At 44.7% G+C, this 143,756-nt stretch overlaps 3 protein-coding genes and 1 long non-coding RNA gene across 4 annotated transcripts in view; 2 read left to right on the top strand and 2 right to left on the bottom strand.

Annotated features, from left to right (window-relative positions):
* CLIC1 (CLIC family member 1) overlaps window positions 1-30,251 on the top strand; it is a 52,344-nt gene extending 22,093 nt beyond the window's left edge. Inside the window, exons 2-6 of the mRNA XM_014074998.2 lie at window positions 23,712-23,821; window positions 25,671-25,796; window positions 26,554-26,660; window positions 28,388-28,569; window positions 29,879-30,251. Coding sequence (XP_013930473.1) covers window positions 23,712-23,821; window positions 25,671-25,796; window positions 26,554-26,660; window positions 28,388-28,569; window positions 29,879-30,040 — 687 coding nt within the window. The 3' untranslated portion in view covers window positions 30,041-30,251. The remainder of the gene's footprint in view (window positions 1-23,711; window positions 23,822-25,670; window positions 25,797-26,553; window positions 26,661-28,387; window positions 28,570-29,878) is intronic.
* A 2,718-nt stretch (window positions 30,252-32,969) lies between these two features.
* On the bottom strand, window positions 32,970-38,056 carry LOC148047821 (uncharacterized). The gene is made up of 3 exons (XR_015695767.1): window positions 37,966-38,056; window positions 34,147-34,269; window positions 32,970-33,270 (listed from the first exon to the last, which is right to left on the bottom strand). It is a non-coding gene; the product is annotated as an uncharacterized LOC148047821 (long non-coding RNA).
* Window positions 38,057-80,968: 42,912 nt separating this feature from the next.
* On the top strand, window positions 80,969-122,920 carry DDAH2 (DDAH family member 2, ADMA-independent). The gene is made up of 7 exons (XM_087708498.1): window positions 80,969-81,317; window positions 100,814-101,122; window positions 109,218-109,317; window positions 112,861-112,934; window positions 114,229-114,348; window positions 117,628-117,771; window positions 120,520-122,920. The coding sequence occupies exons 2-7, from the start codon at window positions 100,817-100,819 to the stop codon at window positions 120,634-120,636; spliced, it is 861 nt and encodes a 286-aa protein (XP_087564624.1). The 5' UTR covers window positions 80,969-81,317; window positions 100,814-100,816; the 3' UTR covers window positions 120,637-122,920.
* Window positions 122,921-125,886: 2,966 nt separating this feature from the next.
* LOC106553904 (TNF receptor-associated factor 1) lies at window positions 125,887-143,383 on the bottom strand. The gene is made up of 6 exons (XM_087707778.1): window positions 143,273-143,383; window positions 135,448-135,517; window positions 133,274-133,552; window positions 131,736-131,913; window positions 129,343-129,491; window positions 125,887-126,818 (listed from the first exon to the last, which is right to left on the bottom strand). Exons 1-6 carry the CDS (start codon window positions 143,275-143,277, stop codon window positions 126,600-126,602), a joined length of 900 nt encoding a protein of 299 aa, XP_087563904.1. The 5' UTR covers window positions 143,278-143,383; the 3' UTR covers window positions 125,887-126,599.
* Between the last annotated feature and the right edge of the window lie 373 nt (window positions 143,384-143,756).

The following is a 143,756-nucleotide window of genomic DNA, read 5'->3' as shown; positions in this document are numbered from 1 at the left end:
GAATCAGAAAATGTGTAATGAACCAACTGGGTGTTTAAGAATCATGTATGACAGGGATGGCTAACCTTTTTGCCATTGTGTGCTAGGAAGCCTCCTAAAGCCTCCGGAGGGAGAAAAACGGCCCTACGGGCAACCCGGAAGTCTGTTCCCAGATGTATGTGATGATGATAATGATGATGTACGTGAACTTAGACAGCATGATAGAAAGTGGATTGTTGCAAACATTATAATGTCCGTATTTCTTGTTATTACTCTTCTGTCTTTTCTGTTATTTCAAAATTACTATTTCTATATTGTAAATAGATTACAGGTAGTCCTTGACCACCGTGGAGCCCCCAAATTTCTTTTGCTAAGCGAGACAGTGAAGTGAGTTTTGCCCCGTTTTTTAATGACCTTCCTTGCCATCATCGTTAAAATGGATCGCTGGAGCTGTCAAGTTATTAGCCCGGTTGTTAAGTGAATCTGGCTTCCACATTGAGTTTGCTTGTCAGAAGGTCGCAAAAGGGGATCACGTGATTTCTGGACATTCACTGCAACCGTCATACAAATGAGTCGGTTGCGAAACATCACAATGTGGATCAAATGACCGCGGGGATGCTGCAACAGTTGTAAGTGTGATCAACTGTCCTTAAGTCCCTTTTTTCAGTGCCGTCTTAATTTTGAGTGGTCACTGAATGAATGGTTGCAAGTCAAGGATTGTTTGTGCTCCCTGTAGCTTGGGGAACTCTCTGTAACTCCTATTGGATGACAGAGATGAACCAGGGGCTTTCTGATTACAGGTAGTCCTTGATTTACACCTAGAATTGCAACCAGAATTTCCATTGCAAAACAATACGGCCATTAAACAAATCATGCCCGATTTTATGACTGTTCTTGTGGTTGTTAAGCAAAGCGTGGAGTTGTTAAGCGAATCCAGCTTGCCCCCTTGACTGTGCTTGTTGGAAGCTGGCAGGAAAAGTCATAAATGTCGATCCCTTGACTCCAGGACACTGTAACCACTGTAAACGTCTGTAGAGATTCTCAGTCATCCAGGTCATGGTTGCCCCAAAGGTGCTTTTTCAGGAGGCAACTGGACTTTCTTGTTTTTTTCTTTTGAAGACGTTTTGCTCCTCATCCAAGAAGCTTCTTCAGCTCTGAAAGCTCTTCCATTCCCCATTATCCTGTCAGAGCTGAAGAAGCTTCTTGGATGAGAAGTGAAACATCTTCAAAAGTAAAAAACAAGAAAGTTCAGTTGCCTCCTGTAAAAGCATCTATTCTGACCGAGGCTTCCCAAGAGCATGAAGCAAACTCCTTGCCAAAACTTGGCAAAGAGTCTCGGAGAGTCACAAGCCAATGAAGCGAACTAATTGTCTCCTGCAAACTCCACTCCCTTTTCGCTCCTCTTTTATTCCCTCTGGGAGGGGCCATTCACTGTCCACCTGTGGCCTTACTCCCCAGTCGACCCCTGTTCTTTAGCTGTTCCCTTTGTCTGGCAACTCTGAGCATGCACACACTGGGAACAGGCTCCAGCTGTTCCTCTGCCTCACTGATGTCTGACTCTGAAGGCAGCTGATAACTGTCAGACGGCCCTGGCCCATCTCTGCCTCCGACACAGAGTCTTCCCCAGAGCCTTCCCCAGACTCCAGGACTGGCCCATGTTCCTCCCCAACCTCCTCACTGTCCGAATCTGCTGCCAGCTCCGCATCTTTGGGACAACCATTATAAATACATCCCAGTTACCAAGCACCCAAATTTTGATCACATGGCTGCAGGAATGCTGCTATAATTGCAAGTACGAGGATCAGTCTAAGTCACTTTTTCAGCGACATCATAACTTCAAGTAGTCATAAGTCTAGGACTTCCTGTCTTAATTTCCTCTTTTGGTATGTTCGGCTTTGCCTTTTTTTAAAATGTAGCTCAGCAACAAATCACACACTTTGCATCAAGAGTTTCAGCTTTTGTATCTCCAGTTAAAAGGTGATTATGAATGTGGCCTCTTCCTTACCATGAAGGGCCTGCTTCATATAATTAGCCCTGTTATGTGTTTGTAGATGTTCTTTGTCTTTTTAGAAGTTTGGATTTTAGCTTGCAAATTAAGATCTTGGCCCGCAGCCAATGAGTTGTGGTGCTGCAGAGTGTCAGTTAAAATACAGATTTCCGAGTTTGGTTGGTTGTCAGTCTGGGTTTCGTGTGATTGCACAATTGTCTTTCTTATCTGATTAAATTGAGGCAGGCTTTAATTTTCCCTTGAAATAAGAACCAAACTGCTAGTTTCAGACGGGTGTGTCAGGAATAATCCATCATTCAAGTTTTTCTTGCATCAAAGTTGGCATATGGAGTGGTTGTGGTTTGCAATCTGGGAAATAAGTTCAGTTTGTCCTCCAGGCTGAGGGTAAAAATTGACAATCCATAGTAGGTGCAGTTAAGTTTTTCCTGTCTGTCTGTCTCTCCTTACAGCTTGGCTTTCTTCTCAAGGTGGCTAACGGTTCCACCACAAAATCGCGGACGACAAAATCGCGGTCGACGAAAGCGCGTATGTGACGTCATCACAGCGCGACGGAAAAGATAGAAAAATGTAAAAATAAAGCGAAAATCTTACCCTAACCCCCCCAAACCTAACCCTAAACCTAACCCTTAACCTAACCCTAAACCTAACCGTTAATATAACGAAAAACCTAACCCTAACCCTTAACCTAACCCTTACCTTTATGTGAATCGGCTTGCTGTAATTTAATTTTTATTTCAATTTTTCGATCTTTTTCGTCGCGTTGTGATGACGTCACATACGCGATTTCGTCGACCGCGCTTTTGTGGAACGCGGTTTTGACGGGTCACGGTGGCTAACAGTATTTAAAAATAAAAAGATACAGTTTAAGCGTAAGAGTAACATACATTCACTGGAGAAAGCAATTAGGTTTGCAAGAGTTAAGGATAAAAGGAAACCAGGCTGACAAAGACATGATCGGATTGTTCCAATATCTCAAGGGCTGCCACAAAGAAGGCGGCAGGGGTCAAGCTATTCTCCAGAGCACATGAGGTCAGGACAAGAAGCAGTGGATGGAAACTAATCAAGGAGAGAAGCAACCTAGAACTAAGGAGGAATTTCGCGACAGTTAGAACAATTAATCAGTGGAACAACTTGCCTCCAGAAGTTGTGAATGATCCAACACTGGAAGTCTTTAACAAGGGATTAGACAATCATTTGTCTGAAATGGTAAAGGGTTTCCTGTCTGAACAGGAAGTTGGACTAGAAGACCTCCAAGGTCCCTTCCAACTCTTGTTGTTCTGAACATGGTGGCTGGACACCATCAAAGCTGACATCAGCCAGTCAAACTTAGAATAACTCAAAGAAGTAGTGCAAGATTGGAAAATGTGGAGAGACCCGGGCCATTGAATCGTCGAGAGTCAGACATGACTGAATGGATAGCATCGTCATCATCAATGTAAATTAATGAATTAAAATCTCAGTGAAAGAGAGGTATGTGAAGGTACATTCTCCAAGCTTGTGGGTTAGTTTCCAAATATTTCATTACCAGGTTAGGTAACATCTTCAGCAGAGTGTAGGGCAGGGGTTGGCATCCTTAAACTCTCAAAAGAGCCATTTGGACCTCTCTCCCACAGAAAAAAAGACACCGGGAGCCACAAAACTCTTTTGACATCTAAAATGAAGATAGTACTGCATATATTATTATTTTTTACCTTTATGCTATGTATAAAAAAAAATGAAATCAATGAACTGCTACAGAGAAAACAAATGTTTATTTCTGCATGCAACAATAACATTTTGAAAACCGGGGGGGAAAAAGATGGGTTGAAACACTCAATAAATTGTGTACCAGCAGGTATTGCACATAGGCAGTTGTGACGCATATTTTGACTGACAGGGAGCTGCAGCAGAGGGATGAAAGAGCCACATGTGGCTCCAGAGCTGCAGGTTGCAGACCCCTGGTTTAGGGGATGTCAGAATGAACCTTCACCCTCATCTTACACCCGATCTATAGATATTGGCCACTATTGCAAAGAGAGATATCTTTCATTTTCTTAAATAGTGGGAAAGTAAAGGTCAAAGATATCTCTTAGGAGAGCACATCCCATAACTGGAGAAGACCCTGAAAATAACTGAGCTTCTGGCAAAGGTGTTACCGTATTTTTTGGAGTATAAGATGCACTTTTCCCCCCTTAAAAAGGGTGAAAATTTGGGTGCATCTTATACACAAAATGTAGCCCCACCCACCTGCCCACCCCCACCTTTTGGCCTCTGCCTCCCAGGAATTTGCCTCCTTGTAGCAAGTAGCCCGTTTCAGCTTCAGCACAGCCTGATTAGCACAAGCAGCTGATGGTCAGTTGGATTGGCCTCCCGGCCATCAGCTGTTTCAGGTGGCAAGGATTGCCATTGCCTATTGCCACCTCCGCACACTCCATTTTCGGCCTCTGCATCCCACTTTTGGCCTCTGTATGCCCCATTTTCAGCCTCCGTATCCCCTATTTTCCACCCATTCTGATCCCCACTGCCCAGAACGGGCGGAAAATGGGGCGAATAGAGGCGGCAATAGGCTATGGCAATCCCTGCAGCCTGAAACAGCTGGTCGTGGGGAGGCCGATCCAACTGACAATCAGCTGCTTGTGCCAATTAGGCTGTGCTGAAAGTGAAACAGGCTGTTTGCTGTTTGCTCCAAGGAGGCAAATTGCTGGGAGGCAGATTTTTTTTCTTGTTTTCCTCCCCAAATGATAGGGGCATCTTATACTTCGGAGCGTCTTATACTCAGAAAAATCCAGTATCTTCAGAAGGGCTTTTCTTGCTCATGGAAGTGTCCCTGCTGGTTGATTGTGGGAGAACTGCATTTGTTCAGTCCTTAAGCTATTTAAGTTATTAAAAGTCAACACAATAGCTTAAACTGTTATATAGACTTGTTACGAGCTTAGATCTTTTAATAATCCTGCTTAAAAGCACATTGCAGCAGCCAAGAAGGGATACAGCTATGTGGATATATGTCACCCATTCAGGAGGGGCTGCAATGAATGCACTAGTCATACATCTGCAGATGTTCCTTGCACAACTTTGGCCTGCAAAGAGGTGACAATTTGAGGAGCAGATGGCATCTCACCTATTTTGACAATGTTATGGAGGGGAATTCACTGGAGAAAGCAAATATGATTGGAAGAGTTGTAGCAGTAAAAGGAAACCTGGTTGCTACAGAACACAGTGGCTGGACACCATCCATGAATGCTAACACTGGCCAGAATGTAGAACAACTCAAAGAAGTTTGCAAGACGTGGGGAGGCCTGCCCTATAGAATTGCCAAGTGTCGGACACAACTGAATAGATATCATCATCAAGAGCTGTGGTGGCTCAGTGGTTAGAATGCAGTATTGCAGGCTACTTCTGCTGACTGCTGGCTGCCTGCAATTTGGCAGTTGAAATCTCACCAGGCTCAAGGTTGACTCAGCCTTCCATCCTTCCGAGGTCGGTAAAATGAGGGCCCAGATTGTTGGGGGCAATAGGCTGACTCTGTAAGAGAGGGCTGTAAAGCACTGTGAAGCGGTATATAAGTCTAAGTGCTATTGCTATCATCATCATCCCAGATCATGGAACTAAGGGAAATGCTTTTCTTCAAGACAAATGCCACTTCATCCAGAACAAGCTTCAAAGAAATCCCAAATCCAGTTTTCTTCTCACCAACAACACTTTCATTTGTCTGCTTCCAATTTCAGAGAACTTAGATATGGCCCCTAGGGCTGCCCTGGAAACAGAGAAAGGACAGTGATGAAATTCAAAAAATTTCCCTACCAGTTTTATGGGCGTGGCTTGGGGGGTGTCATGTGACTGGGTGGGTGTGGCCAATTAAAAAAAACTTTTTAAAGCATTTTTTTTTACTACTGGTTCAGTGGAACTGGCCCGAACCGATAGCATTTCACCCCTGGAGCAGCCCTCCTGAGCTCCATTTTTGCTAGCAGAGGGTTGCAGGAGGCCGTCGCAGCCTGAAATGGAGCTCGGGAGCCCATTTTTGCTAGCAGAGCATTTGGGCCACCACAAGCGCCCCCAACACAAGTGATGTTGAGCTGGCCACGCCCACCCTGGCCTAGCCTGCCCCAGCCCCCCAAGATCAAACACAACTCTGAGGCAGCCCTCAATGAAATTGAGTTTGACACCCCTGTGTCAAGGCCTCTTTCTCAGGAATTCACAGGGTATCTGTGATCCGCAGAAATTTACAGATAGTCCTTGACTTTACAACCATACAGTAATTGGGACAAGAATTTTGATCACTAAATGAAATGGTCATTAAATGAGTCGTCACAGGACCAGACCTGATTTTACAACCATTTTTACTGTGGTCGTTAAGTGAATCTTGTGGCAGTTAAGTGACTCATGTGATCATTAAGCAAATCCAGTTTCCTCTGTTAACTTTGCTTGTCAGAAACCGGCTGGGGAGATCTGCAATCAGGCGATGGCTGGATGATATAACTATGCTGCAACTATGAGCCAGTTACTGGGGTGGGGTGACAGTTGTGTCTTCAAGGACAGATTGAGTGCCATTTTTAGTGCCATTATAACTCCAAAGTTGTAATTCCAAACTATTTTTAAAATGAAGGGATCATGGCCATATTTACAGTTACAATCTAGATACAAAAAGGATGCAGAAGAATATGGATTTGATATTCAGCCACAACAATTAGATAAACTTGGTACTTCCAGGGGAAAAATTAATAACCAAAATATATAAATCCTTACTAAAATTTGATAGGGCAGAGATTATAAAAGAGATTATAAAAGAACCCATGATTGCCTGGGCCAAAAATTTGGGATATAACATAGAATTAAAAGACGGGGGAAAAAATTGGAACAGAAATTATACAATGACGAAATCCGTGGCTTATAAAGAAAATCAATATAAGATGTTTTACCGTTGGCATTTGGTACCAGCAAGACTGGCCAAGATGTATCCAAATTTAAACCCAAAATGCTGGAAATGCAAACAGGGACAAGGTACCTTCTTTCACTCATGGTGGTTATGCCCCAAAACGAAAAGATATTGGCTGAATATACAGAATTGACTGCAGGATTTAACCAAATGTCAAATAGAATTCAAACTGGAAATGTTTCTCCTGGGGATAATTAGGGCGAAATACAATGGAAAGTTAAAGTACTTGATCTTACGCATAATAATGGTGGCAAGGATTGCTTTTGCGCAATGTTGGAAGAAAGATAGTATTCCGCCAGAAAATAGCATTCCAAAAAATATTTATTTGTGCAGAAATGGAAAAACTCACATTAGAGTTAAAGGGAAAGGATAATTGGGAATACTATGGGGTATGGGAGAAATGGTATGAATGGATAGACAATAGAGATAAGAAATGTAAATAGGGTTAGAATGATTGGAAACAGAATGTATATAACAGTGATGGCGAACCTTTTTGGGCTCGCATGACATAAGTGGGGGAAGCACAGGGGAGTCGGAAGTCACTTCTAGTTTGTTCGTAGGGCCGTTTTTAGTCCTACGGAGCCTTCAGGGATGCCGCCTGAAGGTCCCTGTAGGCTCCAGAGGACTAAAAACAGCCCTACGAGCAAACCGGAAGTGACTTCCGGTTTGTCCGTTGGGTCGTTTTTGGTCCTCTGGAGCCTTCAGGGAAGCCTCCTGAAGGCTTCGGAGGGCTTAAACCGGCCCTATGAGCAAACCGGAAGTCCGTTCCCGAACTTCCGGTTTGCCCATAGGGCTGGTTTTTTGTGCTCCAGAGGCTTCAGGGAAGGTCCTGAAACCTCCAGAGGGCCTCTGGAGGGGGGCAGGGGAGGCTGTTTTCGCCCTCCCCAGGTGCCTATAAAGCCTTTGAAGCTTGGGGAGGGCAAAAAATGGCTTTTAAAAAGGCTGAACTTAGCTGGCCAGCGCGCGCATACGCGCTGGCCAGCTGACAGGGCAACGCCTCGCGTGCCCTGACAAATGGCTCCATAGGCTCGCCATCCCAGGTATATAATTTATTGAATATTGATTCTAATTGTACGAATAATGCCACAGACCTGTTAGATATGTGATAGAGACATATAAAAAAAGTGTGCAATAAAAATAATTTTTTTTTAAAAAAAATGAAGGGACCAGATGCCTTGGAATTATGTGCATTACAGAAGTTGGTTTTTTAGATTTATTGCATAATATAACACAACTTTATCTCCTTTTTTCCGCTCCCACAGTTCAAACTGCTTATTAGAATCATTCTCACACTTACAGTTGGATCCCATCACTCATAGATGTCTTCTTTTTTGTTCCACATTCCTGGTTAAATGTCCCAAGCATGTTTGATCTGAGCCCTGATTATTGCATAGGTGTGGCACTGAATGAGGAACTAGTAGTATGAAATTGGGGCTTTTATGAAGCAGGCTAAAAGCTAAAACGTGCATGGGGTGTAGTCAGCAGTGAATTTTTGTTCCTATTTAGCAGAGATAGATTATACCAACTATGGAACAATAATAGGGAATCTTCCATCAGTCCCAATTAACCAGGATGGTGTTGTTGGAAGAAATATCCTTCTGGATTCAGTTCCAAGTGTGGGGGAAAGACACTGGATTCATGGAAGTTCCTTGGAAAGAAAGTCTATTGATTGTGAGATGCGATCACATGGTTTGAGGTCCTGGGGGAAAAGGGAGAATCGCATATCTTGAAGATCTTGAAGAAAAAAGGCTGAGAGGACCTGAGTTTTATACCCTCTCTTGGGCTCCATCTGGGAGCTTCCTGTTCCTGTGTAAGAAATGTATTCTGATTGGTGGCCAGACTCCCAGAGTGTAGTGGTCTTAGCTAACTTTGTAGGCTGTCAGTCGGTCCCAGGTTTGGTTGAGCCTTGCTGGCTGATATAAACTTTCCAGGTGCCATGTGGTGAGATGGGTAGAGGGCTAATCCTATCATGTCCTGAGGCCCATGTCTTTTGTGTTGCAGATGAGCTGGCTCAGGCCTTAATGGCCCATTGACAAAGGTGGTCGGGAGGTGGGGAGCGGACTAAGTTTCTGCCTCCCTTTTAGGGGAAATATTCTGCCCTTTTTAATATTTCCTAAAATACTTCATTTTCCTAGGAGAGGGGTGGGTGCTAACTTCCTATAGTGTTATGAAGCTTGAACAGACACAGAATTTACTCAAAAGCAAGTGTTTAGAGTAGACCGACAGTACATTGGTTGGGGATAAACATCTTGCAGATATAAGTTTAAAAGAAATTATTCTTTTTCTCCAAAGTACCAGAGGGCAGGATAAGAAGCAATGGGTGGAAATTTGTTAAAGAGAGATACAACCTGGAAGTAAGGAGAAATTTTCTGACAGTGATCATAATTAATAATGGAATAGCTTGCCTCCGGGAGTTGTGGGTGCTCCAACACGAGAGATTTTCAAAAATAGACAGGATAACCGGGATGGTATAAGGCAGGGGTGTCAAATTCAAGGCCCGGGGGCCAGATCCGGCCTGTGGGGTGCTTAGATATGGCCCATTGGGCTGTCCTGGAAACAGTGAAGAACTGGCCTGCGATGCCTCTGCCAGTGAAAACAGAGCTCAGAAAGGCTGCAGCGGCCCTCCCAAGCGCCCTTTTCACTGACACAGGGTTGCAGAAGACCGTCGCAGCTGAAAATGGAGCTCAGGAGTCTGTTTTTATTGACAAAGCGTTTGGGCCATCACAAGTGCCCCCCAAATGAGTGACATCGAGCTGGCTATACCCACCCTGGCCACACCCACCTCAGCAGTGGTTGGATTCAAAACATTTTACTACTGGTTCTGTGGGCGTGGCTTGGTGGGCATGGCAGGGGAAGGATACTGCAAAATCCCCATTCCCTCCCCACCCCACTAACCTGCTTTCCAGCTCTGTTCTCCTGTTCAGGGCAACAAAAGAAGATCAGCTGGGAGGCAGTGGGGGCGGGGCCAGCCTATTTGCCCGTTCTCGGAACTACTCAAAATTTCCGCTACTGGTTCTCTAGACCTGTCAGAACTGGCTGAATACCACCTCTGCACACCAGGCCCCTGAGGTCAAACACAACCCTGACGTGGCCCTCAACGAAATCGAGCTTGACACCCCTGGTATAAGGCCTCAGATCCCTTCCAGCCCTGTGACTCTGTTTTATGAAATACAAAATATTCATTGATTCTATTTAAGGAAGACATTTGTATAGCTGGAGCTAATCCAGTAGAAACTACTTTGTTGACATAATGGAAAAAAATGTAGCCCGCATGCGAATAAAACAGTATTCCACTAAGGATTATCTGTTTTTTTTATATACTTGTTCTTCATCTGGTGCTATTTTTCAACCACATTAAGTTGCTAATTCTTAAGTCAGAGTGCAAGAGGAATTATTCAGGCATAATACTAATCTGGATGCAAGATCAGTGGCGTTTTAAATCATTTAAAGCCATCTGAGCAAAAACAATCCAGATAGAATGACTCACTGTTTGTATTTGTGCAAATAAATAGTTACTTGTTCCATGTCTTGATTTTGAAGTTCTTTTTATTTTTTTGTACTGTATGATGCCAAGGGTGGAACTTCTACTGGTGACAAATAAAAGGAGGTGTAATGAAAGAAAAACAAAGGTCTCATATTTGCTAAGACACGATTAACTTCGGAAGTACCAAAATACAGAGTCAACAGAAGCTTAATAGGATAGAATTAAATTGCTGGGCTTGTATGTCAGGCTTCCTGAATCTGACCTCGGATCCTATTAAAACGCATCTAAGAACAATTCTACATTTTTGGCAACGTGTCCGTCAGTGGTCCAGCTCCTATATAATCATTTCTTTAGTTATACTAATCTGGGAGTGCCCATTTCCACAATGCCTGGGAGGATTGCAGGAAATTAAAATCATATCCGGCTGCTAAGCCTAGTTCAGGACCAGACAAAGTAATTGGTTGAGGCTCTCACCAGCACATGAAACCCAGGAAGACTAATGTTTGATGTCTGGCGCACCCTTTTCGTTGCAGCTGTCACACCAAGCAAAGTTTCACTTGGTCATGTCCTGTCCACTTACCCTTGACTTCAAGGATGGGGGTCATGGACTCACATTTTTCCTTCTGACAACCTTCTGAGGTGGGTTAGTTTAAGGACATGCAAAAAATCCAAACAACCACTAGGTGGCAGGAGAGTTTCAGCTGCTTCTGTTTCTCTTTGCTGCCACCTAGAGGTCGTGATCCAGATTTTTTGCAGCTTAGAAATGTTAGGGAAAAAAAACAAGTACCCTGAAAGTAGTAGCAACTTAGCTTCAGGACAGAGATGGACGATAATAGAATAATTCTAGATTAAGGAGAATGATTGCAGTCAGATACCGTGCAGAGAGAGGATCTTATGTGATTGAGGAATAAGCAGTAGGGGTTTGGTTTATACACAATAGGAAGTCACAGTGGTAGATTTCACCCACTGTAGTACCCACCCGTTCAGGGGTGGACTTCAAAAATCACAGCAACGGGTTTGCGGCCCCATTTCTGGGTGGGCGTGGCCTAGTGGGCTCCTACACCTTGGCAGAGGGGTGTTTTTCACCTTCCCCAGGCTCGGGAGGCTTCCCTTGAACCTCTGGGAGGACGAAAACTGCTTCTCCCGGGCTCCAGAGACCATCTGGAGGCCAGAAACAGGCCCATTTCTGGACTTCCAGAACCTCCGGTAGGTCCATTTTCCCTCCTCCCTGAGCCTCCACGTGGGCCCTGCACTTATCTGGCACAGGCCGTATGGAGACTCTGGGGAGGGGCAGGGCGGAAGGGGCATGGCCAGCCAGGGATAGTATTTGAGGGTTTGCCAAACTGAGCAGAATCTTAGCTACAAGATGGCCCGAACCCAGCATCCCACCCCTGTACTTATTGTAGTAAGCTGAAAAGAAACAAACCCTGTTCTAACATCTGCACTCAAGACAACAAGGGTCCCCATTGCCTTCTCCCTCCCATTTGGGGCATCTGCCTTGAGGGTGGGAAGTGTAGTCAGGATAAAGGATACAAAAACTTAAGGCAAGCAGAGTGTGAGGTTAATAGGATCTACATATAGCAGGAGTGTCAAACTCAATTTCATTGAGGGCCACATCAGGGTTGTGTTTGACTTCAGGGGGCCAAGTGGGCGTGGCCATGGTGGGCATGGCCCAGTGGTGAAATTCAAAATTTTCCTCTACCAGTTCTGTGGGTGTGGTTGGTGGGCGTGGCTTGGTGGTGGTGGGATCATGTGACTGGATGGGGATGGCCAGTTTTTTTTTAAAAAAACTTTTTGAAGCATTTTTTAACTATTGGCTCTCCTGAACTGGTAGTTAAAAATGCTAAAAATAGTAAAACAAAAAAAGTTCTGACAATCAGCTGTGCGACAACCAGCTGTGCCATGTGATCATTGGAATTTGTTTTTACTTTTTAAAGCATTGTTTTTTACTGCCGATTCAGGCAAACCAGCCCGAACCGGTAGCATTTCACCCCGGGGATGGCCAGCTGAATGTCACTTGGGGACACCTGTGGTGGCCTGAGTTCTCTACCAGTGAAAACTGAGTTTGAGAGGACTGTGCAAGCCCTCTCGAGTTCCATTTTCCCTGGCAGAGGGTTGGAGGAGGCCGCCACAGCCGAAAACGGAGCTGGCAGAGGCACCGCAGGCCAGTCCTTCGCTGTTTCCAGGGCAGCCCCGCGAGCCAGATCTAAGCACTCCATGGGCCGGATCCAGCTCACGGGCCTTGAGTTTGACACCCCTGACAAATAGACATTAGGTTCTGCTGTTCCAAGATTTCATCCTAGTTTGAAATGTAAACACATAAATATTAGATTAGAGACAAGCAATGGGCCAGCTTGAAAAAGAGGTGGAGGTGAGTTCATGGGGCGGAGGCTGAGAATGAAACCTCCGTACATTTTTCTTCTCCATTTGCACAGATGTAAATGCACGCGCACATACACGCACGTGCAGGGAACTGGGGGAAAAAATGGGGCTCCTGGTTCCTTGATGTTATATTTAGCAACGTTGAAGTGACACGCCTCCAGTATCTTCTTTGTCTTCGAGGGTTTTGTCATGCCAGATTCTTGGAACTGGCTCCTTCTTTTAAGCATATGTTAAGCCTAGTAGGCTGCGATCCAAGTATTTGTGGACAAGTCCTGCCAGTTGGGGCTCTCTGGGGTGCCAAACAGAGATTAGCTCTGCTTGCAGCTTCTCCTGAGCGAATAAGAAACCTGCTGAAGATCTGCCACTTTCAATTATGGACCTTCTCCACCCACTTGTAGCTTAAGCTAAGTCTTTGGCACGCTGATTGACAAGGCTTCCCCGATGAGAGAGAATCAGGAATTAAGAAGTTCAAAGTTTAGAAGGAATCCGCAAAAGGTTATAAGGGGAAGAGAAGTAACCTGGGGACCTAGAATTGTATGGTCTGTGGCCAAACCTTCAGCATGATTTTGAAGTCCTGCCTGAACATTGAGTTCAAAAGATATCCATTGTGGGTGCTGTTTGGGAGAAATTGCATAAAAAAAGAGAACTGGGTACTACACAAAGAGAAAGATGTCAATTGATTTGAGACTGATTCCACCCAATCCTTGCTTCAGCTTTTAGAACCATCTAATCTCAGATTAACCACAGTTGGAAGATACTTTAGAGGTCTTCTAGTCCATCCTTCTGCTCAAACAGGAAACCCTATACCCATGATGGCCAACTTAGGGCATGCGTGCCCGAAGTGGCACACAGAGCCATGTTGCCTGGCACATGCAACATCGCCCATTCCTCTTCTGGGTTTTTGGCGTAAAGATCATCTGGCCTTTGTGTGTAGGACAGTGCCAGAAACTGGAAAAGCTGGTTTTCCATTTTCTGGTATGAGCATGCGCGCCAGCCCGCTGATCGGCATGTGCAGCAGTAACCAAAAGACTTGTTGGTTGGCGTGCATGCGCTCTCCAGAAACGTCTTCATTTTCCAGTGCATGCTGGGCAGCTCCTCTTCCTTGTCACGGCCCGGAGGAGAGCATGTGTGCAAAGTGCTCCCTTTTCAGCCCTTGGTGTTGTGCGCGCACATACACTTCCTTTTCGGCACTCAGTGCTGAAAAGGTTTGCCATCACTGCCCTATGCCACTTCAGACAAATAGCTATCCAACATCTTCTTAAAAACTTCCAGTGTTGGAGCATTCACAACTTCTGGAGGCAAGTTGTTCCACTGATTAATGGTTCTCACTGTCAGGAAATTTGTCCTCAGTTCTAGGTTCCTTAATTACTTTCCGTCCATTGCTTCTTGTCCTGCCCTCAGGTGCTTTGGAGAATAGTTTGACTCCCTCTTCTTTGTGGCAACCCCTGAGATATTGGAACACTGCCATCATGTCTCCTCTAGTTCTTCTTTTCATTAAGCTTGACGTATCCAAGGAAGGTATTTATAGAAGAATAAACTTTGTTCCCCTCTGATGTAAGGCAGAGGCGTTGAGATATAGAAAATATCTGTCAGGTTCCAGAAAGAACTCTAAGACTTTGGACATCTGAATGGACTTTGCTTTGTAGTCTATGGCAGTGTTTTTCAACCTTGGCAACTTGAAGATGTCCGGACTTCAACTCCCAGAATTCCCCAGCCAGCATTCGCTGGCTGGGGAATTCTGGGAGTTGAAGTCCGGACATCTTCAAGTTGCCAAGGTTGAAAAACACTGGTCTATGGAATACTATTGAACTCCTGCTTGTACTGGAGGTAGAGCACTGATTTTTCAAAGATGGCAACTTTGAAATGTATGGATTTCAACTCCCCCAATTCCCCTGCTTTGGGAGTTGGAATCCACACATTTTTAAAGTAGCTGAGTTTGAAAAACACTGGCGGAGAGGTAGTCCTTGACTTACAACCACAGTTCTGGGACCAGAATTTCCTTTTTTAAGTAAAGGGGTCGATAATTGAGTCTCATCCAATTTTATGACCTTTTTTGTTAAACGAATCACTGCAGTGATCCCACTGTCGCTAAGCCAATGCCGCTTCCCCCCATGACTTTGCTTATTCGAAGCCAATTGGGAAGGTCACAAACGGCAATCCCCATGTAAATACATGCTAGCTGCCAAGCGCCTGGATTTTGATCACGTGACTGTGGGAATGCTGCTGCAGTTATAAGTGCGAAGACTGGGTTTAAGTGACTTTTCAATGCCGCTGTAACTTTGAGTGGTTGCTAAATGAGCAGTTGTAAGTAAAAGGGACATGGTGGCTCGGTGGCTCAGACACTGAACTTGTCAATCAAAAAGCTTGGCAGTTCGAATCCCTAGTACCACATAACGGAGTGAGCTCCCGTTATGTGTCCCAGCTTTTGCCAACCTAGCAGTTTGCAAGCATGTAAAAATGCAAGTAAGAAAAACAAGGACCACTTTGGTGGGAAGGAAACAGCGTTCTGTGCACCTTCGGCATTTAGTCATGCAGACCACATGACCATGACTGTTTATTTTTTGGGGCTGTAGCCTCTGGTTTGTCACTTTTGTTGTGATTTGCACCCCCGATTCAGCCAAGGCAGTGGAATGGTTACAGGCTGATGGAAGTTGTGTTGCTTGTAAAAAACGGAGTGAAATGGAGTGAAATGAATAAAGATAAGTCGACGGCTGGGCACATAAGGAGCTTCTGACGGCTTAGAGTGGAATTTCCTGTCTATAAGGCTGAATAGAAATTCTCCTTTTTGGCAATCCTTCTTGAGTCTCGGGATGAGATCAGCTAGGGAAGCCTCCACCCCTGTCTTCCCCCGATGAGACGAGACAGGCAATGAATACAATAATTCAGTTTTAGTTCGAACATCTTCCCCTGCCTTGGGTGAAATATTCACGCAGCCCCTTTACCCCAGGAGTTGATTGAAATCGTAATTTTATGGCTCATTCTCGCTTGATCAAGTTCCAGGAAAGGCATATTTTCTCCATGTAAAGATTTGCAGTTTGGGGTTGGGTTTCCCCCTCACCACCCCGCCTTCCTGAGCCACTGCAAGAGCCAGTTTTAAATTAAAAAACGAGTGGTTCCTGACAAAGACAGATGGCGATTTATAACTGGTGAACCGTAAGGGAGAAGAATGTCCGTTTAAAGCTGCTTGCAGTGGTTTTTGGCAGAAAAGGAGGGATCTGGGGAAGATTTCCCCCACCCTTTACTGGTAAATTCCTCCTAAGAAATCCCAAATTAAAAAATAATCATCTTAAGCTGTGTCCAGTCATTCTGATACATAATCCTCCACAGAGGGGCATTTGGTAAGTATTCTGCTTCTTTCTTTCTTTCTTTCTTTCTTTCTTTCTTTCTTTCTTTCTTTCTTTCTTTCTTTCTTTCTTTCTCTCTCTCTCTGTCTCTCCCTTCCTTCCTCTCTCTTTCTTTCTCTCTCTATTTCTTTCTCTCTCTCTTTCCTCCCTCCCTCCCTTCCTTTCTTTTATAAATTTATTCATATTATGCCACATTTATTACTTTAGAAAGAACTCAACTCAATGAACATATCTAATACTCCTCCCTCCTTCTATTTTCCCCACGACAACAACTTGTGAAGTTGCGGGTGGTGGTTGGGGGGGAAGGCAGAGAAAGACAGTGACTAGCCAAAGATCACACAGCAGGGTTTCATTCCTTAGTCTGGACGAGAACTCACCATCTCATGATGCCTTATTAACTAGACCAGACTGGGACCCTTTATAGTTCCCAAATCCCCTTAAAGTGGGCAGGACCTGAAATTTTGATTGTGGGTTTTTCCTTTCCTTTCCCTTCCTTCCTTCCTTCCTTCCTTCCTTCCTTCCTTCCTTCCTTCCTTCTTTCCTTCCTTCCTTTTTTTTGTGCATTTTTGAAGGGGTGAAATGGGCTTAAAGGATTTAAATATCCTTCCTTCCTTTCTTCCTTCCTTCCTTCCTTCCTTCCTTCCTTCCTTTTTTTTTTTTTTGCATTTTGGAAGGGGTGAAATGGGCTTAAAGGATTTAAAGATAGCACTTCATCCCTTAATATCCATGCTCCCTGGAATCATTTTTCCATATTTTGGAAGCTCTCAGTGTTTTAATTCCCCGGGTTCATCCAAACTGCTGAGCTGCAGATGCTGGGAGCGGACAGCTGCTGAAGGTTGCAAATAAGCCACCTGCTCCTGCAGCATCTTAATCCAGCCAGTAGCATCTCAGAGATTTTCATGTTCGCATTTACTTTCTTCATCCCCACAATATCAGCGTGGGAAGGGCTAAAATAACCGTGACTCTTCCAAAGCTCTCCTGGAGCGCCTCGCCCTCCGCCACAATTCTGCCAAGAAACGGCCAACTCCCTTATTCTTTGCACAGGCTGGAGGGCCCATTCATCCCAATGACATGGGTGGCAGCTGTAAGGCGGCCATTTTGCCTCCTGATTTGCTCCTTGTTTTTGTTCTGTTTGAGCGTCTCCGTAGCAACCCCGCAAGACCACGGATGCAAATGCTGTCCAGATGCAAATGTTCTCTGGGTGCAAACAGTCTCTGTGGGCTCCAGATTAGCTTGTGGATTTGAGGGGAACCCAGTCTGTTCCCATAGCAGTGGATTGACGACTGTAAACCTTGGGGGGGGGGAGGGTCATTTGTCTACGATTGCTGTATAATGACCTGGCCGATTGCCTCCAGTCCTTGGCAACGGTTGCTAAGAGAGTTCCCCATGGTCTTGGCATCCTCCGACTGTCCCCATGAGAGCTGTCTTGTGGATCAAGCAGTCAGAAGGATCTGGAAGCAACGCCTTCTTCTTTGCTCCTGTTGTTGTTCTGAGTTATCAGTCGTTGCCAGCCCTGCTATAAATCAGGTCTTAAGTAGCACATTCGATGCACATTAGCACAAAGTGCCCAACTCCAAGAAGGATTTATTTATTCTACCAAGCAAAGAGCAGCGGAAAGAGTCAGGTTACAAGTCTTGGAGTGTCTAAAAAACTTGGATTCTTCTCCCGGAAGGTTGAATCTCCTTAAGTGTTATTCCCAAATTGTCTTTTATAATGCGAGTTAAACATTAACTCACATTAATTATTTTATTGATTGATTGATTCGATTTATATGGCCACCACCCACATCACATAATGACTCCGGGTGGCACATGACGTCAAATAAAAATGTGCACAATTAACAAACTTTTCAAAATGCCGTAAATTAAAAACACACAGCGGCTGGTGAATCATGAAATGGTTTTTCAACATGGTTAAGAAGTGGGCTCAACAATCACCTTTATCTCTCACACATACACACTTCCTTTGTTGAATTGAATAATTCACTAATAAATAATCAAGTAGAAATTAAACATATGTGGAAAAAGGAAATGCCAGTTGCTGCACTTGGTGCTGTGCCAAAGATTTGGAAAAGCTCTTGGATACAGTCAGAATGGGAGGAATCTCAATTTGTCAATTACAAAAAGTCGCAGTATTTGGAACAGTGCATATATCCGTGATGTCGAACCCATGGCACGTGTGCCACAAGTGGCATGCGGAGCCCTCTGTGTGGGCACGCGAGCTGTTGCCCCAGCACAACTCCACCGTGCATGCGTGTGCGTCTCCTACCAGCCAGCTGATTTTTGGGTCTCTGCCGTGCATGCACAGGGTGCATGCAGGATATGTGTATGCATGCACGGGGGTGCATGCGTGCATGCGTGGGTGGCATGGGGAGCATGGGGGTGTGGCTTGGGCCCCGTGGCCCATTTTTGGTTGCAGGAGGCTGCAGGGGGGAGGCCTGCTAGGCCCAAAACGGGGCGCGGGGGAGTCGCATGTGCGGGGAAGGTGGGTGAGCACAGGGGAGTTGTACGTATATGTACAAGGGGGCGGGGTGTGCAGGGGGTATCGTATGCGTGTTGCATTATGGGTGTGGGCACGCATGCTGTTGCATGCACACACCCGCTTTTGCCATGTGACCACAAAAAGCTTAGCCATCACTGGCATATATTATGACAATGTTCTTTAGTTAACCTACATCTGATTGTCAAAAAATATTATATCCAATCAGAACTATTATAGAAAATGAAGAAGTTAAAGTGCTGTGGGATTTTAGAATTCAAACAGACAGCCACCTACCACATCACATGCCAGACTTAATAGTTGCTGAGAATGGGGGGGTGGGGGTGGAAAGTCTGGATTGTGGATGTGGAAGTACCTGGAGACTGCAGAACCGAAGAGAAAGAACTGGAGAAGATAACAAAATACGAAACCTGCAAATAGAAATAGAATGACCGTGGCAAAAGAAAGCAAAGATAGTGCCAATAGTAATAAGTGCCTTGGGTGCAATCCCAAAACAACTGGAGCACCATTTAAATGCCATGGCCACTGACAAATTCATCACCAGTCAATTGCAAAAGGCAGCTTTACTTGGAACATCTCCTATCCTGTGAGGATATCTCTAACACCATCAAACATCAACATCTGCCTATGCCTGGTCCTTAGGAGGAATTTGATAGGTGGATTAAAAACACCAAATCTAGTCTGAACATCTGGCTGACTGTGCAGTGAACAACAATAACAATTTTTTTTTTAATTAAGCATTTATAGGCCGCCCTTTTCCCTGTGGGGACTCAGGGCGGCTTACAATAATAGGGGGGGGGGAGTGCAGGACAAAACACAAAAAGAAAATGTGAGTAAAAATAATTAGCAGTAAAAACCCAACATTCATTCAACATTCGGGAGGGGCGAGAGTAAAATCTTATCCCCAGGCCTGACGGGATAGCCAGATCTTGAGGGCTGTGCGGAAGGCCTGAACGGTGGTGAGGGTGCGGATCTCCACGGGGAGATTGTTCCATAGCGTCGGGGCTGCAACTGAGAAGGCTCTCCTCCGCGTAGTCGCCAGTCGGCACTGACTGGCGGATGGAATTCGGAGGAGGCCTACTCTATGCGATCTGATGGGACGGAGGGAGGTAATCGGCAGAAGGCGGGTTTTTTTTTTTTTTTGCTCTGGTCCCTCTAGATCAGGGGTGTCAAACTGGTTTGCTTGGGGAGGGGGGCGGATTAGCATTGTAGTTGTCCTCCGCGAGCCGGGCGGGGTAGAGGGGAGAGGAGACAGGACAGACTGCCTCCTGCAGCATCCTGGTAGCCAAAATGGGCCACAGTGGGCCACCCCGAACCTCCCCAAAGTGCTGCAGGAGGCTGTCCAGGCTGAAAATGGCATGTACGGGGGGGGGGGGCACCCTATCTTTATTAGCAGAGTCACTGCAGGCAAGTCGTTTACTATTTCCAGGTCGCCACCGCGGACCAGATCTAAACCTTGAGTTTGACACCCCTGCTGTAGGTTTTCAAAATAAAGCCCCTGGCATTCCAAATGCCATGGCTGGGGGAGGGAGGGGGGCAATTTAATCTTCTAGTAAAAGAAACTAAAACAACTACAGATCTAGCAAGCTTGGGGTTAATAAGGCTACTTCTCGGAAAAGTGAAACTTTAGTGGCAGTTACACTGTGTTTTACTGGAAGAGGCTATGCTACCATGAAGATCATATCACCTGGTGACTAATGCTGAATTTGCATCTTAAGGAGAGCTCTGCATATTTATGGGGTGGTGTTTGCAACCTTTGTGACTGCAGAGATGCCATTTTTCATGGTCACAGGGGAAAAAAACAAAAACAAAGTCCAAAGCAGTTGCTTTATCGGGAACTGCAATAGTTGAAGTGGAACTATGTTTTGGTAGAGTTTTCTGAGTGACATTTGTTAAAAATTGCCAGTATTTCTGACTCGTGGGAAACGCAGCCGCCTTTAACTCACAGGAGGGTTATTTTGGTTTCCTCTTGCATCTTGAGGGTTGGCTGATACACAAAGTAGCTGCATCACAAAACCCGCTGGGATATTTTAGGCTCTAAGAAGGCTTTTAGATTCTACACTTTTAGAAGGATAATTCATGGATGAGAAGGAACTCGTATATTTGGTCTTCTGCTCCCCTTGGTTGTACCTGTTTCCATCTCCTAAATATGAGCATCTCTCCCTCCCTCCCTCTCTCTCTCCCTCCCTCTCTTTCTCTCGACCTGGCTTGGTGTTGGCCCTCATGGAAAAGCCTGGGTAGAACCCGTTCTTGCCTGTGACATGTTTGTGGTTGTGTTCATTGTCTGAGGCTGTAGTTCTCTGTCTCCAGTATGAACAAAGAATAGAATTGCACACATACAAATCACATTATGCTTTGGTTTACTTTCAAGGTATCCTTCTTTTGCTTTCTTAAGTTGAACAATCACCTTAATACAGGTAGTTCTCGACTTGTGACCGTAATGGACAGTAATTACAGCCACAAGTTGTTTGCAGTCATTAAGCAGGTCACTGGACCTGTTTTTTTGACATTTTTTGCAGCAACTGTTAAGTTAATATGGAGGTTGTTAAATGAATCCATTTTACTCAGTGGATATATATATTTAAATATATACCTTTCACCTGGCTTGGCTGATAAGGAGTCGAGGTCTGTAGCTCAGTGGTTAACACATCTGCCTAAGAGACAATACAGCACAGGCTCGATTCCCAGTAAGGGTATGGCTAGCTGATGAGAGCTAAATAGCTTGAAATAGATCTATACTAGTCTCCCTTTATTTATTTATCAGCACAAATACACAAATGTAACAAAGGCAACAGTAAAAATATTGGGTTTCTGTTTGGATGGTCTCTTGTGACGAGCCAAAGGACAGAGAATGGAAGTAGTAATCTTCCTCCCATATTTGGGCATACTGGGGGTTGTGACTTTATATGTGTGTGTGTGTTTGTGTGTGTGTGTTGCTAAAGATGAGCTAATTGTGATTGTGATGCCATAAAGATTCATTGGTTGCCATATCTCCCTCCCTCCCTCCCTCTCTCTGTTTCTTTTTCACACTCTCTGTATCTTCAAAATCAGATCATAAATAACTTTTTCCCGGGTGTGTATGTGTCCTGTAACTTTGAACAGTTGCTAAGTCCAACACACTTTCCTCCTTTTATGTTCTCTACAACAGAAACTCTGTGAGGTGAATTTGGTTAAGAAAGATTCACCCAGATGGCTTTCATGGCTAAAGAGGGACTAGAACTCACAGCCTCTTGGTTTCTAGCCTGGTGCCTTAACCACTAGACCAAACTGGTGCTTTATAGTATATGCAGAGAACAAGAAAACTTGTTTTGTCCAAGGAATTTATAGTATATTTGGAAATGGAGAGGGGCCCCCACTGTCTCTCCAGTTGCGCCTCCAATTTGAATTCCAGTTGAAGACGTTTTGCTTCTCATCCAAGAAGCTTCTTCAGTTCAGGATAGAACTGAAGAAGCTTTTTGGATGAGAAACGAAACATCTTTTAAGAAGAAACAAAGGAAGTCCAGTTGCCTTGTGAAAAAGAACCTTTGGGGTTGGGTAGTGCCATGTTATGGCTTTGAGCCAAGGCAGATGTTATTTCTATTCTTCTCGGGTTTCGGGGAGGAATTTTGCAGAGTCTTAAATCAGAAAATTACATTAACATCGGGCTTAAACTCATTTAACTCATTTGGGTGAATCTCCTGCCTCTGAAAGATGGGAGACTTTGCTGCTGTTTTTCTGCACTTGGGGTCAGAAACCTCAGTAGGCTGGAGGGGAGAAAAAAATGTGAACATCAGCCTTACTTGATAAACCAGATAGGAGCAGATGAGCTAATTCCACTTTATTGTAGAACTACATTGACAAAATCTTGAAAATCTGAATGTATATCTATAATTCCCTCATCTCCCTTATAGTCTGAGACACTGGGGAAGGGTAGTGTCTCTTCTCATCCACTTGCCACACATCCATGATCCACTTATGGCTTAGGCCAGGGATCTGCAACCTTAAACACTCCAAGAGCCATTTGGACCTGTTTCCCACAGAAAAGAAAACACCCGGAGCCACAAAAGCTGGGTGGGCGTGGCCAACTCAACATCACTTCCACCCAGTCACACCTACCCAGGTTCTGTGGCCCTGGGCCTGTCTCTTATCTGATTGATCTCTCGGTAGACCCACTTCCCCAAATCTTTCCCACATGCCTTTATATAAATTAGGCCTGCGCAAGTATAGATTACCCACCCCTGATGAAACGGAAAGGGGGATCTTAGGAGGAGCAATTTGGATTAAGGGCCGAGGTGGCGCAGTGGTTAAATGCAACACTGCAGGCTACTTCAGCTGACTGCAGTTCTGCAGTTCGGCTGTTCAAATCTCACCAGCTCAGGGTTGACTCAGCCTTCCATCCTTCCGAGGTGGGTAAAATGAGGACCCGGATTGTTGGGGGCAATATGCTGACTCTGTAAACCGCTTAGAGAGGGCTGAAAGCCCTATGAAGCGGTATATAAATCGAACTGCTATTGCTATTGCTATGGATCTAATGAGAAAGCCGGTGACAAGCAGCCAAGATTTTGTTTTAGCGTAGAAGGGAAAAAAATGATGGTGGAATTAAGTAGAAATACCAGGTATTTTGGAAGAAGCAAGAAGGAGTGGGATAAAAGTAAAAGAAAGTATGTAAGAAAAGAGAGAGGGAGAGCAGGAAGGAAGGAAGAAGGAAGGAAGGGGAAAAAAAGAAAGAGGGAGGGAGGGAGGGAGAGAGAGAAAGGAAAGAAAAAAGAATAAAGGAAGAAAGAAGGAAGGAAAGAAAAAATAAAGGAAGGAAGGAAAGAAAGAAAGAAAGAAAAGTAAACTTTGGCTGTTCCTGATATAAAGCAATTCTCTGAGGATTGTCAGCCTATTTCTGTGAAATGGCAGCACCTAGTGGTGTTGACAGGGATTGCTGACTTTTCCCACCCATCCTATCCTCTGTTTGAGGAAGGGAGGCCCTGCCATTCTCCTACCCAGATAAACGAAACTCTAGTTACTCCCTTTACTGCCAATTCCAGGCCAATGCGAGCTATAGACCCGGCGTGATTTCTGCTGAACTGTGAGTTACTGTATCTAAGCCCCGCTTTTTGGATTGTGCTCTTGCAGGCTGGCAGCGATGGAGCCAAAATTGGGAATTGCCCCTTCTCCCAACGACTCTTTATGGTTCTCTGGCTCAAGGGAGTGACCTTCAATGTCACCACGGTGGACACCAAAAGGTAAGTGAGACACCACTAATCCTGTCCTATTCTCCATGACGCTATTGATCAGTGGAGACTAAAAGATACGAAGAACGGTTGCAGGAACTGGGCATGGCTAGTCTAGCGAAGAGAAGGACCAGAGGAGACATAACAGCAGTGCTCTAATATTTGAGGGGCTGCCACAGAGAGGAGTGGGTCAAGCTATTTTCCAAAGCACCTGAAGGCCAGACAAGGAATAATGGATGGAAACTGATCAAGGAAAGAATTAAGGAGAAATTTCCTAGCAGTGAGAACAATTAACCAGTGGAACAGTTTTACTTTCAGAAGTTGTGGCTGCTTCATCACTGGAAGTTTTCAAGAAGAGACTGGACAGCCACTTGTCAGAAATGGTGTAGGCAGGGTGTCCTGCTTGAGCAAGGGGTTGGAGTAGATCAGTGGTCTCCAACCTTGGCAACTTTAAGACCTGTGGACTTCAACTTCCAGAGTTGAAGCTTTGCTGGCTGAGGAACTCTGAGAGTTGAAGTCCACAAGTCTTAAAGTTGCCAAGGTTGGAGACCACTGGACTAGATGACCTACAAGGTCCCTTCCAACAGAGTGGATTTGATTCAAATCAAGTTGATTTAAATCATAATTTTTAAAGAGGAACTGTCATCTCTGTCCCGCAGCAGTTTCTCCTCTGACCTGCTGTTGACTTACTGACAGTCCCAATATTGCAAAATATACAGCTGCATAGCTAAGCGTCATTTCATGCTGAATAAACTAAATTATTAATGTATCTTAAATAGAAAACTATCTTTGGATAGATTTTGTTTTATTCCAAAAGGATTTTATTGAAATAAATTTGATAAAAATAAAAAAAAAATCAGACTGTAATAAAAAAATCCGATTTAAATTTTTAAAAATCCGATTTCATAGATTTTTTTTAAAGCATTTATCTACCCTGCTGCCAACTCTGCTAATCTAATCTAATCTATTCTAATCTAATCTCTCAACATTCCCAGCTAGATCCCATTCAGTTCTGGGAACTGAAGTCCCAAACATATGGAAAGAAATTGGTTGGGAGGTCTGGTCAAACTCATGAACATATCCAATTTATGTTACAGGTTTAGTGGTCTTTTGAAAGTACAATATCCCTGGGGAAAAAGTGACTGATGACCTAGTATTGACACTTAAGCAACCATTGCTAATGTGAATTCACAACCAGCAATGTCCCGGCAAACAGTCTTTCAAGGGTGAATTGACCACCACAGACCTTATCAGCCTTGGAGAGCTGCCAGGCCAATATCTTCCAAACGCAATGCTGTACAAAACAATACTTGGCAAGGAGTCTCTGAGAGTCAAGAACAAACCTTCACACTAATTAATCAAATGAATTGTCTCCTTCAAACTCCTCTCCCCTTTCGCTCCTCTTTATTCCCCATGGGAGGGGCCATTCACCCTCCACCTATGCCTTTACTCCCGAATCAGTCCTTGTTCTTTAACTGTTCCCTTCTCATGGCAGCTCTGCGCATACACACATTGGGAACAGGCTCCAGCTGTTCTTCTGCAAAGGCAGCTGATAAATGTCGGATGGCCCTGGCACCATCTCTGCCTCTGACACAGAGCTTCTCATCCAAGAAGCTTCATCCATTCTAAGGTGGATGGGGGTGGGGGGAATGGAAGGTATAGGTTCTGACAGGATGGAGGTGTGTGTCTGTGTGTGTGTGTGTGTGTGTGTGTGTGTGTGTGTGTGTGTGTGTGTAAGGATTGTATTTCTTTGCAGTCATTTGGTCGTTAGCCCTCTCTCTGTTGAGAGCTGTTGAGGCCACTTGGGGCGTCATCTGTATCCATTTTTCATTCCTGGCTTATGTTTCTCTCCTCATTGTAGGAGAACCGAGGCTGTGCAGAAGCTCTGTCCTGGAGGCCAGCTCCCATTCCTGATGTACGGGACCGAGGTCCATACGGACACTAACAAGGTTGAAGAATTCCTGGAAGAAGTTCTGTGCCCTCCTAAGTACGAACTAAGCAAAGTGTTCTGACCTAGGTTTCCCAAGAGCAGGCAGCAAACCCCTTGTCCCAACAAAAAAAACCCTTTTATTAATTTACTGTGAATTCTGCTCATTCACATCCAGCAAAGTCTTTCAAGGGAGGATTTACAGTCACAGACCTTATCTGGCTTGGAGAGCTGACAGGTCAATATCTGCAAAACAAGGAATGTCGGAGAGTCGCGAACCAATTAAGCGAACTAATTGTCTCCTGCAAACTCCACTCCCCTTTCGCTCCTCTTTTATTTCCTCTGGGAGGGGCCATTCATCATCCACCTGTGGCCTTACTCCCAAATCAACCTCTGTTCTTTAACTGTTCCATTTGCTGGCAACTATGCACACACTGGGAACAGGCTCCATTGTTCGTCTGCCTCACTGACGTCTGACTCTGAAGGCAGCTGATAGCTAGCATACGGCCCTGGCCCCCTCTCTGCCCCCGACACAGAGCCCTCATCAGAGCCTTCCCCAGACTCCAGGACTGGCCCATGTTCCTCCCAAACCTCCTCACTGTCGGAATCTGCTGCCAGCTCTGCTGGCAGGTCACAACACAAAGGGTCAACTTTGAACCAAACCTGGCAGCAGCCATTTTTCTGTTCCTCAGTTGCCACACCGAGGAGGAAGGGGGAAGGAGCCATCAAGCTGATTGGCAAAGTGGATTTGGGGAAAGAATTTCACATTATTACTATCAAATTCCATGGAATATTTTTTTTTGTGCTTCTTCCTTAGGTATCCAAAGCTGGCTGCTAATAACCCTGAATCTAACACAGCTGGCCTTGATGTCTTTGCCAAATTCTCTGCCTACATCAAGAACTCAAACCCATCTCACAATGCCAGTGAGTATCTTGGACCACAAGTCCCGATTGCTGTTCTTACGTGATGGCTTAACTCTTGGGAATTCCTTTTCCTTGCTTCTTGGTTGAGTTGTGTCCCTCAACCTTGCTTTTTCACTTTCTTCTTTCTCTTTTGGCTTCTCTTCTCCAATCCAAAATTCTTCGGCTCATTTCTCACAAAGTGTCACTTTTACAATATATGGATAACCAACAGGAGAAAGTAAGTACGTTTGTGGGAAACCTTAACGTTCGTAAAAGAGTCTGGTGGCTGTATGAAGGTTAAGGAAATGCTCTCAATTGGGGAAAGGAAAATAAGGCCAATAAGGAAATGCCTATTTTAAAAAAAGGGAGGGGGAAAAGGAGTGAACAGAAGGCAGAATGGAATAGATCGGCGTGAAAATGGGCGTGGCCAGCCAGCTGAATTCTAAGAAAATAGCAGTCAACGCTACAATATTTGGTAATAGCTCCCAAGTGGAGCTTCTCATTGTTTATTTATTTTTATTTATATGAATTTATAAGCCACCCAGTAGCTCCCAAATAGAACTTCTCATTGGGTGTATGCTTATTTATTTGTATTGATATGAAATTATAAGCCGCCCAAGTCCAATGGATTCTCGGCATTTCTAACTTTCAACTCCATTCTCATCGTAACGTAACGTTCTTTGTGCTTGACCTGCAAAATTTGTGCTTCAACCTGCAAAATCACCTGTCAATTACTTCATTTCTTGTTGTCTTTAATCTTTACTAGCTAAATCTTTTCCTCCAACATTATTATTATTATTTTTACGTGCATACAGTTCAGAGGCTACCTGACTCCAAATGATTCTGGGCAGCTTCCATTTAAAAAAAATAAGAACAATTTAAAAATGAAACAAAAAAATCATTGTTTTCCATTATTTATTTGTCCCTCATTTCCCACTGGTTGCTATGATGCCCCATTTTGAGTTCACCCCAAAATCCTAGAAGTGGAATCCTGTTCCTGCCCTCTCACTAATGTTCTTCTTTTTTTCTAGTTCCATATCTTGAATCTCACTGGCCCTATTTGCTTTCTTCTTGGATACTGTCAAGCTTGCAAAGTAATCCAGACCAGAAGTAGATCCAGGATTACTAGCTCCATCTTTATTGTAAGGTTACATTAACAGAATCTTTCGAGTCTGAAAGTACCCCTCCTTTCCCTCTCCTTTCTTCCTTCTTTTTACGACCTTGTAGTCCCTTAATTTGGGGTAGAGTCGGGGCAACTGGATGGAGCTGAGCATTTACTGGCTGAATGCCCTTCCTGATACCTATATGGTGTTCACAGCAGATATTTTTTCTTTGCTCTGTAGGAGAAAAACACCTGCTGTTACCTAGGGATTGAACTCTCAACCTTCTGAGTGGGAGGCGAGTGTCTTCATCACTAGGCCACGATGCCACTCACTCTCTTCCCTCACTTTCACTTATGTTCCCCCAAAATTAGGGAGGGTCCCTTCTGAGCTGCTTTTGCCACCCCTCCTGCTTTGTACCCAAATTTTGTTTGTCAGGCTATTATCTAGGCTGCGACTCTACCTTCTCTCTCCTATTACTGTTGGCTTCCTCTCTGTATCTCCTTTGTTCGCCTTGTTCTAAACCTCCTGAGCTTTTTCCCAATTTTGCGACCGATTGAATCCTTCCAGCTGCATTGACGTCTCCTTCGGATTTTTCACTGGTGCCTCTTATCCCTCTTCCTTCCTGCCCCGCTCTTCAATTCCTAGACCTTGAGAAGGGTTTGCTGAAAGCCCTGAAAGTGCTGGACAATTATTTGATGACACCTCAACCCGAAGAGGTGGACGAGAACAGCGCAGAGGACGAAGGCCAGTCCAACCGCAAATTCCTTGACGGAAATGAACTTACGTTGGCCGACTGCAACCTGCTGCCCAAACTCCATATTGTCAAGGTGAGAAACTTTTCAGAGACAGGCTGCCTGTAAATTATGGATGGGGAAAAGGAGCTGAGGGGGTGATTTACTCCACGCCCTATTTGAAAGCTTCCCAGAAGCAAACAGTTTTGGGGGAAAAATGCTGGAAGAATGACATTTTTGGTCGCCTGGTTTTGTACAGGTAGTCCTCGACCTACAACAGTTCACATAGTGACCGTTCAAAGTTACAACGGCAGTGAAAAAAGTGACTTGCGACCATTTTTCACATCTATGACAGTCACAGCATCCCCATGGTCACATGATTTACATTCGGATGCTTGACAACTGACTCACATTTATGACTGTTGCAGTGCCTCAGGATGATGTGATCAAGAGGTGGCCTTCAAAGATTTTAGCAAGGGATTCTGTGCCAGGTTGCTGGGTGCATGTGACCATGGTGGGTATGCCCTAGTCGGCCTCCTGCACCATGGGTTTCCTTGAGCCTCCGGGAGGGCGAAAACAGCCTCCCCAGGCTCCGGAGACCTTCTGGCGCCTGGAAATGGATTTCTGGCCTTCCTGAACTTCCGGTAGGCCCATTTTTTGCCCTCTCCAAACGTTCCTCAACGCTTCTCATGGTAAAACAGAGGCCAGGTGCACTCTGCGCGAGCGGCGGCAAACAGCTGCAGAAGAAGTGGGCCAGGAGCAGCCACACAGACGCCTGCTGGGTGGGACTGTAGAGGCCGCCACCGTGAAGTGAGCCAGTGCAAGACATCTCCCCAAAATAAGACCTATTATGGCCTGTTTTGGCGTTAATAAAAATGACCAGGTCTTATTTTCTGCTGCATGATCAAATCAGAAATGGTGTGAACTAAATTGGATGCTTCAATCAGTGAACTGAATGGGTCCTCTTTAAATCAAATGATCACATGACATTCCAGCACATGAGAGCACATGAGGGAATGAAGAGACCATGATACTGAAAAAGAACATTGCTAAGTAGATTTTCGGCTATAACCCAACAAATGACAGGATTCATTGTATCAGAATTAGAGGATAGCAATAGCAATAACACTTATATACCGCTTCACGGTTCTTTTCAGCCCTTTCTAAGCCGTTTACAGAGTCAGCATGTTTTCCCCAACAATCCAGGTCCTTATTTAACTGACCTTGGGAAGTTGGAAAGCTGGGTCAGTCCCATCAGAATCGAACTCCAGGCTGTGGGCAGAGTTTGCCTACAATACTTCATTCCAACCAATGCCTTCCTCACAGAATTCTTCCCTAAAAAATGTACCGATTGATCAGCAGGTTGAAACTGCAAAATAATTTATGGTTGTACACCCCCCAACAGGTGGTTTGCAAGAAGTACCGTGATTTTACCATTCCTGAGGAATTCCGCGGCATCCATCGCTATCTCAAGAATGCCTACGCTCGCGAGGAGTTTTCCAGCACCTGCCCAGACGATGAAGAAATTGAATTAGCTTATGAGCTGGTTGCCAAAGCTTTGAAGTAGTAAACTTCTAAAATGTGGAGAAAGGGACACAGGGCTTTCGCTGGCAGGGATTCGTGGTTTGGGGCACCTCCGAGGGTATTTTAACGTTTGTATTTGTGTCTAGCCACCGGAGGGTGGCTGGGGGAGGGGGAATGTCTTTTTGAGGGACAAAATGATTCAAATTTAAATATGAGCAAATATGAAATAAAGAAAATACATGTTTTTAAAAATAGGAAGTTTCTTGTTGTATTTGTTCCCTGTCCAAAGGAGGGGCAAATAATTACAATGTGTTGCATGATACAATGGTGGCTATAGGAATATTGGGTTACTTCGGTAGTTATGAATAATTCTGCAAACCAGATGGAGCAAGCTATGTATGAAACCTGACTTAGGTTATTCAACATTTCATGCTGGTTGCTCAGAAAAATGGGCAATGTTGCTTTGACAGTTCAGAGGTGAAGCAAGGTTGGGCCTGTTGAGTATGCAGAATAACAGAGATAGAAAGGCCCTTGGAGGTCTTCTAGTCCAACCCCCTGCTTAGGCAGGAAACCCTACACCACTTCAGACAAATGGTTATCCAACCTCTTCTTAAAAACTTCCAGTGTTTACAACTTCTGGAGGCAAGTTGTTCCACTGATTAATTGTTCTGTCAGGAAATTTCTCCTTAGTTCTAGGTTGCTTCTCTTTTTGATTAGTTTCCACCCATTGCTTCTTGTCCTACCCCAGGTGCTTGTAGAATAGGTTGGCCCCCTCCTCTTTGTGGCAACCCCTGAGATATTGGGAGACTGCTATCATGTCACCTCTAGGCCTTCTTTTCATTAAACTAGACATGCCCAGTTCCTGCAACCGTTCTTCATATTTTTTTAGTCTCCCTAATCATCTTTGCAGACGAGAGACTACCAGCCAACACCAGATCTGTAGGATAAGCCAGGAATGGAAGAAAGCAAGACCAAGTCCTTTTCAAACTGTTGTCAAAAAGTGTGCAAATGTAGCCATGAAGTCACGAGTTAATCCTGATTCTCCTCCACCCAAACTTTACAGTTGAAGAGAACATTAAACATGTGTGACCCAGGTCAGAACTGATCTGTATTGCTTCCCAATGAACCCTTTGGCTATATGGGAGAAAAACCCCAATTACAGGCTTTAATATATATTCTAGTTAAAGTTTAAAGAACATGAATTCTTTAAAATGCCCCCCAGGAACTATTCTTCTTGTCAGTTTGGAAGATGGTTTTCATTACCCATCAAATAAGTCTTCTGTGGCTTACAAAGACTATTGTGGTCGTAAATGTTATTACATTATAGCATCTTAGCTAGAGGGTAACCAATAACTCTCAGATTGCAATATCATTTGTAATCAGGTATCAGCTGTAATCTATGGACAAGGTAGCTCAGTGGCTAAGACACTGAGCTTGTCAATTAGAAGGTTGGCAGTTCGGCGGTTCGAAACCCTAGCACTGCAAAACAGAGTGAACTCCTGCTACTTGTCCCAGCTTCTGCCATCCTAGCATAAAAATGCAAGTAGAAAAATAGGAACCACTTTTGGTGGGAAGGTAACAGCGTTCCGTGCGCCTTCGGCATTTAGTCATGCTGGCCACATGACCATGGAGACGTCTTCGGACAGCGCTGGCTCTTTGGCTTTGAAACGGAGATGAGCACTGCCCCCTAGAGCTGGAAACGACTAGCACGCATGGGCGAGAAATCTTTACTTTAATCTATGGATTCTTGAATAACAGTAAGAATATTTCCCAGCTGATGTGGACTTTAACTCCAAGATCTTGAGATGATGAATATTGCCTTGAAGACAAGAGGCTGAGAAAGTTTGATTTTGGGCAGTTATTTTTGCAACGTCAAATATATCTTTTGAGATATTGCCTTGGCCTAAAATAAGATAATATCCATGCTTGTTAATCTAAAATAATGTTTCGTAGAGTTCTGCTTTTCATCAGTTAAGGGATTTGTGTATTTTACAAAGGGTGGGAGACATTTTCCTTAAAATTTATGTTTCCTGAACTTGTTTTCTTTTCTTGGCAAGCTTGGGAAAGCCTTCGCACAACCTGATTTTTTTTTTTTGACATGCATGTTGGACCAATCTCATCCATCTTCATTTTTTCTAGCCTCTTATGTCTAATGAAACATTCTTGAAACATGAAGACTTGCAGTGGTTTTTTAAAAATCTAATAAAGATGTTGCATGCTGTGGATTTCAGATTCCTTTCCTGCACAGTTCTATCACCTCTTTATGAGATGTTAGGTCACTGACTTTGATCACTGTTCTTAAAGATGTCATAATTTCTCTAACTGTTTCTCTATTGGTATTACTTAGCAATAGCCCTTAAAATGATATAATGCTTTACAGTGTTTCACAGCCCTTTCTAAATAGTTTACAGAGTCAGCCTATTGTCCCCAACAATCTGGGTCCTCATTTTACCCACCTCAGAAAGATGGAAGCCTGCGTCAACCTTGAGCCTGGTGGGATTTGAACTGCCAAATTGCAGGCAGCAGAAGTAACCTGCAGTACTGCATTCCAACCACTGCACCACCATGGCTCATGGTTTTACTTAGCAGTTAAACCACCATCAATCCACTTGAAATGTGTTATAATGTCAATAAAGATTAAATACCCAAAAGAGGTCCTTCCCCTTCCCAGAATTGTTGAGAATTGGGTGGCAATGCAAATTTGATGAACAAATAAATACGTTTACATTTCAGATGTAAAATTACGATAAGGATAATGAAATAAACCAAAGGGATAGTGACCTCTTCCGGTTCCTTTATCGCCCTTCGAAAGCGTTTCCCTCTCCTTTTTAATGAAATGGTGATAGAATCAAGCAGATTATAAATTCTTTATTTCCCCCCAGCAAAATTGAGGAATTATCCCCAAGATAAGGAAGCAAGAGGATGTGATGTGTCTGGGTTCCTCCTATGTAGCATTTTGGGGCTCCCAGGTCTATTGAGTTAAATACGAGGTGATAGTTTCAGATACCAATGAGTTGTAGTGCCATCCGTTACCATTACACGAGGCTGCTTTCGGAATGACTCAACAGAGATAGAACAGCATGAACAGAAATGGGATGAAGACCAGCAGCCTCCAGGAAGTATTGAACTCTCCAGCCACCCCATTGCACAGGTCAGTGGAGCAGCAGAAAGTGCTGTAGGTAAAATTGATCCCCAATATATTTCGAATGCCCCGAACTCCACACATGGACGGATCCCCACAGGTCTTCTCATGAATCACCAGTTCAAGGGCACCTGGAGAGAGAGAGAGAGAAATGAGAGTCAAGGCCGGATGGAAGGTCAATCACAAATACCACCCTTGCCCAATCATTGCCTTTCCATTTTATTGGCTATTGAGTTTGACCAGGCATGGGCTTCAAAAATGTTAGCAATGGGTTCTCTGCCTGGTTGCTGGGTGGGTGTGGCCATGGTGGGCGTGGCCTAGTCAGCCTCCTGCACCATGGCGGGTGTGTGGGGGCATTTTTGCCCTCACAAGACTCCGGAGGCGCTCTAGAGGCTGAAAATGGGTCTGTTTCCGGCCTTCCAGAACTTCCAGGAGGCCTCTTTTTCACCCTTCCTGGGATCCAGAGGTTTTCCTCAAGCTTTCGGAAGGGTGGAAACGGCCTCCCCTAGGCTCTGGAGGCTCCTTGGAGGCTTGAAACAGGCCCAATTCCAATCTTCTGGAGCCTCTGGGAGGCCATTTTTCACCCATTCCGAGGCTCCATGTGGGCCCTGCACTTACCTGGCATCCACAATGGGCCATGTGGAGACTCCTGGGAGGGGCGGGCGTGGTGGGTGGGGCCAGCCAGGAGTGGGATTTGGGGGTTCGCCGAACCATGCAGAATTTTCATTAGAGGATCGCACGAACCTGGGCAAACCCAAAGCAGCCCACCCCTGAGTTTGACCCAATCTTTCTGGTAGGACCACATGGGAAATTTCCCTCAAGCATTTGATGATGCGCCTCCCATTTCTCGGGTATCTTTCAATCAAGATGCTCAAGCAAAAGAGCCAAAGGGGTGAGCTTAGTATTAGTATCTAAGCTGCCCCTCCTTTTCTTTCCTGGCTTTTAAAGGAATAGGATCTAAACGTGAAACATTTTTGCATAAGCAACGAGAAACATGGTGGCATCACCTCTATGACCGTTCGCCACGGATGTGAGACACTTCTGCGTTGGGCCACACGGTGTGGCAAACTTCAAGCAATCCAGCGGGGAGATGGTGGGGAAGAGGCAAGTGTAACATCGCAGAGGGGATCCTGGAAGCAAACAGCAAGTTTGTAATGTCACAAGAACAGAATTAAAATAGTTCAGCGGAAGCATCAGATTTTGTCGGGAGATAAATAGAATCCTATGAAGCACTCACTCTAGAGCACACTGATATCAATCCTTTTTCTGGAAACCTAACCTATCCTATTAAAGCAAAAATCCCGAGTTTGAAATGTTCATCGTTCATCTCAAAGAAAAGGACAGAATTTTGTTCTTCGTTATTTTAAAGTCTGTCTTTTCAGCTCAAGATTGGGTACTTAATACGTAGACAGGTGGGCTTCAACAATTTCAGCAATGGGTTCTCTGCCCGGTGGGCGTGATCTAGTCAACCTCCTGCATTACAGCCGTGTGTGTGTGTGTTTTGCCTTCCCCAAGCTCTGGAGGCTTTCCTCGAGCCTCTGGGAGGGCAAAAACTGGCTCCCTCAGGCTCCAGCGGCGGTTTCTGGCCTTCCGGAACTTCCATTAGGCCCGTTTTCCCCCTCCCTGAGCCTCCACACGGGACCTGCACTTACCTCGCATCCAAAATGGGCCGCGTGGAGACTCCTGGGAGGGGCGGGGTGGGGCATGGTGGGCAGGGCCAGCCAGGGGTAGGATTTGAAGTTTCTCCGAAATGGCCATAATGTTAGCTACAGGTTCTCCTGAACTCAGGCGAACCCTTAGCACTCCACCCCTGTGTAACGTAGAGATGGTGACTGGCCCAAGTTTATCCAATAAATGGAAAGTAGAGCTGACCCTTCTCTGTTCACTTTCACCATTGCACTAAATGCCAGCTCAACAAATTATGAGCAGAATTCAGAATGGACAAATGCTTCCAGAGAAGTACCAAAGAACTTGGGCAGGTAGTCCTCAATTTACGACCGGTTAATAACCCCAGCAGTTGATTAATGACTGCACCATTCACTTAACCAGTTCGTAAAATTGGTCACAGTCACATGCTGAGCTGCTTAACAACCATATGACTTATGATGGTATTTGCCAGCTCAATTATGGTTGTAAGTCAAGGACTACTTCTGAAGAATTAAGAAGCTGACCTGATGAGACATTTAAAGTAGACATGGTTCCTAGATCTGCCACAAAGCATTAGTGAGGTACCCCAGAAAATAGCCCAGGGATGTCAAACACAAAGCCCAGGGGCCAGATCCAGCCCACAATGTGGTTGGATCCGACCCGCAGGGCCATATAGAAAATGTAAAGGGCCGGCCCGCGTCGCTTCAACCAGGTCTACCCAATGTGAAGAGGAAACATGCCAGCAGTTTGAGGAGTGACGTCATGCCCACCCAGTTGGCCATGCCCACTCCGGCCTCCCAAAGTCAACCTCAGCCCTGATGTGGCCCTCAACGAAATTGAGTTTGACACCCATGAACTAGCTCTTCCTACCTCAAATGCCTAACTCCCCAATATTTGACCGGCAAAACCGGAGACAATTTTTAAAATTCTTAACTGCTCAGGCAAACCCCAGTCTGTTCCAGCTATATGTTGCTGAAGCTCTGCTCTTTCAAATTGGTATATTTTTTTCTTAGGCAAGTTAATTTTTTCAGCCAAACGGAAGTTATTCTTCTCCAGGTAAAACAGATTTAAATTTTATACGATATCTTATCACCCCGTTGACATACAGAAGAGCTTCTGAACACTTCGCAAAGCCTCTGGTTTAATCTGCTTGTTTGACGCAAAGATCTGCCATCTTGAGATGGCTATCTAATTTCTGCTTGAAGTCTTTCTTCAAAGAGCCTTTTCCTCCCTTCCAACATTTTCTCACTTTCAAAGAAGTTACTTCCAAAGTTTCTTCGAAGAGATTTCCGGCACTGATCTTGTTATCAAATTGGGTAATGAAATGCCTTATAAGCAAACAACTGAGATCAGAAAGCCCCAATAACTCCACTCTCTTCTAATCTTCACCTCTTGAACTTAAAATGAATAAGGTTTCATCTACTCCTAACCGAGAGTTTTGCCAAAATGCCACCACATCACATTTTTATCTCTAATATTTTATTTGTTACTAGCCGATAACCCGGCGTTGCCCGAGTATTTATTTATAGGGGGCAAATGTCTGGACTAGACATAATTTCCAATGTTGGATTTTCCCCCTTATCAGAGGGAGCCTCCTTGTGGAATACTGTGAAGCCGTTACCATGGCAACTCCACTGCACCGTACAGTAGAAGCCAGTATGGCAGTACGGCAGTACAGCAGTACAGCACAACAGTATATTAACAGAACATTCCTCCCCCCAAGGGCTGTTAGGGGTATCTTACCCCCACAGTATTTTTCTCCAGAGGGTACCAAGTTTGGTTTAAACTGCTCGAGGCACTCCAGAGTTATGCTGGAACACACACACACACACACACACACACACACACACACACACACACACACACACACACTGTGTGTGTGTGTGTGTGTGTGTGTGTGTGTGTATGAAATGAAACAGAACAGACTCCTTTTTTGCAAACAATTTTGGGGAGATTCAAGGAACGGAGAAGTGGAATCCGAGGGCTCCACCCCAATTCTGTTTCAAAAATGTCTTCCTGTCCCATCTTTATTCTTCTTGGCCTTTTCTTGTCCAGTCTAGGTTTTCCCACTTCAACTGTTTTTCTATCGCCTATCTGAACTCTTAAAACCAAATGAATCCAAGGGCCATTAAGAGATAGAGGTTTTAGGACCCGCAAGGGAAAAATCTGAACCCTGTGTTATAAAACCCTACATCAGGGGTATCAAACTCAATTTCATTGAGAGCCGCATCAAGGTTGTGTTTGACCTTGGAGGGGCCAGGGTAGGCGTGGGCCAGGGATGAAAACCAGCAGGTTCTGACAGGTTCTGGAGAACCGGTAGCGGAAACTTTGAGTAGTTCAGAGAACCAGCAAATACCACTTCTGGCTGGCCCCAGAGTGGGGAGAGGATGGGGATTTTGCAATATCCTTCCCCTGCCACGCCCACTGAGCCACGTCCACAGAACTGGTAGTAAAAGAAATTGAATTTCACCACGGGGGTGGCCAGCTCAATATAACTCATGACGGGGGCGCCTGTGGTGGCTAGAGAGCTCTGCCAGCGAAAACACGTTCCTGAGCTTGCAGAGAAGAGGTATAGAGCAAAACTTGAGGAACTGTCACAAAGAAGAGGCCAACGATCTATTTCTCTAACTCTCAAAAGAGAAAAAAATTGACAACCATTTGTCTACAATGGTATAGTGTTTCCTGCCTGAGCAGGGGGTTGGACTAGAAGACCCCCAAGATCCAGAGGTGGGTTGCTACTGTTTTGCACCGGTTCTCTCGAACCGGTAGTAGTATGTTGGCCTGAGTCTCAGAACCGGCAGTGACCCAGGCTGGCCACGCCTCTGCACTGATTCCCCAGTGCCCACACTGTTGCTGGCATGTTTTTTGTCTTTTTTAAATGTTCTTCGCATGCACAGAACTATGCACAGGCAACTGCGCACGTGCGTGAAGCGAGCGTCAGGTATGCGGGCGAAGCGTACCGGAAGCAACACCAGATCAACCCAACCCTGCCAAGGTCTCTTCCGTTATTCTGTTATTCGGTTCTGACAGTCTACATTTTGAACTGCTCCTACTTTAATGGTTTGTTAGCCACCTTGAAAAAGCCTGGATTATAAATCAAATAGATCAATAGGTCATAAAACCAAGAAATCAAACTCTCTTTCTCTGAAAGCTACATTGTCCCGGATATTTCCACTTACCTGGGGGAAGGAAGAGGAGCAGTATTACATAGCCAGCTAAGAAGTCGATTTTCATGTTTCTCTATCCTTGCGGGTCTGGGCTAGGCAAACGATCCTCCCTTTTAAACTTTCTGCTCCGGTGATTAGCAGCAGCCTTCTTTCAATTACCTTTAATTTCATAATCATCTTTTTTTTTTTTAAAGGAAGAAAATAAACTGATTTGGACATGTTTTTCCTGCAAAAATATGTACCGAAGAATCTCAGTTTTTGAAAAAGTGGGTAAAAACCTCAGGAGCACCACGTTAATGCTTGCTTACCCAGAACACGTCTCACTGGATACTACACTACTTAACATGGATTTGAATTATTTACTAAATGTATTAAATTTATATGCAGCCCCACTCACTCTCGAGCGACTCTGGGAGGCTATTATTTAGGATCATAATCTTGTGCATGTTTATGATTTCATTTGTTTCCTACGTTTGCATTCCCCATTTTCTCCATTTTTGTGCTCTGAAGTAAAAGTATTTTTTAATTTGTTCATTTATTTGTCTTTTTGATGCCTTTGAATCAGGGTTAATTCCTAGCGACTGCCTGGACAAATCTTTGCAGGTTTTCTTGGTAAGATTTATGAAGTGGTTTGCCATTGCTTTTTTCCTAGGGCTGAGAGAGACAGACTGGCTCAAGGTCACCCAGCTGGCAGCGTACAAACTCAATAAATACAAACTCAATAAATACCCTCCTCAAGCCTCCGCATGGGCCCTGTACTTCCCTGGCATCCCAAAGGGGCCATGTGGAGACTCCTGGGAGGGGTGGGCTGGGAGGGGCAGGGCCGGCCAGGGTGAGATTTGTGGGTTCACTGAACTGGGCAGATCCGTAGCTAGGGGATCGCCCGAACCCATGTGAATCCACAGTAGCCCACCCATGTACACCCCCAAGGCGGGCCGCCAAGCTGCAAAGGTTGGCGACTGCTGGACTAGATCAGATTAACAGAGTTAGAAGGGACCTTGTAGGTCATCTAACCCAACTCCCCACCCAAGCAGACCCTACACCATTTTTGACAGAACTCACAATTTCCCAGTTTCTTGCCTGGTACCTTAGCCAGTGTATCAAACGGGTTCTTGAAGTGAATTCTATCGAGCACTTAATGCAGGAGTGTTCAAGGGCAAGGAATAGGCTCCAAAAATGTGATGATTGTAGTCGCAACAAGGCAGTAGAACCCCTTTTTATGTCTTTTGATGCAGGTAAAAAAAATAAAAATAGGAAAGATTTGATTTCAAATCTGTTGCCATCATCTTGCCTTTTTTGACACCTTCCCACTAGATTGTTGCTGTTGTTAGTTGCAAAGTCATGTCTGACCCATCGTGACCCCATGGACAACATCCCTGTCCTCCACCATCCTCTGGAGTCCATTTAAGTCATGCCTACTGCTTTGGTGACTCCATCCAGCCACCTCATTCTCTGTCTTCTTGTTCTTCTTTTGCCCTCAATCGTTCCCAGCATTAGGCTCTTCTCCAGTGAGTCTTTCCTTCTCATTAGGTGGCCAGATCTGGCCTTCAAAAGAGCAATCAGGGTTGATCTCCTCTAGGATTGGCCTGTTTGATCACCTTGCAGTCCAAGGGACTTGCAGAAGTCTTCTCCAGCACCAAAGTTCATGAGACACCCCTGATTTAATGGAATTTAAGGAAAAAATTCCTTAGGTTGCGTTTCTGCCTAAAAGAAACCCCTTTGGAATGGCACAAAGCTGGATTATCAAATTAGTTAACCTGCACTTTACGATATATAGTTTTAAAACTGTAAAACAATCAAAAATAACAAAGAAAAATCCAGAACCTATAAATACAACATTTCAAAAGAAGAATTGGGAGAAGTAACTTCAAAGACCTGAAGAAATCAACCACTTCCAAATAAGCATCAGAATGGATATAAAAGGGAAATCTGTTGGACCTTTTAGTGAAGGAAGTTTTGAAACTTATCTGTGGTCCTGCTTCATGTTCCTGCAAAGACATGGACCTATTCATCTGTGGACAGTGGACAGATTTTTAAATACAGCTAGTCCTCAACTTATGACCGGTCTCTTAGTGATCATTTGGAATTTATGGTGGATTTCCCCCCCCCCCCTAAAAGGTTCATATGTCCTAGTTCTGAAGTTCTGATAGATGCCCCCGGTCACATGACTGCAACCCGGCCCGTTTTTATGGCTGTTTGCAGTGTCTCACAGTCACATGACCACAATGATGATGCGTTTTATTGTGGAAAATTGGCATTTACTTCCAGTTTTGGGCAAAAATACCCCATTAGGTTCACTTAATGCCTGCAACATTTTCGTAATCTCTCTGACGTCTGCTTGACGTCTGCCATGTTTGTTTAATAACCACTGCAAAAAAAGGGGGTAAAATTGGATTGTTCGTGTGAGCAAACAAACTGCATAGGTACAGTATAGGTGGTACCTTGCTCAATAGTAGTAACTGTGAGAGAGATCTTGGAGTCCTAGTGAACAACCATTTATATATGAGCCAGCAGTGTGCAGCAGCTGCCAAAAAAGCCAACACAATTGGCCCACAAACAGAGGGATAGAATCAAGATCATGTGAAGTGTTAATACCACTTTATAATGCCTTGGTAAGGCCACACTTGGAATATTGCATTCAGTTTTGGTCACCACGATGTAGAAAAGATGTGGAAACTCTAGAAAGGCTGCAGAGAAGAGCAATAAAGAGGATTAGGGGACTGGAGGCTGAAACATATGAAGAACAGTTGCAGGAACTGGATACATCCAGTTTGATGAAAAGAAGGACTAGGGGAGACATGATAGCAGTGTTCCAATATCTCAGGGGTTGCCAAAGAAGAGGGAGTCAAACTATTTTCCAAGGCACCTGAGTGTAGAACAAGAAGCAATGGGTGGAAACTAATCAAGGCGATAAACAACTTAGAAGAGAGGAGAAATTTCCTGACAGTTAGAACAATGAATCAGTGGAATGGCTTGTCTCCAGAAGTTGTGAATGCCCCAACATTGGAAGTCTTTAAGAAGATGTTGGATAGCCATTTGTCTGAAACGGAATAGGGTTTCCTGCCTAGGCAGGGGATTGAACTAGAAGACCTCCAAGGTCACTTCCAACTCTGCTATTGTATTGTAACTGCTTTATGACTGTCGCGATTTATGATCATAATGGGCATTATGGCTGTAAAGTGGAGAACTACCTATACTATCTATATTCCTTGACTTACAAACAATTCATTCAGTGACCGCTCAAAGTTACAATGGCACTGAAAAAGGTGACATGACTACTTTTCACACTTACACACTTGTAGCAGCCCCATGGTTCATACTTATGACCGTTGCTGTGTTCCAGGGTCATGGGATCCCCTTTTGCGACTTTCTGAGTCAATGGGGAAAAGTGATTCAATTAATAACCATGATACTAATTTATCAACAGCAGTGATTCACTTAACAACTGTGGCAAGAAAAGTCGTAAAATGGGGCAAAACTCACTTAAAAAATGTCTGACTTTACAACAGAAATTTTGGACTCAATTGTGGTCGCAAATCGAGGACAATCTGTAATCTGATTTCAAGTTTTATTCAAATCAAATCAAGTCTTTTTTGTTATTGGTTCCTGCATTTTATGCTTCTCGCAGGGTCTAACTCTGAATTTTCAATAATTACTTCACCTCCTTTTGTGTTCTGATTTTAATTTGCTTTAGATTAGAGGAATTGGCATTCTCAATATGAAATCTACAAATCTCTCCTATCGGTGGAAAAAGACATTGGCTTGCAGAACTATTCATTCAGGTGGATTTTAATTAAGGGAAAGATAACAGATGTATAAATAAAAGAAATGCATATACAGGAACAGTGGAGAAACCCCTTTCCAATTCTATAAGTATATTGTGCACAGTATTAAATTATTCTGACTATTTCTAATGGGGAGGAAAGGATGAGCTACCGGTGACATAACGGTATTAATTATTCTGATATTAAAGTTGTGAATTAGACACGGTCAAAAGTAATTGCATTTGTGAACAATAGAGGTGTACTGTATTCAAAATATATACTAAATGATAGAGTTATCAGTTAGTCCTTCCAGCCTAGAACTGTGTCCTTGAGTGTGTAGTAGTGTTGGAAGAAATGTCCTTCTGGGTTTAGTTCCAAATGGGGAAAAAGACACTGGAAACATGGAGGCTGCATGGAAAGATGGTTTAATGGTGGACAGGATCACATGGTTTGAGTTCCTGAACAGAAAAAGGAGATCACATGCTTCAAGATTTTGGGTGAAGAAGAAAAAGAGACAGAGATGCTGAAAGTCCCTGGTTTTATGCCCTCTCTGAGCTTTGATCTTGAGCTTGTATTCTGATTGGTTGTCAGGTTCCCATGGGGCCATACAGGGGCAACTCAGTAAGCTGTGCTTTGAGTCCAAGTTTGGTTGAGCATTGCTTCTTCCCAGGCATCCTGTGGTGAGATGGGTAAAGGGCTAATAATATCATGCCTTAATCCCATCACCCTGGAACTGAAGGGGGGGATATTTGTTATGTAGAATAGACTGGCTCAGGCCTTTTAATGGCCCATTGACAAAGGTGTGGCCTATTAAGAGTGAGTCTATTTCCTACCTAAACATGTTTCTCCATTTCTTATCTAGTGGAATATAATATTCTGCCTTTTCAATACTTCCCAGGATATTTCATTTTTCTATGAGAGGGGTGGGCGCTAACTTCCTACGAAGGCCTGGGTCAGTCTATTCTACATGACAAAGATCTACGTCCTTCAGGAAGAGCTATGGTAGGAATCCCAAAGGCCAAAGCCCTTTCATTACATCATCTCCCCACAAGGCTCAACCAAACTTGGAACTCAAAAAAACAACCTACAAGCCTGGGACTCAAAACACAACCTACAGAGTTGCCCCTGCATGGCCCCATGGGAGTCTGACAACCAATCAGAATACAAGCTAAAATTCAAAAGCCGAGAGAGGGCATAAAACCAGGGCACTCTCAGCATCTCTTCCCTTTTTGCCCAGGACCTCAAACCATGTGATCCTGTTCATTGTTAAACCTTCTTTCCAAGCAACCTCCATGTTTCCAGTGCCTTTCGCTTGGAAGGGAACCCAGAAGGATATTTCTTCCAACACGCTGTTTCTACAGTTGAGAAATCAGCTCATATTTGCGAGCCAGGTTGAAAAGCTCCAGAGATTTGAGATTCACAGAGAATTGATTTTGGGCGGAGCAGGCTGTACATGGAGCAGAGATAAACGGTCACATCAGGAGAACTTCAACTGCTGCCTTCAATTCAGCCAATTTACACGGAAATTGTGTTGAAGCTGCAGTGCCTGTCATTGGAGAAATGTAACCGTGGGAGCTCATGCAGTGGGCCAAGGAGCAGAACGTATTTTGTGCCTCTCCCCCCCGCTCCCCGTTTCAAGCAAGCAAAATAATTCGGTATTCAGACACAAGGGACAGCTAAACACAGTATCCAAGGGCACCAAATTGCACCCTGCCTGCTGAACATTATTTTTAAAAGAGGAAAGCGAAACTAGTTCTGCAAAACAACAGTTCCCTGCCTTTCTCATCGTATTTCTTTGCAAGGATCCCTTTGGGATTTCAAGAAATCCCATCAGCCAGGGCTGACACAATATTTTCTCAGCTAAGAACCATTCTCAGTTTTGCAGCAGCTTGCCAAAAAAAAAAAACATTCCCCAAAGAGGCGCAGCCAAGTCAAAAATTAAATTTGGGCTTCATTTCATTTAGAGTATATCTTAATTAGAAAGGAATAGAATCAGTGCAGTGACTCTTCTGCTCTTTAGTGGGTTGAGCCTTTCCCCTTTCTGTTACATTAAAGAAAAATGCATTTTTAGGAACAGCTGTTAGAAAGTTCTGTAGGAAGTTCGCACCCACCCCTCTCCTAGAAAAATGAAATATTTCAGGAAATATTAAAAAGGCAGAATATTATCTTTCCTTGGATGAGAAAAGGAGAAACATGTTTTAAAGACAAAGCAGCTCCCTGCAGCTTCCTGCTCCCCCTCCCCTTTGTCAATGGATAGATAGATAGATAGATAGATAGATAGATAGATAGATAGATAGATAGATAGATAGATAGATAGATAGAAGTTTATTTATATGCCGCCCTTTTCCCTGGGGGGACTCAGGGCGGCTCACAATCCAAGAGGGAGGGGGAGACAAACTTTTTAACATATAAGACAATACATAATTAAAAAACACAACATTCATACCATTCGGGCGGGTTACAGTCTTAGCCCCAGGCCTGACGGGATAGCCAGATTCTGAGGGCTGTGCGGAAGGTCTGGAGGGTGGTGAGGGTACGAATCTCTACGGGGAGATCGTTCCATAGGGTCGGAGCTACCACCGAGAAGGCTCTCCTCCGCGTAGTTGCCAGTCGGCATTGACCGGCAGATGGAACTCGGAGGAGGCCTAATCGATGAGATCTAATAGGTCGCGTGGAGGTAATTGGCAGTAGGCGGTCTCTCAAGTGGACCCTTAAGGCCTGGGTCAGTTTATTCTACATAACCAAGATTTATCTGCTTTGACCAGCTGTCTGCAAGGAATGTAAGTTCTTCCATTCCCCACAATCCAGTCAGAGTTGAAGAAGCTTCTTGGATGAGAAGCAAAGAAGCTTCTCATCCAAAGATAAGAAGAGCCGAGGTGGCGCAGTGGTTAAATGCAGCACTGCAGGCTATTTCAGCTGACTGCTAGATCAGCAGCTCAGCGGTTCAAATCTCACCGGCTCAGAGTTGACTCAGCCTTCCATCCTTCCAAGGTGGGTAAAATGAGGACCCAGATTGTTGTTGGGGGCAATATGCTGACTCTGTAAACCGCTTAGAGAGGGCTGAAAGCCCTATGAAGCGGTATATAAAAATCTGCTATTGCTAATTGCTAATTGCTAATTGCAAAATGTCTTCAAAAGAAAAGAAAAAACAAGAAAATCCAGTTGCCTCCTGAAAAAACACATTTGGGACAACCATGACCTGGATGACTGGGAATCTCTACAGACTTTTAATCACATGCATAGTTTTTTTCTTCATAATGATCTGTCTTTCAAGTATTCCAATGGTGCCCCATTGCCATTATATCTGCATCCATCCCTTTCTGCTGGTCATCTTCTTCTTCTCTTTCCTTCCTTCTTTCCCAGTACTTCTCTAGAGAGCTTGTCTTCACATAATGGAAATTAGCATCCACCTCTCTCCTAGAAAATGAAATATTTTAGGAAATATTGAAAGGAAAGAATATTTCCCTGTAAAAAAGGGAGGCAAAAACTCACACCCCCCCTTGTCAATGGACCATTAAGGTCTGAGCCAGTCTATTCTACATAACAAAGATCTACCTCCTTAGGTAGAGCCATAATAGGAATCCCAAAGCCCTTTCACTTCATCATCACCCAGCAACAGCTCAACCAAGCTTGGGACTCAAAAGACAACCTACAGAGTTGTCCCTGCATGGCCCCATGGGAGACTGACAACCAATCAGAATACAAGCTGAAATTCAATAGCCCAAAGAGGGCATAAAACCCAGGGACTCTCAGCATCTCTTCCCTTTTTTTACTTCGAGATCTTCAAGGTATGTGATCCCCTTTTTCCCCCTAGGACCTCAAACCATGTGGTCCTGTCTACCATTAAAACCATCTTAGAAAAGAAATACGAATAAAAGAACATAGATTAAACAACCCAGATGACACATTGCTAAAAGAGGGGGGGAAACAGAATAGTATTAATATACAAATATATATGTTCAAAGGATGATATAAGTGGAATTATTGCAATGTAAAATGAAATGAGGAAGAAGGAATTTAAGATTGTTATTTAAATATAGAATCGGGTTTGCTCGAATGCCATTCCAAAAATACACCAGACTGAAGAGGAAAATATGTAAATACAACAGGAGAAGGAGGGAAGGGAGAGAGAAGAAGAGAGAAGAAAGGAGGAGAGGAGAGGGAAAGAAGAAAGGATAAAGGAGAGGAAGGAAGGGAGGGGTCGCAAGAGTAGGAGAGTGGGGAGGAAGGGGGAAGCAGTGGGGGAAAGGGAAGAAGAAATGAGAAAGGAGTGTTGGAAGAAATGTCCTTCTGGGTTCGGCTCCAAGTGGGGAAAAAGACACTGGAGACACGGAGGCTGCTTGGAAAGATGCTTTATTGTGGACAGGACCACATGGCTTGAGCCCTGAACAGAAAAGGTGATCACATGCTTCAATGTTGGTGGAGAAGAAGAGAAGGAAGGACTGAGATGCTGAGTCCCTGGTTTTATTCCCCTCTGGCCTTTGATCTTGAGCTTGTACTTTGATTGGTTGTCAGACTCCCATGGGCCCATGCAGGGGCAACTCTCTAGGCTGCGTTTTGAATCCAGGTTTGGTTGAGTTCTCAGATGCCATGTGGGGAGTTGGGTAAAGGGCCAATATTATCATGCCTTAATCCCATCTCCCTGGACCTGAAGGCGATAACTCTTTATTATGTAAAGTTGACTAGCTTAGCCTTCTTAATGGCCCATTGACAAAGTGGGGATGGGCAGAAAGCTACAGGGAGCTATTCTGTCTTTTAAAACATGTTTCTTCCTTTTCGCATCCAGAGAAATATTCTGCCTTTTCAATATTTCCTAGGATATTTCATTTTTCTGGGAGAGGGCTGGGTGATAACTTCCTACAGGAGGAAAAGAAGAGAGAAGAAGGGAGGGCAGGGGAAAAAGAAGTAGGGTTGTTGTAATACAACAGAAAAGCAATCTCAATTATACTATTAAATTTGTAGGGGAAGAACTGAATTGTTATAAATGTTAAAAGCCAACACATAATATTGATAATATCTCTAAGAATGTATACTTGTGAATGTATGTCTGAGAATTAAAAAAAACTTTAAAAAAAAACCATCCCACTATCTTTCCAAGCAGCCTCCTATTTCCAATGTCTTTCTCCCCACTTGGAGCTGAACCCAGAAGGACATTTCTTCCAACAGTCCGAAGTAGGATAATTTACATTTAGTAATTTGTACTGTTGGAAGAAATGTCCTTCTGGGTTCAGCTCCAAGTGGGGAGAAAGACACTGGAGACATGGAGGCTGCTTGGAAAGATGGCTTTAATGATGAACAGGACCACGTGGTTTGAATCCCTGAACAGAAAAAAAAAAGGGGGGGAAGGTGTCACATGCTTCCAGATGTTGGGTGAAGAAGAGAAGAGAGCGAAGAAGGCTTACTGGGTATTTTATACTCTGTTCGGCTCCACCTCTCTGTTTCTTGTTCCTGTGTAAGAAATGTATTCTGATTGGTTGCCAGACTCCCATGGGGCCATGCAGGGGCAACTCTGTAGGCTGTCTTGAATCCAAGTTTGGTTGAGCATTGCTTCTCCCCAGGTGCCCTGTGGTGAGTTGGGCTAATACTATCATGCCTTAATCCCATCACCCTGGAGCTGAAGGGGGAAACTCTTTGTTATGTAGAATAGACTGGCGAGCTGCACTGGCGAGCTGCACTGGCTTCCTATTGGTCTCCGGACGCGCTTCAAGGTGCTAGTCGTTACTTTTAAAGCCCTACATGGTTTAGGACCTGGCTACCTGAGAGACCGTCTCCTGCCACTTACCTCCCAACAACGAACAAGATCGCACAGTTGGGCCTCCTCCAAGTGCCGTCAACCGGACAATGCCGGCTGGCGACTACCCGGGGGAGGGCCTTCTCTGTTGCTGCGCCGGCCCTGTGGAACGATCTACCTGCAGAGATTCGGACTTTTACCACTCTCCCGGCCTTCCGTAAAGCCGTCAAGACCTGGCTGTTCTGGCAGGCCTGGGGCTGTTGGTTGATATCCAGCCCCGCTTAGATGGAATGGGTGATGTGAATTTTAATACTGTATTTTTTTTTTTTTTCTATTTTTTAAATTTTAAATGTTTCTTGTCTGTTGTGAGCCGCCCAGAGTCCCTATGGGAGTGGGCGGCATACAAATTCTATTAAACTTGGAAACTTGGAAACTTGACACGGGCATTTTAATAGCCCATTAGGGAAAGTGGGGGCTATTAAGAGTGAGTCTGTTTCCTGCCTTAAAACATGTTTCTCCATTCCTGATCCAGGGAAATATGTTCTGCCTTTTCAATATTTCCCAGGATATTTCATTTTTCTAGGAGAGGGCTGGGTGCTAATTTCCTATAGTACCTTGTATGAGAACCCTGAGTTGGTTTCTTTGATGATCGATTTGTTTGTTTGGCTTTCCACAGTACTCTCGGAAGTCTTCTCCAACACCACATTTCAATCCAAACCTCAATACTTTTCATATCCTGCTTCTTCAAAATCTTTCACATGCATAGAGTAGTGGGGAGGGAGGCTACCCTTGACCAAAGTTAAACCTTCAGATTTTAGTTGGATGGGAAGACCTTTAAATGATTTATAATCTGATTCTGGATGAATTTGAATGGATCATACATCTTGCATTTTAAGGGTTTTGAGTGCCTGCACCAGGGGTGGGTTCCTGCCAGTTCTAACTTCTTCTATAGAAGAGGTCCCACAAATCTACAGTGCTGTTTAGAACCGGTTCCAGCTCCCTCCCCCCCACCGTCCACATATCAAGATGAAGAGCGAGAGGAAGAATTCTGGGAGTTGAAGTCCACAAGTCTTAAAGTTGTCAAGTTTAAACACCCCTGGGATTTTTTTTCTAAAGGGTTAGGGGTGCAAGGGTCTTGTAACTTGACAGCTTTAAGACTTGCACACTTCAGTGCCAGAGTTCCTGAGCCAACATAACTGGAGGAGGAATTCTGAGAGTTGAAGTCCACAAGTCTTAAAAGCTGTCAAGTTTGAACACCCCTGGGGGTTTTTTCTAAAGGGTTAGGAGTGCAAGGGTCTTGTAACTTGACAGCTTTAAGACTTGTGTGCTTCAAATGCCACATTTTCTGAGCCAACATTTTGATTGCTAAGCAAGAGCGTTGTTAAGTGAGCTTCCCCACATTTTACAAGTTGACCACGCCCATCCAGTCGCATGGCTGGCAAGCCACTCCCACCTGGTCACATGGCTGGCAAGCAATTCCCACCCAGTCACATGGCCAGCAAGCCACTACCACAAAGCAGGACACACCTACAGAAGAGGTTCTAAAAATTTTTGAGTTGCTTGCCACATTTGTTAAGTGAATCACTGCTGCTCTTAAATTAATAACACTGTTGTTAAGTGAATCTTATTTCTGCCCTTGATTTTGCTTGTTGGAAGGTCGCAAAAGGGGATCACATGTTCGCGGGACACTGCAACCGTCATAATTGTGAATCAGTTATCAAGCATCCAAAGGTTAAACCATGTTATCATGGGGATGCTGCAATGGTCATAAGAGTGAAAAATGGTCATAAATTACATTTTTCAGTGCTGTTATAACTTCAAACAGTCACCAAGCGGACTGCTGTAAGTCAGGAACTACCTGCATTATGCAGTTTAGTTTACTTTATTGTCATTGCACATTGTACAATAAAATTAAATGCCAGTCTCAGTTGTACATTATAACTATAAAAATAAAATCGCAAGCACACATCCTCCACGTTCTATATAATTGAAATTGAAAGCCCTATATTGCATTAATATTGCACTATACCTTAGAATTCAATATAGTTACTGCCCTGGGATCACTGGGACACTGCAACCCTCATAAATATGAGCCAGTTGCCAAGCATCTGAATTTTAATCATGTGGCCATGGAGATGCTGCAAAAGTTGAAAATGTGAGAAATGCGCATAAGTCACTTTTTCCAATGCCGTCGTAAATTTGAACGGTCACTAAGCAAACTGCTGTAAGTCGAGGACTACCTGTATACCCATATCTTCTTTTATAAGGAATGCCTTATAGTAGTGAACAGACAAGTCACTCTGGATTGTTTCGAACGGTAGCCATAGAATGCAAAATGTAATTAATGAGCTCTTATGATGGAGTGAACCCACGAGGAATTATCACATGGTTGTTGAACATGAGGCTTTGGGTGGGGACTCTGAACAGAGACAAATTAGCCAAAGGATTTCCTCGTGCCGATAAAACATAGGCTTCATTCATTTAAGGTTGCATCCTGGGGTGAATGAAAATGTTGCTTTAGACAAGGGCAATACATGGCCTTCTAGATATTTTTGGACTAGAGCTCCCATCGGTTGTCTCTAGCACAGGGGTGTCAAACTGGGTTTCTTCCAGGGCCAGATCACCATTGTAGTTCTCCGTGGACTGGCTTGGGGAGGAGGGGGGGGAGGAGATGGGACAGATGCTTCCTGCAGCACTTTGCCAGCCAAAATCGGTGCCGTCCAGGCCGAAAACGGGCCACAGGAAGCTACACGTGGCCTGCACACGCCCCCTTTTCGCTAGTAGAGGCACCGCAGGCCGGTCCTTTGTTATTTCCAGGCCAGTCCTGCAAGGCCAGATTTAAGCACCCCTTGGGTCAGATGTAGCCGCGGACTTTGAGTTTGACACCTCTGCTCTAGCAGGATGGGTGATGGGAAATGATGATCTAAGACGATCTGGGAAGCCCCTCAGTCAGGGACAGGTCCATTCATCCAGATGAAAGTGAAATGAGCAGAGGGCAGTGGAAGTGACCACAGACAATAGCGATGGAGGTGCAAGGATGATGCAGCTGTTGACACATGCATTTGTTGTTGTTTGTTGTTTAGTTGTTAAGTCATATCCAACTCTTCATTACCCCATGGACCACAGCATGTCAGGTCTCCATGCCCTCCAGACTCTCTCCTGGGGTCTGCCCAAATCCATGTTCACTGCATTCATGACACCATCTGTCTCATCCTCTGCTGTCCCTTTCTCCATTTGTCTTCCATATTTTCCAACATCAGAGTCTTTCCCAGTCTTCTCATTTCGTTAGGTGTCTAAAGTATTTGAGCTTCAGCTTCAGGATCTGCCCTCCCAGTGTTGATTTCCTTTAGGATTGGCTGATTTGATTTCCTTGCAGTCCTCAGAGACTCTCAAGAGTCTTCTCCAACACCACAATTTGAAAGCATCAAAATGTATAACAATGTCATTTATACATTATGCCTTTTGTCATGAGACATGTGCTGTCACGTTGACTTTGTTGTGGTTTATAATGAATGCCTAGTTTGGAACCGTATCACTAATTTCAGATTTAGAAGACGTTCTCCAAGGAGATAGCAGTCTTCTGAGGTTCCAATTCATGTGACAGGCTTCTCAGTTGCGGCTCACCAGTTTTGGAAACAACCTGGGGGAGTATGATTAACTCTTCCCTCTTTCAGTGCTGAGTGAATATCATGCCTTAATCTCAATCTCTTTTAAAAGATTTGGAGAGCTATTTTCCACTGTCCATATTACTCAGTATGCACTTATGAGTTAATGTGATGCTTTCGATGCAGAGGTGGTATTCAGCCAGTTCTAACCGGTTCTGGAGAACCGGTAGTGGACATTTTGAGTAGTTCGGAGAACCAGCAAATACCACCTCTGACTGGCTCCGTCCCCATCTATTTGCTGCCTCCAGAGTCCCAGCCGATCGGCATCCCAGCCAATTGTCTGGGTCTTCTTCTGTTGCCCTGCACAGGAGAACAGAGCAGGAAAGCAGGTTAGTGGGGTGGGGAGGGAATGGAGATTTTACAGTATCCTTACCCTGTAATGGGGTGGTGTTGAATACTAGCGCGGGAAGTAAGATCTCCCTTTTTGATTGGCTTGCGGGCGGAGCCGGTTTAATCCTTTCCCCGATTGGCCGGGTTACTCGACGCCCCATTGGCTCATTGTTCAAACCTGGGGGTATAAATGTTTGGCGCGAACCACGCCATCTCCAATCATAGTTACTCTGCTTGAATAAAAGGTTGCTGTTTTACTACCTCCTTGTCGCGTCCTCTTCCTCCGCTCTAAGATGTAAAACTGGCGACGAGGATGGGATGAGACTCCCGCGACCACAGAGAAGAACAAACCAGCTTGCCTCCGCGTTTGAACTACGTTTTCAGGTCGGGAACGCCGGCAGCGAACACAAATTCTTCTCTGCTTTTCTTCCTTCCCTTCTCTGGCTTTTGCACCATCATGGCAACAGCGCTTCCTCCTTTCGCGCCGTTTGGGTCTGCCGGAGAATCGTGGGACGGCTTCATGGAGCGGTTTGAATGTTATTTAATCGCGTCAAAGAACCGGGCACAGACCGACGAGGAGAAGTGTAGTTTTTTCCTGTCCTGCTGTGAGCCTTCCATGTTTGCTTCTGCGAGAGCTCTGGCCGCTCCGAGGCCAGCCTACAAACTGGGGTGGGACGAGCTGATGTCTAGGTTGAGGGACCATTACGCTCCCTCACCTTCCTTGATAGCACGTCGTTTCACTTTTCGCCGCCGTGTGCAGAAGCCTAACGAATCCATCAGCCAGTTTCTTGAGGCATTGCGCACAGTGGCCGCCCAATGTGATTTTGCAGACCTGGAGGAGAACCTCGTGGAGCAGTTTGTATGCGGGGTCCGCGACGTGCAATTGCGCAGCCGTATGTTCCGAAACCACAAAATTACCCTGGTGCAAGCTGTGGAGACCGCGCGAGCGGCAGAACTCTCTGAACAATCCACGGCCGACATGGAACGCCTCCAGCTGAAAACCTCTATGCAAACCGCTGTGGGGCCTTCCAATCAGACGAACCTCGTAGACGACCTCTCCCCCACGGAAGATGAGGAGGAGGAAACCGTCGGACAGATGAGGACGCATCCGAAGCAGAGGCCACACCAGCAACCACCGACGCCCGTTCAGCCAGCCTCAAACGCACCTTGCCGCGGATGCGGCGGCCGTCACAGCCGCGCATCCTGCCCGTTTCGTTCCGCCGTCTGCCGCCGTTGCCGAGGAGAAGGACACCTCGCCAAGGTCTGCCGGGCTCTCATGCCAGCCCCATCGTTTATGCAGCCCAGCAACCAGCGTCAGACACCGCAACGCCACAGACAACCACGTTTAGCGAGGCGAGCTGAGGACTGCCATTCAACCTACCAGCCCCCCAGCGCTGAGTGTGTGGTCTACCGGGCTTCCCACGTCCCTGCCGGCGGTCGTAAAATTAGCACTGTCGTTCGTCTTGAAGGTCAGCCTTGCCGAATGGAGGTGGACTCTGGGTCTTCCCGTTCCCTTTTATCTTGGGCTTTGTTTTCCCGTCTTTGCCCCAGGGTTCTGCAGAGTAAATTGCGCCCTGCTGGGGTCTCCCTCCTAGATTACCAGGGAAATGGGATTCCCACGGCAGGAATATTCCACATTCGGGTGGAATATGGAGATTTTAAGGGGAAACTCCCAGTTTTAATTGTTAGGAATAACCTGCCCGCTCTTCTTGGGTTAGATTGGTTTCCCGCTTTGGGCCTCACCATAGAAGGGGTGCACAGGGTAGTCCCCCGTACCGTAGATAGCGTTTTAGATGAGTTCGCAGATGTGTTTGATGGGAAATTGGGCTGTTACAAGGGCACCCCCATTTCCCTTTGCCTCGATCCCCAGGTCGCGCCTATTAGGCTGAAGGCGCGTAGGGTTCCTTTCGCATTGAGAGCAAAGGTAGACGCTGAGTTGGATAAGCTTCTAGAGCAGGGGGTAATAGAGCCCGTAGATCACGCCCGTTGGGAAACTCCCATAGTTCTCCCGGTCAAACCCGACGGATCGGTGAGGATATGTGCCGACTATAAGTCGACCATCAACTTGGCCCTGCAGGCAAATCCATATCCTGTTCCTGTAGTGCAACATCTACTCCATTCTTTAGGGCAAGGCCGCATTTTCGCCAAGCTAGATATGGCACAGGCCTATCAGCAGCTCCCCGTAGACGACGATGCGGCTACAGCCCAGACTATTGTCACCCACCGCGGGGCTTTCCGTTGCCGCCGCCTCCAATTTGGCGTCTCGGTCGCCCCGGGGATTTTTCAGAGCCTCATGGAGCGGTTGCTCCATGGGCTCCCAGGCGTCATTCCTTATTTTGACGACGTCCTGGTTGCAGCCCCTAGTCACTCGGAACTCCTAAAAATATTGCGGGAGGTCCTTACACGTTTTAGGGAGGCCGGATTGAAGCTAAAGCGCAGTAAATGCGAAATTGCTGTTCCCCAAGTAGAGTTCTTGGGATTTCTCATCGATGCACAGGGCATCCACCCCACTCCCTCGAAAGTTGCGGCCATAAAAAACGCTCCTGCACCCACTTCCAGGGCGGAATTGCAGGCGTTCCTGGGGCTTTTAAATTTTTACGCCCCTTTTATTCCCCACAAGGCGTCGTTAGCTGAACCGTTACACCGACTGCTTGACCGGTCAGCGGCCTGGAAATGGGGTAGCCGTGAAGCGCAGGCGTTCGCGGCTATTAAGGATGTTTTAACCTCGTCAGCAGTCTTAATTCAATATAGCGACAGGATGCCCCTAGTTTTAACGTGTGACGCCTCTCCCTACGGCATAGGGGCGGTTCTGAGCCATGTTCTCTTGAACGGCTCAGAGGCCCCCATAGCCTTTTACTCCCGGACGCTTTCTTCAACGGAGCGAAATTATAGTCAAATAGATAAAGAAGCCCTAGCTGCAGTGTCCGGCATTAAGCGATTCCATGACTACCTTTACGGTAGGAATTTCACCCTTGTCACGGATCACAAGCCGCTCCTAGGCCTATTGGCAGGCGATAAGCCAACCCCCCCCATTTTGTCTCCCCGCATGACACGTTGGACCGAGTTTTTAGCGGCGTATTCATATACGCTGTTATATCGGCCGGGTAAGCAACTAGGGCACGCAGACGCCCTGAGTCGATGTCCCTTGCCACAGACGGACACAGCCCACGTGCCCTCTCTCTCCATTTTGTCTATTGCTGAATCCGACCTCCCCGTTTCAGCTGCGGATGTTGCAGCTTGTACAAAGGCTGACCCCGTTTTATCCCAAGTAGTTCTATGGGTGTTGAGGGGGTGGCCCGTAGAAAAGATAGCGGAAGAATTCCGACCATTTAAGGCACGACAAGCTGAACTTGCCCTTCACGGGGGTTGCCTTGTTTGGGGGGATAGGGTAGTGATCCCCACAGCCCTGCGGGCACGAATTCTGCCTGTACTCCATAAAAACCACCCAGGCATAGCGCGAATGAAAGCGTTAGCCCGCAGCTATGTGTGGTGGCCCTTGTTAGATTCTGAAATCGCAGATTATGTAGGTCGATGTAGAATATGCCAAAATTCTAGGCCGAATCCCCCCACATCCGCCCCTCGTGAGTGGGAAATCCCTAGAGGCCCATGGTCCCGTTTACACATTGATTTCGCCGGCCCCTTTCACGGCCGAAACTTTATGATAGTGGTAGATGCTTACTCTAAGTGGGTGGAGTTGGTACTCATGACCTCCACTACAGCGGAGAGTACCGTGAGGGCTCTTCGTAAGATGTTCGCCACACATGGGCTACCGGATGTGATAGTTTCAGACAACGGGCCCCAGTTTACCTCCACTATGTTCCAAGAATTCCTGGCCGGACAAGGGATTAGACACGCGGCCACAGCCCCGTATCATCCAGCTAGTAACGGTAGGGCGGAGCGCGCAGTTCGCTCAGCTAAAGAAGCCTTGGGTCGCATGGACCAGGGGGATTGGCAGGAGAGAGTGGCGGCCTATCTCTTGAGCCAGCACTCTACACCCTGTCCAACGACGAATAAAAGTCCTGCGGAGCTCTTGATGGGTAGGAGATTGCGAACCCCCCTAGATAGGCTTCATCCACTTTACGCAGGGGATTTACCGAGCAACTTGGGGGCCCTTCCTTCCCATACGTTTAAGTTAGGGGATCCCGTATGGGCTCGTTCCTTTTCTGGGGATCCACGGTGGGTCCCCGCAACCATCACAGCTTTGACTGGCCCCTGTTCCTTCAGGGCCGGCTTGGCCGACGGAACGCAATGGAGGCGCCACCTGGACCAGTTAAGGCGACGCCTCCCCGCGGAAACAGACGGCCCGAGCCCCTCAAACATTCGCCCTCAGCATGAGCTACCCTCGATGACTTTATCCCCAACGGACTGCCCCTCCTCGGGGAACGGGGGACAAGCCGATACGAACTTTTCGGATAGACGCGCCTCATTTGGCTATTCTTGCCCTCGAAGCTTTTGTCGAGACTTTGAACCTATATCCCAACCAGATTGCACGGGTCAACCTATATCCCAACCAGATTGCACGGGTCAATCGTCGGACATTCCTGCTGTCACGGACACACCATCCCTCGGGGTTGCGTCACAGAACCACCGTTCCGCTATAGACATGTCTCCACCGGCGATTCCCCCCCCGACGACAACCGCCGGGGAACTGCGAAGGTCGGGACGAGAGCGTCGTCGTCCCACCTATCTACAGGACTATGTTTGCCCTTCGTGAGGGTGCTTAACTAGGGGGGGGAGGGGTGTTGAATACTAGCGCGGGAAGTAAGATCTCCCTTTTTGATTGGCTTGCGGGCGGAGCCGGTTTAATCCTTTCCCCGATTGGCCGGGTTACTCGACGCCCCATTGGCTCATTGTTCAAACCTGGGGGTATAAATGTTTGGCGCGAACCACGCCATCTCCAATCATAGTTACTCTGCTTGAATAAAAGGTTGCTGTTTTACTACCTCCTTGTCGCGTCCTCTTCCTCCGCTCTAAGATGTAAAAGGTGGGAATGGGGATTTTGCTGTATTCTTCCCCTGCCATGCCCACCAAACCACGCCCACCAAGCCATGCCACGCCCACAGAACCGGTAATAATTTTTTTTTGAATCCTACCACTGTTGCAGTGGTATGAGGAACCTGAAACATCCTAGTTCTTACTGAAATCCCAACTTTCCTCACTGTAGACCATGTTAAATGGGGCATTTCAACAACCTCTGGAGGGCCCCGACTTTCTCATCTGGGGAAGTACAGAATTGGGCTTCCCAATCTTGCCGAATTTAAGATGCGTGGACTTCCAACTCCCAGAATTCCCCAGCTGGCAGTCCATGTGTCTTAAAGTTGCCAAGATTGGGAAGCTCTGCTATAGAAGACTAGTTAGAATTACACTGCAGAAAATCGAAGCCTACTGGGAGTAACTTTCTTGGTTAATAGCTACAGAAAAACAGCTATTCACATCACGTAAACCAATGTCAGTCCCTAATATTAGGTTAGGCAGTGTGAAGTGGTTAACGGAGGCAGTTGATACGGGATATAAAATGGCTTGTTTTGGCTGTTGTTGTATATCTCTACTTCAAAGCTGGAGGAAAGAAGCTTGTGGGAGTTTAAGAATCTAAATTGGTAATGGGGATCTTAAATTATGTCTTCAATCAATCAAATCAACAAACAAGCAAACTGCTTGCGGGCCTCTTTATGCACGTCTGAGGTGCCGTTTGCTTCTCTGCGTCAGGCATCCGAGAATCTTTGGTCCCTCTTAAAATCGAGCAGCTAATTACAAACAGCACTAAAAATGGAAGGCAGATGAAGCACAAATTAAACCAGGCTTGAGGAGCCTTTGGCAAAGAAATCTCTCTTTAGCCAGCACCCAAGAGAAAGAGAAAGCAACGCTGCTGAGGTGCTGTTATATGTTATAAGAGGATTATAAATGTGGGGTACCGTAACAGATGGGCGCCTGTACAATTTGATAAATAAATAAGTAGATTCGCCCATCCTCATTTCCATCTCCCTTGACACCGAGCTTCTTTGGTCTCCCAGAGCTGTCACATTCGACAATTGTTTAAAGATAGGTTTCTTTAGGCTTTCATTTGTTGCTTTGAAACAAATCACTTTCTATTGTGATGCCTATTATAACTAATTAACAGGTTGGGGAACTAACATTTGAAGGTGAGGGCGGGAGGAAGAAAGAGAAACAAAGAAAGAAAAAGGGAGAGGATGAGAGATGGAGAATGAAAGAGACAGGGAGGAAGAAGTGACAAGAAGGAAAGGGGGGAAAGGAAGAGGAGAGAATGAGAGGAAGGGATGGGAGAGAGGGAGAGAGAGAGAGAATCAAAGAAAGAAGAGAAAAGAAAGGAAGGGAAGGAGGAATGAAGAGAGAGGAAAGAAGGAAGTGAAAGGAAGAAAAGGAGGGAAAGAAGGAAGAAAGAGGAGAGGAGGGGAAGAGAGAGGAGCACAGGCAGGAAGAAGAAGAAGAAAGGAAGAAGAGGGAAGGAAAGAAGGAAATGAAAGGAAGAAAAGGAGGGAGGAAGGAAGAGGAATGAGAGAGAAATAAAAAAGAAGGGCGGAAGAGAGGAAAGGAAGAAGGGGAAAGGGAAACAAGAAAAGAAGGGAGGGGAGGAAAAAAGAGGGAAAGATAGAAAAGAGAAAGGGAAGGGGAAAAGGAAAAGAAGGAAAGAAAAAGAAAGAAAAGAAAGGAAGGAATAAGAAGCAAAGGAAAGGCGAAAGAAAAAGAAACGTGTGCCAGGGGAAAGGGTACTCTCAGCACATGGCTCTGAATAATTCAAATGGATGAAACGCCTCAGGGGGCCAGCCAGCAGCCTCGGCAGGGTCACCCCGAATATGACCCAGGTATGAATTGCGAGCTGCCTCCTGCCATGATGAACGCTCAGCGAAAGCCATTTTATGCAGTGAGGGGTGGGGGGAGCAAAGGAAAGCAATGGGATTGCATGGCTGCAGCCTGGGGCCATCTGTATGCTTGTATCCTGCCCCCCCCCCTTTCCCTCCCCCTCTCAGAAAAACAGCTTGTTGAAAACTAGTGTTGTGTGACTGGAGCCTCCTTGTTTTACAACCTTCTTGGCGAACCGGATAGGATGACCTGGCATAATCCTCACAGTCCTGTCATTTTTGATGAGGCAGGGAGCCGAGTTTGTTGTTGGTAGGAAATAATTCCCTCCTAATAGCCTCCCTACAAATCCGATGGAGGACCGAAAATCGGTTGCAGGGGGAGGAGGGGGAGGAGGCATTTTTAACTTATGATTTGACACCTTGCGCTCCTCTCGGGCTTATCCCCTAAATAAGAAAATATCGCCCCAGTGCCATAAATCCTTTATCTCCTTCTAAAAAATATATATACGGAAATCGAGGAAGCCTCAGCACCACAAACCATTTCACTACTCGCGAGGAGAACATAAGAATGTAAGACAGGGGTGGGATTGAAAACATTTAGCAACCGGTTCTCTGCCCAGTTGCTGAGTGGGCGTGGCCATGGGGGCGTGGCCTACTCAGCCCCCTTCATCACAGCAGCAGGGGGTTTTCCTCGAGCCTCCGGGAGGGCAAAAATGGCCTCCCCCAGCCTCCGGAGGCCCTCCGAAGGTGGGAAACAGGGCCATTTCCAGATTTCCAGAACTTCTGGGAGGCCCATTTTTCGCCCTGCACTTACCTGGTATGATGAATGGGCTGTGGGAGACTCCTGGGAGGGGCAGGGTGTTCCAACTACCGGTTTGGCAAACTAGATGCAAAATGATTATCTGGTTCGCTCAAACCGGTCCAAACCGGCTGAATCTCACCCCTTAATGTAAGTGTGGCACGACAAAACCGCGCTCGACTAAAGCGCGCCCGATGAAACCGCGTCGCTGACATCATCAACAGGGCGACAACAGCGAGCGCGGAGAAAGAAGGGCGCTTTAAATAGCGCTTTTAAAGCAAGCCGATTCAAGTTAAGGTAAGGGTTAGGTTTAGGGTTAGGTTAAGGGTTAGGGTTAGGGTTAGGTTAAGGGTTAGGTTTAGGGTTAGGGTTAGGTTTAGCGTTAGGTTAAGGGTTAGGTTTAGGGTTAGGTTTAGGGTTAGGTTAAGGGTTAGGTTTAGAGTTAGGTTTAGGATTAGGTTTAGGGGGGTTAGGTTTAGGGGTTAATTTTAGGTTTAGTGTTCACAGCGTGCTTTTTTCTCCGCACTGTTGTTGCGCTGTGATGACGTCAGCTACGCGGTTTCGTCAAACGCCCTTTAGTCGAACACGGTTTTGTGGTGGAACCAATGTAAGACTTGAAATTGTAGCATTCCTTGCTGGAGATAAACAATGATGAACACACAAGCCAAGTAACTCAAGGGTGTGTTGTGGAAACATGAATTGAGAATAATAGAGTTATTCTGAGGAAGGTACCTCTACTCCAACACCCTGCTCAAGCCACAGACCCTGCACCGTTTCAGACAAATGTCTATCTAATCTCTTCTTTAAAACCTCCAGTGTGGGAGCACCCACGATTTCTGAAGACAAGTCATTACACTGATTATTTGTTTTAACTGTCAGGATATTCCTCCTTATTTCTAGCTTGCGTCTCTCCTTAATTTCCATCCATTGCTTCTTGTTCTGCCTCCAGGTGCGTTGGTGAATAGGTTAACCTCTTCTTCTCTAGGGCCGCCCCTTAGATATTGCAAGACTTCCAGGGAATTTTCTTTTCACATAATTTATTTCCACTCTTAGATCTGTCTGTGCTCAAAAAGAAGGGGAAAAGACTTTGGTTTTGAATTCTTTGCAAAGTAGACTTCAAGAGCTGGGTTAGGCCTGGGAAGTTTTTAGATGGGGCACCACCGGGAAATCCCGAGGCTGAAGTTTTGACTGGGAAGTGAAAACAAAAAATCTCAGAATTAAGCAGCAGGAAATCATTTTTGTACCATTGCTAAGAAGGCAATGCAAAAGTACCCCGTGTGATTGCCAAGAACCAAGCACAAATCAAAATGATCTTTTTGTTTGCATTTTGGCACAGTTGCTTAGCGTGATTGATTGATTTAACTAACATCCTGCCTTTTTTTAATAAATAATTCATGGCAGTGAACATGCCAAATACTCCCTCCTCCTCCTCCTATTTGCCCCATAAGAACAGCCTTGTGAGGCGGGTTGGGCTGAGTGAGAGGAACTGACCTGAAGTCACCCAGCCAGCTTTCATGTCTAAGGCGGGACTAGAACTCACAATCTCCTGGTGATTGGCCCAAAGTCATCCAGCTGGCTTCCATGCCTAAAGTGGGACTAGAACTCATGGTCTCCTGGTGATTGGGCCAAAGTCACCCAGCCAGCTTTCATGCCTAAGGCGGGACTAGAACTCTCAGTGTCCTGGTGACTGGCCCAAAGTCATCCAGCTGATTTTCATGCCTAAGAATGACTAAGAATTTTCATAAACCTCAAAGACCTACTGTGTTTGCTTTGAGGGTTGGTGTTATGTTCTGGGTGAAGAATGGAGGCGAGGCCTGAGTGACTTCTCTTTATTCAATCCTGCCTGTGAGGCAACTGTTGCTCCCTGGCTGACACAGCTCCTTTTATAGGGAAGCTGATCAGCCCACAACCAATCAGGAGAGAGTACCTTCCCTCTCCAACAGAGGACCAAACTGAGAACTTCAACTGACAACTATATGCAATACATAACAGATGGAATTTAGATTGTGCCATCCCGCACAATAACTTGACATTTTTGAACCCCCAACAAAGGCCCTTCTTTATTAGTCCTTGTCTATACCAGGAAGCTCTGGTTATCTATGATAATGGTGGAATAACCCAAGGTTTGGGAGGAGATTCTGCTTGTCCCTCATCTCTTAACCCCAAGGCAACCTCTTGATGATGAATAGAGGTTGCTGAAAGACGCTGATGTCGATTTCTGAGAAAATTAAACCGAATAGCTGTAAGACTGGATTAAAAGATGTCAGAATTGGCTGTGGAAGCGTTGTATGTGTGAGAGAGGAAGAAAAATCAACATGCCAAAAAAAAAAAAAAAAGAGAGAGTAAAGGTTAAAGGGGAAAATGTGATCCAAGAGGAATTTGGACATTTATTTATAGCATTTAGTATTGACATTTCCATCCCCAACAGCTTGGAGTGACAGACTGGGAAAAAAAAAGATTAAAGAATGACAGAACATACCAAAAGCAGCGTGAATCCTCTTGGAACAATCCAATAAGCGTGGATGCAAACCTAGCATCTCCCAAATGTTTTCTTCCTGAGCCAGATTTTTGTCATCTCTCTACAGAAGCTCCTCAGGACCAAAGAATATGGGGGCCTGGATCTTCCACAGAGAGGACACCTCCATTGCCAAGGCCCCACCAGGGGTGGGTTCCGGCAGGCACTACTGTTGGTTCGCTCATATGTGTGTGGTGCACGCATATGCATTACTGAAAAAGAAGATGGCACCGCTGGTGCCGCTGCCCGGGGAACCGGTTCGGGGCCGTGGCAGGACTGGGTTGCTGCCGGTTCCAGTGACCCAGGCCGCCAAACCACTACCGGTTTGGCCGAACCAGTTTGAACCGGTAGGAACCTACCATTCGGCCCCACTATGGAGTCCTTGCAAACGACATGCACATGAAATAAAGTGTTAGTACCACTTTATAATGCTTTGGTAAGATCAGGGGTGGGCTGCTGGGGGTTTGCAGGGGTTCTAGCTTCTGTGCAGTTCGGAGAACCCCCAAATCCAACTCTGGCTGGCCCCGCCCACCCCAGGAGTTCCCATGTGGCCCGTTTTTGATGCAGGTAAGTGCATGGTGTGTGCACTTGGGGAAGGTGAAAAACGGGCCTACTGGAAGTTTGGGAAGGCTGGAAACGAGCCCGTTTCTGGCCTCCAGAGGGCCGTTTTAGCGCTCCAGAGGCTCAAGGAAAGCCTCTGGAGCCTGGGAAGGGCAAAAACGCCACCCCCACGCCATGGTGCAGGAGGCTGAGTAGGCCACGCTGACCCAGCAACCGGGCAGAGAACCCCTTGCTAAAAAATTTGAAGCCCACCCCTGGGTAAGATTATACTTGGAGTATTGCATCCACCTTTGGTGGTCATGATACAAAAAAAGATGTTGAGATTCTAGACAGAACAGCAACAAAGATGATTAGGGGACTGGAGGCTAAAGCATATGAAGAAGAGTTTCAGGAATTGTGTATGTCTAGTATAATGAAGAGAAGAAGTAGGGGTGACATCATAGCAGTGTTCCAATATTTGAGAGGCTGCCACAATGAAGAGAAGGTCAGCCTATTCTCCAAAGCACCTGAAGGCAAGACAAGAAACAATGGATGGAAACTAATTAAGGACAGAACTAAGGAGAAATCTGATCGGATCCGCAACCCACAAGTTCGGAGAACGAACCTTCACCCTCATCCTACCCCCCAAGCTACAGATATTCGCCACCATTGCTAAAGAGAAGTCTCACAACAGTAAGAACCAGTGAAACGGCTTGCCTCCAGAAGTTGTGGATGCTTCATCACTGGAGGTTTTTAAGAAGAGATTCGACAGACAAATGTCTGAAATGGTATTGGGTCTCCTGCTTGAGCAAGGGGTTGGACTAGAAGACCTCCAAGGTCCTTTCCAACTCTTTTATTCTGGTAAATGCAGGGACCTTAGCAGGGACACGAATGGACGGATTCATTTTGGAGCAGGTGATGTCAGAGACAACCTGGCCCAGAGCCATCCATGTACATGGACAAGCTCATTTCTTTCCCTGGGCAACCCCCACCCCCTCACCAATTTTGGTTTTTTTTGTTTTCATTCCCCACCTACCCACTTGGGACTCCCAATTCCTTCCATTGGATCTTTTAGACTCCAATGAGCTGGGAATTCATAATCCATGGGCACCATTATTTGCACTCGTCACCTGCAGCAACTTCCCAGGTGGTTGCATTGTTGACCTAAGTTGAAGTATAACTTATTAGCCAACTGTAACAAATAAATCTTTGATTGATGGTTGTGCCCAAAAACATAGAAGAAAAAAGGCGGGGAAGGAAGGAAAATAAATAAATAAACAAGCAGGCAGGCATTTCCCATGTGTTCTTGTGGTGGTTTCTATACCACCCCCCTCTGTCTATGTGTATGTCTATGACATGTCTACTATATCTATCCTCTCATCTCTCTCTCGTCTGTCTGTCTGTCTCTCATCTCTCTTTCTTTCTCTCAGATCTCTACTCTCTGATCTCTCTCTCCTGCCTTTCTCTCTCTCTCATCTCTTTCTCATCTTTCTTTCTCTCAGCTCTCTATTCTCTTTCTCTCTCTTACTCTGTTTCTCTCCTGCCTTTCTCTCTCTCATCTCTTTCTCTCTCTCTCATCTTTCTTTCTCTCAGACCTCTATTCTCTTTCTCTCTCTTACTCTGTTTCTCTCCTGCCTTTCTCTCTCTCTATCTCTCTCTTTCTCTCTCATCTTTCTTTCTCTCAGATCTCTAGTCTCTTTCTCTCTCTTACTCTGTTCCTCTCTCCTGCCTTTCTCTCTCTCTCATCTCTCTCTTTCTTTCTCATCTTTCTTTCTCTCAGATCTTTATTCTCTTTCTCTCACTCTTACTCTGTTTCTCTCTCTCCTGCCTTTCTCTCTCTCTCTCATCTCTTTCTCTCTCATCTTTCTCTCAGATCTCTATTCTCTTTCTCTCTCTTACTCTGTTCCTCTCTCCTGCCTTTCTCTCTCTCTCATCTCTCTCTTTCTCATCTTTCTCTCAGATCTTTATTCTCTTTCTCTCACTCTTACTCTGTTTCTCTCTCTCCTGCCTTTCTCTCTCTCTCTCATCTCTTTCTCTCTCATCTTTCTCTCAGATCTCTATTCTCTTTCTCTCTCTTACTCTGTTTCTCTCTCTCTCATCTTTCTCTGTGTCTCTCTCATCTTTCTATCTCTCACTTTCTCACACACACATCTCTTACTCTCTTTCTCTCTTTTGCATCTCTTTCTCTGTCTCTTTCATCTTCCACCCTCTTTCTCTTTCTGTCTCACCCTATATTCTCTCTCTCTCTCCTCTATCATCTGCTTCAAGTCAGTATTGACTCCTGATGACTGCTGGACGGACCCCTGCAGTTTCTTGGAAAGATTTCAGAAGTGGTTTGCCATCGTCTCCTTTCCAAGTCTGTGGAAGAAGAGCGGGACCCAAAGCAGGCTTTGTGCATAAGATGGGACTAGAACTCACAGTCTCCCAGTTTCTAGCCTGATGCCTCCACCACCGCACCAGTTGTACACCACTACTACAGATATTCTGTATCTGATAGGGCAAGTCTGTTTTCACTCGGTAGTGGCTTGCTTTGTTGGTTCTTTTCCTGTCTGAGATTCCAATCTCAGATTTATGGGCAAGCAATTAAACAGATCAACTTTGGACTTGTCAAACTTCAAACAAGCAAGGGTACCTAATCAATCCCAGTAATTTTGTATTACACCCTACCCCACATCCACTTGCCCATATCTACACAGCAGAGGCAATTATAGTTACAAAGTGCAAATGGAGGCTAGGAATGTGTTACACAAGACAGGAGATATCAGCCCATGTTTTGGAAGAATGTGGAACTTGGGAGACAGCAAGTAGGGATGAAGAAGTCACATCACACCTACAGAAAGGGGAAGGAGTGAAAAGAAATAGAGATGCATGCAGATGGCTTGAACAGATATTTTGTCAATATAAACATGAAAATACAAACTGACGGATAAGTCTGCTGCCTCCTTCCTTGGAGCCCAAACAAACTCTGGAAGTCAACCAGGAACACCCACAATTCTCTGGTTTCCACAGAGACTCACTCGGCAAAGTAGATAAGATTGTGATACTTTATTGGAATGTGGTGTTCTTCCAACAATATAAACAAAGAAATGTAAGAGTTCCATAGAGACAATTAAAATATTTCTGCCTCTGCCTCTGTCTCTCTCTGTCTCTCTTTCTCTGTGTGTGTGTTTGTGTGTGTGTGTGTGTGTGTGTGTTTGTCAGTGGTGGGATTCAAAAATGTTTATTACCAGTTCTGTGGGTGTTGCTTTGTGGGTGTGGCATTGTTTTGTGGAGGTTTTGTGGGTGTTGCTTTGTCAGCGTGGCAGGGGAAGGATACTGCAAAATCCCCATTCTTCCCCACCCCCCTAACCTGCTTTCCAGCTCTGTTCTCCTGTTCAGGGCAACAGAAGATCAGCTGGGAGGCAGCGGGGCGGGGCCAGCCTATTTGCCAGTTCTCCGAACTCAAAATTTCCGCTACCGGTTCTCCAGAGCTTGTTAGAACTGGCTGAATACCACCCTCTGGGGTGTGTGTGTGTGTGTGTGTGTGTGTGTGTGAGAGAGAGAGAGAGAGAGAGAGGGAGGGAGGGAGGAAGGGAGAGAGAGAGAGAGAGAGAGAGTGAGAGAGAGAGAGAATACATCAAGCACAGGAAATCAGGAGTTCAGGTAGTTCAAATGAGTATAAAGGTTTATTCAAGCTTATGCTCTCTACAAGAATCTGAACTACTAATGGTCAAGGCAAAGAGTCAGTGGAATTCCAGGTGGGCTGGACTTAGTTCTCTTGTGGACCTGAAGAGACTCGAGACTGATGATGTGTTTAACCCCTCCCTCAGGCTCTGCCTGGTTATCTCCTACACAGAGAGAGCTCTGAATCTAGATTTAGGATACAAACCTATATGCATTTATTTAGAAGTGTGATGGAATGTAGCCTGGATTCCCAGGAAGGAGGGGCTGCATTCCAGAGGAACAAAAAGATAGTGAAATTGGGAGAAAAAGGGTGGAGGCAACTCTTTTTGATTATTCAAGCTTTCTCCAAATTGGCGCTGTACATTAGCAATAGTTTAAACTTTTCACCAAACATATGTGGGAGGAATCACTGGCAAAGGCCACCATACCTGTAACTTGTAAGGTAGAGTGTATATTACGTACAATTGAAGTCCTTATTTTTCTAGGGCAGGGGTGTCAAACTCAAGGCCCATGGGTTGCTTAAATCTGGTCTGCGGGTCCGGTCTGGAAATATCAAATGACCAGCCTGTGGTGCCTCTGGCAGCTAAAATGGGCTGCGTGCAGGCCTCCTGTGCCTTGTTTTCACCATCCATGGCATCCTGCAGCACTCTGCCATCTGAAAATGGTGCCAAAAGCAGCTGACAGAGTGCTGCATGGAGGCCATGGAGGGTGAAAACGAGGCACAAGGAGGCCCGCACATGAGAGCACATGAAGGAATGAAAAGACTGAAGAAGAACATTGCTAAATAGATTTTCGTCTATAACCCAACAGATGACAGGATTGTATCTATCAGAATTAGAGGCTAGCAATAGCAATAACACTTAGACTTATATACCGCTTCACGGTGCTTTACAGCCCTCTCTAAGCAATTTTACAGAGTCAGCATGTTTTCCCCAACAATCTGGCTCCTCATTTTACTGACCTTGGAAGGGTGGAAGGCTGAGTCAACACAGCCCATCAGGATCGAACTGCTGTGAGCAGTGAGTTAGCCTGCAATACTGCATTCTATCCACCAAGGCGCAGTAAATATCAATGTTGAACAGTAAGACTTTGATTTAGAAGACAGGATATTCATTCAAGATTAATTTCTATTAAATAAGAATGAGATTTTATGCACTGACATGCAGTAAGGTATGTAAAATGGATGAGGCTTGTCAGGATACATTTGTCAAGCAAGGGGCTTTGTCTAGTTTTTGGGATAAAATGTGTTATTGCTTGAAATTCATATTTGTCTGTTATTTCCAAAAAAAAACTGAATTGAGGTTCATCAAATTGAGAATTTGTTGTACAGATGTCTGAGTCACCCATAGATGTAATGAAAAATTCTGGGAGAAATTGAAACAGATACCAAACAGAACATCAAGAATAGAATAGAATAGAATAGAATAGAATACAATAGAATAATAGAGTTGGAAGGGATCTTGGAGGTCTTCTAGTCCAACCTCCTGCTTAAGCAGGAAACCCTACACCACTTTAGACAAATGGTTTCCAACATCTTCTTAAAGACGTCCAGTGTTGGGACATTCACAACTTCTGGAGGCAATTTGTTCCACTGATTAATTGTTCTACCTGTCAGGAAATTTCTCCTCAGTTCTAGGTTGCTTCTCTCCTTGATTAGTTTCCACCCATTGCTTCTTGTCCTACCCCCCCAGGTGCTTTGGAGAATAGCTTGACTCCCTTTTCTTTGTGGCAACCCAGATGAAGGCAGTGGAATCCAGAATGAATTCTAAGTATCACATATATGACTTAGAGTTTTAAAAAAAAATTAAAGGAAGCAGATATGCCAGAGAGATCTGACTTAAAGATGCAGTCAGCGTATAAATCAGTGTAAGGAACAGATAATGACATTTAATTTATGCAAGAACTAGAGAAAGAGATAAGAGATGTCCTGAAAGCTAAAGTAGTAGAAATGGTCCCAAAATTTCAAAGAGCAAAAGATGAAATGGCTTTCAGATACCGCTTTGATAGACAAAGAAAGATGGAGAATGAAAGTCTTGGGCAGCAAAAAAGAAAATTCAGTTAGTGAATTTCAATACCAAGCAAGAAAGGAGAAGGAAAGATCTTAGTCAACATGTCAATCAACCAAAGAAAATGACAGGAAAAAGGGAAAATGAGAGCTGCTTACAGATCAGAGGAATCATAGGAAAATTTACAACTTAGGAAGGAATATGCAAGAATAATAAAAGCAGTGACTAGAGACATATGAGGTTAAATAAAGTTATAAAATCTGAGGAACATTTTTAGAGAGAAAAAATAATTAGGAAATAAGGAAGTACGGGGACAGATGAAATATCCACTGAACAATTTAAAGCTGCAGAAGAAGAGGCAATTAAAGTACTAATCATTCTTTGCCAACAATTACAGAACAAGACTGTGAGGTGCAGAGATTGGAAAAAAGGTTTTGTGCAGCAAGAGGGATCCAAAGGGAAAAAGATGATTTGGAACCAATCAAACTCAAGAACGACATGGAAAGAACAATCCAAGCCAAATTTTGAGTTCGTTATTTGCTTACATGTGGTAGACAGAATCTTACCTGACTAAATCCTTACTACTCTCACTCCAATGGATATACCTTGGGAGATTCTAGGCAGTGGCTACCCTAAATCTCTTCCTGTCTCCTATCAAGTTTTGGGTTGTGCTATCTCTTGCTTCATTCCCCCCCCCCTCCTTGGAATGTTCTCCCTCCTATCTGGGAAACTGCAGTCCATCATACCACCTCCTCTTCCATAGACACCATCCCTCCCACGTAAATGGGAATGTATGTTGCACATCCTTAAATGAAACATTTATTTTGCTGAGTTGGGTCAGGAAAAGATCCAGATCCGGACTGCTGCCTAGCCCTAATTTAAAGGACAGTCTTTTGAAGACAGCAAAGTCCATATTCTGGACAGTTCTCACTGTCAGGAAATTTCTCTTCAGTTCTAGGTTGCTTCCCTTCTTGATTAGTTTCCACATATTGCTTCTTGTCCTACCCTCAGGTGCTTTGGAGAATAGATTGACCCCCTCTTCGTCCTGGACCGCAGCCTACTAGGAACCAGGAAGCGCAAGCAAGCAAAGCTTCATTTGCACATGCGTAGGATTGAGGTAGCACATGAAACTATGCCCTACCCCCCAGCTTGTGGAAAATTGTTTTCCATGGAACCAGCCTCTGGTACTCGAAAGGTTGAGGACCGCTGCTGTAAAACACACGTATATAGGGAGTCAACCTATTTTTCCAAAGCACCTGAAGGCCAGGCAAGGAATAATGGATGGAAACTGATCAAGGAGAGATTCAACCTAGAAATAAGGAAGAATTTTCTGACACTGAGAACAATCAACCAATGGAACAGCTTTGCCTTTGGAAATTGTGGGGGCTTCATCACTTGAGACTTTCAAGAAGAGACTGGACTGCCATTTGTCAGAAATGGTGTAAGGTCTCCTGCTTGGGGTTGGTGGTGGTCTAGATGACTTACAAGGTCTCTTCCATTGCTGCATTCAGTTTTGGTTGCCACAATGTAAAAAAGATGTGCAAAATATGTGGTGCTTCCTACGAGGTGTGGCACCCCCCCCACACCAAATGAGGGAAAGCTGTGAAAATTATCCCTCAAACACAGTGTTTCACATGGAGAGTGCTGCACTTGCAAAATGCATTCAGTTTTGGTCGCCACGATGTAGAAAAGATGTGAAGACTCTAGAAAGAGTGCAGAGAAGAGCAATAAAGAGGATTAGGGGACTGGAGGCTAAAACATATGAAAAACGGTTGCGGGAACTGGGTATGTCTAGTTTAATGAAAGGAAGGACTAGGGGAGACATGATAGCAGTGTTCCAGTATCTCAGGGACTGCCACAAAGAAGAGGGAGTCAAACCATTCTCCAAGGCACCTGAGGGCAGAACAAGAAGCAATGAGTGGAAACTAATCAAGGAGAGAAGCAACTTAGAACTGAGGAGAAATTTCCTGACGGTTAGAACAATTAATCAGTGGAACAATTTGCCTCCAGAAGTTGTGAATGCCCCAACACTGAAAGTCTTTAAGAAGATGCTGGGTAGCCATCTGTCTGGAATGGTATAGGGTTTCCTGCCGAGGCAGGGGGTTGGACTAGAAGACCTCCAAGGTCCCTTCCAACTCTGCTATTGTATTCTATTCTATTGTATTCTATTGTATTAAAATACTTTTACGAGGCTGGTCACGAGTCAAATCCAGACAATTCCAGAAGTCTGAAAACGGGGCCATTTTGGGGCCTCCAGAGGCTGTGGGAGGCCCTTTTCGCCCTCCCAGAGGCTCGAGGAAAGCCTCTGGAGCCTGGGGCGGGTGAAAATGCTCCCCCTCCATGGTGCAAGAGGCTGAGTAGACCAGCCCACCATGACCAGCAACTGGGCAGAGAACCCGTTGCTAAAAATTTTGAATCCTACCCCTGCCTGTGGTAGCACCATTAGCCACTTTATTCCTTCTGTGCCAATTAATTCATGAGGAGGCAAATCACAATCCTTCTGCCCTTCCCCCAAATAGCTGACAGCCCAAGGGGTCTTTTGATAAGACCCCTGCCAGAAAGAGTGTCACTGATTAATTAAGTATTCCAAGCCTTACTATGTACATCAAGGTCAAAGAACTAAAAGACAGCTGAAAAGGGGGAAAAGATAAAGAAAGACAAATGGAAGAATTATTTCTGAAGCGGCTGACTTTAGTTAGCCGTTCTGGGAAGACACCGAGAATGCATCTAGGCGCTCATAGAAAAACTCTCAACAGCTTCGATCCTAGTCTATAAAATAAATCAAAATTATACCACTTCCAGCTCCATCGGTCCCTAGCTTGCTATATAATTCCCAGCTCGGATTTCATGGCTTAGGGGATTCTCCTCGTTGTGAGGCTTTCAGCGGGCGATGGGAACAAAGACAAGAAGCCAAATGTGAAAGGCCCCCTCCTCTTTCTCAAGCCTAGCGAAGAAGGAAATCTTACCCTCACCCCTCTCAACTGGGTCTTCAGAATTTGATTTCCCAGGGGTTCAAATGTCCCTGCTGCTTTTACCTGGGTTGACAGATTCAATTTTATTGACAAGCTGCCCCCCCCCACCTCTTTCATTGCTTGAGCCCCAGACGTGACAAAAGCCCTCTGTGGTTTGGAAGATTAAACACACACACACACACACACCAGGTTTTATGAATGTGGAAAGCTTTGTAAGCCCAGAGACCTGTGAAGCCACACAGCCCAAAGCGATGATGGAATATTATACAGCTCTTGTACAGTAAATCCCTTCCCTAGTTTAGCCCTAGATTTATTGCATGCAAATGCCTGTGTGGTTACTTCCAATCCAGCCTTTTGCTAAGGTTTTTTTTTTTTTAAATTATTGTCTTCCACAGTCACTAAAAAGGTAATGGGTGGAATGTCTCTGAAGATTCTCAGTCCTCCAGGTGATGGTTGTCCCAAAGGTGTTTTTTTCAAGAGGCACCTGGACTTCTTGGTTTTTCTTTGAAGACGTTTCGCTCCTCTTCCAAGAGAAAGCGAAACTTCTTCAAAGAAAAAACTAGAAAGTCCAGTTGCCTCTTGAAAAAAAGCACCTTTGAGTAATGGGTGGAAGCTTGTTATAGAGACAGCCAACCTAAAATGTTAAGGTAATGATGATTTAATAGCTGACCAGCTGGTGTAAGGTTGTAAACTTGAGATGATGAGATGAGAATGAGTCAGCAGGGTTACTGTCACTTTAAGAGGCTGTCTATATAAGAGAGGCCCTGTGAGGGCGTCTCTCCCCTCCCTCCCCTGTGTGCTTCTGTGTTATAGTTGAAGATTGATTGATTGCCTGGTTTTGCCGTGTGTGTGTGTGTGTGTGTGTGTGTGTGTGTGTGTGTGTGTGTGTCAGAGGTGGGTTGCTGCCGGTTCAGCCTGGATCAGTAGTAGCAGCAGCGGGAGGTTCCGCCCACACGCCCAGATGCTTCTGTGCATGTGCAGGATTACGCTCGAACTGGTAATAAAGAAATTGGCAACCCAAACTCAGAGGTTTGAAAGACAAAACCTCTGTATACTGTATTTTGCTCCTGGGTTGTCTCAAAATAGTAGTCACACTGTGCACACTCTGACATAGAAATTAGGAGAAATTTCTTGGCAGTGAGAATAATTAATCAATGGAATAGCTTGCCTCCCAAGGTGCATCATCATTGGAGTTTTTCAAAAATAAACTGGACAACCATTTGACCCAGATGGTATAAGATCTCCTGCATAGAGCAGGGGGTTGGACTAGAAGACCTCTGACGTCTCTTTCAGCACTATGATTTTATGTTCTGTGAATTTCATAGACAGATAAAAGTGCTAACATCTATTTGCACACCCTCAGTTTTCCAGTGCTGATTGCTCCATATATCGTCTCTTCCACTGAAGACAGGTGCTAAGTAGGAAGAAAATGACAGGCAGTCCTCGACTTATGACCAGAATTGAGCCCAACATTTCTCCTGTTAAGTGAGAGATTTGTTCAGCGGGTTTGGCCCCATTTTATAATCTTTATTGCCACAGTTGTTAAGCAAATCACTGCAGTTGATAAGTTTGTAATCGGATTGTTCGGCGAATCTGCCTTCCCAATCAACTTTACCATAGGCGCTGCCATCTTGTTTTTTGCTTGCGCAGAAGTAATTTTTTTACCACTGTGCATGTATGTGTTGTGAGCATCAAGTGTGGAAGAGCGCGAAGTGCATGCCTGAGCAAACCGGCAGTAACAGAAGCCGGAACCCGCTCCTGCTTTGAATGGTTATTAAATGAACTGTTGTAAGTCAAGGGCTACCTGTATTGAGCCACGGTGGCACAGTGGTTAGAGGGCAGTACTGCAGGCTACTTCTGCTGACTGCCGGCTGCCTGCAATTTGGCAGTTCGGATCTCACCAGGCTCAAGGCTGACTTGGCCTTCCATCCTTCCGAGGTGGGTAAAATGTGGACTCAGATGGTTGGGGCAATAGGCTGATTCTGTAAACTGCTTAGAGAGGGCTGTAAAAGCACTGTGAAGTGGTATATAAGTCTAAGTGCTATTGTTACTAAGGATGGATGGCTGCCCATCAAGGATAGGGACAGGGCACAAAACTTTGTTTTCAGACAACTTTGTAGGAGAAAGTTCTGGGTGTGTCTGTTTCTCCTGGTTGAAGCCAACAAACTCATCCATTCCATTCATTTAGTGACCGAAGTTACAACGGCACTGAATAAAGTGAGTTATATTTTTCACGCTTATGATGGTCACATGGTCACGTGATCAAAATTCAGAGGCTTGGCAACTGGCATGTATTTATGACAGTTGCACTGCCCTGGGGTCCTTTTGCGACCTCCTGAGAAGCAAAGTCAATGGGGGAAGCCTGATTCACTGAACAACCCTGCTACTAACTTAACAGCTGCAGTGATTCACTTAACAATAGTGGCAAGGAAGGCCGTCTAGTGGGGCAAAACTCATTTAACAACTGTCCTGCTTAGCAATGGAAATTTTGGTCTCAACCGTGGTCACAAGTCAAGGACTATCTATATTGTTCTTAGTTGCAAAGCCGTGTCTGACCCATCGCGAACCCATGGACAATGTTCCTCCAGGCCTTCCTGTCCTCTACCATCCTCCGGAGTCCATTTAAGCTCACGCCAACTGCTTCGGTGACTCCATCCAGCCACCTCATTCTCTGTCGTCCCCTTCTTCTTTTATCCCCCATCTTTCCCAGCATCAGGCTCTTCTCCAGTGAGCCTACAGTTCACACTAAAATAAAAAATTTACATCAAGGAAATTCAGACTTGGGACTATGTCATTCTGAGGCAGCAAGCGATACACATCTGTACTCATCTGTTTTTTTTTAAAAAAAAACAATTGCTGATACTTCTTTTCTCTGCTTTCTGTTCTGTCACTGTTTATATTGGTGGAAATAGTGAACATAGCTAATGTGGCAGTAGAATATGGACTTTGGCCCTTGTGTTCTGAAGTTAAGACTCATATTTTAGTTTACAGGATTAATGCTGTAAACACAAACCAAGTCTGAATGGAAGGCAAATATATTTCCTGCTAGAATTCTCCCACATAGTGTCTATCCTACTATTTCACGATTTGGGCATCTGGGTGCATGTGATTTGGCATAGTTTGGTTCTGTGCTGCGGTTAATTGTGTACAAATCTTGGGTGATCAGCATCTGGATTTGGTTTTCCTTCAGCTGATCAGAGAGTTTGGTATCACAGATGCTTTGACTGTACGATGTGACGATGACGACAATTATACTGGTACGTTAATAATAATAATACCCTTTCCAAGATAGCAATGGCAGATGTGAAAATATAGGCCTTCTTGGAGGAGAGAATACAATATCGAGCAGAAAAATTAAGATGTTATCTCGTCTCACATCTGTTTCCTACTGAATTATCCTAACTCTGCAATTTATGTCTTTGCAGTTCTACGCAGCGTGGCCAGAGATGAATGAACTGGCGAGAGTCATTAGACAATGAGATGAGCAGCATTTATAATTTAATAAATAATAAATAAATAAGTAAATAAACAAAAAAACAATAGCTCAGTCAATCAGAATAGAGCTGGAAGAGACCTTGGAGGTCATCTAGTCCAACCCCCTGCTCAAGCAGGAGACCCAATAACATTTCAGACTAGTGACTAGTGACAATCTCTTCTTTTTTTAAAAAAGATTTTTATTAACAAACATGTAAAATACACACACACACAAATTAGACGTACACTACATTTATACAATACAATACAATACGAACAGGAACTTGCTGTTCTTTATAATGGCAATCATCAATCGATACCGCTCACCTTATATTATTTCCCCTTCTATTGTATTTCATTTGGATTTCACCATTCTTAACCCTCTTTATTTTACTCATAACTATTATTTTTGAGTTTTTTTATATTCTTTCATTGATTTTTGTTTCTTTCCTCCATCCACCTATACCATTTATCCCATATCTGGTAGAATTCTGACAATCTCTTCTTAAAATCCTCCAATGATGGAAAACCCACAACTTGTTCCACTGATTAATTGTTTTCACTGTTAGGTAGTTTTTCCTTAATTCCAGGTTGCTTATCTCCTTGATTAGTTTCCATCCATTGTTTTTTGTCCTGCCTTTTGGTGCTTTGAAAAATAAATTGCCCCCCCTCAGATACTGGAAAACTGCTATCATGTCAACCCTTGTCCTTTTCCCCTTAGACTAGCCAAACCCAAATCCTGCAAACTGTTCTTGTTTTAGTCTCCAGGTCTTTAATCATCCTAGTTGCTCTTCTCTGCACCTTTTCCAAAGTCTCAACATATTTTTTTATTATGTGGTGACCAAACTGGATGTGGTATTCCAGGTGTGGAAGCTCACCAAATGCTAGTGGAACAAATACTCCAGGCTGTTGTTAAAAAAAAAAGACTTTCCAGAACTCCAATACCTATGTCTCCAAATACAAATGACAAAAACAACAACAACATTAAAATTCACTCCAACAGATGAGGCAGCAGGGTATATCAAACAAAGAATGACAGATAGGGATGAATATTTAAACTTCATTGGTGTGAAGTTCCATACTGCATATGTGAACGCTGCTTCTCATCTGAATTATTGTATGATTGTTCCTCATATTAATTCTATTTGTATCCTGCCTTTATTATTTTTACAAGTACCTCAAGGTGGCAAACATATCCAACACATCTTCCTCCTCCTTTTACCTCACAACTTTGTACGGTGTTAGCAATGAGAGTATTGTCTATCCCAGGAAGAAATGCTCAATTCTGCATGTAGTATCTTGCATTCACATGTCTCTGCTAAAGACCTGTTATAGCTGAAAACTAAGAACAGTCAAGTAATGGCAGCCTATCATTATTAGATTGATTGATATTAAGCCATCCAGTTCCAACAGATGTGTATTTTTATTATCTGGCATTGTCAAATAGCAATAGCACTTAAGACTTATACATATATGACTTCATAGTGCTTTCCAGCCCCTTTAAGCAGTCCGCATATTGCCCCCGACAATCTGGGTCCTCATTTTATCGACCTTGGAAGTGTAGGAAGTTATCACCCAGCCCTCTCCCAAAAAAATGAAATATCCTAGGAAATATTGAAAAGGCAGAATATTTCTATGGATGTGAAAAGAAAGAAACATGTTTTAAAAGACAGAATAGCTGCCCGTAGCTTCCTGCCCATACCCACTTTGTCAATGGGCCATTAAGAAGGCCAAGCTAGTCCACTTTACATAATAAAGACTTCTCCATTTCAGCTACAGGAAAGCATGATAATATTGGCCCCAACTGACCACATGTGAGAACTCAACCAAACCTGGATTCAAAACACAGACTAGAGAGTTGCCCCTGCATGGCCCCATGGGAGTCTGACAACCAATCAGAATACATTTCTTACACAGGAACAGGAAACAGAGAGGTGGGACTGAACAGGTTATAAAAAGCCTAGCAAGCCCCTCCCTCAGCCCTTCTCTTCTTCTCCACCAACATTGAAGCTTGTGATCACCTTTTCTGTTCAGGGCTCAAGCCATGTGGTCCTGTCCAACAATAAACCATCTTTCCAAGCAGCCTCCATGTCTCCCGTGTCTTTTCCCCCACTTGGAGCCGAACCCAGGAGGACATTTCTTTCATCAGAAGGATGGAAGGCTGAGTCAAACTTGAGCCGGTGAAGATCGAACTGCTGGCAGTTGGCAGAATTAGCCTGCAATACTGCATTCTAACCACTGTGCCACCACGGCTGAGACCTATTTCCCAAACCCTCAATATGACCTAAAAGTCAATTGCAGAAAATGTGACTTCAGCAACAGAGTGGTCAAAGCCTGGAATGCTCTACCTGACTTCATTGTTACATCCCCAAACCCCCACAGCTTCAACCATAAACTGTCTACCGTGGACCACATCTGATTCCTAAGAGGTCCTTAAAGGGGGCGTGCATAAGTGCACCAGCATGCCTACCATCCCTGTCTTACTGTCCCCATTTATCTGCAGCTACTTCCTTTGTTTACGTTTATGTTCGTACTTATACCTTGTACAGGTTTGACAAACAAACAAATAAAAATAAAATAAAAATAAACTCTCATACAAATGAGATCACAGTTAAGGTAGTGTTAAATCATAGTTTACTGAGATCAAGTCATTCCAGTGTGGTTGACATATAATTCTAAGTGTTTCATATTTTATGAATGATCAATCTCGGTATCTAAACCACACGTTACATTCAGCTCAAACTCAACAAACCACGCTTTAAGGCTTAGTCAGGGGTGAGATTCAGTCGGTTCGGACCAGTTCGGGCGAACCAGATACTAATTTTACTTCTGGTTCACTGAACTGGTAGTTGCAAGCTGGCCATGCCCACCCTCCCCACCCATCCCTGGAGTCTCCACATGGCCCATGTTGGATGCCAGGTAAGAGCAGGACCCGCACGGAGGCTCTGGGAGGGTGAGAAATGGGCCTCCTGGAAGTTCCGGAAGTCCAGAAACAGGCCAATTGTAATGGTTGTGATGGTAGCTACACCCTGTTAACATGTATCACAGGTGAACGCCCCTATGTATGTCCTTGTTGTAGCAGTTCCCATCTGTTCTCATGTAAACAGAGCCCGAGCAACTGAGCTATACATGTGGTTGTCTGTAGCCTAGAAATAAATTATATTACAGAGACTGACTCCAGGTGTAACAGATTATCGGTGGGAACAGATGTCCATTACACTCCATGTCCATTACAAATAGAGCATTTAATTTCCATCAGTTACATACAGAAATGAAATGTTAAGTTGCGGTACATGGCTTGTTACTCAGCTCACAAATGAGAGAGACTTTTGAGACTGTAAGTAGTCCTGGACTTACAACCATCTGTTTAGTGGCTGTTCAAAGTTACATTGACACTGAAAAAATTGACTTGCGACCGTTTTTCACACTTACAGCTTTGCAGCATCACGTGATTAAAATTGGGAGGCTTGGCACCTAGCTGATACCGTGTTACCTTGAAAATAAGACCCAACAGGAAAATAAGCCCCAGCATGATTTTTCAGGATGCTCATACCCCCATATAAGCCCACGTTAAGAGCGTCAGCCAGACAGATGCATTTAATATCTACCCTTATTTTCCCTGAAAATAAGACCTAACCAGAAAATAAACCCGAATGCGTCTTTTGGAGCAAAAAAATAATATAAGACCCAGTCTTATTTTCAGGGAAACATGGATATTTATGATGGTTGCAATATCTAGAAATCATGTGATCAACCCTTGTGACTTTCTGACAAGCAAAATTAATGGGGAAGCCAGGTTCACTTAACAATTGTGTTACTAACTTAACAATTGCAGTGACACCCCAAGAAAATAAAAATTAAGAGCTGGAAGCGACACCTACAACAACAGAAAAAGAAAGGAAGAGAGGAGAGGAGATGGGAGGAAGAGGAGGAACGGAAGATAGAGGTGAGGAGAGGAAGATGGAAGGGAGAATGAGAGAGTGCAGGAATGGGAAGAGGAAGAGAGGAGTAGGGGAGAAGAAAGGATAGATGGAAGGGAAAGGAGAGAGGAAGAAAGTAGAGAAGGGAGGGAGAAAAGAAGGGGAAAAGAAGATGGTGTCAAAACAGGCGAGGGATGGTAAACAAAGCAACCCAAATGATATAGTATAAATAAATGGAATGACAAATGTATAAGAACGACGAATGTAAAAAAGAATAATAACTATGTGAATGTATACCTTTAATTGTATATAGAAAACAAAAAATAAAACATTTTAAAAATAAACAATTGCAGTGATTCATTTAATAATGGTGGCAAGAAAAGTTGTAAAATCTTCCTTCTTCTGTTTTCCTCACGACGACAACCCTGTGCAGTATCAGCAATGAGAGAGAATCCTTGATACCAGGAAGAAATGCTCATTTTTGCATCTGGTATCTTGGTACTCGGGACTCTGCTTACAGATCTTTGGCAAAACTCACTTAACAACTTAACAACAGAACTTTTGGCCTCAACTGTCGTGATGGCCAAATGTGGCTTTTTCAGGCTCGTGCCTCGGTGTGCATTTTTTTCCAATGAGACAAACCGAGACAGAAAGATAATTTTATTACAATTTATCTGAATATTCAGACAAAAGGGATTCCCCTCATTCAAAGAGGGAACCCTGATTTTAGCTTACATCCCCTTTTATAGTTAACATAACAAAGAAGTCTGAAAGAGGAAAGTTGATTGGGCAGGATAATAGCATGCATGTTTATTAAAATGAGGTCTGAAGGTGCATAAATTGTAAGGAAAAAAGTTGTTTAATGTTCACAAGAGATAATAAGCCAGACCCCAATTTGTACTAACAAACTTTTCTTATCAGGAGCTAGTCTCCAGCTTGTTTATCAGTTTAGGAATGTGAAAAGTTAATAAATCTTGAGCATCACTTTAAAAGAAAGAATGTAAATCAGATTAAAATACAAGCTAGTTATGTTAAGTTAACAAATAACAAAACCCATGGTTATCTGCCCATCATCCTTGCAATTGATAAGTTAGTAGCCTGGTTGTTAAGTGAATCTGGCTTCTCCATTCCCCATTGACCTTGCTTGTCAGAAGGTCACAAAAAGGATCACATGACCTTGGGGCACAGCAGTGGTCCTAAATATGAACCAGTTGCCAAGCGTCTGAATATTGGCCACACGATCATGCGGATGCTGCAAAGGTTGCAACTGTGAAAAACGGTCGTAAGTCACATTTTTCAGTGCCGTTGTAACTTTGAATGGTTACTAATGAACTGTTGTAAGTCGAGAACTAGCTGTGGTCTTCTATGGAGTTTTGATTGTTAAGTTATTGTAGTCTTAAGTCTAGGCCTGATCGGACTTGATTTCACAACTGCTTTTACAACGGTCATAAAGGGGGGTTACCACAGTCACTAAACAAATCACATAGTTGGTAAGTGAATCTATCTACCTAAGTTAGGACTACCTAAATACAATGTTCAAGGTGGGCCATAAGGAAAGGGGAATAAAAAGTCAGTTGCATCCTGAGATTGTTTAAATGAGGTGCGCTAAACCTCAAGGTTTCTGTTTTCTTTATTTATGTCTCTCTCTATATATTTATTTATATAAATAGATTTATATGGCCACCCAATTCACGCAGTGACTTTTATCCTCTTTCCATTTTCCAGACTTCATAACCTTCTCCTTTCCCCTGAACTTCAACCTTAAGCCAAGCTTTGGGCAAGCCCAATGCCCCTAGATTGTGTTGTGTCTCTTATGTCGTATAATATATGTGGGTATGTGGGGTATATGCATAATTTATATATATATATATAGAGAGAGAGAGTGAGTTCAGATCAATGCCCCGTTGCTGGGTGGGCGTGGCCATGGTGGATGTGGCCTAGTCCCTCCTGCATCTTGGCGGGGTGGGGAGGGTGTTTCTGCCCTCCCTGAACCTTCGCCAGGCCCTGCCTTTACCTGGCATCCAAAACAGAGATTCCTGGGAGGGGCGGGGTGAGGTGGGCGGGGCCAACCAGCTGTGGGATTTGGGCATTTGCCGTTTGGATATATATGTGCCTATATATATAGGTTGAGTAGGACGCAAGATTCACATGTATACATTCGAACCAGACTATTGTTTCTGTGTCAGATAATATATGTGGGAATATATTTATTTATTTATTATTTATTTATCTTGTCATGTTTATGCAGTGTACATTGGAAGTGATGATGACCCTTTTGAGAGCTGTATGCCACGAGATTTCATTTTAATGCTTGCCGATTAGTGTACAGGTCTAAGTCAACTCGCTCTTTCTCCGTTTCTCAAGGGTTCTTGCGTAAAGAGCTCCCGTCCCATTGCACCGCTTCGTTCGGACAGCCTTTTTTTTTTTAAAGCCCCGATGCGGGCTAGAAACTTTTTTCATTTAATTTTTAAGAATCGTGTTTTGCCGGCCCCGCTTCCTAGGAGACCCCGAGCCTCGCGACCCCACCCGAGGACGATCCCTTCCCTCCCACACTTCTCCCAGATTCCAAACAGATTCTTTCTTTTCGCGGGGGATCCGCTCCTGCCGCGCTCACCCCTTCCGCGAAGGGAAAACGCCTTTTCTCGCTTTTCCCACGTCGCGAGAGGCGTCCATTCTTGGACCGACGCCTGGAAGTGGGAGTGGGGCGGGTGTTTTGCTTTGGAACCAGCCCTGTGGGGAAAAGGGAGGGGCTTGCCGGAGCCCCAGCCCCTCCCAGCCCCCAGCCTCCAGACAATGAGCTCCCGACCCACCGACTCTCCCCTCTCCCTCCCGCGCGCGTCCAGAGCCCCCCCCCGCTCCGCCTGCTTTGAGAAAGAGGAGTTGGGGGGGAAAGGGGGCTGAGCGTCTGGGTTGATCCCGCCCTCCCGGCCGGCCGTTCCCCGCTGCCCAGCGTCCGCCAGGCTGCTGAAGGGACGGACGGGCGGCGCGGGCGCGGGTGCTCCGGTCCGGACAGAAAGAAGGATCAGAGCTCAGGAAGGGGAGTCCTCGCGTGGGAATCCTCCTTACTCTCCTCGGTCCCTTTCTCTGGAGTCGCCGGCGAGGAGAAAAAGAAGGAGAAAAAAAGGGAGAGACGGGACTTTCCAGTGAATGGACTCGCCGAAGGAGCGGTAAGAGATGGGGGGAGTGGCGGGGCTGGCCGGCCGGGTCCTGCGGGAGGGGAAGGGTGAGTGGCGCGGGAGGGACGATGTAAGGAGTGGAGTGAGTGGAGTGAGTGGGTGGGGCAGGGATCTCCGACTCCGCAGCTCTCCCCCCCCCCCCCCCAGACGAGCAGGTCGGCTTGGAGAAGGGTTGATTTCCTCTGGTCCGGGCTTGGGTCTCTTCGGGGAGAGATTTGGGGCCATGGGGAGACGCACAGCGGGGCGAGTCTTGCAAGGGCTTAAGAGGGGGAGGGCGTGCTTCACTCCGGGGAGGGAGGAATTGCTACGAACAGCCCTTGGTTGCATAAACAGAGGCATATAGAATCAAAATCACTCCAAGTAGGAGTTACCGCTGTACAAAGCTTTAGTATAAGAACACACCTGGAATCCTGGATCCAGTTTTGGGGTCACCACGTTATCAAACACAGACAAAAAAGAGGTTGAGACTTTGGAAAAAGTGCCAGAGAAGAGCAACTAAGATGATTTAAAGGCCTGGAGACTAAAACGTATGAATGGTTGCAGGATTTGGGTTTGGCTAGTCTAGAGGAAAAGAAGGACTAGGGGTGACACGATAGCAGTATTCTAGTATTTGAGAGGTTGCCACAAAGAAGAAGGAGTCAACTTATTTTCCAAAGCACCAGAAGGCAGGAGAAGAAACAATGGATGGAAACTAATCAAGGAGAAAAGCAACCTGGAATTGAGGAGAAGCTTCCTAACAGGGAGGGACAACCAGTGGAACAGCTTTGCCTTCAGAAGTTGTAGGAGCTTCATCATTGGAGGTGTTTAAGAAGAGACTGGACAGTCACTTGTCTGAAATGGTATAGGGTTTCCTGCTTGAGCAGGGGGTTGGACTAGAACACCTCCAAGGTCCCTTCCAGCTCTGATTGAACTGGTAGGGCAAGGAGCTCAGAATTGAAGTGACCTGTTGGTGGGTGATTAACCAGCAGAATTAATCAGTTAGTTAACCAATTAACCAGTGGAATAGCTTGCCTCCAGAAGTTGTGGGTGCTTCATCACTGGAAGTTTCAAAAAGAGACTAGACACCTACCTGTCTGAAGTGGTACAGGGTCTCCTGCTTGAGTAGGGGGCTAGAAGACCTCCAAGATCCCCTCCAGCTCCATTCTGATTGATTGGTGTTAAGAAAAAGGAGTGAGCTGGAGATGTCAGCCCTGGTGGGATGGAGGTTGAGTCTTGAAGGCCTTGTTTGGTCTGCTTGGCAGAAAAAGAGTGCATTTCTTCCTGGGGCAGGAGAGGGGAGATTGAGCTGAGTGATGGGGACAGGAGAGGAGTTAGAGGACCACTCAAATGGGACAATGTGTGGATGTCTTTTTCATCAGGGATGCATCAGAAGAAGCCCAACAGAAGTTCAGGGGTAATAAAAGAATAACAGAGTTGGAAGGGACCTTGAAGGTCTTCTAGTCCAACCACCTGCGTAGGCAGGAAACCCTACACCACTTCAGACAAATGGCTATCCAACACCTTCTTAAACAGTTCCAGTGTTGGAGCATTCACAACTTCTAGAGGCAAGTTGTTCCACTGATTAATTGTTCTCACTGTCAGGAAATTTCTCTTTAGTTTTCAGTTGCTTCTCTCCTTGATTAGTTTCCACCCATTGCTTCTTGTCCTACCCTCAGGTGCTTTGGAGAATAGCTTGACTCCCTCTTCTTTGTGGCAGCCCCTGTGATATCGCAACACTGCTATCATGCCTCCCCTAGTCCTTCTTTTCATCAGACTAGACCTACCCCAATTCACAAATTAGGGTGTTGGCTCCTTGGCCACTTTTCTCTTCTGGTCCTAACTAGGCCTTTTCCACCAGTGTTCTCCAGATACCTTGGATCTCAGCTGTCATTTCCCCAGCCAAGGTTGGGAGGGGTGTGTGATGAAAATTGTGGTTCAGTATCTTTGAAGTCATCCAAGGAAGAGCTGTTCTAGCAGTTGTCCATCCAACCCTCAATTCATTAGGACTCTGAAATCGTCCAAGCACAAAACTAATATTATTATTTGGGGAAGGACTTGCTGGATTTCTTTGAGGAAGGAGGAAGAACTTGGAGATACATTTACCAGGTATGAGGATGTCCCAGAATTGTGGTGGGTCTCTTGAATGTCCAACCTGGAAGAGGACAAAGGAGGAGGAGACTGTAGCTGAGATGGGCAACGGATTGTGGTTAATCCTTAAAGTTAGTAAAGTGGAACAAATCATGGCTAGGACCAGATAAAAGAAGCAAACATACTTGGTGAGACGGTCCAAAAGCTAGCTTGATGGCCAAAGAGTGTTTAAGAGACTTAATGCTCTGCAGAGGGTCCCAGATTTACTTTCCATCGTCATCGGAAACAGCAAGAAAAGTTAGTGGCCAAGTTCACACATCTGCCAAAATGAAGCTGGACACACATCATTGTAAAAGGGTGAAGCTGGCCTTGTATAATGTGGATTCCAGTTTCCAGTGTTTCTTTTCTTGGCTGCGAGGATGAACTTTTTCACTTCAAGGGTGTATCCTGTCATCTTAGCTACAGAGGCTGCTTTCTGGAGCGGAAAGCATTAAGGCAGTCTGTTCTTGATTATAGGGTGTGCTGCATCTTTTGTTTCAGTACTATTTGCTGGAGTCGTGGAATGGTATGAAGTTGATTTTAATTTCCCGTGCATTTGGTACCATGACTGAGTTTCTATCATGGAAGCCACGTCCTTCTTAACAGAAGGGTTTTTGGGTGGTGGCAATGGGACATCTGGATTAATGGTAATAAAGAGGCCTTTTCACTAGTAGTCTGTTGTGGGGTTTAGTTATAGGGAATTGATCTCGCTGCCATTGTTATTTTGGCATGATTGCATTGTTTGTTTCGGTCTTCAAAGTTGGAAGAAAAAGTGGGATGGCAAATATTAAGACGAACCTGAACTGCTCTGTGCAAACTGAATTGTCACCGAGAGAGCTGCTTGGGTTCTCCCCCCCCCCCCCAACCTGGTGCCAATCCAGTAGCATCAGACTGTAACTCTGACCACTTGAATCAGCAGGTTGGTAATCCTATTGTCTGGAGATAAAAAGAGGTCATGGACGGATCCAGATTTTAGCCCCCACTCAGCATAGGAACTTGCTGGATGGGCTTTGAAGGGATTTCTGGGTTCACTGTATCTCCTACATTCATAATGAGGTTAAAATGTGGGGTGGGAAAACCTACAAAGATGATGAAGGATAAACACGCCATAAATCAGTCCTTTGGTTTGGGCTCAATGGAACCTTTGGAGTTGGCCTCTACAGTGAAGTCTTGATTGTTGAATTAAAATGTCGAAGTGGATGCATGTAAGATCTTATATGTGCTTTAAGTGCAATTCCTCCCTCCTTTCTTTCTTTCTGTCTGTTTGTCTGTCTTTCTTTCTTTCTTTTCTCTCCTGCTTTCTTTCTTTTCTTTCTCTTTCTCTTTTTCACTCTCTTTTCCTTTTCTTTCTTTTCTTTCTTTTCTCTCTTTTTTTCTTTTTCTTTCTCTCTCCTTTTTTGCTTTCTTTCTTTCTCTTTCTTGTTTAGTTTCTCTTTTTTCTTTCTTTCTTTCTCTTTTCAATCTCTCTCTTTTCTTTCTTCCTTTCTTCTTTCATTTCTTCTTTTCTCCCCCCTCTTGCCCCCTCCCCTTTCCTCCCTCCCTCTTTCTTTCCTTCCTTCCTTCCTTCCTTCCTTCCTTCCTTCCTTCCTTCCTTCCTTCCTTCCTTCCTTCCTTCCTTCCTTCCTTCCTTCCTTCCTCTTAAACATTCAGTGTCCAAAGTTGATTATTTCTGATCCCACATGGCCAATCTGCTTCCCTTCCCATGACCAAACCAGACCAACAGAAAGGAAAGAATTCCCTGGCTATGAATTTCATCGTTTTTTCTTTGCAGAGAGGGAAGAAATTGGACTGTGGATTGAAACAACGTGCAGGAAAGGAAAGGAAAGGAAACAATACATATCTTTTTTCCTTGACAAGGTTTATGCTCTGCCTAGAGGACTTTTTCTCATTTCATTTCAGCTCTGTAGCCTTTTGCTCCTCTTGATTGCATCTGTGTTTTATGATTCCTGTTGGGATAGAAGTGAATCTTCATATGTATGTCCAGCGCGGCTGGCCTGGAATCACCTCGTGGTTGATTAGAAAAACTGCTGCTTGATAAACTTACCTGACTGTTCCGCATTTGGTGATAAAGGAGTCCAATTGTTAACATCAGCAGTAAATAACGGCAACCAGCCTTATTGGTATCTCTGGAGCATGAAGGTTAAATGGGTGATTTACATGGGACGTGGGAATAAGCCCTGAGCTCTTTCCCACTCAAAGTGGTTTGGACTAAAAAAGGCTTATGGGTAAGACAGAGCTCATATGCTCTTGCTGGGTCACTGACTTGCCTTCTTATGTTCCTTATCAACAGAGAGAAGACTAAGGGTCTGTCTCCCAGAGAGTCCTTTGGGCTTGCACTTCACCATTCTATGCCAGAGATGGGAAACAATGAGCCCTTCATGACTTGTGGACTTCAACTCCCAGAATTCCTGAGACAAGCATGGTTGCCTCAGGAATTCTGGGAGTTGAAGTCCGCAGGTTATACAAGGGCCATCGTTCCCCACCCCTGTTCTATGCTTATACTTCCCCCATAAGAGAAGAAAGGGGCTGCGTTTTCCCAAAGGAAATTGGGAAGACCTGCCAAAGAAGTGTATTCATTTCATATCTGCAAAAATGCCTGGAAATAAGAAACATTTCTGCTAAAAGGAAAATCCGTTGAAGGGAGTCTTGAAAAGAAGAGTGTTTAAGGACCTCCTAAATCTTAAGAGTTGCAAAAACATGGGGCCATCACTGAGAAAACCCCGCAGAGTCCATAATATTGGTACAGTTCTGACCTAGGCTTCCCAAGAGCATGAAGCAAACTCCTGGTCCAGACAAAAACCCCTTTTATTAATTTATGGTGTATATTGCTCATTGACATCCAGTAAAGTCTTTCCAGGGAGGATTTACAGTCAGAGACCTTATCTGGCTTGGAGAGCTGCCAGGCTGATCTCTGCAAAACTTGACAAGGAGTCTCTGAGAGTCACGAATCAATTAAATGAACTGTCTCCTGCAAACTCCACTCCCCTTTCGCTTCTCTTTTATTTCCTCTGGGAGGGGCCATTCATCATCCACCTGTGGCCTTGCTCCCAAGTCGACCCCTGTTCTTTAGCTGTACCCTTCGTCTGGCAACTCTGTGCATGCGCACACTGGGAACAGGCTCCAGCTGTTCCTCTGCCTCACTGATGTCTGACTCTGAAGGCAGCTGACAACTGGCCTACGGCTCTGGCCCCCTTTCTACCTCCGATGCAGAGCCCTCATCAGCAGAGCCTTCCCCAGACTCCAGGACTGGCCCATGTTCCTCCCCAATCTCCTCACTGTCCGGATCTGCTGCCAGCTCTGCTGGTTGCTGGCAGGCCACAACAGGTACAATCCTAATTGCTGGCACTGGAGAAGGAGCCCTGAAGTTGATTTCTAATGCTCAGACAATATTGGAAGGCAATTCTTGTCACAGGGGGATGTTTTTCTGTTTCTGTGTTATGTATATAACTTGGAATCACACCAAGGAGAGAAAAATCAGGGCAGAGTTGGCTCCAATGTTCTCCTGGCATCAAGATGAGTCCATTCACCTTAAAAATCCTGACCAGAGATCTTTTTCTTGCCATTGGGGGTTAGGGTAACCTGGTCATCTGCGCATCCAACCTAGAAGGAAGGAGACATTTTCTGACAGTCAGAACAATTTATCAGTGGAATAGTTCATCTCCTGGAGTTGTGGGTGCTCCATCACTGGAGTTTCTCAAAAATAGGCTGGACAGTCATTTGAACGGGATGGTGTAAGGTTTCCTGCCTTGAGCTGGAGGTTGAACACTACAAGGCCTCTGAGGCAGCGGTGGGATTCAGCCTGTTCGGACCGGTTCGGGCGAACCGGTTCGCTCCGATGATCAGGTGGGTATGCCTGCCCCTGCACGTTACTTACCTGTTCTGACCCCCCAGCCTGTGAATAAACCAGAACACAGGCTTGGCTGTTTGCCACTGTTTAATTTACTGAGATAACGGATCCTTTGGCTGAGGGCCCAGGCAACTCACGTTCAAGAGAGTATCTCTGCAGCAACCCAGATAGTTCAAACGAACAGACACGGCTAGAATACACAGATAGATTTTCTTAACTACTAATTTGAACGGTTGTTTCCTGCAAATGTCCCCTCCCAACGCCTCACCTATAATCTCTCTTGGGAGGGGCCAATCCACAACCACTTGTGCTTAATCATCTTCTGTGAGTCTGCCTACAGAGTTGCTGCTTCCGTTTCTCAGCCCTTCTCAATCTAGCATCAGGGACAAACTCCCTTTGATCCTCCCCACTGCTCCATATCTCAGGCGCCTCCTGGTGACTAACCAGCCTCTCTGGTCCCTGCTATGAGTCTGAACCCTGCCCAGGGTCCTCCAGGGCAGACTCATATGGTTCCTCGCTATCCGAGTCCATCAGCAGCTCAACCGGATCCTGCTGGGCTACAACACTTACCTATATCCACTTAGCTGATTTGCACAGCAAAGCAGATTGCCGCGCCTCCGCTGTGTTACTCCCCAAGAAGTAACGTGGAAGGTAAGTTTTATTAAAACTGTGCACACATATGTAGCATGCATCAGGTGTGTGCATGTGTGGAGCATGCATGCGTGTGTGGAGCATGCGTGCGTGCAGCACATGATCACTGAACCGGTTGTTAAACCAGCAGGATCCCACCACTGCTCTGAGACCCCTTCCAGCCCCATGATTCTACCTTCTATGGGTTATGGTTTCTTTCCCCAATCTTGGTTGAATGGATAACAGCTGGATAAACTCAGTGGGAGGAAGTTTCTCCTTCACCTTCTACCTCCTTTATAAGCCACAAGATTGCTTAACATTCTCGGCACTTGCCTGACGTTCTCATATCCCAGACTTTCCTGCATGAGATTCCCTGAGAGATGTGGGGACATTTTTGGGGTCTCTTGTTCCCAAACATCCATCTTTATCTTATATTCTACAGAGGTTCTCATGGATGGGTGGTTCTCTGTGTTTGAGTTTGCTCATCGTGTTGTCTTCTTTACTTCTGGATCTTCTCCGTCTCCCTCTCCCTCCGACCATAAACTTTAAAGAGAAATAAATATGGCAATTTTTTCCCCCTGCCTTAGTAGTACATCCTGGCTGCTCCCTTTAGCCAGAATTCTTTCTGCTCCATGAGGCCCAGTTTCCTTTTCTAAATAGTCCAGCTGCACAGGGACCACCCATGCCGACCCCTGCTGACCTCCGTTGGTGACTTCCATAGTTCAGCTTGCACGAGGAAAATGTCTGTTGCATGCAAGTGTGGGCGGTGTGCAGGCCTGCAGAGATGTCAGGATTCCTGGGCCCGAAAGGTTTTTTTCCCCTTTGCAATGAATCGGTTCTTTTGCCAAAACAGCTGAGTTGCAGAGCAAGTTCTTTTCGTGACTGTGTTTTGTCTGCAAGGGACTCACGAGACCGAGATAAGGGCCATTAGCCTTAGGAGGCCATTTCTGAGGCTGCTTCCACCTCTAATCTCCCACATGAATTGAAAACATACTTGTTTTTTTTTTTAACCCTATCTGTATATCAATGCATTTGGGAGAGAATCAATTTTTCCTCCCTAACTTTGAGCCTTATGTGGCTATAGGCATTCTTTGGGGTCTTATTTCACTGCTACGTTGCGGTTTGCTGATTTATTTCCTTATGTCAATTTGTACGGCTTCCCCCATTGCAACAGGGACTCTGGGCAGCTAATACAGGGTTAAAAACTCAAATGCAATGAAACAACTGCTAAGTATACATCAGGGTAGCCAAGTCCTCATAAATAACGTATCCATCTTGCAGGCCCCATTAACATCCCAACTCCCCCAAGTTTGGGAAAACAGCCACATTTTTGAAGACTTTATGAAAAAGCCAGCAAGGTTGAAGCTAACTAGAGGCATGTGGGGTTCCAGAGAGCAGGCATCGACACAAATCAGATGACATTCTCTGATGAATGGGACCTGGAACATTCCTCTTTGATCTAACCCTACTGCACATGGGCCAGTCCTGGAGTCTCGGGAAGGCTCTGAGGAGGGCTCTGTGTCGGAAGCAGGAAGGGGGCCAGAGCTGTATGCCAGTTATCAGCTGCTTTCAGAGTCAGACATCAGTGAGGCAGACGAACAGCTGGAGCCTGTTTCCAGTGTGCGCATGCGCAGAGTTGCCAGACGAAGGGAACAGCTAAAGAACAGGGGTCGAACCTAGGGATTCTCTTCAAGTGTGGTTACTGATCCTGGTTTAGTGTGGCCTTTGACCCCAGCCCCTTCTGGAGCCTTGTGGGAAATTTAATATTCATTTACTTATTTAATAGATTTGTATGCTATCCACCTGTGACAAGGCCCTCTTTGAGATACCGAGGTAGAACATGTTTGAACCTTAGGTCAAAATCTTCATCTGATTTCTGGACTTGTCTGGACTTGTTACAAGCTTATCCCAAACTTGTTTCTTAAACTCAATCCAACAGGTTTTTTTTTGTTTGCTTGTTTGTTTTCAGTGGGGATTTTCTGGTGGAGCATCACGTTTGAACCTTAGATCAAAATCTTCCATCAACCTTAGTTCAAAATCCTTCCTGCTCTCCGAGTTTAGTTTTTTTGCTTGCACCAAGAATTCCACAGTTCAACCTGAGCTATACGTATTTTCTTCCGCTGGTAGAGATGTACTTTTCTGGCCCTTCTCTTTGATCCATTACTTGATTGGTGTCCAGGTAGTCCTTGACATATGACCGATTGCTAAAATGACTGTTCAGAGTTATGACGGATCCCTTCCCCACCCAGTTATGAACTGATTGCAAAGTTCTGACTGCATTTTGGGTGCTCAGAAACCAGACCACGTTTATGGCAGCTTACAGTAGCGTGGTCATAAGACCATGATTTATGAAGTTTTTGTAGAACATTGATGTTTATCATCATTATTTAACGACCTCATATTCCTTTGCGGGGTGGTGTCCGGGCAATTGAATGGAGCTAGCAGAGTGTTTAATGGCCGGATGCCCTTCCTGTCACCAATGCGGAGCTTTGTTCAACAGATATATTCTCATTGTTCCCAGAGAGAGAAAATACGTGCCTCTACCTAGGATCGAACTCACAAATGGATGTTTATGACCACTGAAAAAAGGTTGCAAAGTTAGTTTAGCCATGTGATGCCCCACGTACCACGGGTCCATAGGACCCGGCTTCATTACGATCGTAAATTGAGGACTGTCTGAACTAGATAACGAAGGAGGCATGGTTACAGCGTTACAAGCTCTCTCCTGTGGTTGGGTCTTGCTGAAAATGGGTGCAAACTACTTTGGGGTGAATTTGGTTCCTTTGTACAGATCCCTTCCACTGGGGATCAGCATGTAAACATGGCATTTCTGCTCTGCACTATAAAACAGAGTCCAAACTGAACAGAAACATGCAAAGATTCAACTGCGTGTCGAAGCTCACGCTGGCACCTTTGCTATGTTTTTAAAACTAGAAAAGCTAGGCCCTTGGGCAAAGCTACAGACGACATAACACAGGGGTTCCCAACCTCCGGTCCGTGGACCGATCCTGGGCCGCAGCCAGAAACCAAGTCATGCAAACAAGTGAAGACCCATCCATGCAGGCAGCACACAAAACCACGGCTCCTCCGGTCTGCGGGAAAAACTTTCTCCATGGAACCAGTCCCTGGTTGAGGCCATTGTCATAACAGGACCATGGCTTTTCTCAGCTAGCATTTTATCCCTGCCTTTGAAACAGATTATTCCATCGTCCCTCCAAAGGAGCTGTGTGAATACACCAACTATGGTTTGTTAAACCTGGCTTAGTGAAAATCCTGCTGATTATAGTCTATTTAGCTCACAAAGACTATGCAAATCGTGGCTTGCTGCAGTGGTGACCAACACAGAGAGCAGAGCAGAGGTGGTATTCAGCAGGTTCCGACCAGTTCTGGATGGAAATTTTGAGTAGTTTGGAGAACCAGTAAATACCACCTCTGGCTGGCCCCGCCCCCATCTATTCTCTGCCTCCCGAGTCCCAGCTGATCGGGAGGGAATGGAGATTTTACAGTATCCTTGCCCGGCCATGCCGACCAAGCCACATCCACAGAACTGGTCGTGAAATAATTTGAATCCCACCACTGGAGCAGAGGTGGTATTCAACCGGTTTGGACCGGTTCACTGCGAACCGGTAGCAGAAATTGAGGGCGGGAACCCGCTCTGATTCTATGCCATCCTATTTAGGCACGTTTTTGAGGCTGGGCACATGTGCGGAAGACGTCCGTGCGAGCAAAGCATATGCGCGTAAGGCCTGGCACATGTGTGAAAGTGGCATGTGCTCCTGCTTAGCAGCCGTGCGTGTGCAAAGTGTGCATGCGCAGGGGGAGGGGCGAACCAGTGGTAACAAAATGTAAAGCTCACCGCTGGCAGGGATGGTTTTCGCTCCCAATTAATCTTGTTTTTCAAACCAATAAAAGTCAAGGCTATTGTTTGCATTGGAAACAGAAAAAAAACCCTCTTAGGTATTAATCATTCAATTAATCTCACTGCATAAAAGTTCAGGTGGATAAAGCAAGCTTTGGGTTTTTTTTTGAAAGAAACAATTCTTGTCACTTAAAAAATGGGCATGCCTGCTCTCCTCTTTCTACGAGACACGTGTCATCTTTTAAAACAGACGTGCTTCTAGTTATTTTTATGGGGACAGAAAAAATATATATATCAAGCTGTCTCTTTTTAATAGGTATCTTTTAAGTAGGTGAAAAGATTTTTTTTTTTAAAAAAAAAACCTGGCACGATTGCCTGGATTTGACTTGTGACTAACCTCATAAAAGCATTTTAATACAATACAATACAATATAATATAATAGCAGAGTTGGAAGGGACCTTGGAGGTCTTCTAGTCCAACCCCCTGCCTAGGCAGGAAACCCTATACCATTCTAGACAAATGGCTATCCAACATCTTCTTAAAGATTTCCAGTGTTGGGGCATTCACGACTTCTGGAGGCAAGCTGTTCCGCAGATTAATTGTTCTAACTGTCAGGAAATTTCTCCTCAGTTCTAAGTTGTTTCTCTCCTTGATTAGTTTCCACCCATAGCTTCTTGTCCGTCCCTCAGGTGCTTTGGAGAATAGTTTGACTCCCTCTTTGTGGCAACCCCTGAGATATTGGAACACTGCTATCATGTTCCCCCTAGTCCTTCTTTCTATTAAACTAGACATACCCAGTTCCTGCAACCGTTCCTCATATGTTTTAGTCTCTAGTCCCCTAATCATCTTTGTTGCTCTTCTCTGCACTCTTTCTAGAGTCTTCACATCTTTTCTACATCGTGGCGACCAAAACTGAATGTATTTTGCAAGTGTAGCACTCTCCATGTGAAACGCTGTGTTTGTGGGATAATTTTCACAGCTTTCCCTCATTTGGTGGGGTGTGTGAGTGTGTGCCACACCTCGTAGGAAGCACCACATATTTTGCCTGCTAACAAAGCATTCTGATTTCTGGGTGGTTGAACAAAAGAGAGCTTGTCCTACCGAAGGCTGAGAAACGCTCCCTTTTGCAATTCTCCCTTAGCATTAATACTGGCAAAGACTTATTTATTTTTCCCTTGTTGACCTAACCCTAACACAGCAAATAGGAGAATTTATGGCTGATCCTTGTCCTTTTGCTTGGCTAAATATGCAGTGGGTGTCAAATATGCTTGTGCTTATGGAATGTTAGGTCAGCAACAAGGCCTTTCTTAACCGAGCAATCAATCCACTGGGCTAGAAATGGGAAGACCCTGTGTTTGAATCCCTCCTTTGGCACAAAGGCAGTAGGGCAGAGGTGTCAAACACGTGATGTATCATGACTTTCCCCTACCCCCTTTGTTAAACTGGGAGGTGGGCGTGGCCAGTGCGTGACGCATCTGGCCCGCGGCCATGAATTTGACACCCCTGCAGTTGGGTGAACCTTGGCCCAGCCACTTTCGCTTAGCCTCAGGAATGTGGCAATGGCAAACCACTTCTAAAAAAACTTGCCAAGAAAACTTGTCCAGGTAGCCTCCAAGATTCGGACAGCATTGAACGGAAGAAAAACCAAACATACCTGAGGTACAATTTAGTGGAGATTCTCAGTCATCCAAGTCTTGGTTGTCCCAAAGGTGCTTTTTTCAAGAGGCAACAGGACTTTCTTGGGTTGTTTTTTTTGATGATGTTTCACTTCTCATCCAAGAAGCTTCTTCAGCTCTGTCTGGATGGTAGGGAATGGAAGGATCCTTCCATTCTCCACCATCCAGTCAGAGCTGAAGAAGCTTCTTGGATGAGAAGCGAAATGTCTTCAAATTTAAAAAAAGCGACAACTAAGTCCAGTTGCCTCTTAAAAAAAGCACCTTTGGGACAGCCGAGGTGGCGCAGTGGTTAGGCTGCAGTACTGCAGGCCACTTCAGCTGACTGCTATCTGCAGTTCAGCAGTTCAAATCTCACCGGCTCAAGGTTGACTCAGCCTTCCATCCTTCCGAGGTGGGTGAAATGAGGACCCGGATTGTTGTTGGGGGCAATATGCTGACTCTGTAAACCGCTTAGAGAGGGCTGAAAGCCCTATGAAGCGGTATATAAGTCGAACTGCTATTGCTATTGCTACTGCTAACCTGGTAGAGCAATTGCACGCAGGTCCTTCTTGATTGACAACTTGGATGAGAAGCAAAACGTCTTCAAAGAAAAAAACAAGAAAGCCCAGTTGCCTCCTGAAAAAGCAGCGGGGCAACCGTGACCTGGATGATTGAGAATCTCCATAGGCATTTAGCAATGCTTCCACAAGAGACTTTCATGCTACCATCATTTCCAGTTCCCTGGTTGTGATTCTGATCGCCAATGAATCCGATTCTGGTAATAGCAATAGCACTTAGACTTATATATATCGCTTCACAGTGCTTTATAGCCATCTCTAAGTGGCTTACAGAGTCCACATGTTGCCCCCAACAATCTGGGTCCTCATTTTACCCACTTTGGAAGGATGAAAGGCTGAGTCAACCTTGAGCCTGGTGAGAGTCGATCTACCAAATTGCTGGCAGCCAGCAGAAGTAGCCTGCAGTACTGCACTCTAACCACTGCACCACCACGGCTTTTATGGTGTACATGATAACGATCAAAGCTGTTTTGATTGTTTTGGGTTATGGTATGTCCAAGCAGAGTTGAAATTCTCTGGAGTTCATTTGCTATAGACTGCTTGGAATGGTCTGTTCTAGGATGATTGGTTTGAGTCTTCCCTCTGCCTCCCCTCCCAACCCCTCATTTCAATGACAGCAAATGCCCAATAATGGAAACTCCCTGGCTGTCGAAGGGTTTGGGGGTCGAGGGCTCACCTCTTGCCCCCTTCCTTTACAGGCTGCCTTTTGTGCTTTACTCTTAGCTCATAGTAAGAGTTGCCTAGCTTTTCAAAAAACAAAGAATTGAATCAAGAGTTTCCAGTGTTTTCTTGGTTTGGCTGAATAAAAGAAAAGAGGAGGAACACGTAAGCTACAAACTATGCATTTAGGACTGCATGTGAATGAAATTGCAAGGAGAAAGTTTTTTAAAAAAAACAGGTTCTGCATCAGATGAATTTCTGTTGGACAATGTTGAGAACTGCTAATATCGAAGACAACCTGTCCCCTTTTCCTATTTAAGGAGATTTAAAATCAAGGAGATTTTAATCAAACGAAATTCAAGGCTCCATCTATCAGTGCCGTAAGACCTTTCATTCCATATCTTGTTTAAAAATTAATTTTAATTAACTTTCAGGCAGTTCGGGAATATAGGGATTAAAAGAGTGTGTACGTTAATTGGACAGTTGACACCGAGAAGCAATTAACTTAATCCATTGATTAACTCAGGGAAACCGGGAAGGATTAGCCAACTTGAGTTGTATCTTCAGTGGATGAATCTGACCCCCTTTGAAGCTGCCGGAGAAAATTAGCTGAGCAGAAATTTGCTCTCAGGAATAAGAAATTAATTCAAAAATATGGGTGAACATGAAGTAAACTGGGCAATTCTTTTTGCTTAGTGTTCAAATGAGTTTCCTTTGGTTCAAGAGGCTGGATGAGAATGTATAATTGCAGGATTATACGGGTGGGATTTGTGTAAATGCGAGCGTGTAATTAAACTAGTCACCCCTTCCCATTTCTTGAAATATTTACGATATGGCCTTGATGTATGCTGAAATGGCTATAGAATCAGGATAGATACCGTGTTTTCCCAAAAATAGGACAGGGTCTTATTTTCTTTTGATGCCCAAAAATGTGTTTGGCCTTATTTTCGGGGAGATCTTATTATTTTTGAGGTGCAGGAGGTGGCGAGTGTGGTCACCTCACGGCTGCTGCTGTGTTGCAATAATTTCAGGGAGGGCTTATTTTGGGGGGAGGTCTTATTTTAGCGCATGCACTCAAAAGCCTGATTGGGCTTATTATCCAGGGAGGTCTTATTTTCGGGAAAACAGGGTATGAAATAACATTATTGAATGGCACACTAGGCTATTTTGCAAAATTGAGGGAATGAGTGAACGAACGAACAAAGAAACGAATGAATGAATGAATGAACAAACACCGCAGAAATGAACACAACTCATCATTCTACAAAATACGTATTTCGTGATCAGGATCTTTAGAGAAGACAAGAGTGCAGTGGGTGTTGGTAGTGGTCTATGAATACATTACTGGGACATCTTGATTGATTGATTGGTTGCTTGTGATCTTGTTAGTGCACTTGAGTGGGCAGTTGCCATAGAAAGCTCATCCTAGATGAGCTAATTAATTCCTTGCCAGGTGAGGCTTCCCTTTCCTGGGGGGCTGGGAGGAGGGTTGACTGGTTGTGCTGATTCCCTGCAGCTAGGGTCACCACGATACCCAAAAGATGCCGAGGCTTGAGAAAGCCTGCAAAGAAGAGCAGCAGATGTTTAGAGGACTGGAGACTGTGACATAATGAACGGTTGAAGGTTTAGGTTTAGGTTTTAGGTTTTATTAGCATTTGTATGCCGCCCACTCCCTAGAGACTCTGGGCGGCTTACAGATAAAAACGGGGGTGGGGGGGAAACATATAAAAATTAAAAAGAGCAGACATTAAAATTTCACAACATACATACAGCTTAGAGTGGGGCTGGATAAAATCAACAGCCCCAGGCCTGCCGGAACAGCCAGGTCTTAATCGCTTTGCGGAAGGCCGGAAGAGTAGTAAGGGCCCGGATCTCCACGGGGAGATCGTTCCATAGGGCCGGAGCAGCTACAGAGAAGGCCCTCCCCTGGGGAGTCGCCAGCCGACATTGACCGGCAGATGGAATCCGGAGGAGGCCTAGTCTGTGTGATCTTATTGGTCTCTGGGAGGTAAATGGTAAATGGAAGGAACTCGGTATGTCTAGTTTAACTAAGAGAAGGACTAGGGGCGACATAGAATGGAATAGAATTCTTTATTGGCCAAGTGTGATTGGACACACAAAAGGAATTTGTCTTTGGTGCATAAACTCAGTGTACATAATAGATATAAATCATGATAATTATCATGATTTTATCATGATAAACCATGAACACAGTCATCATAGATATATTCATTGTGAATCATGAGATACAACCCTTAGTGATAGTCACAGGACACCAAATCAGCAGCCAAGATCATACTAGGAAACTAAATAAAACAATGTAAAACATAGAGTTACAAGAAACAAGGTTATAGTCATAAGTAGAAAAGGAGATAGGTAATAGGAAGGATGAGAAGAAGAATAGTAATACAGTAAATCGTTTGACAGAGGGATGCGGTGGTTCAGTGGCCAAGATGCTGAGCTTGTTGATCAGAAAGGTTGGCAGTTTGGCAGTTCGAATCCCTAGTGCCGCATAATGGAGTGAGTTCCCGTTACTTGTCCCAGCTTCTGCCAACCTAGCAGTTCGAAAGCATGTAAAAAAGCAGGTAGAAAAATAGGGACCACCTTTGGTGGGAAGGTAACAGCGTTCCGTGCGCCTTCGACGTTTAGTTATGCTGGCCATTTGACCATGGAGACGTCTTTGGACAGTGCTGACTCTTCGGCTTTGAAACAGAGATGAGCACCACCCCCTAGAGTCAGGAACGACTAGCACATATGTGTGAGGGGAACCTTTACTTTTAACAAAGAGTATTGAGCTCTGTCCCAAGGAGAGGCAGGCCTTTGCAACGTATTTACTGTGGCAACAGTCATCAGACCAGGTTTGAATAATCTGCATAAATTGTTCCAGTACTACTAGACTAGATGATGACAAGAGTATTTTTGGGCTGTGGAAGTCGTGCGTGTTGACCCGCTGAGATTTGTACCGAGCCTCCCAAGGTTGCCTGCCATTGCCTGCCTGCTGTGTCTTGGAAGGAGTTCTCCTAAGTTGTCATTTTTAAAAAATGGATGGGATATTTGGCTGACATTTTTTTGTCTTTGGAAGCAAACTGAGTTTCTCCAACAGTGGAATGGTTAAGGCCTGGCGCCAGTTCTCTAGCCGAGGGCTTCTCAGATCTCAGTAACTTTTAAGATGCGTAGACTTCAACTCCCAGAATTATCCAGCCAGCATGATTGGTTGAGGAATTCTGGGAGTTGAAGTCCACACATCGTAAGGTTGTTGAGGATGGGAGAAACCCTGAGCTAGCTTTCTGTCTGATCAATTGGATGATGTCCGTAAGTTGGCAGTCTCTCCCTCGGACAGCTCCTTGATCCTTCATTGGCTTCTTTTGCAAACAGGAATCTAATTGGTTGGATAGGTGCAGTCTTCTGGTATTTAGCGATTGGCCTTTTGAAGGAGCCTCTCAGGAAGTTTGTAACTGGTGAGAGTATTGATCTGGAGCTGAATGAGCTCTAAACTTCCCCCTTCCTGAAGACATCTGCTGAAGGAGATGGAGAAAGCAATTGCATTCTTCTCAACTTTGCTATCCCACACCCTTTGCCGGGTGGGAGATGAGCACATCTCTCCCAGCTCTTGAGAAATTTCCTAGCTCCCAGAGCAGAGGTTGACAACACTCAAAGAGCCACAAAGGGGCTAACCAGAAGCTGACCAGAAGTCAGGTTCCCCATAGAGTGTCCTCCTAGCACAGCGTCCTTTTTCCTCTACCTGACCAGAAGTCCAGTTCCCCATAGAGTGTCCTCCTAGCACGGGTCCTTTTTCCTCTACCTGTCCTAACCAAAAGCCCTATCAATTGAGGAGCTGACTGACAACAGGGAGCCGCAGCAGAGGGATGAAAGAGCCACATGCAGCTCAAGAGCCGCAGGTTGCTGTCCCCTGTCCTAGAGAATGGGCCAAATCCATTTCACCGAAAATATATCAGTGTTGTCACATAGCTCAAGTACATGGGAAGATGCTGGAACTCAGTTCTCGGGAAATCTTGAGAAATGTAAGATCCTAAACTTGAAGTAAAATTTCTTGAGTTAAATGGCTTAGGATTGGAAAACGTTTGCTTCAAACACTGGATTTCTGTTGCTTATCAGAATACAGATAATCCTTGATTTATGAGCACAATTGAGCTCCAGATTTCTGTTGCTAAGCAAGACAGTTGTTAAGTGAGTATTGCCTCAATTTGCGACCTTCATTACTACAGCTGTTGAGTGAATCACTGCAGTTGTTAAGTTAGTAACATGGTTGCTAAGGGAATCTCGTTTCCCCATCGACTTTGCTTGTCGGAAGGTCGCAAAACGGGAACCCATGGCTCCCTGGGACACTGCAACCGTCATAAATGTGAGTCAGTTGTCAAGCATCTGAATGTAAATCATATGACCATGGGGATGCTGCAACGGTCATAAGAGTGAAAAATGGTCGTAAATTACTTTTTTCAGTGCTGTTGTAACAGTCACTAAGCGAACTGTTGTAAGCCGAGGACTACCTATATTATGCAGTTCACATCAATCTGGGCATGTACAGGTAGTCCTTGATTTATGACCACACAACTGAGCCCAAAACTTATCTTGTTAAGTGAGACATTGATTAGGTCACTCAATGAAGAATTGTAAGTTGGGGACAAGCTGTAGCAAATACCAGAAAAGACAGAGTGAAAGAAAGATTTCCACTTATTTTTAGAAAGAGTGGTCCCCACCTATAATTTGCTTCAGCCCCTGTCCATTAGTATTTCTCAAAATATTACTGGAAGAATATTCTTGCATCCAGAAAATATAGTTGCCTTCCCAGTAGATTTAGGCTCTTTGCTGGCGTGAGTCATCTATGAAATCTTGCATTAATCTTGCAATTTTTCCACTTGACTTGATCAAAATTAAACTCTTTGTGGCCAACAATAGAACTTCCTACTGTTTTAGGTGAAGAATTGCCGTATTTTTCAGAGTATAAGATGCACCTTTCCCCACCAAAAAAGGGGGTGAAAATCTGGGTGCGTCTTATACTGAATAAAGGATTTTTGGACTCCTGAAACCCTGCCCCCTTCGCAAAAATGGATGTGCGGAGTGTTTGGGTGGCCCGCAAATTGCTCCTGGGGACTGGGGAGGGCAAAAATGAGCGAAAAACGGCTCATTTTTTCGCTCATTTTTGCCCCCCTCCCAGTCCCCAGGAGCACTCTACAAGCCTCCTAAAGGCTATGCATGCCCTTTTGGGGGGCAAGAAATGGGCCATTTTTTTGCTAATTTTTGCCCCCCGCAGCCCCCAGGAGCACTTTACAGGCCTCTCAAACTCTACATGGGGCAGCCCTTGAAGAGTATTCGGAGACTTCAACTCGTCCAGAATGCAGCCGCGTGAGCGATTGTGGGTGCACCTCGGTACACCCACGTTACACCTATCCTCCGCGAGCTGCACTGGTTACCGATCGGTCTCCGGATACGCTTCAAAGTGCTAGTCGTAACTTATAAAGCCCTTCATGGTATTGGACCTGGGTACTTGAGAGACCGCCTGCTGCCAATTACCTCCCAAAGACCCGTTAGATCACACAGGGTCGGCATCCTCCGGGTTCCGTCCACCAGCCAATGCCACCTGGCTACCACCCAGGGGAGGGCCTTCTCTGTGGCAGCTCCGGCCCTTTGGAACGAACTCCCCGTGGAGATTCGGACCCTCACCTCTCTCCAGGCCTTCCGGAAAGCCGTCAAAACCTGGCTGTGCCGGCAGGCTTGAGGTTGATGAGTTCCCCTCCCCTCTCAACCTGTGTGGCTGTATGATTCTTGTTTATTTTAATCACGTGTATTGTGTTTCATGTTCCCCTTTCTCCCCTTTGAATTGTTCACCGCCCTGAGTCCCTCCCGGAGAAGGGCGGCATACAAATAAACTAAATCTGAAAATCTGAAATCTCTGCATGCCCCGTTTTTCACAAAAATATGAGGCATGCAGAGAGTTTGGGAAGTCTGCAGAGCGCTTTTTTTTTTATTTAAAAAAATTACCTCTTCAAAATCTTGGTGTGTCTTATACTCCGAAAAATATGGGTAGTCATTGCTGGTCACTGCAGAAGATCTGTTGATGCGGGACTTCTCTCTGACTGAAAAATGGGGCCCATTCCATCCTAATGGTTGTGTTTCTTCTGTCTTCCTACAGAACATGGCCAGTGTCTCCTCCTTTGGCAAGTATACCCATGCCATCGTCCGCTGCATTCCTTCCTCTTTTGCCACAGCGGAGACCACAGCGGATGGATCTGACAGTGGGGCTGATCCGGTGGACCTAGCCAAGGCTCACCGACAATACGGGGTCTATACTGGCATACTGCGCCAAAAGCTAGGGCTGCAAGTCATTGAACTGGCGGCAGACGAGGGCTTCCCCTATGCCACACTGGTGGGGGATCTGGCAGTCATCCAGGGGGATACCGTGCTCCTCACTCGGCCATGGATGCCCACGCGGCGAGACGAGGTAACATTTATACATGGCTAATGTGAAATTTAAATCTGTAAAGGATGCTGGTTCTCTTGCAAATACATTACTTTTCTTTGAGAATGCATCTGCACAGCAGCTTGGAGGCCGCTGTGAAGTGTTATTAGCAGCCAGACAAAAGGTCTTGTACCAATTTGGTTGGGAGTATAAATTTTTCACTTAGGTTTATGAAGCAGGCGTTCGGTTAACTCTTGCCCGTGGAGTGTTTCATTTTTTTTGGTATATAATTTGTATTAAGGATTTGGATTGCAGTAGTAAAAACTGATACAAACTAAATTTAAATGAAGAGAAGAGATTAGAAAGAAGAAAGAGGGCAAGAAAGAAGGAATATAATGAAATAGAATAGAATAGAATTAATTCTTTATTGGCCAAGTGTGATTGGACACACAAGGAATTTGTCTTCAGTGCATAAGCTCTCACTGTACATAAAAGCTATAAGTGATAAATCATGATCATAGTCAACATAAAACTACATTCATCATGAATCATAAGATACAACACTTAGTGATAGTCACAGGATACTAAATAAGCAATCAACATAAATCATACTAAGAAACTAAATAAAACAATATAAATCCTAAAGATATAAGCAACAAAGTTATAGTCATAAGTAAAAAAGGAGATTGCTAATAGTTTGACAGTGTTGTGGGAATTAGTTGTTTAGCAGAGTGATGGCATTCAGGAAAAAAACTGTCCTTGTGTCTAGTTGTTCTGGTGTGCAGTGTCCTATAACGTCGTTTTAAGTATAAAAGTTGAAACAATTTATGTCTAGGATGTGAAGGGTCTGTAGATATTTTCACAGCCCCCTTTTTGACTCGTGCAGTATACAGGTCCTCAATGGAAGGCAGGTTGGTAGCAATATATAATATATCTTGAATACATATTAAAAATATATGAAGAAGTGACTTTCAGTCTCTATTACAGGTACAGAATTTTTAGTAATGCTTCACTTTCATTAGAAATAAGATTTCATGGTTAAGTTTGTAAACTCTTCATAAAGCTCGTAAACTCTTCCTAAAGTTAGAAACAGTTATCTCTTCATCTCACACTCCATACTTTTTCTATAAGCATAAAAGATAAACTTTTAAAGTATTTAAAGTATAATTAAATTTACTTCTTTCAATTATTTTAACCTTGATCAAATAAACCAACTTTATACTCTTTCCTTTTCCTTCTAACAATTTTAACCTTTAGCTGATGCAGATATTGTCGTAGAAACCAGCAGAGTTTTGTTCTTGAAAAACCTTACAGCTGGATAATTCGTGGTTGCTAAATTTAGGAACACAGGGGAAAAATGTGTCAGCAAAACTAAGACCTTATTTAACCTATTAAATTATCCCAACTTTTTTTATCAGTAGCAAACTTTGTTTTCTTTAAAAATATATCAAAGTAAGCAAACGCTAGTAAAGGAACTGCTGTGCATATTTTGCAACGTTGCCTTTACTGATGTTGCCTTTTTAATATTTCCCCTAGGAAATTGTGATCACATCCATCCAATGCATTTTGTGATATTTTTTTTCATCTCAGGAGAGATTGGAGATAGGCACCTCTGACTTAATTGTTTCTCAGTTCGCCTCCATTGTGAGCAAATGTAGCTATACTCGGGCTTACCTTGTTGTGAAAAGAACCATCACACCTGGTTAAGACTCTTTCATGAGTTTTCCTTGACCCTGTAGTTTAAGGGATCATATAAGACAAGTTGTATATAGAAAATGTCTTGCAGGTCCTCAACGGTGCATATAGTGAACTCATGTACAGTGTGAATTGTGTTACTGGTGTTACTAGCAAAGTAAAGGTAAAGGTTCCCCTCGCACATATGTGCTAGTCTTTCCCGACTCTAGGGGGTGGTGCTCATCTCCATTTCAAAGCCAAAGAGTCAGCGCTGTCTGAAGACGTCTCCATGGTCATGTGGACAGCATGACTAAGTGGCTAAGGCACATGGAACGCTGTTAACTTCTCACCAAAGGTGGTTCCTAATTTTCTACTTGCATTTTTACATGCTTTTGAACCGCTAGGTTGGCAGAAGCTGGGACAAGTAACAGGAACTCACTCCGTTATGCGCCACTGGGGATTTGAACCACCAAACTGCCAACCTTCCTGATCGACTAGCTGACCCCCTAAACCACTGCGTCTCTGTTACTACCAAAATGATCCCTACTAGGCTGAGACAAGTTTTACTACTGTAGTAACTTACAGTAGTTATGCACATTCCCACATGACACAGAAAAACAACACTGGGATGGTATAAGGCTCCTGCCTTGAGCATGGGATTGGACTAGAACGGGAGTCCCCATCCCTTCCGGACCTCCGGGACCACAAATTCATAATTTTAAATCCCATGGACCACTAAAATGATCTAATGACTGGCTGGGTGGACGTGGCTAAGTGGCCATGTGACTGGATGGGCGTGGTCAACTTGATGTCAACTCATGTTGAAGGGCGCCTGGCCTGCCTCTACTTACCCCTCCCCTTCCAGCCACTCCTTGCCTGCTCACTCGGGCTCCTTAGGGCCTCAATAGGAAGCAGTTGTTGGAAATAAGCAGTCACCCTGAGAAAGAGTTGGCAAAACAGCTCAGTTCAAATTGGATCGGACCAAGAAGGAGGCTCAGCAGAAGCACTCACTGAGGACTACGAGCATAGGCTTTCCAAGCAGAGGGAAGACTTGTGAAAGTGTGCAAGGCCAGGTATTGGCTCCTGGAAGCTCACTGGGCTGAGATGGTCAGCTAGTTCCAAGCCATGATGCAGTCCCACTGGAACAAAGCCCTCCAGCTCTTCGCCACCAGCAGTGCTTCCCTCCAGCCTTCGCCCAAAGCCCTACACCAGGAGGCTGAAGCAGATCCCAAGATGGAATTTCTGCCCCTCTCCGACCCGCACAAAAATACCCTGAAGGGAGAGACTCTCTGCAACAACACAAGCGTTCATTGCACGTATCTAGCCCAGGGGCCGTAGTTTGAGGACTCCTGATTTAGTGCAATAGAAAAAATGCAAGTAATTTTTCTGCAGACCACCAAAATTTTCCCGCGGACCACCAGTTGATGACCACTGAACTAGAAGACCTTCAAGGTCCCTTTCAGCCCTATGATTCTATGGTTTAATCTACTCCAAGGATATTAGCAAGAATTGTTGGTGTGTATGTGTGTGTTGTGTGTGTGTTACCAACCAGTGTAACCACCGATAATTTTATCTACTAGTTTGGCCTTGGAGAAGTGTAGGCTGGAAATCTGGAGAGAACCACCCTGGAGAAGGTTGAACTAGCTGGCGATGTCAGAAGGAGGTCCCATCTGTTCTGCTGGAGGAGGATCTGGGATTAATTGCACCCTTTTGTTTCTGCAATGCAGTTTGGTTGCCTTGGCAATTGGGATCCTGTCTCGCCTTCCATTCCCGGCCCATCCTCCTCCTCCTTCTCCTCCAGTGCCGCTTATAGGTGTCTGCGGATGCCCAACCCACCAAGATTACATTTCACAAGTTCCATGTCATCCTTGTCTCTTAAAGCTGAGGGCCACAGCGGAGTGGGTTTGGTCTGAAAGGAAAGGGAATTTCTTTTTACAGATACATAATGGGAAACCTTAATACCACCTTCTCCTTCCGTGGAAGCTCCGTGTGAAGAGCTCTGAGACGGGTACCACTTCATACGAGAAACGTGATGCTTGTAAACACTCTGCTTCCTTTTGTTCTCTAAATGGCTTTTCAGGTTGAACAGCCCTAACCAGGCACGGAATAAAATGCCCTTCTCTGTCAGCAAGAAGTATTTCTTGAAAATGCTTCAGAATCTCATGTCAAAATGTCAAAATAGCCCAGTAAGCACATTTTAGAAAAAAATTAACAGTTGCCAATCCATCCAACCATCTGTTTTCCTGTCAATCCATCCATCCCTCTATCTCAGTGATTCTCAACTTTAGCCACTTTTAAGATATTTGAATAGGGGACATGGTGGCTCAGTGGCTAAGATGTTAAGCTTGTTGATCAGAAAGGTCGGCAGTTTGGCAGTTCGAATCCCTAGTGCCGCGTAACGGAGTGAGCTCCCGTTACTTGTCCCAGCATCTGCCAACCTAGCAGTTTGAAAGCATGTAAAAAAGCAAGTAGAAAAATAGGAACCACCTTTGGTGGGAAGGTAACAGTGTTCTGTGCGCCTTTGGTGTTTAGTCATGCCGTCCATATGACCACGGAGACGTGTAGATTTTTTGCCCCAAAAAATCTTCTGGTTTCTGGCGCATGCATGCACACCGGCCACCTGGTCTTCCATTTTTCTGGCATGCATGCATGCATTCCCAAAGACCAGCTGGCCGATGTGCATGTGCATGCCAGAAATGGAAGATCATCTTCCCGACATGCGCATATGCACCGGATGTTTGCTCTTCCAGTTTTCGGCACACATTTGCTTCTGTTTTGGTACTTGTTGCCGAAAAAATTCGCCAATACTGGGCTATACTATAAAAGAGCCACTTATGGAAGCAAGTGGTGATTTTCTGCCCTGCCCTAGCTAGGCTTCATCCCCTCTCCCCCCACCACCACTATCCCTACCCTAATGCTTCTGTTACATTTCAAGAAAGAAAAATGGGATACTTGGTTGGCTTCTTCCTTGGATATTTTGATTTGCTTTATTATTTCATGTGCTATTTCTGTAGCTGCCCATCTCAACCAATGGCTGTGGTCGGCTTATGGTTCCAAACCCATAAAAACAATTTGAAAACCACAAGGACATTTAAAACAATGAAAAACATCCGAAATAATGCAAGCAGCCAAGAGAATTAAACTAGCCTAGGGTAAAGCCAAGAAATGGGACTCAGCTACCCAGCCAAGTTTTTTTTGTTTTAAAGCTTTGCGAAAGGCCAGCAGGGTTGAGGATTTGCAGCCTCTTCCTTTTCCACTTTGGTTTAAGATTCACTTAAATCGTTATGCAACCTTAAAAGCAGCGATACGCCAAGAGGAATGCCAGCTGCTGGATCAGTGCCCATAAAAATTGTGTAGAGTGCTGTGCCCCTCCCGCAAAGCAGGGAAATGGATTTAAGTGCAGTGCAGTTGGACCAACGAAGACCCTTTTCCCTCCATCCCAGATTTCACAAACCTGGTTTCCCAGATTGCATATGTAGGATTGCTTGAAAAATGCATGTGTCATATCTGGGTCTACATTGTATATACTAGGGGTGGGCTGCTGGGGGTTTGCACAGGTTCAGGCGATCCTCTAGCTAGGATTCTGCCCAGTTTGGCAAACCCCCAAATGCCACCCCTGGCTGGCCATGCCCACCACCCGGCTCCTCCCAGGAGTCTCCACACAGCCTGTTCATCATGCCAGATAAGTGTAGGGCCCATGAGGCGGCTCGGGGAGGGGGGAAAATGGGCCTACCAGAAGTTCCGGAAGTCGGATCCTGTTTCTGGCTTCTGGAGGGTTTCCACCATGGTTTAGGAGGCCAACTAGGCCACGCCCACCATAGCCACACCCAACCAACAACAGGGAAGTGAACCTATTATCCTTTTGGGTGGTAGGTCCCAGAATTGATTTATTCTTTTGGACGGGGGGTATCTTTAATTCTTACTGATTTTCTGTGCATTTCTGTCTGCCGTGATCAAGAGATTCTCAATTAAGTGGGTCTGCATTGAAGATCCAAAATGCCCAGATGCCTACAACTGCGTGATCCAAACCCCACCTCCATATTGATGTATGCACAAAAGGAGGCTGGGCTTTGATCACATCGTTGTGAACGCCATCTTGATTTTTGCAAATGGCAATAAATGTGGCCTGGTTGCTGAGTGCTTGAAGACGTGTGTGTACGGGGGGGGGGGGGGAAACAACCATCAGAACTTCGAAACTGGGTTCAAAATATCCCCCCTCCCCCCCAAGCAGGTCTGTTGGAACTTCAAAGGATTGTAAGTCAAGGACTATATGTCTAACAGAAGTGTGGACTTCGACTCCCAGAATTCCCCAGCTAGCCATGTTGGCTGTGGAATTCTGGTAGTTGAAGTCCACACATGTTAAGTTGCCAAGGCTGAGAAATAGGAACCGTGGGAGTTTTTGTAGAGCCAGAATGGTAGGCTGGGGCTCAACCTGTTTTGCGTCCCAGCTTCCACTTTGGGTAGCTTGCAACTCTGGAAAGGTTTGTGTGTTTTAAAACAAACACTCATTTTCAAATATGGTTTGAAAACTGAAATTTCCTGGATCGTTAAGCATAAGCGCACCAGCGGGCCTAACGTCCCTGTCCTACTGTCCCTGTTTATTTGTACCCATTTCCTGTGTTCTTATTCATGTTTATTCATATTCCTGTTATCTTGTACATGAGTGACAAACTAAATAAATAAAATGAATAAATAACGGATTGGAGCGGAAAAAACAAAAGGAAGGCCAACGTCTGCAGCGAAGGAGACTCACAGATGTTTTCAAAAGCAGAAGCGCACCCGATCCATGAAAATTAAATTAAAAAGTGCTTATGTGGGGGAGAAAGAGATGAGTCATTGATAAAATTAGAACAGCCCCGGCATCTCCGTGGTATGAAGATGCAGCAAAAGAATAATGGATCAAGTTAAAGGTCATTCATGTGATCGCAATTTTTTTTCCCTTAGAGGCGGATTGGAACTTCTAAGTTCATGCACTGCTTAATATAGAGAGAGAAGGCCTAGAAAAACAGCATCCAAAATCACACAAGATTCTAGCATTTTTGCCTTATTCAAGGACAAGATTCACCCTGGAAAAGGATATTATTTTGAAGGGAGGGAGAAAAGCTGCTTCTCCGTCAATGGTCTGAATCACCAGTCGGCTGTTTCATCAGCAAGGCTATCAGTAGGACGGGGGTGTCAAACTTGATTTCATTGAGGGCCGCATCAGGGTTGTGTTTGACCTTGGGGGCTGGGGTGGGCGTGGCCAGCTTGACATCACTCGTGTCGGGTGCCTATGGCGGCCCAAGCCCTTTGCCAGGGAAAACGGACTCTGGAGCTCTGTTTTCAGCTGCGGCAGCCTCCTGTAACCCTCTGTCAGTGAAAACAGAGCTAGGAAGGGCTACACTCACCCCCCCCCCCCACTCCGTTTTCACTGGCAGAGGCACCACAGGCCGGTCCTTTGCTGTTTCCTGGGTGGCCCCCATGGGCCAGATCTAAGCACCCTGCGGGCCCGACCTGGCCCCTGGGGCTTGAGTTTGGCACCCCTAATATATGGGATATTTCTTTGGGACTTATCCAGTGGTGAGTTGGCCATGGCGAGTTGGCTTTGGCAAGTTGTCCCATTCTGTATTATTATGATTTCTGACATTCCCTGCCACTTTCCCATGAACAAGTCAATTCTAGTTTGTCAGAGTTTGTTGCGGAAAAATCAAACCCAGAAAGCACACACAGATAACTGATTCAACTGGATTCATTAACTTTTTTATATACATAATAACAGATGAATAAATGTACAATACCAATAGTAGATTCTTTCAATAGCAATAGCAATATCAGTTAGACTTATATACCGCTTCATAGGGCTTTCAGCCCTCTCTAAGCGGTTTACAGAGTCAGCATATCGCCCCCACAGTTTGGGTCCTCATTTCACCCACCTCGGAAGGATGGAAGGCTGAGTCAACCTTGAGCCGGTGAGATTAGAACCACTGAACTGCAGATAACAGTCAGCTGAAGTGGCCTGCACCCTAACCACTGTGCCACCTCGGTAGAAGTTACAAGCAGAACACAAGCAGGAGAGAACAGTTTTATCTCAGAATTCAGAGCAGGCAGAGTAGTTTCAGTTTCGATTCTCAGCACACTCATATCTGTTTAAGCTCCCATTGGCCGACTTAGTTGCTATGCCTATTCATTGGCTGACCTTGTTACCATGTCTCTCCCAGTCATAAATATTCTAACGTCGTTTGCCCCTATAATTCTTCCATCATGCTGCACTGTCTTTCTCTCCAAAGATGACCCAACGGGCCATTGGTTGTCTAGTAATAACTAAGGTGCAGGAATCCATTTGATGGAAGCCCCTGTTGAATCTTGTCTGAAGGGGTATTAAGAATGAGAACACCTGAGGAAAGTTGAGGTTAAGCGCTCCAGCCATAACAGGTGTCTCTGTTTTTCTCCCTTCCTCCCCATTTCCTGTCTGTCATTTTTACAGATCAGCTGTGTCAAAAAGGTCTTGGAGGAACTAAAACTTCGTGTCGTGGAAGTTACAGATGAGGGAGCTACCCTGGATGGAAGCGATGTGCTCTTTACAGGTAAGTTGGCCCACCGTCATTTTGCTCTTTTTCCTATAAGAAATTAGAAAGTACGGTATTATAATAATAGGGTTGGAAGGGACCTTGGAGGTCTTTTAGTCCAACCGCCTGCTTAAGCAGGAGACCCTATACCAGTGGTGGGTTTCAAATTTTTTTAGAACCTCTTCTGTAGGTATGGCCTGCTTTGTGGAAGTGGCTTGCCAGCCATGTAACCGGACGGGAGTGGCTTGCTGGCCATGTGACTGGGTGGGCATGGCCAACTTGTAAAATGTGGTGAAACTCACTTAACAACGCTCTTGCTTAGCAACCAAAATGTTGGCTCAGAAACTCTGGCATTTGAAGCAGGCAAGTCTTAAAGCTGTCAAGTTATAAGACCCTTGCAGCCCTAAGCCTTTAGAAAAAAAAAACCCAGGGGTGTTCAAACTTGACAGCTTTAAGACTTGTGGACTTCAACTCCCAGAATTCCTCCTCTCGCTCTTCATCTTGATGATGTGCGGACAGGCGGGAGGAGGGAGCTGGAACCGGTTCTAAACAGCACTGTAGATTTGTGGAACCTCTTCTATAGAAGAGGTTAGAACTGGTAGGAACCCATCCTTGCCCTATACCCGTGATGGCGGACCTACGGGGCACGCTGAGCCCTCTCTGCGGGGACCGTAGCCGTCGCCCCAACTCAGCTCCACTGCACCTCCTGCCAGCCAGCCTCCTGTCGGCAAGCTGATTTTTGGGTATCTGCGGTGCATGAACGAAGGGCAGGATGTATGCAGGAGTTGGTCCATTTTTGGTCCCAGGAGTCTGTGGGGGGGGGCTGCTAGGCCCAAAATGGGGTGTGTGTGTGTGCACATGCACGGGGGGCACGGTGTATGTGGGGGGTTGTCATGCACACATGGCATTATGGGTGTTGGCACATGCGCGCACTGTTGGCATGCAACGACAAAAAGGTTAGTAATCCTTGCCCTATACTATTCGGGACAAATGAGAGCCATTGAAGAAAGATCTGATGCCGCAGAGCCCAAAATAGCTTGATATTTTAAAGCAGAAGTGAACAATTATTTGAGATTCAGAAGCTGCCTTTTGTTTTGGGAGGAAAATTTGTTCATTATTTATTCATTCATTCGATTGATGAACTTTTATTTAATTTCATAGAATGCGGTGAGTCATTCAAATCTAGTAATTTCTGGGATTTCTTGATGTTCTCTGTGCTTAACGATTTTCTTCCAGATGTTTCTTTTACCAGGTTTGGTAACACTATCAGTGCATTGTTAATGAAGCATTTGCAGGAAAACCAACCAGAGAATACCAAGGTGCTGGCAGTTTAATCCCGAGCTGCATATATATTCTTTACAATTGAAATTTGATAATGTATATCAGGGGTGAAATGCTCTGGTCTGTTACCGGTTTGCTTCACCCGAACCGCTAGTTAAAAAATGCTTTAAAAAGTTTTTTTAAAAAAGTTCCCACGATCATGCAGCGCAGCTGATTGTCGCATAGCTGATCGTCGGAACTTTAAAAAAAATTTTTTTTTAGCATTTTTAAATTACAGGTTCGGGTGAACCAGTAGCATTTCACCACTGATGTATATGGACAGGGTCTGACTTGCCTAGTTTTTTTTTAAAAGGTTGGATGGGTAGCTCTTAAAAATATTAGACTACATTAGTTTTTCTTAAAAAAAGACAGGAACTAACACTACTGAATGTTGATAGTGTAAAAAGGCATTTCAGAGATCATGGGGGGAAAAAGGTCTGGAGGCCACGTGAAGCCATGGGGCTGCAAATTAACTCACCCTACTATTAACGGCTGGGTGACCTTGGGCCAATCATTTTCTCTCAACCCTAAGAAGGAGGCAATGGCAAACCGCTTCTGAAAAACTTTGCCAAGAAAACTGCACGGACTGGTCCTAGCAGTCTCTAAGAATCAGATGTGATTGAACAGAAGGACCCACCCCTCCCCACATAAACACCATGTTTTAGGATTGAACACATGCAAATCCATCTGATGGTGATGCTATCTATCCCTTTTCAACTTTTCAACTTTAATAAGATTTGTATGCTGCCCACTCCCTTGGGACTCTGGGCGGCTCACAACAAAAGTAAAAACAATTAAAAACTTTAAAAATACAATTATTAAAATTAATACATCATCCATTCAATCAAGTGGGGCTGGATATTAATCAACAGCCCCAGGCCTGCCGGAACAGCCAGGTCTTGGTCGCTTTACGAAAGACCGGGAGAGTGGTGAAGGTCCGGATCTCTGCGGGTGGCTCGTTCCACAAGGCTGGTGCAGCTACAGAGAAGGCCCTCCCTTGGGGAGCCGCCAGCCGGCATTGTCCGGTTAACGGCACCTGGAGGAGGCCCAACCTGTGCGATCTTATTGTTTCTTTGGGAGGTGAATGGCAGGAGGCGGTCTCTCAGGTAGCCAGGTCCAATACCATGTAGGGCTTTAAAAGTAACGACTAGCACCTTGAAGCGGGTCCAGAGATCAATGGAAAGCCAGTGCAGCTCGCGGAGGATAGGTGTAACATGGGTGTATCTAGGTACACCCATTATCGCTCACGCGGCTGCATTCTGGACCAGTTGTAGTCTTCGAATACTCTTCAGGGGCAGCCCCATGTAGAGTGCATTACAGTAATCCCACTTTTTTCTAGATTACCAAGGAGTAGGTTGTGTCTACCCTGTCAAATGCCTTGCTGAAGTCTAAGTGTATTATGTCCACAGCATTTTGCTGGTCTACTAATTTAGTCACTATGTCAAAGAATGAGATAAAATTGGTTTGGCATGATCTGTTTTTAACAAAACAGAGCTCTGGAACAAGCTCCCTGTTGAGATCCGGATCCTTACTACCCTCCCGGCCTTCCGCAAAGCCACCAAGTCCTGGCTGTTCCAGCAGGCTGGGGGGAGCTGAGAAGCATCTACCTCCACAGAAATTGTGAATGTTGGTTTTGTTTTTAATATGTTGTCTTTGTCTCATTCCCCCCTTTCCCTTGTCTTTTGTGAGCCGCCCGGAGTCCTCCGGGAGTGGGCGGCATACAAGACAAATAAACAAACAAACAAACAAACCTGTGCTAACTTCTAGTTATTATTTTACTCATTTCTAGATGTTTGCAGATCTGTTTTTCGATGGTCTTCTCCAGAAGTCCTCTTTCTTATATATGACCATGATACCTGTTAAGACTTTTCTTCCAGTGAAATGTGATGCTTAGTTTTGATCAGATTTGAGCTGCACAGGTAGTTCTTCACTTACAACGGTTCATTTACCATCCAAAGTTACAAGGGTACTGAAAAAAGTGACTTACGCCTGTTTTACACAACAACCCTTTGTAGCATCCCCATCTGATCAAAATTCAGGTGCTTGGCAACCAGTTCATACTTAACGACCATTGCTGTGTCCCAAGGTCATGGGGCAAAACTCAACAAATGTCTCACTTAACAAGAGAAATGTTGGGCTCAGTTGTGGACGTACGTCGAGGACTACCTGTAGGCTTCTTCAGTCTGGGGAGAGCTTCTTAAGAGCTGATGATCCCGTTCTCCTTTCTTTTCTCTTCCACAGGTAGAGAGTTCTTTGTGGGTATTTCCAAATGGACCAATCACAGAGGAGCAGAGATGGTAGCTGATGCTTTTAGAGTGAGTTGACTTTCTTCGAATGGGCCATCCGCATAACCCAAAGATATATTTATCCACGGATGCTGGTATACCTTGGATACTATTCTCAGTTTTTCTTCTCCTGTAGATCTGTGTTCTATATTGAACAGGGCCAATTTTGAGAGTGTCAGGGGGAAAACCTGATGGTGAGCATAGTTGCACTTAATAACAATTCAACAGACAGCACACCACAAAACTCTCACTTTTAGAATTCAGAGGTTTATTAGAATTTAAAGCATAGCAAACATAGACCACTTATATTAATCATTGACCTAGGCTTCCCCAGCACCACAAGATGAGTCCTCATCCCGATAAACCCCTTTTATTCAATTTACAGTGAATTCCTCTCCAGCAAAGTCTTTCCTCTCCTGCAGTCTTTCAAGATAGTTCACAATTACTGACCTTTATCAGGCTTGGAGAGTGGCCAGGCCGATATCTTTCAGATGTTGCAATACTTAGCAAGAATGCAGGAATGGACTAATTGTCTCCTGCAAACACCCCTCCCCTTTTGCTCCTCTTTTATTCCCTATTGGAGGGCAACTGAATGGAACTAGCAGAGTGTTTTAATGGCCAGATGCCCTTCCAGTCGCCAATGCGGAGTTTTGTTCAGCAGATATATTCTCAGTGTGCCCAGAGAGAGAAATATCTCCCTCTACCTAGGATCGAACTTGCAGCCTCCTGATTGTGAGGTGAGAGCTCCACCTTTAGGCCTCCGCACCACTCCAGGCTTACCCAAAGTGATCCATGATTGAAAGGATTCAACATTTTTGTACTACTCTAATTCTTATTCCAGAAGTCTGCCCGGACCCACCAGGAGATGTTTGAATACAGTTGAATTCAGATATCTCATCGGTTTCCAAGTTGGGCCATTTGGTGATGGGCATTGAGACTCACTGGAGAAGAGCCTAATGCTGGGAAAGATGGAGGGCAAATGAAGAAGGGTATGATAGAGAATGAGGTGGCTGGATGGATTCACTGAAGCAGTGGGCATGAGCTTAAATGGACTCCAGGGGATGATAGAGGACAGGAAGGCCTGGAGGAACGTTGTCCATGGGGTCGCAATGGGCCGGACACGACTTTTCAAGTAACAACAACAACATCATTGAAACCCAATAGTTCTCAGCGGGCCTCAAATTGTGAAGTGTGATTTATATATACTGATCAAGTGAGGTTAAGGGTAAAATGAACTAGGTGGTAGGAGGTATGAAAGAGAAGAGGTGTTCTGCAGAGGCCCCTGAACTTTTGCAGAAGCTCAAGCAATTTTCTCTTCCTGCAGGATTTTGCTGTATCTACCGTTCCTGTCTCGGGCACGTTGCATCTCCGCAGCTTCTGCAGCATGGCGGGACCTGACACCGTTGTCATTGGCAGCAGTGAAGTGGCCAAGAAAGCCATGAAGGTAATTCCTGGAACCCCCCCAAGATCTTTTCCTTAAACAGCCCTCAGGTTCCTAGGTCGATCCTCTCCTAAGGAAGAACCCTTCCTCCATTCATCCCAGTCCCCCAAACATCCTCGTCCAATAGCCATCAATGCTGGCAAATTGTAGAGGACAAGGAATTTCTTGCAGATAAGTCATCCTCTTCGGAAGTGAAACAGAGCAAGCCAGCAGAGGGGGGTCGCTGCTCCATTTCATGCCCAAAGAAATGCAGTACTGGTAGTCCTTGACTTATGACCAGTTGCTTAGCAACCTTTTGACGTTACAATGGAAACCCCCCCCCCAAAAAAAAGATACAGCCCAGATTCAAACTTCGGGTGGCCATCCCTAATCCCCACAGTCACATGATCACATTTTGGGTGCTAGGCAACTGGTTAAACATTTACATGGTGGTTAGAGTTTAGTACTGCAGGCTACTTCTCCTGACTGCTGGCTACCAGCAATTTGGCAGTTCGAATCCCACCAGGCTCAAGGATGACTCAGCCTTCCATCCTTCCGAGGTGGGTAAAATGAAGACCCGGATTGTTGGGGGCAAATATGCTGACTCTGTAAACCACTTAGAGAGGGCTGTAAAGCACTGTAAAGCGGTATATAATTTTAAGCGTATTGCTACAGCTACCTGCAGTCACAGGATGGTGATTTATGTTATTTTTTTGTGAGGAACTGCAACACACACACACACACACACACACACACACACACACAAATCCCCATTGCAGACAATGGGTTCGTTTAACAATTGATCGGGGGAGGGGGAACCGGGTCAGCTCTATGATGACTTGCTTAACGTCTGGCATAACGTATGACCATAAATCCTGCTCCAATTACAGTTGTAAGTTGAGGCCTACTTGTAAGCTCCACAGAAAATTCTGTCCCATCTCTGACGGGCAAGGGGGGGGGGAAGCTTTTTTTTGGGGGGGGGTGTATTTTCAAAGTTGCGGCCATTTATTCCAACACAAAGCAGACTAGCCACTTTGCTTGTTTCTTGGACGCTTCGGAGGTTGGCTAAATAAAGCTAAGTGTGGGTTGCTGCCCACTCAGGACAGCATGACTTTCCCAGAATAGCTGTTCCAGTTTCTCAAGCAAAGTCCTGTCAGTGATAATCATCTCCCGCACCCATTATTCAAGAGATATACTGACGGGAAGATTTAATTTTGTTTTCGCAATTAGTTAGTATTCACAGCCTCTTCCTCCATGAATCTCTCCCTATGGGAGGCTGCTTTGGGTTTTATTGTTCGATTAAAAAAAAAAGAACAGGCCGAAGCTTTTTATAAATAAATAGTTTCCAAATGTCTTTGCTGAGGTACATTCTGCAGAATAATCCTGCTTCAGGGGGAGATTGGCTTGTCCTCAGGGGCCTGAATTGACCCACTGATCTGGTTCTTTTACAAACAAGTAGTCCTCAATGTGGGATGTGATGCTCAGTGGCTAAGACGCTGAGCTTGTTGACCAGAAAGGTTAGCAGTTCGGAGGTTCGAATCCCTAGCACTGCGTAACAGAGTGAGCTCCCGTTACTTGTCCCAGCTTCTGCCAACCTAGCAGTTCGAAAGCACGTAAAAATGCAAGTAGAAGAAATAGGAACCACCTTTGGTGGGAAGGTAACAGCGTTCCGTGCGCCTTCGGCGTTTAGTCATGCCGGCCACATGACTATGGAGACATCTTCGGACAGCGCTGGCTCTTCAGTTTTGAAACAGAGATGAACACTGCCCCCGAGAGTCGGGAATGACTAGCACATCTGTGTGAGGGGAACCTTTACCTTTACCTAGTCCTCAGTGTATAACTACCATTGAGGCTCAAATTCCCATTGCTAAGCGAAATGGCTGTTAAGTGAGTTTTGCCCCATTTTACCTTTTTTGCTAAGGTTGTTGAGTGACTCACTGCAGTTGTTAAACAGTAACATGGTTGTTAAAGGGAACCTGGCTTCCCCAATGACTTTGCTTGTTGGAAGGTCGCCAATGAAGATCACATGATTTCTGGGAACTCTGACCATCATAAATACGAGCCAGTTGCCAAGCAGCCAAATTTTGATCACAAGACCATGGGGGATGTGGCAACTGTTGTAAGTGTGAAAAATGGTTGTAAGTCACTTTTTCCAATGCCGTTGTAACTTCGAACAGTCACTAAATGAACTGTTGTAACTCAAGGACTACCTGGGTCTGATTTAGGAAGGCAGTTTTGTTCAGTTTCCCTCAGAATTCAGGCTGTGTAAGAAAAAGGAAAGCTGGAAATGAACCAAGGATGCTTTTTTCCCCAAGAGGCAACTGGACTTCCTGGGTTTTCTTTGAAGACGTTTTCGCTTCTCATCCAAGAAGCTTCTTCAACCCTTCTTCAAAGAGAAGCTTTTCTTCTTCAAAGAAAAACCAGAAAGTCCAGTTGCTTCATGAAAAAAAAAGCACCTTTGGGACAACCATGACCTGGATGACTGAGAATCTCCGTAGACATTTGGAAACGAACCAGTTCAAGAAAAAGTGGCATGAGGATGGATAGTGGAGACAAAATGAAAATTAAGTTTTTGACGCAGTCTTGATTTCTTGCCTGGACTACTGCAACGCTCTCTAGATGGAGCTGCCCTTGAAGAGCACCCGGAGGCTTCAGATGGTCCAGAATGCGGGTTATGTTGGGGGTACCTAGGTGTTCCCATGTTACACCCCTTTTAGGCGGCCTGCACTGGTTGCTGGTTGTTTTCCGGGTGCGATTCAAGGTGTTAATTATGACCTTTAAAGCGCTCCATGGCTTAGGCCCAGCGTACCTGCGAGACCACCTACTGCCACCAGTAGCCTCCCACCGTCCAGTGCGATCCCACAGAGTTGGCCTCCTCAGGGTGCCGTCGGCCAGGCAGTGTCGGCTAGCGACCCCCAGGGGAGAGCCTTCTCTGTGGGAGCGCCTTCCCCCTGGAATGAGCTGCCCCCAGAGCTTCACATAATCCCCGACCTCCGGTCCTTCCGACGCGCCCTAAAAAGTTGGCTTTTCCAGCAAGCCAGCCTGGCCTGAACAGAATAAAATAATTGTTAATTTGAATCTAATTTGTAAAATTTTATCGTTAATATTAATTGGGTTTGTTTTGGATACTTTATTTAATTTCCTTTTTAACTTTTGTAATATGTGTTTTTTTTTAAAAATGTTGTATGCCGCCCTGAGTCCTTTGGCAGAAGGGTGGCATATAAATCCAATAAACAAACAAACAATTAGAGCTGTAGATGAGTTGAATTCCTCTAACTACTCCCCCTCTTTTTTTTTCTGAAGACCATGGAGCAATTAACTGATCACCACTACGAAACGCTGACAGTTCCTGATGACCCAGCTGCTAATTGTATCTATGCTCGTCTGGGGCAGAAGAGTAGCGTTCTTTTGCATCGCAGCACTGAAGAATATCCAAACAGCGTGCAAGTAAGACAAAGGGGAGACTTGGGTCTCATGGAAGGATGCGAACGCTTGGAGTGGAGGGCTTTTGGGAACACAGTGGGGGCTATCTGCAGCATTTGATTGATTGATTGAGTGAGTGATAGTTTAAGTTGTTTTGAATCCTAATGACCACAGAGGTGGATGTTCTCCAGAATTATTGCACCCATCACCACTGCTGGTCATCCTCTTTCTTTCACTTTTCCCATAATTACCAATTTCTCAAAACAAAAAAAAACCTCTTACTCAAGGAAAGCTCTTCTAGTCCCACCTTAGGTGATGACTTTGGCCCAGACACTCTGTCAGGGTTCCAAATAGCATCCAAAATTAAATCAGAATCCGAGGCAAAGGAGTTCTCTAAATTCCCATTTATTAAAAGAGCCATGTTGGCACATCTGGGAAAACCCGAATCTGAAAGCTTCCAGGTTTTCCCATCCAGTTGAAAGTTCAAGATCCTGCCCCCACAAGTCCATCACATGGTCCAATCTTCCACTGCCACACTGGCAGTTTCCACCCATCCATTTCCAGCCAGGTACAGAGACAAGGATGACCTTGAGTTTCTAAGAAGAATGCTATTATGGCTACATATCACCCAACTCCGTATAATCCCCCCTCCCATTTTCCCATAGTAGAAAATGAATAGTAGAATGTGTAGCAGGCCTGAAGTCCAAAAGAAAAGAGGACTTGCAGACCTGACACACACACTCTCATCCCAACCCACCTTATGGGATTGTTGTTGTGGATAACATAGGAGGAGGAAGGAATATTAGGAATGTTCTCTGCCTTGAGTCATTTATAAAAATGCCAAAGGCCGGCTAGAAAAACCACTAGCTGTCAGAACATACATGAAAATTACTTAATCTCCTAACGCTTGGACAGGCTCAACTATAGTTTCAATGGGGAAACTATAGCACCCTAGACCAAGCTAAATCCAAAAATTCTAGGGAATTCCTCAGACAAATCATCCACACAGAGATAAACCACATTTAAACACTATTCAAAAAAAGGCAATAAAAAGCTAAGAAAAGAACAAAAATTGTACATTGCCAGGAGTCATTGTCAGGAGATGGGTAGTTCAGAAATGTGATGACGATAGACAGACAGACATAGAGGGAGGGAGATGGGGGGAGAGGACTAGAACACATCCTTTCTAGCAACCAACATCCAGATAAGCAGGGATTAGTAGCAGACAAACAATGAAGTAGAAAATACTATTCAAGAAACTACTAAGGAGAAAACTATAACCCCACCAACACTCGCAGGACAAGTTACTCAGAGGTGGGTTGCTCCCGGATCGGCGAACTGGTAGTAGCGGCAGCGAGAGGCTCCGCCCTCCCACTCGGATGCTTCTGCGCATGCACACACAAGCGAACCGGTAGTAAAAAAAAAAGGAAACTCACCACTGAAGCTTATGTTATAAACTAGAATTCTCTTCTATTGGGGCACATTTTGAAATATCAGAAGGGTTCTTATACTGTGCATCCTCAAATACCAGTGTATACTCAGAAAGCTCCCTGGGAGCCCATTCCACTTTGTTAAAAAATTAAAATTAAATAGGAAACTGGCAGAGTGAAAATGAGATGCGTTAGAGGCATTGGTATGATCCCTGCAGTCAATCCCCAGGCAGCCTGCCAAGATCAAGGAAGCAAGAAGCGCAGATCTCTATAAGGCCTCTTACTCTTGGTCTGGAAAAGGTGAAAAAAAAATGACATAGTTTATTTAAGGGCACAGGCTTCCATGGACTGCAAGTCACCTCTTCCAACCCACTGTTTGTTGAGATCTTGTGAGATAACCCGAGACCTTTTAATGTAAATGAGTTCAGCAATCTCTTGATCCATTTTGATGTTTCAGCAGAATTCTGGGAGTTTCACACATCTTCAAGTAGCCAAGAGAACAGAATAACAGAGTTGGAAGGGACCTTGGAGGTGTCAGCATTCCAAGTGTCATGCAGAATTAAATCAGAGTCCAAGGCAAAATGATCCTTAAAAGTTCCAATTTAATAAGTCAAGACATCTTGGCACATCTGTGGAATCCCAATTCTGGAAGTTACCTAGGATTCCCACCCAGTTGAAAGTTCATGATCTTGTCCCCACACCCACAAATCCATCACATGGTCCAATCTTCTTCAGCCACGCTGGCAACTCCACCCAGCTGGTTCCGGTCAGGGGCAGAGGTGCGGAGACAAAAGATGACCTTGGCTTCTAGAAAAGAATGACAACAACACATTCCACCAGTCTACTCCTTTCTATTCCTCCCTCCCAACTACTACACTAATGAAACAGCACAGTGAAATAATAGAAAGTGTGGCAGGCCAAAGATCCTAAAAGGGATATAAGTGCAGGCCTGACAGGAGGTCTTCTAGTCCAACCTCCTGGTTGAACAGGAAGCCCTATACCAGTGTTGGTGAACCTTTTTGGTACTGAGTGTGTGAGGACACATGGAGGAAGCACCGAAAACCGGAAGAGCAGCTCCCTGGCGCGCACGTGCACACCAGGAAGCTGAGCTTCTGGTTTCCAATGTGCACATACTGGTCACCCAGTCTTCCAGTTTCTGGTGTCTCTGAAATCAATTGCGTTGCGAGTGCCTTGTGAGAAAGTTTGAGATTGCTACATCTCAAAATGTCAAGTGTGGCTCCAGTTCAGAAAATATGGTCTGTTCCTGCTTAAAAGAGCCGAGTCAGGAGGGGTTGAATTTGTAAAGAGAAATAACACGTTTCTGTTTTGCTTGTGTTCTTAGCCTTTTCAGAAGCTTCCAGATTACACCCTGATCCCTGCGGCGTGCACAGAAGTAGCCAAACTTGGTGGGACTCTCACTTCCTGCTCTCTTCTCATCAACAAGAAGCTGGAGATCTAGTGCCTATAGATCCACACAAAAATACAGGTTCCCCCAGTTCCTGGAGCCTTTTCCTTGTTTTCTTTGTGCAGAGCAATGTAGCTTTTTTTCCCATCTCTCCACTTCCTTACGGAGCAGAGCGCCACCCTAATTCCCACCTCGGCTAATTGGCTCACATTTAAATTTGGCATCTGTTTCTCTCTTAATTTACATTGGACCTTCTTCCCCCACCAAGCCCTACCTCTCTTTACTTTCTCTCTTTATCTTTGTTTATGTTACCCTTTAGAACAGGGGTGTCAAACTCAAGGCCCGGGGGCCAGATCCAGCCACGGGGTGCTTAGATCTGGCCCACTGGGCTGCCCTGTTAATAGCGAAGGATCGGCCCGCAATGCCTCTGCCAGCAAAAATGGCGCTCGGGAGGGCCGCGTGCTCCGTTTTCGCTGGCAGAGGTTTGCAGGAGCCCATCCCAGCTGAAAATGGAGCTCTGGAGCCCGTTTTCACTGACAGAGCTCTCAGGCCGCCACAAGCGCCCCTGACACGAGGGACATCATGCTGGCCACGCCCCCTGGCCACGCCCCCCAGCCCCCCCGCCAAGGTCAAACACAGCCTTGATGCGGCTCTAAATGAAATTGAGTTAGACACCCCTGCTTTAGAAATATTTTTTTACCCCGGCATAGATAAGGGTTTATATCACTTGCTCCCCAAACTTAATAAAAGCCACATCAGGAAGCTTGGCCCTTCAGCAGTTCGTCAGTAACTCCGATTTTAATAAGGTTCTCAAATTTTCAACCCCACTTGGACGATTTAAGATTAACAGTGGTGCTTTCTTCTTCTTCTTCTTCTTCTTCTTCTTCTTCTTCTTCTTCTTCTTCTTCTTCTTCTTCTTCTTCTTCTTCTTCTTCTTCTTTTTTTCCTTTGTCAATGGGAGGATTTTGTGGGACAAGATTATTGCAATAGATCCTGAGATATAGTTTTGGGCAGCCTTTTTGGGAAGATCCTTAGGAGCTTCCACCGTGAAGTCTGCATCCAAAATGGTGGCCAAAATAGGACCTTTGTTTTTCTCTCTTTCTCTATCATTATATTAGTTTTGGAGAAGAGAGGTATTCATGTAGCCAAGGTCTGCTTGTGATTGTTATTGCAAGCGATCTTTGACACGTTTGGCAGACAGATGATCTTCCATTGTTAGAGAACTGGATAATTCTAATACTTTTGCTATTACAGGTTAGGAGCAGGGGTGGGTTTAGCAACTGGTTCTCTGCCCGATTGCTGAGTGGGCATGGCCATGGTAGCTGTGGCCTACTCGGCCTCCTGCACTATGGAGGGGGGACCTTTTCGCTCTCCTCAGGCTCCGGAGGCTTTCTTTGAGCCTCCGGGAGGGTGAAAATGGCCTCCCCCTGGCTCTGGACTGGAGGCTGGAAACGGGCCCATTTCCAGACTTCCGGAACTTCAGGGAGGCCCCGTTTTTCACCCTCCCAGAACCTCCGCGCAGGCCCTGCACTTACCTAACATCCAAAACGGGCCGTGTGGAGACTCCTGGGAGGGGCAGAGTGGGCGGGACCAGCCAGTTCTTGCAACTACTAGTTTAGTGAACCAGATGCAAAGTTCGGTTCACCCGAACCGGCTGAATCCCACCCATGATTAGGAGGCATCCCTAACCGGTAATGGTGGAAATCTAACACTTCATATGTCCTGGCAGAAGTCTCAGTGGTGAGGAAGGTCCACATGACCTTCGGTGCCTCTGAAATGTTCTCAAAAAACTTCACCAGTAGCAATAGAGGAGAATATCTGCAGCTCAGGGTTGAACTGAGGAATGCTTGGTGTTCTCTGAGCTTGGTTATTTCTTGCTGACATTTCATTACCCGAGCAGGTTACGTCATCAGTTGGGCAATGAAACGTCTGCAAGTAGGCAACCAAGCTCAGAGAACACCAAGGACTCCACAACTTCATAAATGGTATCTTATATCTCTGCTTAGCCTGCTGTATAGCATGGTGCTTTTAATTTCGGGGATTCTGAGAGTGTAGAGTGATTCTCCACTGTTTTCCCAGCTCACAACAGTTTTCCTTCATGCCACTTATGTGAAAACTCACAAAACTAAAGTCATCAACCGAGGAGACATTTCCTTCAACACCACCACATTATGTATTTGTTTAATGTGGATAAGGGGCACTTGTAGCAATGTTCTTGAGAACAATTCTGCTGATGATCAGTTCTAGGAGCCTAGATGATTCACTCACCGCCTCTTTTAACCCTCTGTGGAATCAGTTTTTTTAAAAAGTAATAAATAAAAGACTGCCAACAACTCAATTTCTTAATGGGTCTCCCTTCTTTGGTTTCATTCTTAGATTTTTAGTTCACCCTACCATCGTCCAAATGAAGAGCTTCCATTTTTAACAGCATCCTTTTATACAATTAATCCTTCACTTATTTCCACAAATGAGCCCAACATTTCGGTTGCTAAGCAAGATGTTTGTTAAGTGGATTTTGTCCCATTTTTCAACCTTTCTTGCCACAGGTGTTAACCGAATCACTTGCGGTCGTTCAGTTAATTACACAGTTGTTAAGTGAATCGAGCTTCCCCATTGACTTTGCTTGTGAGAAGGTTGCAAAATGTGATCACAGGACCCAGGACACTGCAACAGTCACAGATACATGCCAGTTGCCAAGGGTCTGGATTTTGGTCACATGACCATCGGTATGCTAAAATGGTAATTGTGAAAAATTGCTATTTTTTTCAGCGCAGTTACTAAATGAATGATTGTAAGTCAAGGACTACCTCAATAAGGTTTTTTTTCCCCAGTTTTCTTTCTAATAAATCATGGTGTCCCCTAACACTTCGAAGAGCAAAATAAAAGGAGATGGATATTGGATAGCCTTCAAGACCAGCCCCACGGAGGAACGGTGTGTTACACAGAATTCAATTGTCACAACCCCCTTTCTTCCATTTTGAACACTTGCCAGGGTCTTCCTCAAAATATTAGCTGGAAAATGGCTTTGGGAGCTGTTTGCAGTATATAATAGGGTATTTTCTGACAGGAACTTTCTGATAGTGAGAACAATCAACCAATGGAACAGCTTTGCCTTCGGAGGTTGTAGGAGCTTCATCACTTGAGACTTTCAAGAAAAGACTGGACTGCCATTTGTCAGAAATGGTGTAGGGTCTCCTGCTTGAGTGGTGGTGGGGATTTGGACTAGATGACCTATAAGGTCCCTTCCAACTGTTAATCTGTTAAATCTGTTAATCTGTTAAATTTTCAGAATTGATATATGAAAAGAGCTAATTATCCAAATTGAGAGAATGTACGCATGAGGTAGGCCTAATGAGGAAGTGCTATATCGACTTGAAAGTCAGCAAAATAGGAATGGAAACAGAAATAGGGGGGGGGATTTCTTCTTGTAAGATTTCCTTTTCAGTTGAGGGTTATTTTATGATTCAAGTTCATCTTCCGTTCAAGTTAGAATATATGATATCAAATATTTATTGCCAAACTTGGCTTTTCATGTACTACTTCTTTTTTTTTTTGTACTGGGAAGGAAGAACAAAGTTCTCACTTTGTAAACATTAGAGGAAAATTTCAAGTGGGTAAAGAAATCGAAACTTCCATCTGTAGGATCCCTGGATGGTAATCAGTGATCCAATATTATAAGAACGGTTAATCCAATTTGTGTTGTTTTTTTCTTGGAATATCTCCATTGCTACAGCCACTTTCTTTTAGAAAGAGAAATAAAACTCCTTACACCAACTGCCAGTTCATTTCCAAGTGCAAGTGGTCCTCAACTTACAACAGTTTGTTTAGTGACCGTTCAAAGTTATAACGGCACTGAACAAAGTGACTTATGTTTGGTTTTTACACTTACGACCATTGCAACATCCCCATGCTCACACAGTCAAAATTCAGATGCCTTGGCAACTGGTTCATATTTATGACGCTTGCTGTGCCCCAGGATCATGTGATTGACTTTTGTTACCTTCTGACAGTCAACGTGAAAGCCATATCCACTTAATATCTGTGCCACTAATACAACAACTGAAGTGATTCACTTCAGTTGTTAAATGGGACAACATTCACTTAACAACTCTCTCGCTTAGCAGCATAAAGCTTAGACTCAATTGTGGTCGAGGACTACATATTAAAAGGTAAAGGTTTCCCTGTCCAGTCGTATCCATCTCTATGGCACGGTGCTCATCTTCGTTTCTTGGCCGAGGGAGCCAGTGTTGTCCGAAGAAAATTCCTGTGGCCATATAGCCAGCATGCTATGCACCAAAGACCCACGGAACTCTCTTACCTTCCCACCAAACGGGGAATCCTATTAATCTACTTGCATTTGTATGTTCTCATATTTATAGTAATTCCACGTGAAATACGGTAAAGGAAGCAGATTTTTAACCATTACACCACTACAACTTGTGTCCCACTCTTCGAGATCTGCCTTATTGTCCCTTCGCCATTGATCTGTCTCACAACAGCATGGATTCAGCTCACAGGTGGTATTCACTTACCTTCTCTACCAGTTCGCAAATGTGAGCGTGCACGCTCAGCCTTCTGCGCATGTGCTTTGGCTACAAAAGGGGCCTAAATGGGATGCCATAGAGGTGGGGCGGGTGGGCAGGGCCACCCGCGATTTCTGCTACCAGTTCGGGCGAACTGGTACAAACTGGCAGAATATCACCTCTGGTTCAGCTGTCTTCAATGCCACCCCAGATCTTCAGAACATGATTTCCATTGAAGAGAAAAATCTGACTTTGCTGGGTTTAAAAAGCTGAAGCAATCTTTTTAATGGTTGCATCAAAACTCTGCTGGTTGGCACATAAAGAAAGCGATCAGAAAATAACCAATAAGAAAAATAATATAATAAATACAGGTAGTCCTCAATTTACAACAGTTCATCTAGTGGCCATTTGAAGTTACAACACCATTGGAAAAAAAGTGGCTTAAGACCGTTTTTCACACTTACAACCGTTGCAGTATCCCCTTGGTCATGTGATCAAAATTCAGACGCTTGACAACTGACTCATATTTATGACGGTTGCAGTGTTCCGGGATCAGGTGATCCCCTTTTGCGACCTGACAACCAAAGTCAGTGGGGAAGCCAGATGACTTAACACCTGCAGTGATTCACTTAACAGCGGTGGCAAGAAAGGTCGTGAAATGGGACAAAGCTCGCATAACAAATGCCTCGCTTAACGACATACATTTTGGGCTCAGTTGTGGTTGTAAGTTGAGGACAGCCTGTAATAACAAAAATTAGTACAAAACCAAACCAATGCATAATAAGAAATAAAACAAATACATTTAATGATCAACATAACATCAATAGGTCCACCTCTTCTGCCAAGGATGTGAAGAAGAAATAGTTTTACCTTTCCAAGCATTAGAAATGGATTTGTATCTATAAACTAGAAATAGGTTTATATCTCCTTTTCACTCTTAACATATTTTAGGTTCTGCATATCCATCCGGCTCAGAGGAGGTATTCAGCCAGTTCTGACGGTTCCGGAGAACCGGTAGCGGAAATTTTGAGTAGTTTGGAGAACCAGCAAATAGGCTGGCCTCGCCCACGCTGCCTCCCAGCTGATCTTTTGTTGCCCTGAACAGGAGAACGGAGCTGGAAAGCAGGTTAGTGGGATGGGGAGGGAATGGGGATTTTGCAGTATCCTTCCCCTGCCATGCCCACAAAGCCACGCCCACAGAACCGGTGGTAAAAAATTTTTGAATCCCGCCACTGATCTGGTTGTGGTATGCAGATCTTAAAATAAATTAATGGATTCAAATTTGCATTAGGAACACAGGCTTTAGGGAGTCTTTCAACCCCTCTGGGCTATTGTATGGGTAATAGAGAAGGGGTTGAGTAAGATCCACAGAGTTTCCTCAATTGTCGCCTAAATGCAGCGGTGTCCTCTTTCTTTTGACAGACATTCTGGATCATCCCGTCATTGGGGTTGGTAGTTTGGTCTTCACATCTGAGATGAAGGTCGCACATTAGTTTAAGCCTTTGTGTCAATCACAGCCTGAATGGCTAACATGTCATTATGAAGGTAGCCAGCACCTGGTTCGTGGAGTGAGTTCAAGGGGTAGAATTCAGGGACGCCGCTGGCCACGTTGGTTTCGTTGATGGGCCGCTGGAATGAACACGAGGACTCCAAGGAACGGAAGACGGTGGAAATGTGACAGTTGTTGACTTGATCCAACAAAGTGAAGGTCACCTAAATTTTAAAGGAGGGAGAAATTATATGCACTATATTTTGCGTATTATATGATGCGCACCAATTTACGTGCACTAAACTAGATAGCATTAATCTGGGCCCACACGTCTCCTTGTCTGTAGGCCAGATTACTTTCATGTGTCTTTCAAGACCATGACTTGTAACCTGGACTAGCTTAGGCAGTCAAGAATGTGGGGGTGTGATTTTGTGGGAGAAGGTCCAGCTCTAGAACCCAGCATTTCAGGGTACCTGAGGGCTCAACTGTCTTCGTACTAACACTTATTACATAAAGCTACCAGGTCCCAAAAGTACTTTTTCAGGAGGCAACTGGACTTTGTTTTTTTTTCCTCTGGAAGATGTTTTGCTTCTCATCCAAGAAGCTTTTTCAAACTCTGACTGGATGGTGGGGAATGGAAGGATTTATATTCCTTGCAGAGAGCTGGTCATTTGCATCCTTTTAGAGAAAAACCAGAAAATCCAGTTGCCTCCTGAAAAAGCACCTTTGGGACAACCTGCGTGACAGAAAATCTGCAGACTTCTACCAGCTAAGGCCATCCATTGGCACGGGCTTAAGTATAATCAGTACAGATAGGCCTCACCCTTTCTTGCCACAGTTCCTAAGTGAATCACTGCAGTTGTTAAGCTATTCACACAGTTGCTAAGTGAACCTGGCTTCCCCATTGATTTTGCATATAAAAAGGTCGCCAAAGGTGATCACACGACCCCGGGACACTGCAGCCGTCATAAATACGAGTCAGTTGCCAAGTGTCTGAATTTGGATCAGGTGACTATGGGGATGTTGTGACGGTTGTAAATGGTCATCAGTCACTTTTTTCAGTGCCACTGTAACGTCTAGTGGTTCCCTCAATGAACTATTGTAAAAGTCAAGGATTTCCTGTGCGCTCACGACAAGTGTATATTTCTGGCATGGCTGTTTAAGAGACACTATCAGAATTTAGAGCAGTGTTTCTCAACCTTGGCAACTTGAAGATGTCCAGACTTCAACTCCCAGAATTCCCCAGCCAGCGAATGCTGGCTGGGGAATTCTGGGAGTTGAAGTCCGGACATTTTCAAGTTGCCAAGGTTGAGAAACACTGATTTAGAGCCAGGGTGGATTTGTGTCAGGGCTGATTTAAATCACTAGGAAAAAGACTTGATTTAAATCCACTCGATTTAAATCATAATTTTTAAAGAGCAACTGTCATCTCTGTCTCATTCATTTTAATGGGGCAGCTGCGGAGGTGGGTTCCTACTGGTTTGGACTGGTTTGGCCGAGTAGGTAGTAACTTGGCTGGGCACCCCATCTCTCCCCTGAACCGGATTTATCTGCTGTGTAATAGGTGCCGCCATTTTGCGCAGAAGCAATTTATTTTACTGGAAGGCTGGTGATGCAGGACCGACACAATATAAGGTGAGGGATGTGGTAGGCAGCAGGTGAGTGGATGCCCGATAGCAGGTGCTTCCATGATGGATCTGAAATGACGGGTGCTCTTTAATATTACATTCATAAGCTGCTTAGAAGGTTTCACTTTCATTTTTACTGTTTGCCCTTCCTCTTCACACTTAGTCTGGTGTTACAGAGGCATTTCTCTTCAAACAGCCGTACAGTTTGTGGTGTACATAGATTTGCGAAACAATGGGATAAAGGAATATTCCTGAACTTTGTCTTATGATTTATTTCGTGGTTATCTCAGCTTGCAGAGCTTAGATTCTTTTGAACGAGTTTACCAAAAAATGTAAATATTGCAGAATATACAGCCTCATGCTCCATAACCAAGCTCCATTTCATGCTGAATAAACTAAATTATTAACGTATCTTAAGTAGAAAACTATCTTTAGATAGATTTTTTTTTCACTCCAAAAACATTTTGTTAAAATAAATTGGGATTTTAAAAAATCTGATTTAAATTTTTAAAAAAGTTTTTTTTTTTTAAAATCATCGATTTTTATCCACCCTGCTTAGAGCTGTGGAGGTCAGGATGTAAATCTAATTCTAGCAAGGCAGAGTGGATGTGGACTTTTGCACCTGATTGGGATGACATGCGTGCTAGTCGTTCCCGACTCTAGGGGGCGATGCTCATCTCCGTTTCAAAGCCGAAGAGCCAGCACTGTCCGAAGACGTCTCCATGGTCATGTGGCCGGCATAACTAAACTTTGAAGGCGCACGGAACTCTGTTACCTTCCCACCAAAGGTGGTCCCTATTTTTCTACTTGCATTTTTTACATGCTTTCGAACTGCTAGGTTGGCAGAAGCTGGGACAAGTAACGGGAGCGCACTCCGTTATGCAGTGCTAGGGATTCGAGCCTCCAAACTGCTAACTTTTTTGATCGACAAGCTCAGCATCTTAGCCACTGAGCCACCATTTCCCTTTTTTGGGGGATGGCACTCTCCCAAAAAGAGTTGGTATGCACTTTGAGAATCCTCTTGAACTTGTAGCTGCTGTTTGGGAGAACGGGTGGCAGGAGAATTGAGGGAGGGAAAGAGCTTCCTATGCTATGTCCCCTTACCACCAGTTCATCCTACCTTATGTTGGAAAGGCCATTTCAGCTGGAAATCGTATTCTCCCTTCATCACAACCAGGAAGAGCGAAAGGTGAGTTCCAGCACCAGCCCCATCTCCATTCAGGAAAAGCTTCAGGCAGAGCTTGTAGCCATAGCGGGCGGTATAAAATGCTGGAGGAGCACAAAGGAGAGGAAAACACGAGATGCTAAGAGCAGCAAGAACAATAATACCGACGGGTCTCTTCGCTAGATTCTGTTGCAGGATAAACTTTCTGAAGGAAATGGGAATCTTCAGAGTTAATTTCTGTGGGTGCCTTCACCAGAAGGATTTGCCTGCTCCATAAAATGGCAGCTGGGACAATAGCATTTTGGCCATGGACAAAACTGAAGGCTCTAGGATGCCCTCTACTATTCCAGGGGATATTCTGTGGGTCCCAGATGTAACTTTGGAAATAAACACAATAATAGGAACAAGCACTTTTGCTTCCCAGCATCTGTCTTCCTTCCTTCCTTCCTTCCTTCCTTCCTTCCTTCCTTCCTTCCTTCCTTCCTTCCTTCCTTCCTTCCTTCCTTCTTTCCTTCCTTCCCTCCCTCCCTCCCTTCCTTTCCCTTCTTCTTTTCTCTTTTCTTCCTTCCCTTCTTCTACATCTTTTCTCTCCCTCCCTTCCTTCTTTCCTTCCCCCTTCTCCATCTTTTCTCCTTCCTTCCTTCCTCCCACACCCCTTCTTCCCCATCTTTTCTCTTTCCTTCCTTCCTTCCTTCCTTCCTTCTCCATCTTTTCTCCTTCCTTCCTTCCTTCCTTCCTCCCCCCACCACTTCTTCCCCATCTTTTCTCTTTCTTTCTTCTTTCCTTCCTTCCTTCCCTTCTTCCCCATCTTTTCTCTTTCCTCCTTTCCTTCTTCCCTCCCTCCCTTTCTTCTTCCCCTTCTTCTCCATCTTTTTTCCTTCTTCCCTTCCTTCCCTTCTGTTCTTTTCCATCGTTTCTCTTTCTTTCCTTTCTTCCTTCTTTCCTCTCTCCTTCCTTTCCTTTGTCCATCTTTTGTTTTTCCTTGCTTCTTTCCTTCTTTCCCTTCTTCTTCCTTTCTTCTTTCCTTCTTTCCTTCCTTCCTTCTCCCCTTCCTTCCTTCCTTCCTTCCTTCCTTCCTTCCTTCCTTCCTTCCTTCCTTCCTAGGCTCTTCAACCCCGGTGGCATCAACAAAGTGTCTGGCAGCGTCCCATAGTGCCTACTTCTGAATAGGGCCAGGCATTTGCAAGTTTTATAGTCTCATCAGGATGCCCAGGCTGGATCTTCCTGTGTCTCCCCATAGTGCAAGCCCACAGAAAGGATACTGTTGTCAGAAAGTCAACCACAAAGCCAGCATCTGAAAGGTGCATTTTTCTTTGAAAGGTAACTGGACTGTTTTTTCCTTGAGGAGGAGGAAGAACAAAACATTTCGCTTCTCATCCAAAAAACTTCATCAGTTCTGATGGCATGGGGGATGGAAGGATAGGTACTGACAGTGGAGGCTGGATGGCAAGGAGATGGAAGGAAAGAATAAAATAGAGCTGGAAGGGACCTTGGAGGTCTTCTAGTCCAACCCCCTGCTCAAGCGGGAGACCCTATATCATTTCAGACAAGTGGCTGTCTTCTTAAAAACCTCCAGTGATGAAGGCCCCATGATTTTTGAAGGCAAGCTGTTTCCACTGCTTAATTGTCCTCAATGTTGAGACGTTTCGCCTTAATTCCAGATTGCTTCTCTCCTTGATTAGTTTCCATCCATTGTTTCTTGTCTTGCCCTCTGCTTCTGATAGGATTGCAGGTGAGGGGAATGGAAGGAGTAGCATTGCAAAGAAATATAATCCTTCCATTTCTCCCCTCCCCCCCAGATCCTCCTATCAGAATTATCTTTCCATCCCCTGCTGTCAGTCTCAATGGCCGGTACCAGTGGTGGAATTCAAAATCTTTTACTACCATTTCTGTGGGCGTGGTTTGGTGGGTGTGGCATGGCTTGGTGGGCGTGGCAGGGGAAGGATACTGTAAAATCCCCATTCCTTCCCGATCAGCTGGGACTCGGAAGACAGAGAATAGATGGGGCGGGGCCAGCCAGAGGAGGTATTTGCCAGTTCTCTGAACTACTGAAAATTCCCGCTACCGGTTCTCCAGAATTGGTCAGAATCTGCTGAATGCCACCTCTGGCCGGTACCTATCCTTCCATCCCCCTTCCATCAGAACTGATGAAATTTCTTGGATGAGAAGTGAAATGTCTTTTTCTTCCTCAAGAGAAAACAACAACCCACTTGACTTTTGAAAAAAAAAGCACCTTTGAGACAACAATAACCTGGATGACGGAGAATCTCCACAGCCACCAAGCAGGGATTTTTGTTCTAGCAAGCCAATTTCCCCCTTTCCATTCACATCCCTCTTTGGTCACTCACGGGGGGAATAAAGGGCAGGCCGTTTGCCGGTTTGAGCTTCCTGCATTCGAAGCCCCACCCTGGGGACCCTCCAGAGGAAACACCCATCGTAGCTGGTGTGTTCCAGGGCCTGGATCCGGGACACCAAGCTGCTGATCATCACATCTTTCAGAGCCAAGAGTGAATCTTGCTGTTCTACCTGGAAGGAAAACGTGGAAACATTTAAGAAAAATACCTTCAATTAAATTCAGTCACCTGACATTGTATTACTTCACAGAGACAAGTGAGTGATAATAACTATGGAACAGAAAAAGTATAAAGTGGTGATGGCGGAGCTATGGCCGTCGCCCCAGTTCAGTTCCACCGCGCATGCGTGGGCGCCACCCACCGGTCCGGTGGTCTTCAGGTGCAGGGTGTGTGTGGGGTGCATGGGGGGAGCATGGTGCATGTGGGGAGCACAGACACATTTAGGGAGCCACACATGCATGCAGGGGACCATGGGGTACATGCACGGGGGCTGTGCGCACATTGGATTTGGAGGGGGGGAATCGGGTGTGTGCATGCTTTGGACGTCTTATCTACAAGACAAAAGACTTTCTGCTCCAGGGTGATAGGGTTAGCCCTCACTCAAGATCCAAACCAGGAAAAAGCCATTAAGCCATAATAGGAATTGGTCAAAGCCTCTTCGTGACTATCACCCAGCAAGAGTCAACCAAGCCTGGGACTTGAGACAACCTACAAAGTTACCCCTGCATGGCCCCATAGCAGTGGTGGGATTCAATTTTTTTTACTACCGGTTTTGTGGCCGTGGCTCGGTGGGTGTGGCAGGGGAAAATATGTAAAATCTCCATTCCCTCCCGATCAGCTGGGACTCGGGAGGCAGAGAATAGATGGGGGCGTGGCCAGTCAAAGGTGGGATGTACTGGTTCTCCGAACTACTCAAAATTTCCGCTACCGGTTCTCCAGAACTGGTCAGAACCTGCTGAACACCACCTCTGCCCCATAGGAGTCTGACAACCAATCAGGATACATTTCTTGCCACCGGAACAGAAAGCAGGTTCAAAGCCCAACAGAGGGTATAATTCTCTCTCTCTCTCTCACCCAGGTGCTCTTTTTTTTGCCTGGGATTTCAAACCACGTGGTCCTGTCCACCATTAAACCACCTTTCCAAGCATGTTTCCAGTGTCTTTCTCCCCCACTTGGAACTGACCCCAGATGGACATTTCTTCTAACAAAGGCAAATGAGGTCCAGGCAGAAGAAGAAGATCATGGCTTCAAAATCTAAGGGGCTGGTTTGGACAAAACTCAACGGCACTTTTTCGTGCGGCTGTTGATAAAAATAGGATCGCTAACATGAGCGCCAATGTCCCATGATGGATATTGTCACAAAAGAAGAAGGCAACTTGTGGACAAACTCCCAGAATTCCTGAGATAGCCATGGCTGGCTCAGGAATTCTGGGAGTTGAAGTCCACAAGTTATAAAAGGGCCAATCATTCCCCACCTCCACTCTATAAGTTCTCATGGGAGACATGAGATCTTTCCAAAAGGCGTCTCTTACTTTCTCCTCCAGGCAGAGGATCCTGGCCAGAGCTTCTCCAATTCGGACGTCAGGGGACACTTCTTTTCTGGCCAGCTCCCGGCTCAGAACTGAGACAATGTTCTCCAAGGTCTTCTGGCGGGATTCCAACTCAGCCACCTGCTGCCTGATTTTCAGGTCCGGCCTTATCTGCTCCAGCAGATGGTCCAGGGGGAAGTCCAGACCCACAAACTGGGGCAGGGTGTTACAAAGCAGCGGGTGCTGAGATGGCACGATTCCTTCCACTTGTCCACCGGGCATCTGTAAAGAATGGAAATCAACCAACAAATACAAGTCATGTAGAGTCAGCCCAGCCAACTTGGGTTCCAGCCTGTTCATGCCCATAATAAGCTAGTACAGGTTGTCAGTGGTGGGATTCAATTTTTTTCCTGCTGGTTCTGTGGGTGTGCCTTGGTGGGTGTGGTGTGGCATGGTGCGTGTGGCTTAGTGGGCTTGGCAGGGGGAAGGATACTGCAAAATCCCCATTCCCTCCTCATTCCTCGGGGAAGGATACTGCAAAATCTCCGTTCCCTCCTCACTCCTGGGGAAAGGATACTGCAAAATCTCCATCCCCTCCTCATTCCTGGGGGAAGGATACTGCAAAATCTCCGTTCCCTCCTCACTCCTGGGGAAAGGATACTGCAAAATCCCCATTCCCTCCTCATTCCTCGGGGAAGGATACTGCAAAATCTCCGTTCCCTCCTCACTCCTGGGGAAAGGATACTGCAAAATCCCCATTCCCTCCTCATTCCTCGGGGAAGGATACTGCAAAATCTCCGTTCCCTCCTCACTCCTGGGGAAAGGATACTGCAAAATCCCCATTCCCTCCTCATTCCTGGGGGAAGGATACTGCAAAATCTCCATTCCCTCCCCACTCCTGGGGGAAGGATACTGCAAAATCTCCATTCCCACCCCGCTCTGGGGCCAGCCAGAGGTGGCATTTGCCGGTTCTCCGAACTACTCAAAATTTCTGCTACGGGTTCTCCAGAACCTGTCGGAACCTGCCAGATTTCACCTCTGCAGAGATAGTCCTTAACCTATGATCACAATTGAGTCAGAAACTTCTGCTGCTGAGTGAGATGCAGGTAGTTTTCAACTTATGGCCACAAATGAGCCCAAAATGTATCTCGCTAAGGGAGAAATTTGTTAAGCCAGTTCTGTCCCATTTTCTTGCCACATTTGATAGGTGAATCTCTGCAGTTGTTAAATTAGTCACACCGTTGTTAAGCAAATCTGGCTTCCCCATTGACTTTGCTTGTCAGAAGGTCGCAAAAGGGGATCACACGAAACACCCCCCCCCCCCCCGGAGACACAGTAACTGCACAGGACTGAGCTCTGAGGGAAGACCTGGAGACGGATTTGCTTGAACTGCTTTAATCACAACTAGAACAGTAACAACAAGAACCCTTGCCATCTGACAGCTCTTTTATACACCGAGCTGTCAGACAATTAGCCAATGGGGCGCCTCGGATTCTCCCGCCAGTCAGACAGCGTACTGGAGCCAATAGGAGTGCTTCACGGATGACAGGCAGTGCACAGTCATAGGCACAAGGACTTAGCAGCAACCGTCATAAGTATGGATCCATTGCCAAGCATCCGAATGTAGAGCCAGGTGAACATGGGGATGCTGCAACGGTCATAAGTCACTTTTTCCAGTGCTGTTGTCACTTTGAACAGTCCTTAAATGAACTGTTGTTTAAAACGTAGGAATAATAATTGGAGTTGATCTACTGATGCAAAATGATGTACGTATGGATTCAATATTCAGAATATCTTGTTTAAAATTAAGGGATAATAATTACAGTTGAAAAATTGACGTACGACAATAATGTACTCATGTTTATCTAATGAACAATTTGTGATTCGATATATAATTGTACGCGGGGACCAGGGAAAGGACGCACAAAATCTCGTGACCAAACGACATGCCGTATGAAATGGAAGAAGGTTGTATGTGTTTTGTGTTTTTGTTTGTTTAAAAATAAAAAAAAATAAAAATTAAAAAAGTCACTTTTTTCCAGTGCTGTTGTAACTTTGAACAGTCCCTAAATGAACTGTTGTAAGTCAAGGATCTTTACAAGTGCGCGCGCGCGCACGCACACACACACACACACACACACCACAACAATTATAAAACATGACAACATGAAACCCACCTTGTCAAAATGGATGAGTGGCTCGATTTCCTTCTCTTTTAAATATTCAGAAGAGGTCGTTCTGCTGCAGCTGGGAAGCAAAACAATTGTTCAAACAAAAGATAAGCTACTAACATCAAAACATCGGAGTCATGGTCTTCTCTGGGACACTTTCTGAAATGGAAAGTTGGACTTCAAAGAAGCAGGATGGGAAGAACATTGACACCTCTGAACTATGCCACAGGTCGCCCTGTAGCAATTTATGTTGCTAGCTGGGAAATTTGTGAATCCTGCCCCGTTTTATGACCTTTCTCGGCCCATTGGTTAAGTGAATCACTGCCGTTCTTAAATTAGTAACCCGGTTGCTAGATGAATCTGGTTTTCCCATTGACTTTGCTTGGCAGAAGATCACAAAAGGAGATCACGTGACCCCGGGATACTGCGACCGTCATAAATGTGAGTCAGTTGTCAACCATCCGAATGGAAATCATGTGACCATGGGGATACCGCAATGGTTATAAGTGTGAAAAATGGTCATAAGTCACTTTTTTTCCAGTGCCGTTATAACTTAGAATGGTCACTAAATAGAATAGAATATCAGAGCTGGAAGGGACCTTCTAGGTCTTCTAGTCCAACCCCCTGCCTAGGCAGGAATCCCTATACCGTTCCAGACAGATGGCTATCCAACATCTTCTTAAAGACTTCCAGTGTTGGGGCATTCACAACTTCTGGAGGCAAGCTGTTCCACTGATTAATTGTTCTAACTGTCAGGAAATTTCTCCTCAGTTCTAAGTTGCTTCTCTCCTTGATTAGTTTCCACCCATTGCTTCTTGTTCTGCCCTCAGGTACTTGACTCCCTCTTCTTTGGGCAGCCCCTGAGATGAACTGAACTGTTGTAAGTCAAGGACTACCTGTATTGGACTCCTCACTATGGACAGTCTCAATAGATTGATAGATAGATAGATAGGTAGGTAGATAGATAGATAAATAGATAGATAGATAGATGATAGATAGATGATAGATAGATGATAGATAGGTAGGTAGATAAATAGATAGATAGATGATAGATAGATGATAGATAGATGATAGGTAGGTAGGTAGGTAGGTAGGTAGGTAGGTAGGTAGGTAGATAGATAGATAGATAGATAGATAGATAGATAGATGATAGATAGGTAGATAGATAAATAGATAGATAGATGATAGATAGATGATAGATAGATGATAGATAGGTAGGTAGATAAATAGATAGATGATAGATAGATGATAGATAGATGATAGATAGGTAGGTAGATAAATAGATAGATGATAGATAGATGATAGGTAGATAGGTAGGTAGGTAGGTAGGTAGGTAGATAGATAGATAGATAGATGATAGATAGGTAGATAGATAAATAGATAGATAGATGATAGATAGATGATAGATAGGTAGGTAGATAAATAGATAGATAGATGATAGATAGATGATAGGTAGGTAGGTAGGTAGGTAGGTAGGTAGGTAGGTAGGTAGGTAGGTAGATAGATAGATAGATAGATAGATAGATAGATAGATAGATAGATAGATAGATAGATAGATAGATAGATGATAGATAGGTAGATAGATAAATAGATAGATAGATGATAGATAGATGATAGATAGATGATAGATAGGTAGGTAGATAGGTAGGTAGGTAGGTAGGTAGATAGATAGATAGATAGATAGATAGATAGATAGATAGATAGATAGATAGATAGATAAATAGATAGATGATAGATAGATAAATAAGAACTAGAAAGAAAGAAAGAAAGAAAGAAAGAAAGAAAGAAAGAAAGAAAGAAAGAAAGAAAAAGAAAGAAAGAAACCAGCCAACCAATGTATCATTAAATAAATCAACTCGGAGTTCTCCCTTGAAGCACAATGAGCAGGATCAAATGATTCTACTTTGGACCCAGATGCAAACACCCAACTCTTTGGAGGAGGCTCTGATGCTGGAAACCATGGGAGGAAAGTGAATAAAAGGACAACCAGCAATAAGGGGGAAGGACTCCGTTAGAGCGGCAATGGGTGCAATCATTTGAAGACCAGATAAGGGACAGATGGAGAGAATCCATGTATGTGGACATTGCTTTCATCCATTTTTTTTTCCTAGATCACAACCCCCCCCCCCAAGTTTTAATGTTGGATTTCTCCATAAAGTCAACCTAGCATGGGAAAAAGGATTGCATCTGTTTTTATTAGACATTCCGTTCCATAACTGTGTAACTGATACAATTGTTTCCCGGGATACTACAGTTCTATTGTATTTAGATCCTAATACTCTCCACTCAGCCAAAGGTGCTATTTATGGATATACGTACTAAAGCTGCCTAAATTGGAAAATTAATATCAAATGTGCAATCCCACTATTTAATAATAGACAATAGCTAAGCTTGAGGATATAACTGCAGATTCAGAAAACTTAATCCTCTCTCAATAGTTGGTAATTGCATTTTCTGTAAAAACATTCTCAGAACTGAAGGACCCCATAAAATTTTTCTAAAATTTCCAAGTCATTCCAAGAGTGACATGGGCAGTACCTAAATTTGCTAAAATAATTTTTCTTTCTTTCTCTTTTTCTTTCTTTCTTTCTTTCTTTCTTTCTTTCTTTCTTTCTTTCTTTCTTTCTTTCTTTCTTTCCTTACTTTCTTTTTCTTCTTTTACTTCCTCACTCTTTTCTTTCTTTCTTTTTTCTTTCTTTCTTTGTTTGTTTTTCTTTCTTTCCTTTCTTTTTCTTTTACTTTTTCCCTCCCTCCCTCTTCTTTCTTTTTGTTTCTTTCTTTTTTCTCTTCTCTTCCTCCCGCCTTTCTTTCTGTCTTTCCTTCAACCTTACTGACTTTCTTTCTTTTTCTTTCTCTTTTTCTTCTTTTTTCTCCTTCCTTTCTTCCTTAGTCCCTTCTTTCTTTCTGATTTTCTTTCTTTCTTCTTTTTTCCCTCCCTCTCTGCAATAGCCCTTTTCTACTAAATCTTAACTGCAACATGGGCAATAAAAATTTATCTAAATTTTATAAAATAATTTCTTTTCCGTTCTTTCTTTCTTCCCTCCAACCCTCTTTCTTTCCTTCTTTTCTTTTTTCCCTTCCCTCCCTTCTTCCTCCCTCCCCCCTCCCTCCCTCCCTACTTTCTCTTTCTTTCTTCCTTTTCTTTCTTCCTTCCATCTTTCTTTCCTCCCTCCCTCCCTCTTTCTTTTTTGTTTTTCTCTCTCTTTCCTTCCTTTCTTCTTTTTCTCCTTCCTTTCTCCCTCCCTCTTCCTTGCTTTCTTGCTCCTTCCTTCTTTCCTCCCTCCCTCCCTCCCTCGCCACAGATATTCTGGCCCCAATTGGGTTCTTATAATGACGACTACCCATACATACCCAATGATTTCATTAATACGTTTAAAATGACCATCTCAGCAGAACTGCACAGCTCTGACTCTCTCCTTGAATGAGGTGAATTGAGTTTCCTGGACTTCCCCCAGGTTTTTGCCTATCACATAATCATATGCCCCTTTTCTTCTCCTTCCCCTGACGCCTCAGACATTTTTTTCCACTCATTAGGTCACTAGATGATACCACATTTGGGGGTGAGGGGATTTTTTTCAGCAGTCAGAACCAGACTTCTCAGGGAAGCCCCAGGGGTAAAATGTGTGGTGAGTTCTTAAAAAGATATTAGTGGGGTGTTTTGGGGTTTTGGGAGGAAGAATTAAGAACCTGGTACACAAGGTGGCTCAGGGCTTTATGGAGATTCTCAACCATCCAGGTTATGGCTGTCCCAAAGCTGCTTTTTCCAAAGGGCAACTGGAATTTCTTGATTTTTTTTCCCATTGAAAACGTTTCACTTCTGAACTGAAGAAACTTCTTGGGTGAGAAGTGAAATGTTTTCAAAGAAAAAAACCCCAAGAAAGTCCAGTTGCCTTTTGAAAAAAAAAAAGCAATTTTTGGACAAGGTGGACCAGAGGGTCTTCTCAGAGGTCAGGGCAAAAGAGAATCATTTCTAAGGTTGTAGGAGCAAGTGAGGCCTCTCAAAAACACTTGTAGCATCTCCCCAATCCATACAACAACATCACTCCATTTGGGCTGAAGCCTGCCTGGAAGAACCAGGCTGCCTTTTTGAGGCTCCTAGTTGGCTCATTTTTGAGACTCTGGAAAGCTCAGTTTGAAAGAAATCAGTCTTCTGTTCCGCTATAAGATGTTAAGTGGGTAGGGCTGTTTGTCACTGAACCCCAGCCTGAGTTGACTATCCTCTACTTGGTAGCGGAGAACCGGATGAAGAGTGCCAGGGAATCTTTTTTTTTAATTTTTTTTATTTTTTATTTTATCAATTTCATATATACATTCACAATTATATGATCTCATAACTGTTATTAATATGTATTTATAACAATTTTTCCCTACAGTTGACAATATACTTGAAGATTGCTTTTTTAACATCCCATAGATCCATCTTATCTTACAACGGTCCTACTTCTTCCCTCCCTCTTTCCTTCCCTCGTTTCTTCTCTCCTACTCCCCTTCCTTCCCTCCTTCCTTCCTTCCCTCCCTCCTTTCCCTTCCCTCCTTCTCTCCTTCCCTCCCTCCTTCCTTCCTTCCCTCCCTCCTTTCCCTTCCCTCCTTCTCTCCTTCCCTCCCTCCTTCCTTCCTTCCTTCCCTCCTTTCTTTTCTCTTTCTCTCCTTCCTTTCCCCCTTCCTTTCCTCCTTCCTTCCCTCCTTTCTTCTCTCCTTCTCTCCTTCTCTCCTTCCTTCCCTCCTTCCTTCCGAGTGCCAGGGAATCTTGAGGCCTCTGGTCTCAAGACATTAGAAGGGTTTGGAGAAGATTGAATTATCTGTCAACACCTTTTATTGAATTATCAAGTGTTATAAAATACAGAATACAAAGTAAATAGGAAAGCAGTGGGGGTGGGGAAGGGAAAGAGGGGTGAGGAAAGATAAGAAAGAGAAAAAAAGAAAAAAGAAAAAAGAAAAAACCCATTGACTTCCACTCTCTCTGTTACAGTAAAATAAGGAATTAAGATCAAATCACCGCTTTTTGCCTTTTCATAATAGTATGAACAAGCCATTTCTGTAAAGATCTATCAATCTAATCGCTAAAACCCAGTCAGATATTCATTCTTTGCCACATCAAGCATGAAGTTCAGAAGCGGTTTCCATGTGGAAACTAAAGTTCTTTTCTTTAATCGAAGTATCCACTTCAATTTTGCCACTTCAGCCAACTCCTGGAGAAGATTTAGAGTTGTGTTGCATCTACTTGGTACTTGAGGTGGAAGAATTCAAGAAATCCCAGAGCTTGAGGCTCATCCAGAAAACCGTCACAGGAGGAGAATGATCTGGCAAACCGTTTCTGCATTCTTGCCAAGTCACTCATTCACTCATTCACTCACAAACACAGACACACCAGGGCAATTAGTCTAGTGCCAAGATGGCGAACCTATGGCAAGCGTGCCACAGATGGCACACGGAGTCCTCTCTGCGGGCACGTGAGACGTCGCCTAGGTCAGCTCCGCTAGCTAGCTGATTTTCGGGTCCCTGCAGCACATGGGGGAGATGCACTCGCATTCACAGGAGGTGCAGTGCAGCCCCCCCCCCCCCCCCCGGGCTTCCTTTTCGTCCCAGGATTCTCCACGGAGCCCATTTTGGATGCCAGGTAAGTCAAGACCCACGTGGATACTTTGGGAGGGTGAAAAATGGGCCTCCTGCAAGTTCTGGAATTGGGCCTGTTTCTGGCTTCTGGAGCCCAGGAGAAGTGATTTTCGCCCTCTCGGAGTCATGAGCCTCCGGAGCCTGGGAAGGGTGACAACGCACACCCCTGTCATGGTGCAGGAGGCGGAGTAGGCCTGCCCAGCAATTGGGCAGAGAACCGGTTGCCAAAATTTTTGCGCAGCGGGGGCAGCGGGAGCACAGGGGTGGTGGTGGTCACATGGGCATGCGCAGGGGAGCTGGGCGCATTGCATTGTGGGTGTGGGCACACGAGGACAGAAAGGTTAGCCATCACTGGTCTAGTGGTTAAGACACCTGGTTGGAAAGCAAAAGACTGTGAGTTCTAGTCCCGCCTTAGGCATGAAAGCCAGCTGGGTGACTTTAGCTCAGTCTCTCTCTTTCAGTCCATGGTATTGGGTAAATAGTGAGAGGAAGATGTGTTGGAAATTTTTGCCATCTTGAGTAGTTTGTAAAAATAATACAGGCAGGATATGAATAATCTAAATAAATAAATAAATAAATAAACAAAGCACAAAATCATTCGTTGATCTTATCCTGAAGCTTTGTTTCAGTAAATTTTCCCCTAAAACATTTTTAATGTATAAACTATGATAACATGACTCAAGGCCTCCGAGATATAATATCCACGGAGATGTTCTAGATTAACATGCCACATGAAGACTCTAATTTTCTGATCACTCATCTTTGCACACAAAATGGCAAGAGTTTCAAATTATGTACGTATATGAAAGCCAAAAAACAACAACATTGTAATAGAATCTGTCTCACATCTCCTGTGGCTTGAGCAGGCAACAAAGCCTTTCATTCTATCCTGTGAATTAGTTTACCAGTGAAGGAACATCTGGGTCATGAGAAGCAATTCTTTTGTGAATGGCTATTATTGTTAAGGCAGCTTTCGTTCTTTGTTTTTATTATTTTATTTTATTTCCTGGTTTCTTTACTATAACCCCACATGTATACTTTATATATAGTTATAATTACACCAGCAGTAGTTAATACACACTTATGACTAAGTGCAGGAGATTGATTAAAATAACATATTACAATAAATTAGAGAGCATCTCTAAAATAAAAGCTATCTACTAATTCTATATCAACCTGTCTATCTATCATATAGCTATCATGTCTGTCTGTCTGTCTGTCTGTCTGTCTGTCTGTCTGTCTGTCTATCTATCTATCTATCTATCTATCTATCTATCTATCTATCTATCTATCTATCTATCTATCTATCTTCTTTATCATCATCTATCAGATATCTATCTGTTATCTATCATCATCTATACAGTGTAGCTACCTATCCCATCCCAAGATTCGTCCAATCAATTGATTCGTCCAATCAAGAATCAAGAACAACATAAAAACCATGTAAAAATATTAAAACTATAAACATTCAAAGCAAACAAGTAACCAAAATCCTTTAGAACATACTGGAGAAACTCAATGTAGTCTCACTATATTTAAAATAACAGGAATGTTTTTATTTTAAAGCAACTTCTCAAAGGTCAACAACAACAAAGCACTTTTGGTGTTCTTTTAAACTTTAAGGCTTCTAGTTCCAAATACAATAAGATCAGGGGCCATGTGATAGTTTTTAATGTGCCACAATGGATTTTGCTGTCCCCTGTTATTCTTAGGAAGTAGGGGCACACTGGTGTTTCAGTAAAGGTACCTAATTAGACATTTGCTCGTATATTTTTTAAAAAATCTGCAGATCTAAATGCATTACTATGAGGCACCACTTTTCATTCATCCCGATTCAATACCTCCTTTAGTCTGAAAACTATACTCATCACTTGTGGGTAGGTACGTAGAGAAAGAAGGAAAGGATTCTGCAGGTGCACAAATATTCTTTATCTCACCCAAAGTTTGGCAACTTTAAAGCTTCTGGACTTCATCTCCCAGAATTCTGAGAGTTGAAGTCCACACATCTTAAAGTAGCCAAGTTTGGCGGTCCTTATTCTAGACTGAGTCCCAGTAACGTAACATATTCTAGGATTAAGTATCCCTGTTCCTAGAACAGCTGATATCCACTCTCTTCCTTTGGTCACCTCTTTAACATAAATTTTATTAAAATGTTATAGACACCCACCCACCCCAAATCGCATTTCAAAAAGTCATTTTGACCATCCCAGAGACATACCTCATTTTTGGCTGCTCAGGCCTTCAATTGTTCAACATCTCTCTTTCTGAAGTTTTATAAGTTTCCAGGCAAAATCAAGACTAACCTTTTCCTCTCTTAAAAAGATGCAGTCAGAATAAAAAGTGGGCGGTTTAAGACTGCCTATCAGTGGAAGCTGCAATGGGTGGGGGAATTCCAACTTTGGGGCGGAGGAAGTCAGTTTCCGAATGATAAAATTCTTTAAACTCAAAACTGAAAATAAAACCTCATTTAGGCATAACGTTTGTTCAGCTATTGCCAAATCACATAGCTTTTATGTGGAGGTCACACTTTCCTAATTTGGACAGGAATAGCAGTGGCATTGTCCCGATTTTTTTTTAAAAAAATGTTTTTGGTTCTTCATGACCTCAGGATGATTATTTCAGAGGTGATATTTGCAGGTTCTGGAGAACCGGTAGTGGAAATTTTGAGTAGTTCAGAGAACCGGTAAATTAATACCACCTTT

Source organism: Thamnophis sirtalis, unplaced genomic scaffold (assembly GCF_051295495.1).
Source record: "Thamnophis sirtalis isolate CommonGarterSnake01/CBP01778 unplaced genomic scaffold, rThaSir2_p1.2 scaffold_3, whole genome shotgun sequence".
Classification (NCBI taxonomy): Eukaryota; Metazoa; Chordata; class Lepidosauria; order Squamata; family Natricidae; genus Thamnophis; species Thamnophis sirtalis.
The sequence above is the reverse complement of the archived record's forward strand: the minus strand, read 5'-3'. Positions and strand labels throughout refer to the sequence as shown.

What these genes read in the sequence shown, in the direction of transcription:
- DDAH2 (XM_087708498.1), top strand. Translation starts at nt 100,817, where the DNA reads ATGGCCAGTGTCTCCTCCTTTGGCAAGTATACCCATGCCATCGTCCGC. An exon ending in TGCCCACGCGGCGAGACGAG is followed by an intron (nt 101,123 to 109,217) that starts GTAACATTTATA and finishes TCATTTTTACAG; the next exon opens with ATCAGCTGTGTCAAAAAGGT. An exon ending in TGGCCAAGAAAGCCATGAAG is followed by an intron (nt 114,349 to 117,627) that starts GTAATTCCTGGA and finishes TTTTTTCTGAAG; the next exon opens with ACCATGGAGCAATTAACTGA.
- LOC106553904 (XM_087707778.1), bottom strand. An exon ending in TCCTCTGCCTGGAGGAGAAA is followed by an intron (nt 131,914 to 133,273) that starts GTAAGAGACGCC and finishes TTTTCCTTCCAG; the next exon opens with GTAGAACAGCAAGATTCACT. An exon ending in GCCTGCCCTTTATTCCCCCC is followed by an intron (nt 129,492 to 131,735) that starts GTGAGTGACCAA and finishes GTGCTCCTCCAG; the next exon opens with CATTTTATACCGCCCGCTAT.